Source organism: Podarcis vaucheri (genome assembly GCF_965113315.1).
Source record: "Podarcis vaucheri genome assembly, chromosome: 2".
Taxonomy (NCBI): Eukaryota; Metazoa; Chordata; class Lepidosauria; order Squamata; family Lacertidae; genus Podarcis; species Podarcis vaucheri.
The window spans coordinates 73,146,011-73,289,553 of record NC_138760.1 but is presented as its reverse complement, the minus strand read 5'-3'; the positions used below and the strand labels follow the sequence as shown (position 1 = coordinate 73,289,553).

The 143,543-nt window shown below is 46.2% G+C and overlaps 3 protein-coding genes across 5 annotated transcripts; 2 read left to right on the top strand and 1 right to left on the bottom strand.

Moving 5' to 3' along the window:
* Window positions 1-4,804: 4,804 nt before the first annotated feature.
* GPRIN1 (G protein regulated inducer of neurite outgrowth 1) lies at window positions 4,805-28,570 on the top strand. Its single transcript, XM_082213569.1, has 2 exons — window positions 4,805-4,940; window positions 26,045-28,570. Exon 2 carries the CDS (start codon window positions 26,096-26,098, stop codon window positions 27,857-27,859), a length of 1,764 nt encoding a protein of 587 aa, XP_082069695.1. The 5' UTR covers window positions 4,805-4,940; window positions 26,045-26,095; the 3' UTR covers window positions 27,860-28,570.
* A 4,571-nt stretch (window positions 28,571-33,141) lies between these two features.
* CDHR2 (cadherin related family member 2) lies at window positions 33,142-61,500 on the bottom strand. The gene is made up of 32 exons (XM_082213619.1): window positions 61,376-61,500; window positions 57,584-57,648; window positions 56,973-57,041; window positions 55,754-55,893; window positions 53,272-53,325; window positions 52,660-52,749; window positions 51,790-51,879; window positions 50,934-51,059; window positions 49,642-49,785; window positions 47,615-47,690; window positions 46,664-46,770; window positions 46,324-46,557; window positions 45,470-45,625; window positions 44,795-44,962; window positions 44,529-44,590; window positions 44,160-44,400; window positions 43,648-43,887; window positions 43,091-43,160; window positions 41,732-42,346; window positions 40,620-40,688; window positions 40,134-40,183; window positions 39,492-39,643; window positions 38,905-39,007; window positions 38,722-38,810; window positions 38,331-38,414; window positions 37,810-37,887; window positions 36,939-36,999; window positions 36,419-36,543; window positions 35,623-35,736; window positions 34,929-35,003; window positions 34,522-34,597; window positions 33,142-33,660 (listed from the first exon to the last, which is right to left on the bottom strand). Exons 1-32 carry the CDS (start codon window positions 61,483-61,485, stop codon window positions 33,505-33,507), a joined length of 4,089 nt encoding a protein of 1,362 aa, XP_082069745.1. The 5' UTR covers window positions 61,486-61,500; the 3' UTR covers window positions 33,142-33,504.
* Window positions 61,501-72,143: 10,643 nt separating this feature from the next.
* Window positions 72,144-139,010, top strand: RNF44 (ring finger protein 44). Of its 3 annotated transcripts, XR_014217090.1 has the most exons (12): window positions 72,144-73,150; window positions 120,117-120,298; window positions 121,401-121,617; window positions 123,994-124,161; window positions 124,496-124,669; window positions 128,687-128,854; window positions 129,424-129,542; window positions 129,790-129,877; window positions 130,153-130,274; window positions 133,747-133,846; window positions 136,210-136,379; window positions 137,607-139,010. XR_014217090.1 is itself a non-coding variant. In XM_082213570.1 (11 exons), exons 2-11 carry the CDS (start codon window positions 120,192-120,194, stop codon window positions 136,270-136,272), a joined length of 1,326 nt encoding a protein of 441 aa, XP_082069696.1. In that variant the 5' UTR covers window positions 72,144-73,150; window positions 120,117-120,191; the 3' UTR covers window positions 136,273-139,010. The 3 variants fall into 3 exon arrangements, 2 of the variants coding, with proteins under 2 accessions (XP_082069696.1, XP_082069697.1); XM_082213570.1 differs by having other exon boundaries at window positions 136,210-139,010; XM_082213571.1 differs by lacking the exon at window positions 72,144-73,150 and adding an exon at window positions 99,701-100,060 and having other exon boundaries at window positions 136,210-139,010.
* The last annotated feature ends 4,533 nt before the right edge of the window (window positions 139,011-143,543 follow it).

The window sequence follows — 143,543 nt, the reverse complement described above, 5'->3', positions numbered from 1 at the left end:
TGCTGAAGTCTGAGCTAGAACGAGGAGGTGGAGAGAGTCCTTCAGGACCTGGGGGGGAGGGTGTAGCAGGATGGGAAGAGGAGCAGAACCTGCCGCTGATGAGTATAAGTGGTTTCCTCGTCACTGCGAGAGTGAGTGCGTAGGATGCTGTTAGACAAAGCCTGAGCTAGGAAGCAGCGGCAACAGAGCTTCTATGCTCTCTGTGTGGAGTGCTTTCCTTTCCAACCGCTCTGTCTCAGGTAGCATCAATATTCAGCCTTCCACACATTTCTCTCCCCCTCCCATCACCCCATCTACAAATCCTCCAGAAAAATGCCCTTTTCGTTTAGTGCAGAAAAGGGGGCATGAAGCAAATGGGAGGGGGCGAACATGCAGTGGGTGCTTCACCTTCCTCCCCCTCTCAGAGAATCTAGGCTCTTGTCTTTTTTTCTGGCTGCAGCACATGTTGGCTTCTCTGATGGAGTTGGCAGAGTGGGTGGCATCAATTGTAGATTCAGGGTGTGGGTGGATTTGCACTTTGTGGGCTTTCATTCTTTCCCCCTCCTTCCCCCAGACAATATTAGTAATCAAGGCAGAGCAGAGGATGGCAGTTTTGTTGCATATAGGGAGTGGAGAGAGGGAACGGGTCACTGTTGAAAGAGGAGAGTGATGATGATGAAGTTCATTTGTGCCTTTCTTGCAGATGTTGAAGGGTGCTTCTTGGCTTTTCATAATGCTCACTTTCCAGGAGAGGGGTGGGGAATTGAGAGGTCTTGTGGAGAGGATGCTGGAAGGAATGTGTGGTCCATAATCAACTTTACTGACTCCGATGCAAAATCAAACACCATTTCCCCTAGCCATCTATGGTTGACCCAAAACTTTCCAGATGGTTTTTGTGCAATAATTGCACTGTTGTTTGACCCAAATGTTTCTACTGCAAAATATATCGTTGTCATATCACTCAAACTATGACTTTTGTCACTGCAGAAATGCAATCTTTTCCGCTTTCTCATCTAAATGGTGTATTGGCACTGTATGGTACAGTACATGGTCACACAATGGACAAGTGATAGACTTTATGCCCCCCATACTATTATATGATTTTTTTTTACCAATACTGTTTTTAATCATGTTTAAAAACTTGTCTGCTCTCCTAGTATAACATTCCAGTGTGGAATTATTCCTCTTAACTCAGGGGGGACTCACCAGTGTGATGCCCTCCAGATTTTGCTGGAACCCAGCTTCTGTTGCTTCTAATGAAAGACCATTTTGGCTATAGCTGATGGGAGTTGGAGTCCAGCAACATCCGGAGGGCACCATGTTGTGTGTCCCTGTTCTAATTCTTTAACAACAACGGTAAGAACACAAACAAGGTGTGTAACTTTGGCAAGGTTCTGATCCCTTTTAACAATGCCCCACAATTTCATTGACTTCTTCAGCTACTGATTTGGAAGGGTGGAAATTTTATTTTTTACACTTTGACTCGTATGGTCATGCTAACCTGACTCTGTGGGATAATCAAGATTTGAAAATAGAAAGGCGGTCTTTTGGTGGCAGAATGGGGTTGAAAGTGAGATTTATTTGTTAGATTAGTTAGCAGAAACAGGTAGAGATTTTTGTCGTTTTAAGTTTTATGGTTTAGATACCACTTACGCACTTGTACTGAATAGAAATATATTCTTTTTTCATATATATAAAATTTTTATTGGTTTTTCACAGTTTTTATAAACACAAACAATACACAACACAAACAAACAAACACACCAACAAACATGTATAGTTTCATATCCTTTTTTCTTAAACCTTACTTCACCGACTTCCCCATACCTCCCCTTTCTACATCCCAATTTCCAAATTTATTTCAGCAAATCCTAACCCTTGGTTTTATCAAATTTTCCCCTTATTCTTTTCTTTTACTTAATCTTTTACAGCTGCAATCCCCTTTTTTTCTAAAACCTCAACATTTTAGCATTCATTAATTTTACAATATTTCTTAAGATAAATTTTAAATTTCTTCCAATCTTCATCCGCCGTCTCTTTCCCCTGGTCGCGGATTCTGCCGGTCATTTCAGCCAGTCCCATATAGTCTATCACCTTCATCTGCCATTCTTCCAGAGTGGGTAGATCTTGAGTCTTCCAATACTTTGCGATGAGTATTCTTGCTGCTGTTGTGGCGTACATAAAGAATGTTCTGTCTTTCTTTGGCACCAATTGGCCGACAATGCCCAAGAGAAAGGCCTCTGGTTTCTTAGGGAAAGTACATTTAAGTACCTTTTTCATTTCATTATATATCATTTCCCAGAAAACCTTAATCTTCGGGCACGTCCACCAAAGGTGATAGAAAGTACCTTCAATTTCTTTACATTTCCAACACTTATTGTCAGGCAAATGGTAGATTTTTGCTAGCTTGACTGGGGTCATGTACCACCTATAGATCATTTTCATAATATTTTCTTTTAAGGCATTACATGCCGTAAATTTTAAACCGGTGGTCCACAACTGTTCCCAGTCAGCAAACATGATGTTATGGCCAATGTCCTGTGCCCACTTAATCATAGCTGATTTAACTGTTTCATCTTGTGTATTCCATTTCAGCAACAAGTTATACATTCTTGACAAATTCTTAGCATTGGGTCCTAACAGTTCTGTTTCTAATTTTGATTTCTCCACCTGGAAGCCAATTTTCCTGTCTTGTTTGTAAACCTCCATTATTTGATAATAGTGGAGCCAGTCTCGTACTTTAGCCTTCAAATTCTCATAACTCTGTAATTTCAATTTATCACCCTCTTGTTCCAAAATTTCCCAATATCTTGGCCATTTAGCATCCATATTGAGTTTTTTCACAGCTTTAGCCTCCATTGGCGACAACCACCTTGGGGTTTTATTTTCCAACAAATCTTTATATCTGATCCAGACATTGTATAATGCTTTCCTAACGATGTGATTTTTAAAAGCTTTATGCACTTTAACCTTATCATACCATAGATATGCATGCCATCCAAATACATTATTAAAACCTTCCAAGTCCAAGATATCTGTGTTCTCGAGGAGCAACCACTCTTTCATCCAGCAAAAGGCTGCTGATTCATAGTACAGTTTTAAGTCCGGCAGGGCAAATCCCCCTCTTTCCTTTGCATCCGTTAAAATCTTAAATTTTATCCTGGGTTTTTTGCCCTGCCAGACAAATTTTGAGATGTCCTTGAATAGAAATATATTCTACTACAGCACCTTTTAGTGTCTGTTTATGGACTGTCAGCAGATTAAAAGAGTAATATATATATTTAAAAGTGTGATCTGAGTAGAATTGGGAAGCTGGCACAACTACTCTTAAGTGACTTTGTAGTAGCACACAAGTGGCATTTAATTGCTTCCAGTATCAGCTGCATATATATCTTATTGTTGTGAGGACCAGGCTTTCAGAAATGATTAAATTACAAACAGGAATAGAATGTCCTTGCTACCTGTAGCTGTTGGGTCATTTTTCACATAGTAACAGTCATTCCTGCATTGCAGGGGGTTGGACTAGATGACCCTCGGTGTCCCTTCCAACTTTACAATTCTATTATTCTATGACACTATATAGAACATAGAAGTGTAAGCTTGGAAGGGTAACAGGCTTAACAGCCAAGGCAAAGAGATATGGATGGAACAGAAGAATGGGGGAATTGCCAAATACGAACCGATTTACCGAAAACCCCCGAAAGAAACCGTGTTGGTATTAAAACCAGAATAGTGAGCAATCCTTGAGCTCAAGGAACATCAGGCTGGATGGTAAGCAAAATAGAGAGTAGAGAAGAGAAAACGCTGTCTTGATGTTGGCAGCCACGTTTTTGGCAACCCTGTGCACATCTACTTGGAAGTAAGTGCTACTGCGCCCTGGCACTTGCACCATCTACTGTGTTGCAAAGCAGGGACGAGGACCTGTTGCTCTCCAGATCTAGTTGAACTCCAACTGCCATCAGCCCCACCCATGGCCAGTGATTAGGGGCGACAAGAGTTGGGAGTCCCACAGTATCTGGAGGGCCACAAGGACCCAATCTCTGCTAGAAACACTTTCCTGGGGAGCAAGCTTCGCTGGAAACTGGCACGTTTTCGGGTGGACGTGTATCGGAGCTCAGCCGTAGCGTTCTCGAATTTGCCCGGCCAGTAGACCCTTGTTATTGCAACAAACTAACGAGACTGCCCCTCTCTGTGTAGAAGAAGAGTCATTTTGTGTATTTTCGCGGCGGGACCAAGAGCAAGGGCAATCTGTGGCCAGTCTACCCGCCCTGCTATGGCATTGCCACGAGAATCGCAGCTCAGGCGAGAGATCCACTCTCTCCCACCCCACCCCCCGCTCCTGTGCAGGTTCCTGAAGAGCTGCATCCCTGACAGAGCCCAGACTCTCCTCCCCCGTTGCTGGGAGCGCTGCCTCTCTCTCTCTCTCTCTCTCTCTCTCTCTCTCTCTCTCTCTCCATCTCCAAGTGCCTAGGCAGGCAGGCAGGCAGCCTTCCTCCCGCTCCCTCCCTCCCCGACATCAGATGCCTGGCTGGCTCCCACACGCATGCTCCGAGCGGCACTTTCTCATCGCCAGCAGCGCCCGGAGCAGCCGCGCAGGGCGAGCCGCGGCGCCTTTCCCGCACCCCGGGGCAGCGCATGACTCCAGCAGGTAACGGCACGCACCCCTCGCGGCTTGGGGAGTCTTGTGGAGCGAGCGCGAGGCCGGAGCCCAGGCCCGAGCCAGACTCCAGGAGGAGGGAGAGATTCCCTCCGCTAGGGTCCCAGATGGGGGCGCCTTTCGCCCTCCGGAGCGTCTAGAGAGCGCTCTGCCCGCCGGGGAGGAAGCGGCGCTGGCGGAGCACGTGCCCGGGCGAGCCCGAGCTGGCTTTGTTCGGAGGTTGCTCCGGCGCCACCTCAACCTAACCGGGGGCAGGGGGCGGCGGGCAGACGTGAGTCGCCGCTCCAGCCGCTCACTCCTACAGGTGATCAGAGGGTGGGCATCGCCTCCTGATCATGGGATGAAGATCCCGGGTGAAGTCGCCTTGCATTTGCGCGCGGTGCGGGAGTCGTGCGCGCTGGGTCTCCTCGTGCGCTGCAAGCGGGAGAGGAGGAGGTGCCCTGCGCGCTCGTGCGAACGCGCTCGCCGTCCCCAGGAAAGCTGCTGGAAGGCATCCTCCGAGCAGCCTGCCTTCTCCATGTGTGTGCCGTTATGAAAGATGAAATTGGACCCCAGTGTTTCGCGGGTCTTTCCCCCCACACCCCGCTCTCCTCATTGTGTGCGACCACGCGTACTAGGTAAAGCGTGTTGTGGTCTCGGGTAGGTGCGCGCGCATTTGGCCATGGTGTGTGTTTTCCGCGCACGCCGCCGCGGTTAAGCAGGCGTGTGGGCAGGGAGCCGCGTTAGTGTTCTTTGCCTGTTTGTGTGCATGCATGCGCTCGCTCTGTTTATGTGTATGCTTGTGTATGTGCGCGCGGATGGAGCGTGTGCCCGTGCCCGCCCCCTGCTGGTGGGTTGTGAAGATGTGCATTTTCCCGTGCGATCAGGGCCAGCGTAGTTTTGCCCACCTCCATGGCGCGGGATCCATTCATCAGTTTGCAGCCACAGCGCCAGTTCGGTTTCCGAGGCGACTGGTCTCTGCTGACAACCGCCTCCCACCCCCCCCGCCCGCCCGCCTTCCCCTTCCCCAGTGAATCATGGTTGCTTTCCTACCGCACACAAGCCATTATGGCAAGATCTTCTCTCTCCAGCCAGCTAGAAAGTCCCTGTCTGCCCTCCTGGGGCTGCAGATTATTAGGGATTCTCTCGCTTCTCAACTCTGGATCCAAGCATTCTCTAGGCAGGGATTTCGTTGACTCTCAGCTCTTTCGCTTCACTGAACTCTTCCTTCCATTTGCCTGACTTTGCTTTTACTGGCTGTGCATTTAAGTTGGAGGCCGCTGACCTTTGGGTTTGTAGTGGGAGGGATGAGTTGCATATTAAATATGGATGCAAGAAATCCACTCCCAGTTTAGGCTCATAGTAAACCCTTCACATTTTAAAGGGCTCTTAGAGTGTTTGAAGTGGCGTAGAGATATTAACTAAGTAATCTTTAGAACAACAGGGTGTGTGCGTTTGTTCAATACATTTATATCCCACCTTTTTCTCCAAGGAGCTTGAAGCAGCACACATGGTTCACCCCTCCTCATTTAACCCCCACAACAACCCTGTGAGGTAAGTTAGGCTGAGAGGCAGTTACTGGCCCAAGTGAGCTTCATGACAGAGTGGGGATTTGAACCGTGATCTCCCAGGTTCTCGTCCAACACACTAACCACTACATCGCATTGCCTTTCCCTTCATAGACGAGGAGGTGGGGGTAAGAATGGGCCATAGCTCAGTGGCAGAGCACATGTTTTGCCTGCAAAGGGTCCCACGATCTCTAGGTATGGCTAGAGAACTCCTTTCTGAAACTCCAGAGTGCTGCTGCCAGTAAGTATGTAGACCAGGCATGGGGGATTGCAAGCCCTGGGTCTGAATGCGACCCTCCAGGCCTTTCTCTGGCCCTCGAGACTCTCATTAGATCATCCTTCATTGGCCATGTTCCATGCCCTCCTTGAGTACTCTTGGCTGACTGGAATGTGTCTTTGAACTGTGAAAATGCCTCTTCCTTGCCTGGATGGACATGTGTGTGTGTGTGTGTGTATGTGTATAGTACCATCTGACTTTTGTGTGATTGAAATATAGCCTTTTATACGAAAGTAAGAGTCACATCCATAGACCTGCTCACTTTTGCCTGTGGTCCCGCCCACCACTGGCATGTGACCTTCAGATTGTTGGCCGCAAGGAAGTGTGCTCCTCAGGGTCTAAAAGGGTCCCCACCCTAGTATAGGCGATACTGAGCTAAGTGGACCAAAGGGGCAACAAAGTATAGGATGGCTTGCCAAAGACTGCCTAGCAAGTTCATGGAAGGAACAAGATTTGAACCAGGGGCTTAAATGTGCCTGCTTCTGGCTGATGTGATTTTCCATAACAGAGGTGTGAAGAAATTTTGGCCCCTTCATATACCTCAATGTCTGGAGGCCAAAGGTTCCCCACACCTATCATAAAGATTGCTAGCTTGACCACAGTACAGGCAGCTCCCAGGGGCAGCAGCACTTTGGAAGCAGCATTCAAGTTCTGCTGCTGATGTCAGTCCTGGCCTGGGTCCTCAGGCATGTTGACGTGCCACAGATTTCCAGGGCCAGCTTTCAGGTTGCCCTTGCACGGCCCAGCTTAGCACAGTAAGAAAGGCCTTTCTGCCAGCCCTGTTTTTCCTACCCACAGACGGGAGGGAACTAACCTGGAGATTTTGTGGAGCCCTTGCATTGCTGCCTCTAGCTTGGTGGAGAAAGAAATGAAATGAGCCTTAATCATAGGAAATAAAGCCAAGGCAGAAAAAAAGAGCTAGTTAAAAATAAGTTTTTGAATTCACTTCTGCTCCTGGTGCGATCCCAGCCTTACCATGGCGATGCTATGCAGCTCAGATTGCTGTAGGGAAGATATTGCAGATGTGCCATTTAACAGCTGGGATATGGATTGGGGAGTGACTGCAGCTAATGCCTGGAAACAGTTTTACAGACTCTGAACTCTGGAACTAAATAGGTGCTTAGGCAGCTAAGCTCAGCTGCTTTGCTAACTTTTGTACATTCAAAAGCAGCATTTGCTTAGAGGGGAACTTGGCCATAGCAGTGCTTGATTTCTAATAAAAGAGATGGTGCAGCTCAAACCGGCCATAATGCCAGATCTTATACTAGGAGTCCATATGTGTTGGTTCTAGCTACTCACGTTTATGTAAGGAAAATGTGCCTGTGCTCAGAGACCCTTACTTTTTTATTATTTATTTACACAAGCAGGATTTACAACAAAAGGTTGCAGCATGGACTATGCCTGTTCAGTGCAATCAGGTTACAGGATCTAAGCCCTGCACGTAGCTTCTGTGTTTATAGATAACACATTTTCCTTATTGAAACTGTTACCTGGGTGGATGATATCTGCTCACACAGGATTTGTGCGGGAAGTGTGTATTTACCTTATGCATTGGTTAAATGACAGGAATGTTGCTGCTTCCTCTTGCATACCTCCGAATGGGAATTATTTGCAGCTTTCTGTTTGACTGATGCTGAGAGTAGTGGGTGAATATATCTGAGGATGGGGAAATGCTGCAAACTCTTTGGATTGGCTTATTATTTTTATTTATTGGACTGAGTTATAGTACTCCATGAGCAATTTAATTGTAGTTCAGCTATGAACATAGATTCACAAAAGCTACAAACCCACTTGCGCATGCATAGCTGGGCTAGTTAGTTGCCACCTAAAAGGAAAGAGAAACAGAAATTGCTTTTGTAAAACTTTCTGGTCATCTGGGAGCAATTCTGCATTCATCATAGGTGACCAAGTTGTTCACAAGCCTGCTGTAGATCACTACTGTACATTGCATCTCTGAAAGAAGAAAGACATGTTCAAAACTTAAGTACTGTATCTAAAAGGTTATGGGGCCTAGAAGGCATTTTTGAGCATGTTTGTGAATTTTCTTGAAGGATTTTAAAAGTGACATTTTTTACTATACTTTCTGGAAGCCATGTGATGATTCCCTTGTCTCCATTGTTAAGCAAAAGACTTTTATCACTGATGTCATTGCTCAAATGTTTTGCAAGATGGAAGAAACTAATTTTCAGCCAACCATATCAAAGCCTTTTCTCTACAAGCTGCCTCAGACATTTTATCCTGACAAAGCCAACTATACAAAGACAGTGTGAGGCTTCAGCAATTGCTTTCCACAGGACCCGACCAGAATGGCATTCTGCTTAAGGAAGCAGGGACCACAATTGCAGCTCAGGGATGCGCACAGCTGGGTAGCATTTAGGGCCTATTAAAAATGCAGCTTCCTTGTAAATGCTGCATTGAATGCTTTTCTGTTTGTGCTAAAATGTAAGCAGTAGCTTTGCTTGCCCAACACTCTTGAGTGTGAAATGGTTCTCTTGCTCACAGGTTTGTCTGAGCATGAATGTGAGCAACTTGTTTTTGCCCAAATACATCAGTAGGAACCTGGCAGTGGAACTCGGGGCAAGTGATGATTCTTTGGCTCCAAAGATTAACTGGAATAAATATTGATTGAGACCCAGGCAGTCCTGTAGCTCTCCAGATGATGTGGGACTCCAAATCCCATCTGGCCCAGCCAGCATGGCCTATGATCAGGGATGATGGAAGTTGTTGTTCAGCAACAACTAGAGGACTGTAGGTTCCCCATTCCAGATGTGGCAATTGCATGAAATGTGTATGTGTAGCAAACATGCCAAGTTAAGCAGGCAAAGCAGGTACGCCTTGTCTCCTATTTGGTATGGCCTTTCCTTGCATCCCCCTCCATCAGCAACAGACTTGAAAACCCTGCACAGTTACAACAATAACTGTCTCTCTCCACACACTCTCCTATCTGAGAGAGGCAGCAGGCAGGCAGGTATGGTGTAGGTATAAGTCCTAGAGGATAGGGCAGGAGCAAAACCTTTTCCCCCACCATGGTGCACTTAATTATACCATAGTTCTAGAAAGGGGAGAATCATCTGGAATTCCTCTCCTGATATGAACCTACACAAATCCTCTTCTTCTGAGGCCTTTCTTTCTGAGGCTGGTGACAAAGGAGAGGGCCTTTTCTGTTGTGGCTCCCCATCACTTCCTAGTGAGGTTCACCTTGCACCTTCGTTGACATCTTTCCAGCACCAGGTAAAGACTTACATCCCCCCCCCAGGCATTTGGTAGACCGAGATGATCTTGTTTTGTTACTAGTGTACTGCCAAGTTTCTTGTACCTATTATGGGGGTTGTTCATTCTGTTTATATAGTATTATGTTTTTAATGTGTAAGTTGCTTGGAGACCTTTGGTTAACAGGTCACTAGCAATGACAATAATAATAATAACAATTCATTGCCAGCCCGCATCCTAGAAATGCTTATGATATAAGGAACAGGGAAACATGTGGTTGAGAACTAGAGGTCTAGGGCATGGAAAAGAAGGGTGCTTTTAGGTAGTTGAATTCATGTTCAAAGCAAAGGGGAGCCAGCAACTGTGCAGCACTGTCAGAAGCAAGGTTGATGTGTTACAGCGAGATTATACAAAGTGGTGTGTGTGTGTGTGTGTGTGTGTGTGTGTGTGTGTCTTTCACACCGTGAAAGCGTGGGCCACATTTAGAAGCACTGCTGATCCCTTCTGTTCAGAGATAGCAGTGTGCCTCCTCACTTTTGTCTTTCGTCAGCACAGGCAGAGAAACCTAAAGAAACTCCTATGTCGTACCCTGGCCTTCTAATGCTGCTTGGTCTCTGGGATGTATAAGTTGTTGTTGTTGGCATCTATCTGTCTCAAGAGATAATGGAGTGCACTTCATTAACAGTACCAGGGCAACCTCTCCAGGGTACAAGCCTGGTCAGTGTGTATGGAGGGCCTGGGCTGCCCAGATGACAAGACCCCCATCTTGGCCTCGCTGATGTGGTCCACAGGAAAGCAGAGCAATACGTTTGGCTCCAGCTTGGCTGTAGGAGTTGCCAGAAGGAGATGTACAAGGCAGTGGCGTAGCATGGGTTGTCAGCACCCGGGGCAAGGCAAGTAATTTGCACCCCTAACCTGTGGATTTGCGCCCCCTAACCCTAACCCCCAGATGTTGCGCCCGGTGCGGCCGCCCCCCCTGCACCCCCCACGCTATGCAACTGGTACAAGGCACCATCCAACCATCCTAGGGACTCCACTCCACATTTGTGTAGGGTTTCCTCCTTAGCCTTTTCTTCTCCCAAAGATATCCCTCAAGGCAATGGAGGTTTAGTGTCAGAGTTTTCCTTCTCCTAGATCGATGAGTCCCATCTACCCCTCACTTCCCTTTACAGCCCATGCATAACTACCTTCTTGACCATTGAACCCACTATTGGTCTCTTCTGCACAATCTGCCAGAGCCTGTCTTTGCAGGCAGGGGAAGTCTCTAACCAAACTGGGAGATTGAGACCTGTCAACTACCGTCACCTGGTTTAGCCAGCCAGTCAAAGCCATTCCCAGGGTGTGGCCGCTGTCACATTCTGACAGCTTCTAGGAGCCACAGGTGAGAGCTGAGTGCAGGGTAGGGACCAAAGGTGGACAAACTACCCCAGAAGGAGCACAACTTGTCCCCTACCAGAGATGCTACCCCTCCTCTAACACCCCATACTAATAATCTACAGTCATCAGCCTCTCTTGCAGTAAAGGCTGAGAATCACTGATTAGGCATTCTGGAAGAGCTGAGGGATCTTTGTCATTGTTTTGTAAACACTGCCAAGTGATTAATGTGTTATACCCAAAGACACACATACATCCAGGTGTGCAAAAATAATGTACAGCGTGCACAATTGCTTATCCTTTTTGACATTTATACACAGTCTTTTTAAAGACTGTTATCTTCCCCTATATGGGCATCAAATATTTTTCTCCATCACCACCTGGTTGGCATAGCTCATGGATCTAGACCCTGGAAGATAGCATTTTAGAGATAATGGATATGCCTGAAGACCTCCCCCTCACACATTCACACACATCGTGTGATCTGAAGTCTTCCAATGGCATTTCCATGGATTCCTCAAGTAAATATCTTTGAGTCACATTTTGGCTACATTGGAATAGTGTATAAAGTGCCCAGAGACAGCAGGAGAAAAGGACTATACCCAAAACTGGACACAAAGGGTGTTGATGGTTTGGTTGTTGCTGTTGTTTTAGAGTAAGTAGAAGGTTGAGGGCAATCCTTATTTTATTTTATTTGTTTTATTTGTATCCTGTCCTTCATCCAAAGATCACTGAGCGGTTCACAACATAAAAATACAAATATTAGGACTCAGGTGTGTGGAGATGTGTTAAGTGCTTTAATGCTTTGCCCTACTGATGATGTCTTGATCCAGATAAACACTGCTGCACTTGCTGTTTACTTAAAATACATATGTGATTGCTTGCACATTTTGTTTTGCTCTAAAGCAGGGGTGGGAAATCCATGGCTCTTCAGATATTTGTTGGACTACAAATCCCATCATCCTTGATAATTGGCCCTGTTGGCTGGGGCTGATGGGAGTTGGAGTCCAGCAACATCCAGAGGTGGCACAGCTTTACCATCCCACATGTACCTGTGTCTTGTCAAGAAGTGCTAGGTAGAATTTTGATGGAATGATTGGCAGCTAGAGTTAGAAGAGCAACACATTTAACAAGTTGCCTGGTAGACAAAGGCCACCAGAAATTCTCTGCAGCAGGCTATTAGTCTCTTTGGGGACTGGTAGAAAAAATTCTGTGAGCAAGTGTCCTTTATAGGCTAATTTACAAAGCTATGTTAAAGGCTAAGAGGCCAAAACAAAAGGGATTGGATAGCACTTTCAGTGAGCCTTTGGCAGGGCCAGCTCAAAACATTCAGCTGCTTGAGGCAAAGGAGAAAACAGTGCCCACTGATTCCATCTACAGAACCCAACACTGGCAAGGGGATAGCAAGCCCAACCACAACAAAAGGGAAATTGACTAGTTTAGAGGGAAGCGAGACAGGCTGTGGGGCACACATAGCCCTGTCCTCCCAATAGAGGGGTATTGGTGGGCTCGGAAGGGGTGGGTGGGGAATGCTGCTCCCCAGAATCTGCTGCCTAAAGCAACTGTCTTCTTCTGGCTAATGATAGGGCCAGCCCTGGCATGTGGGATTCTACTTCCGCCCCTCTGCTTGACTTAGCAAGTTTTCTTCCCTCTTTCTTCATGTCTATTTTTTGAGACAGGTTTCCTTCCCATCAACCACATTTGCTTATGAGCACCAATGAGTTTCAGCCACCCCACCCCATTTCTTTAAAGCACAGCATTCACACAATTCCTCAGGGCATACACACAAAAACCTTCCCATCAAATTTTGCATCAAATTAAGCAGCTTTGTGAGCAAGTGCTCGTGAGGCATGCTTTATTCCTATCCCAGAATTGGGAGGATTTGTTGCTGGGGGGTGTTTTGAGGACAGAATTGCAGGCTCCTTGAAGATGCCAGCTTATTACTATTCAACTGAAAGCTGGCTTCTAAGATCAAGGCAGAGTTATGACTGCTAAGGTGCCAGCCGTAGATACATAGCTTATGTAGCTGAGGGGGGCATAATTAAAAATAATTGAAAAGTGGTATAATTATTCTGGACTCCAGTTTACTGCCCACTTGCCTATATTGCTATCTGGCCATGATCTGAAGTTTTCACAGCTGCCTATTCCAGCTTTGTATTCAACTACTTGCCTGGTAGCCAAGGGAGCAACAAGGGAGAGGGACTTTTCAGTGGTGGCTCCACACTCATGCTCTCTTCAGTTAGGTCTGCTTGGCACCACCATCAACATTTATGCTTTTAAAATTTTGTAAATTGCTTGGAGATTCCTTATGTGGCAAATGACTGATAAGTTGAATAAATAATAATAAAGTAGTAATAATAGAAGCATAGAATTGTAGGATTGGAAGGGATCCTGTGGGTCATCTAGTCCCCCTGCCCTAAGCAGCAAGGAAATCCATGCAGGAGAGTAAACAGGCTGGTCTAGCATGAATGGATCTCTCTGCCTTCTCTTTGCCAATCTACTTGGTTTCCATGCAGTCTCTCAGGTCCATCCTTTCTCTTCCATTCCACTTGGTGGAAGACAAACTTTTACCAGCTTACTAAGAGGCCAGTACACTGCATTTCCATACTAGTAGGGAACAACCCCAACCCCACAGGCTAGCAACTTTTGTGGGCTTACTTACAAGGCTGCCCTATTGCAGTTCTCTTTTGTGCTTAGCAATGGTAGGATTTGAATTTCATTGACAATGGGAAACCTGTAACCCCTGTGGTGTTGGAGCCAAAACAATGTAGAAGTTCAAGCAGAATTTGGTGCCATTGTGTGGAATGAGAGAAGGTGATTGAGATGGACAGGCAGCTGCCTGGTTCTTGGAAGAGACAGATTATTCAAACATGGATGGACACTGAGGGGGAACACATGGCAGAACATGTCACTGCTCAGATGTAATAGAAGCTGGCCTGATTTGATGGGAGATCCTGCCCTGCCACAATGAGTTGCACTTATTTGTGTGAGAGATGTTAGAGCTTCTGCAATTCTGCACTAAGAATCCCATACTGCACTAGTTTTCAACTGGTAGGGTGAGACCCACTAGAGGGTTGCGACCTGATCCAGTGTGAGTGGCAACAGAAGCACTACCACCCTGCAAATATTTGGTAAAAGATTAAGATATGGGTCCTCAAATACATGTTTGTGTTAAAAGTGGATCCTGGGTCTGAAAAAGTTGAAGATACCTGCTGTACATCATCTTCTTCCCCCTCCCCCCTCCCAAAATAGATTCTGCCATCTGACTATATAATGCAAACTAGGAACATTCTTCACACACCTGGCATTTTATATATGTATACTTGGAACTAAGCTTGTTTTGCAAACCAGATGCAATAAGTACCTACAAATCCTAATTCCCATTCCTCACTCACCCCTTTGCCACCCAATCCAAAGATCTAAATTAATTGTGGAATGGGTTATTAGTACTTCAGAAAAACTGAAAGCACACCACCTGTGATTTCCCTCCACCTCTTTTTATGTACTATATTAATTTACATTCATGAATTTCAGTTCCAGTGTATTTTGTTACATTTGTTGACGCTGTTGCCTAAATGCACTGATCTTTCTCAGCCACAACCACTGCCAAGAAAAGCCCACAGAATGGACTTTACTGTTATTCCATGTGGGTCCCAGAATGCATTGCCATGATGACTGTGGCACTGCTGCTGATTTTCCCATCCTCTTGTACGCCTTCCTGAGCTACAGCATCTTTCTCATCTAACAGCAAACCATTTTTTGGTCTAACAATCAGCACTATTCCTTTGGACAGCTCCCTTGATGATAGATCTGTCATCTGTGTCTTTGCCCTAGCGATCTCTCTAGTCTGAGGTGGGCAGAAGGCAGATTGGGATTTACTGGGTGATTTTCAGTAGAACCAAGAATTTGTGACTCTTATTTGTTTATCAATTAAAAGCCTAAATTAGGCTGCTGAAGTGAAGAAAGCTAATTAGGAGTGGACTTTGATGTCTTCTTCGGCTATCACTCGTAGCCGAGTAAGATTGTCTTCCATGAGCACAGTCTTAACAGTGAGCCTGTAAGTGACTGTGGAGGCCAGTTCTGGATCCACACGTCCTTCAACAATGGGGACGTACGTTTCCGGGTGGAAGCTGATCATGGTGAGGGTTTCCCGAATGTGCCTTCCCCGTAGCCCGTTTCTCCTTTTCACACTGAGTTTGCGCTTCTTCAAAGTCCAAAGTCCAAAGATCCAGAGTCCTTTGGCTCTGGTTGGTAGATCTTGGGATTCTAGTAAAAACCACAGTGTAGATCCAACTAATCTGAAGCCTGCCCACCCCTGCTGCAGATGAGTTGGAGCCTCGGCCTGCTTTTGTAGAAACAGCCACGTTGTCTTAGGCAAGGGCATCCGTGGGCCAGATTCTGACTCCCCAATCAAAGGCTTACCAAACGGTGCTTGCAAAGCCAATGACCCTCCCTCGCCTGCCTGAGCATAGATTGCCTGATGGCTCTTCACGGGGGATTTGTGGCAGCATCTAGTTGCTGCAAGATTGCAGACCTGGGAAATATAATGAAATGCGGTGAAAAGCTCCAGCTGAGTTCCTTAGCTACAACCCCCGAGGGTGAAGGCATACGCACTGCATGGATTCAGCTTCCACTTACCATGTGACTAGAGGGAGGAGGGGAAATAGTTCTTTTAAGAAGGTGAATGTTTACGTGCACTGGGCTTTGTTTTTTTAGATCCAGGACTGTCTGAAGTCTTTTTACTCCACAATCCATTGGCAAGCCCACCTTTTGGGGGCAGCCTACTTGCTTAGTGGTACCACTGGAGAACAGCATTTCTACAAAGCCGTTGACCAAAAGAGAGTGGGATGTAATATCTTCAGCTTTCCCCATCCTCACCCCCACCTGCCACGGTGTTTTCTGTGTATCTCTGCTATCTTTAAGTTAACTGATTAATTGTTCCCCACCCCCAAATGTAGTTAAACTTCTCTCTGGGTGTGTGGGTGTGTGCGCGCGCACACACACACGCACATAGGCACCAACTTTTTTACTCTCCTTCATGAAGGCCTCTTATCTGTTATGACTCCCAGATTGTAGCCCTGAAGGCAAAGCCGTTGACCCACACTTACTCAGCCTGCGCATGGAAGATCACATTACAGTGAAGTAGTTGTTCTTTTGAGAAGCCACTTAACTGTTTGGGTGTAGCTTAGAAACAGGATTTGTTGTTATTACTCATAGAACTGTGGATTTTTAGAGCTGGAAGGGACCCCAAGGGTGATTTAGTCCAACCCCTGCAATGCAGGACAACTGCTGAAGAAGAGTCTTCTCTTTGTATGACAGGCCCCTTTTGGTCGAGTGGAGGCAGCCAGCAAGCGCAGCTGGCATACCCCCTCCCCCAAATAAACACACCCACCCCACAGTGACTAGTTTACATGGATATCTGCCTTTCTAAGATCCAATGAGAATGACTTCATTGTAAACTTCTGCAATGGCTTGCTAACTGGAAGTGAGGCCAAAAACTTTTCCAAAAGTGACTTATTTCCAAACGTCAAGCCTGAGGCACTGCAGATGATCTTTATGAGAGCCTTGCAAACCGTGTCTGGAATCTTCCTGGAACACTCTTATATGGTGCCAGTGTCTTTTGAAACTCCATATCCCCAGATTTTTGAAAGTTTATTGCCAATAGGGAATCTCCTTATTAACAGCCAGTGTGGTGTAGTGGTTAAGAGCGGTAGTCACGTAATCTGGGGAACCGGGTTCGCGTCTCCGCTCCTCCACATGCAGCTGCTGGGTGACCTTGGGCCAGTCACACTTCTGTGAAGTCTCTCAGCCCCACTCACCTCACAGAGTGTTTGTTGTGGGGGAGGAAGGGAAAGGAGAATGTTAGCCGCTTTGAGACTCCTGAAGGGGAGTGAAAGGCGGGATATCAAATCCAAACTCTTCTTCTTCTTCTTCTAAGAGGGAATGATTTTTCCCACTCTGCCATGTCAATGACTTCCAGATTGCTGACACACAAAATCCAAATCCATAAAATCACAAGATGCGTCCTTCCACACTTGAGAGACAAGCGGCAGCCAACAGATATAGAATTAATTGCTGAGAAATAAGATGAGCACTGGCACCATCAAAACTGGATAAGAGATGTAGTTTAGCCTCCAAGGTTACCTGTTTGCCAATAATAATAATAATAATAATAATAATAATAATAATAATAATAATACCAGTCTCCATTAAAATCTGATTCCTGTATATAATTACTTCCCACCACATATGCTAGTATGTTCCTCATTCCTTGTACCTCACAACGCTGCCAGCGTAAAATCCAAAGTTTTAATTTTCCCCCCCTGGTGGATCTCTAGGACAGCTTTGTAAATATTGTGTTGTTTGCTACTATGTTATGTACATTTGTGCTTTTATATTGTAAACTGCCCTACAATCCTCAGATGAAGGGCGGTATAGAAATTTAATAAATGAAAACTGTAAATGTAACAGCAGTTCAAATGCTATTTTTGTCGTCATCTTGCGATTCCTACATTTCAGGGGGTTGGACTAGATGGCCCTTAGGGTTCCTTCCAGCTCTACAACTCTATGAATCTATTATCATTTCCCATCTTCCAGGGTGGCAGTCCAGCTCCCCCTCCCCAAAAGAAATCTTCATTTGTTCAATTAAAAAGGCGTTATTCTTCCTATTAATTAATTAATTAATTTTAAAGGTGTTATCTGTTTTAATTAAAAAGCTGGAAAACTAGTCTAGGAAGGGGATAGAAGAGCGGGGTTTGTTCCGTGACAAGTGTCAGCCTTTTAGCCCTCTGCCCAGCTGTCTCCTGTGGCAAACTCCTGGAACCTCTTTCCTCAGAGCTCAATTCACCAGGGAGGATGGTTTAATTAAACAAAACACAGCAAGGTTGTAGCTCAAATTATGCATGTTTGTACACAACCTTTGTTTCCAAGTCTAGGATTGGTGCCTACATTTTGCTTTGTTTACATGGCAGGGAAATCCACTTATGCAAATTAAGCACATCTGCACATACCTGTGGCATCACTGCTTGTGGAAAGGTGTGTTGTTAGAGAAAGTAAAAGACAACCAGAAGATAGCAAGCAGGTTCTCCTTTTTGCAAGGGGAAGCCAAACCACTGTCTCACTCTTGCCATGTCTGAAGGAAAATCTAGGTGTGTGCTGGCATGTTTTCGCTCAGGCCACATTTACACCATACAGTACATTTAAAACACTATGATCCCACATATTTTAATCCTGGGAACTGTGGCTTGTTAAAGGGGCTGAGCAGTGTTAGGAGACCCCTATTCCTCTCCCAGAGCTACAGTTCGCAGAGTTCCCTGTGAAGAGGGATTGTCCATTAAACCATTCTGAGAATTGTTACTCAGCGGAGAATAGGGGTCTCCTAATAACTCTCAGCACCCTTAAAAAACTACAGTTCCTAGAATTATTGAGAGGGGAGCCGTGGCTGCTTCAAATGGTATCTGTGGAGAAGCAGCACACAAAGAAATGTATGTATATACCGTGGTTGTGTGTGTGTGTGTGTGTGTGTGTGTGTGTGTACCATAATGCTTTAAGTGTGTGGTGTAAATGTGGCCTCAGTCTCACAATTTCCCTTCCAGTACTACTATATTCAGGGCTGCCAATCAGAAGGTCGGTGGTTCGAATCTGCACAATGGAGTGATCTCCCATTGTTCTATCCTAGCTTCTGCCAACCTAGCAGTTTGAAAACATACCAGTGCAAGTAGATAAATAGTTACTGCTGTGGCAGGAAGGTAAAAGGTGTTTCCGTGGGCTCTGGTTTCTGTCACGGTGTTCTGTTGCACCAGAAGTGGTTTAGTCATGCTGGCCACATGACCCAGAAAGCTGTCTGTGGACAAACACCGGCTCCCTCGGTCTGAAAGCGAGATGAGCGCTGCAACCCCATAGTCACCTTTGAATGGACTTAACCATCCAGGGGTCCTTTACCTTTACCTTATTCCATGTGATTGGAATATGGTACTGGTTACAAAATTCCTGAAAATCAATCTTCCTTTCTTCCTTCCTAAAGTAAGTTTATAGTCCTCACTGCTGCAAAGATAGACTTGAAAGTGCATGGGCAATACCTGGTAAAATTGGAAAAGCCAGAAAGTGGATCATTGGTATTCCCAGTGGGTATTCCCAGCGGATCATTGGTATTCCCAGTGGGCTTTCATTATCCCACATAGCTCCTTGTCCTTATGATCAGCAGAAGACATTACTTGACTAAGCAAATATATGCAAGCATCTACAATTTGAAATGAATATGCAGATGAAGCACACATTTATATTTTGGCAACTCCCCTCTCAACCGTATTTTCTAAGTGCAATTGAAAATGTAATTCTGTTCCAGTGTAGCAATATGCCTTTGGAGAGCTTCATTTATTGGCAGACCTTTGCTCTTACTCTGGCAGTCTCTGTAGATGGACTGGAGCCTCTGCCTCTATTTTTCTTAGGCAAGGATGTCCACTTGGTTTGCAATTGCATGTACTTGAGTTGTGTTTGCATGTATTTGGGTTATATCCAACTCTAGAGAGACTACTGGAGCCAAGAAGATAGGTCTGCCAGAAAAGGAGATGTCCAAAGGCTTAGTGCTTATTTCTAGAAAGTGGCACCAAATAATAATAATTTTTTGCAGAGTGCATGCCAGTCCTATCCTTTGCCCATAATAAATGTGGATGGAAGGGAAATAACTAATGCACAGAGAGATGAAAGGAGGGTTCATAACATGTCCACTAGTGGGAGAAGTTTTAGATTAAGTTTGAGGAACCTTTGGTCTTCCAGATGTGGCTGAACTACAAATCCCATCATCCCTGGCCATTGGCCACGATTGCCGGGACTGCTGGAAGTTGTAGCTCAGCAACATATGGAGGTCCAAGGGTTCCCCAAACCTGGTATAAATATTGATAGACTTGCTTATCCTAAAAGCTTTGGCAGAAAAGGTCAACCGCTTCGATCAGAGGAATTAGCACTACTATAGGTGCCACGTGATACCCGCTCCGTATTTTTAAGAGCGTGATCATTTAGTGTGGAAGCATCTACACTTTGGGACTCTCTGCCTGTTGAGATCAAGCAGGCGCTTTCGCTGTGCTCTTTTCGGTGCCTGCTAAAAACATTCTTGTTTAGACAAACCTACCCAGGTGTTTAGAAAGCTGAGGTAACTTTAATCTGTTTTAGTATTTCAGCTTTTGTATGTTGTAAGTAGGGGTATAATTTTTTCTTGATTTTAGTGGGGGGGCTTGTAAACTGCTTTGAGGTTTTTTACAGTCAAGCAGTATATAAATTTTATTAAATGAATAAAATAAAAAACTAGGAGGAGAAATATGTTTGTATTATATTCACAGGTGTGGGGACATATAAGACTTGAATACTCTCTAGTACTCCGAATACACGTTTCTGGATACATGGAAGCATAACTTTGAGCATTCGCCACCATTAACTGGAATATAAGGTGGATCATCCTTTCCTAACCTGGTGTCTTCCAGCAGTTTTGGACTACAACTCCCATCAGGCATAGTCTGCACAGCTGATGGAATTGTTGTCCAAAACAGCTGGACGGCACCAGGTTGACGACAGCTGAGGCAGATCTTGACGCAGTGCTTTTATTGCTTGGAGGAATGTGTGCAGATAAAACATAGGAGAACTTGTTGTGCCAAAGTGCTTAACTCACATGGTTCTGCAACTGAATGTAGTGGTCCCTGTGGATGATATCCTCCCATGGAAAAACGTAAGTAGCCCAAGAATCTCTCCTAGAGCTTCTTGGATTCAAATTCAAGTACGTGGCTCCCTTGGAGTGGGGCTGTAGAGAAGAAGCTCATGTGTGACAAAGCAGTGATGAATGAGGTGCCTCTCCCGAGTTACAGACTCCCTACCCTGGGGAATAGCGCTTGCTGGAGTGTACAGGGAAGGAGTGCCACAGTTAATAAAGTGATAAGAGAGGCAGGCTTACTCACTGAGCTGAAGACGAGCCTTTCAGCTGTGGATAACTGCCGGATCAGCAGGAAAGCAAGAAAGGTTGCCCAGTGGAACTCCTAGGCAAACACTGCTTTAAGTGGAATATGTGTTTGGGGTGGAGAGCTGTGTTGTGTCTCATCAGCACAGGGCTGTGGGTACGAGAGTCTGTCTGCTTTGATTGTCTATCCCAGGGGTCAGCAAACCTTTTCAGCAGGTGGCCGGTCCACTCTCCCTTAGACCTTGTGGTGGGCTGGACTATATTTTGAAGAAGAAGAAAAAAATAACGAATTCCTATGCCCCACAAATAACCCAGAGATGCATTTTAAATAAAAGCATTCTACTCATGTAAAAACACACTGATTCCCGGACCGTCCGCGTGCCAGATTTAAAAGGCAATTGGGCCATATCCGGCCCCCGGGCCTTAGTTTGCCTACCCATGGTCTATCCTATGTGTGTAGAAGACACTTGGCTGTAGGTAATGTGCCTGCCAATTGGATTTCTTGAAAACCCTTTCCTCTTCCAAGAACCCATTCCATCTTAAAACCAAGCAGCTAGGAAATTGTTTTGCCCAGTGCTATTTTTCTAGAAAAAAAGGTGCTGGAACACACCATGAACACCTCCTTTGTTCTCTTATAATAGCAGCGACCCCCACCTGAGAGGCGCTGGAACGGAGTTTTGTCAAGTTCTGGCTGAAAAAAAAGGCCCTGGTTTTGCCAGTGTTCTCTGATGGGACTAAGCTATATGTTAACTGAGCCAGACGCAGCACTATTTTGAAGACTGAAATCCGCCTTGGGGGGTGGGGAAGAAAAAATGAGAGCAGAGAAGCTGCAGAAAAGGGGAGGTTTTTAATCCTTTCTCCATCAACTGTTTCTCTGCTACATCCCTCCCCTAAGTCTTTCCTGCTTTGCAAGTAATGTGTAGATAGTTATGAAACAGGGAACTTTCCACTGAGAGTCAGGCAGATCTCTTAGGTTTTGCCATATTTTTGGAAAAGTATTCTGAATGGCAGCATACAAATATCTCCCCACATGGCGACAAGCTCCATATGGAACCATTTAAAATGGAGTCAGAATGAGAGTGCATGGGCTCTTAGTCTCAGCATGTTATAAGGCAAAACAATAATCAGTTTGGATTCTGTTATAAAGGTTTAGCTACTACCAACACAATACATATTCCACCTGCATAGACAAGACTGTGTGTGTTCTGTGATTATGCAATTACGGAATTTGAAGTTGGACACAGAAGCCAATGACCTAAGAATCTCATGCTTCATTTTTTTAAAGCAAGTTTCTAGTTCTTGAGACTACAGAGCGAAGCTTGAGGATGTGTTGGAATTTATATAATTTATGCAGTTGCAGAACTGAGCATCTCTTTGTGGAGAATTGTGCAAAAATGTTTCTGGAGAATTTAGGCTGCCTTGGTGTGAAATTTTGATGTTTATTCTTACTCCATACCTTCTTGATTACAGCCAATGATCATGTGCTTTCCTTTATTATATGAATGTAGCATGATGAAGGGAGAGAATGAGTAGGGCTAGACTTCACAACAATGGCTCAGTAGTTGCTTCAGACTCAGTGTTGTTTGAAGTCTATCTGCATTTTTGGTATGCACTGTTTTCTTTTTTGCTGGCCGTAGAAAGGCCAGTGGTAGACCTGTTACAGATGGGTAGCCGTGTTGGTCTGCCATAGTCAAAATAAAAAAAATTCCTTCCTGTAGCACCTTAAAGACCAACTAAGTTAGTTCTTGGTATAAGCTTTCGTGTGCATGCACACTTCTTCAGATACACAGTGGTAGACCTGTCACTAGTGGGTAGTATGAGCTTCTAGGCTGGCAAAAATAAAAGGCAGCTGGCCAACCAAACAGTATCTTCTGCTTAAACCAGGAATGGAGGACCTGTGGCTCTCCAGAAGTTGCTGGGCTCTCAACTCCCACCATCACTAGCCAGCATGGCCAGTGGTCAGGCATGGTGTGTTGGGTGTTGTATATGCACCATGGAAGTTCAGTTGAGTGGTTGGGCTCACCACAGGAGCTATGTAAACACATAGTTGCTACAAGAAGTCTTCACTCTCTGAGCCCAGAGAGAGTTCCAGCTTATGAAGTCCTTCATGAGACAGAGGTCCACACAGCAAGTGCAAAGTCCAGTTGCTAACAGAGTCCTGCAACTGCCCGAATTCTCTGAGTCCAGAAGTCTTGCAGGTTGACCCACTTTCCTCAGATGGGCTCTTCTCAAAATCTTTCACATTTTCACAGGATTCTTTCAACAGTCTCCACTTCTCCAGCAGATTTTCCTGTACTCCCCTTTAACTTGAGCCCTTATCTACCTGGTACTACATGCTAGTTTGCCCAGCAACACATACAAGATAGTCACAAGATGCCTGTAGCTGCATGGGGTGGGGTACAATTTCTGCTGATGCATGGAGAATTTATTCATTTTCGTTAACATGATGGGAGTCAAGTCCAACAATATATTGGGGGCTGCAAGTTCCCCATTCCTGGCCCAAATGAAATTAGGCAGGCTCCATCTCCAGATTCGATTCCACTCCCTGTACTCTAATTCCAGCAGTAGGTAGTTGGGACCCACCCATATATGTCAGGATTCTGTATGGCCACCTATATTCATACCTACCCTCCCCCTCACTTTGCCTTCACATGCTGACATTTTCACACACCAGCCATGCAGATGGTACATAATGAGCCCAGCTGGCAGATCTACTTTCAACCTGCCGTGGCACTGCTGCTGCTTTGGCATCAGGAACAACCATAGGGATGAGAGTGCACCTGAGAGGGAGAGAAGGTGCCAAAGAAAGTCATCTCAGGTGGCACGTGGTCTTGAGCTGCCTTGCTAGTCCCACTCCTGGAGAGCTGAGGCTGAACCTTCCGCTACAATTTTTATAAATTCTGTTTTCTTCCTTTCCGTTCTTTTTGGGGAGGTGTGTAATTGAAGTTATAATGTCTTTGTTTATATTATATTTTCAGGCTGTTTTACTCCTGCAGTTGCCGTGGCCAAGGCTCTAAGCAATCTCAAAAGTATTCCCATAGAGTTTGCAGCATCCTCTAATGGGTGGGTGCCGGCAGTTGATTATATGTGGTTACAATGGGATTTCTACTATTTGCTTGCTGTTAACACACCACCTCCAAACCAAATGTCTCTTCTCCGTTGTCGCCATGGAATCTCTGCAGGCTTCAGTGCCAGAATATATGCGCACAAATCATGTGGCCAGCCTGTGTGTGCAAATGTTGCAGGAGATTATCACAGCAGCTGGCAGTTTAGTTAGAGGCATGCAATTTGCTTGTGTCACTGGAATGACTATAGACCTGATCTTGTTCATTCACTTATAAGGCTATTTTTTTGTTGGGGATGTGGAATCAAGTTCCTTGAATTGTGACATGGCTGAGCAGCTTTCAAATCTCTTAACTTCCTCCACCAAATCTCCCACCCAATTAGCTGAATGAATCAGCTGCTACCCTTTGAATATATGATTGTCCATATGTGATGGATACTTCCTGTACCATTTAGGCAAAGGTGGCTGCAGTCTAGGGACTAATGTTGTAATGTGGCTACAAGGCTGAGTTGTGAATGAGGAAACCACTAGTCAAAATCCTGCCTCTGCCATGTATTTAGTATATGACCTTAGGGGAACTAATGTTCTCTTAGCTTCAGCTTCCGACCTGTAAAATGAGGATAACAGTACTGATCTACCTTAGTGGATGAAATAGTGTATGTTAGCTCAGTTGATTAGGGCATGGTGCTGATAACACCAAGGATGCAGGTTCGATCCCCATATGGGTCACCTGCATATTCCTGCATTGCAGGGGGTTGAACCCATCGGGGGGGGGGGCTTCCAACTATGAAGTGCTTAGGGTGGTATTGAACTACATTTTACTCAGAGCAGACTCACTGAAATGAATGAACATGACTACAAAACCCTGAGTTACCCAGGAAGAGGGACTGGTTGTTAAACCATTCTGAGAACTGTAGTTTTGTGCGGGGAATGGGAGTCTCTTCTAACAACTCTCACCATATTTAACAAACTATAGTTCCCAGGATTCTTTGGGGGAAGCCACAACTGTTTAAAGTGAAATGACACTGCTTTAAACGTTCAGTGCTGATGAGGCCTTACATTCAAGAGGTGACACATTAGAGAACACAGGGCAAAAATGAGCCTTCTCTTTGTTATTTGATGCACCTCCACCCTAAAAATCTCAGAAGTTGTAGAAGTAGTTCAGCTATTATTCAGACTATATAATGAATTGACCAAGTAAACTGTGCACTACCTGGATATAGCACAAAGGTGGCATGGAAGGGAGGAAGAAAAATAAGAAGGGATCGAGGGGTAAAGGGTTGTGGAGAATTGGAAGTCTGTGGACAAGGAGCAGTAGCCGTGGGAGATGGGCCCAGATCCACAATACTAAGGGCCCTTCCAAGACTATTGTGCTCTCAGGTGGAATTAAATCACTCACCCAAAAAGTCAGGTTGCCCATTTCCAGTTGATTGGGAAGTCTGGCACAACAAATTTGCTTCCCTCAAAAGTTTTGGCAGTAAGAAAAGTGATGAGAATGTACTGGAAAGTGTAGGATGGTGCTTGGTAACATCCCCACCAAAAATGGAGAGCATGCTCTTGAAATAGCAGATCACCTCCCTGCAAACAAATCAGAATAGACGCTCAATAAATGGGTTTTCTGAAAGTGCCCTGTTGCTCCATATCCTAATCTGAGGAAAAAAACACCTTCCTGGTTCCCAAACCCTCCCAAGGAAATGCCTGCCTGTTTTCCAAGCTCTTTCTCTGCAGATATGAATAAAAACTTGCTTTTTAAAAACACCCCCAACACCCTTCTGAGAATCTTCAGGATGCCAAATTCTTTTTCAGCTACCAGATCCTATGCTTGTGTCTTAAGCCCACACATGTGCCAGATACACCTAGAGTATACCAGGGCACCTTAGACACAGAAGGCTCCAAACATGAATAGCTTGGAGTTGATGGTGTGTTTGAGTGAGTTTCCAGCATAGGCATAACTTTACTGTGTCCCCCCACCCCTTTTTATCTTCCCTTTTAGAGTCCTCCAAGAGAGGTGCATGGAATAGCATGGCAGAAGTTTCATCTCGAGATGGGCAGTGCTAAGCAGCCAGAGGCGTTGCAGTTGTTGAAGCAAGATGCAGTTCCAGAAGATGCTCCCCAGCCCAGCAGCAGCTTACCTTGCAGTCAGGAGAAAGACAGCTGTCTCCAACACACCCGATGTGACGGAGGAGATCTCACCATGAGGAACTGCTGTGTGAATGACCTTGGCACCAAAGACGGCAGCCAAGACGACACCATGGTGGACAACCCAGACCAGAAGGAGAAGGCGCCAGCTGTAGCCACAAAGCCTTCCATGGAACTAGTCTCTGACACAGGTACCGTGGTTCTGAAAGATGCAACGGCTGGAGGAACCACCTTGGAAGAGGACGGGGAACGGGCAGCCCATCATGACTTGCGGCACAACAGCAAGCAGGGCTCAAGCTGCAGGGATCTTCCCAGTAGCTTCTCCAATACCTGCAACCCTCTGGAAAGTAAAGCTGTTCCTGGAGATGTCGGTACGCATCTCCCGGCAGAGCCCTGCCTAAAGGCAACCAACAAGGACCCTTCCAGTGCACCAGCCTCCCTGAAACATGTGGCATTTCTTGAACCAACCAAAAAAACCGCTGAGGCTGAGAGCATCCAAGCAGGAACAGCACATTCCGAGGGGGGTCCTGCACTTCCCACGTACCTGAAAAACACAAGCCAAGGACAGCCAGGTGCCTCCAAGGGAGATATATCACACTTCAGCAGTGATGTCTGTGAAGCAGCGGACCACTTGAGTGAAGGACACAGAGGTCCCCTCGCATCAGAAGCTCCCAAGGAGTTTACTCAAGACCCCTTGGCAGCTGAAGCCACATCAGGGAAGTCAAGCAGACCAGCGACAGAAACAGACCAGTTGGGGGACCATAGCAGGGAAGTGAGGTTCCCTGCTCCGGAGGCTAACACAGCTGTGAACTCCAGTAGAGTGCCAGGAAACCCTGTGGCTGCCGTTCCTCATGAAGCCAAGGGCACATCAGGTGAGTCACAAACAACCCCAGGTGAAGCCACCAAGGAGGCGGAAGGGCTCAGAGAAGTGACACCCTCTGAGTCCAAGGGTCAAAACCAAGCTCAGGAACAACAAACACCAGAAATTACCAGTGTGGCTGTGAGTGAGGAGCGCACAACAGATGTCGAGAAGAGGTCTGTGGAACTTCTCACCCAAACCTGCTCACTTGAGGTCACGCCCCCCCAGCATGACGCTGGGACTCAAGTTGACAATCGCGTGTCTTTGGTGTCGGTGGCCGTTAGCCCCATCAACCCGCCCGACGGCTCCTCGGCTTTCACTTTCCACACAAGGGGCTTGGGGGCCTCCTCTCTGAAGAGCCCTGGTCCGGAGCAGAAGCCAGCCAAGAGAGATGCAGAAATGCAGGTGTCCATCCCGGTGGAGACCAGGTCCGTGGCCACGGGGCCCATGACTCCCGTGACCAAATCTCCCCAAGCGTCCTACCCTGAGGTGCACGTGAAAGGGGCCCAGGAGGAGGCACCCGAGCCGGTGCGGGAGGTCAGCTGGGACGAGAAGGGCATGACATGGGAAGTGTATGGCGCCTCCATGGAGGTGGAGGTGCTGGGCATGGCCATCCAGAAGCACCTGGAGAAGCAGATTGAAGAGCATGGCCGGCAAATGGTGATGACACCTCAGAGCACCCGTGCCAGCTCCATCAAGGGGGCTCCCCCCAAGGGGGAGGTCAAGAGGCAGCCCAGCGTCTTCAGGGCACTCCTGCAGAATGTGCGGCGGCCCCGCTGCTGCTCCCGAGGAGGACCCACTGTGGAGTGAAGGGGGGCCCGGGCCAACTCTAGGGTTTTCTTATAGCAGTTGGAATGTGCAAATGTTACATAGTTTCTCAGGCAATGTGTGGGACGGTCCCTTTTGAATCTCTCGAGTCCCCAGGGTTACGGCACTCAACACCCCTGATGTCTCCTGGAAATGCAGGCCAAACCCTATATATTACAAGCAAATAGCACCTTGCCCAGTTCTGAAGCACTTGACATGTCTCAGCCAGCAGCGCTTACACTGCCACGCACGCTTGGCAGTGCCGCTTTGCATCCTGGGACATGTAGTCTTCACAGTGCCAAGCTCAGATGATTATATGCAGGGCTCTCAGCAACTTGTCTGTTTGGTACAGACTGGAGACGGCTCTCAGACATTTTGGAGACCCATGTTTAGGAAAGTTTGTGTAGCGTTTGTGGAGATCACTGTACTAGCAGTATCCCATCTTGGGTCTAGAATGGATTAGTATTAGGGGCTGCCAGATCACAGCTTTTAGTGAACATGTGCATAGATTGGGATTCCCCCCTCCCAGTGCCAATAGGTTAAGACACAGTCTGAAATCTTCACAATTATTTCTAGAAGTACAGTATATGTTTTAACTTAGGGGTAGCAGCATGGTAGCATTCTAAAGGTGATTTTGGCTGAGTAATCATGTGTCAGGTCTTGAGAAAGCCATCCAATTGAACAACTTTAAACAAAATAAGCAAGTTCGCCTAATATTGTTCAGTTGCATAATTTTATGGTGCCCACATAACTTGAGTGTTCTTGCTGTGGAGATTGATCATTTACATTGCACAGAATATAACGAGTTTGGGGCATTATAAAATCATAGAATTGTAGAGTTGGAAGGGACCCCTGAGGGTCATCTAGTCCAACCTCCCCCCAGTTGCAGGAATCAAAGCTAAATAATCCCTGACAGGAGAGAGTCCACTGCCTTTTGAGTCCAGCACCAGACTGCCTTCCCTATTCTAAAGGACCATTTCAAGAGAAAGCAGGGGCTGGGAGAAAAGTGCAATAAGAGTAACCAGGCTCATCCTAGTGCAGGAGAGAATTTGGATGAAATATTTAATCTCTTCTTAATTGCACTCTCGACCTTTGCCTGCAGCCCTGCAAGTCTGCTCAAGGCAGGTCCCTCAGATCCCTCCATTCCCTTTGCTAGAGGGTCCTGCTGAGTCCCAGTGGTGGCATCTTGCATTACAGGCTGATGCCGCCACCCGACCAACTTGCCTGAGAAACTAATAATTTGGAAGGTCCCGCGTCTTGTGTGCGAGAGTGTGGCTCGATGCGTGCTCTGGCTTGTGTGCATGTGAGCGTGCGTGTCATAGCCTCTTTTCCTGTCCATGCTATTCCCCTGCCCCCCTGGGAGCAAAGAGGCCTGTTGCCATCAGAAACATGGCTCATTTTTATGTTCCTGACTTTTTCAAGAGATCTGGGGTGGGGTGGGGTATTTTATTCATATGTGTTGGAATATGGGGGCTTTTACAAAACACTCTTTACTCTGTTGTGTTTACTCTAAATCAGGTTCTTGTTTCTCTGAAGGTGTCTTGAAGATGCTGATTTCCTTTCCCTGCCTCCCCCATTCCCCGCCCCCTCCCAACAATATTTTATGCATTGGGATTTGGGGTTTTGTGGCTTTCACCCCTAAGAAATGAAATCTGTGAAGGCATAGATGAGAGATTATTTGACACTGTGTATAAAGAGAGCAGGGGACACTTACATGGTGGAAACCAAGATTTGTTTTTTGGAGGGGAGCTCCTTCCTCCAGAGTAGCTGCACTAGGTACACCTCCTTCAAGGATGTTTTCAGTTGTGAAATGTAGTGCCAAAAACTGACACCCACACTCACTTTTGATAGAGTTGGAGAGCACCTCTGTTGTTTGTAGTACTACCCTGATTTTGCCAGAAGATTTCGTGTTGATTTCTGTTTACAAGTCTCCTCACCTCTCTGTGAATTATAGTTTCCGAAGTTTTTTTTATCTGGCTGGGCTTCTGTGTCTTTAACCATTGCCCAGAAGGAGGACATTTGGGTTCAGCTTTTCCCAGTGTGCATCTAAGGCAAGCAGGATGGGAGTTTTCAGCCAAATTTCCTCCTCAAGGAACAACCCCACTTAAAAATAAAAAAAACAAAAAGCTACTATAAATGCAGGTGCTAGGAAGTTTAGGGGCTTTTTCCCCACAGAGGGGCAGAATTTATGTCCTTGTAACAACATTCAGCATCCTAACTGCAACACTGTGAAGAGAGGATCTAGGCCTGAAGAATCTTGCTGTTCCTCAGTGCTCTCTTAGATCTGGGATGAGGGCCCTGCTTCCTTCCAGGTGTTGTTAGACTATGTCCCATCATCTTAGACCACAGGCTTTGATGGATGGGCCTGATGGGAGATGAGGTCCAAAGCCAGCTGGACACACACAGGTTTAGCATTCTGCTCTTGCAATGCAGATTGGCCAACATGGTGAAGCTGACCAACATGCTAGAAAGTTCTGGTGGAGCTGGTGGCTGCGGGGCTTTTCCTTCTAATGCCATCCCATTCAGCTGGGAAGGGCTTGCCTTAAATCTGGATTGCCCCTAGGCAGCACAAGCCAGCGGTATCATGTGCAGATCTTGGGAGAGAGAACTTTTCTCCACAAACAAAGAACCACACTGTTGGCTCTTTAAAAGGACCTGTGTGTACCAATACAGATGGAGAAGAGACAGAGTGTACTTGTCTGCTGTCTGCAAGAAGAGGTACGACTTCCGGCTGTTCTCTCTCTCTCGAGTGTACTGTACAATCTCCACCTCAACCAGGTTCCAATGAGTGGTATCGATGTGCTGGTTCACTTGGCCGACACAAGCATTCGTGCCAAATTCAGTTCAAGGCACTTCCACAAATGGAACAGGGGGAAGAACTGGTCCGATACTGTCATTGTATTAGCAAGAGCTCTGCCTGCCCAAACCTAGCTCTGAATCAGTCTATTGCAGTTCCCCTTTGGGAATAAGTAGACATGTACAGGAACTGACCACAGAGGGGTTTCTACAGTGCCCAGTGCTCACAAGTAGCCTTCCAGTTGCAAGACATGGGAGCCAAGCCCTGTAAGAGTTTAGGTGCCTTGTGGATCTGGCATGCTAGTAGGTTTACACACAGAGAAACTTGAGTTTCTGGCACCAGCATTCTTCTTAAGAGGGACTTGGCCAACTCTGCAGCGCTATGCTGCAAGAGGCACATCTAGAACCATGCAAGTGAGGAGCTGGGAAGAGGCATCCCATCTGAGACATGTCCTGCCACAAGGTGCAGGCATCTGCACCCAAACCTGCATCCAACTGCTGGCAGCATCCCTGGGATGTAGGATGCTGAGCATGTAGACAGTACCACCCCCAGCCCAGGTTACTGGGGCCATTCACAGAACTGCCGAGGACCCTTCCCATTCCTATGCCCTGCCTTGTGTGCTGTTCTCAGTATGGTGTTCACGTGCCATATGGATCTATAGTACCAAGCAATGATGAGTTGTTGACAGTAACTTTGCCTTTTGGTTTCTATCCCCCTCCCTTTCTTTATTTGTTTAGGGTACAAACTTGTAAAACTGGCTGTTGGATAATAAAATTTTTCTCCAAAAGTAAAAGAAGCAACCACCTCAATATGCCCCCTGCCCAAGAGGGCTTTATTTGTGTTTGTCAAGGGCTTTGGAGGGCAGAAGGATTGTTTTCTTCACAGTCTGTTGCCAGCTCAGAACAGGTTCGCTCTACTGGGGGGTGGGGGGTGGGGAACTACACTGCAGTGCTACATGGATGGGCTTTCACAAAGCTATATCTTGGCGGCTTGTAAAAGGGGCTGAGATCTGTGGTCCTCCCCCTATTCAGGCTTGCTGGCTCTTTTATCAGGGACAGTTCAAGCCTTTTTGCTGCCTGAGGTGGGGCCCTCTTCCCATCAAGGTGCATAATGACCAAAGCCAGCCAAGTAATTTTGGCACCTGAGGCAGAAAACCCTACAAGTGTCTGTCTGTCTATGGGAGTAAAAGTAAAGTTTTAATAAATAACATTTTGCTGCTCTTTCATAGTAACTAAAATCAGTTCCCTGAATAGCTGCCTCAAAAGCATTGCCTTCAACAGTGTCTTTAAGTGGGTGTAAGTCTGTTAGCACAGCTGAAGAAAATGCTTGTGTCCTGGCAACTTACGGCAGATGGTGATAAAAGCTCAGAGACCATGGCTTTGTATACCTTTGCATATCTTAGAACGCATTCATTCATTCATTCACCTGTTCATCTGGATGCTGTTTGTTTGTCTGAGCAGCTTCAGCATCTTACTACGGTTTCCCACTATAATAATTCCAGACTGTGAGGGAAACGCTCCCTCATTTGCTGAATATATACTGGGAAGGTACACATGCTTCACACAGCCATGCAAATGGTAAACCAATTCAAAGCCTACTTCAGAAAGCACTGACTATGGGCTGAGGGGTGGGGGAAAGGGTTTATCTGTTAACCAAACAGACTCACAATGCCCGTCAAGCAAAAAGCAGAGGAGAGGCACACTTCTAGTTTTGCAATCATTAATATGTTTGCCATTTGACTGGGCAATATACTTTTCTCCTAACCTAGCATCTTCCTTACAGTCGTGAAGAGGTGATACCTTAGGCAGATCCTGGATCTTGCTCCAATGTTTCCCCCCATTTGCTTCTCCACGAACCCAAAAAATATCAAAGGCACTGCAAATAACCTGCAAAGCAGCTGCAAGTTAGTTGGTGATCAGGAAGGACTTTAGCTGTTACAACTAGGATTGGATTATATAGGCCCTATCCTTAGAACCCCACAATACACTTTTCCAGAGGAATACTCAAGCTTGGATTATTATCCCAGTAAAAGAAAAGGTGAGCCCGGGATACAAGGAGCTGAATCAGGACAGTGGCTTGTTATTTTGTCACTGGTGATACATGGGAAGCTGAATGTGCTACCTGGCCACCAGTCTATCATGATTTCTTGGAAAACAAGGTAAGATACATCACCTTAGCAGGGATAGTGGTAGCACTGCACAGCACAGGTTCTATGCCCAGAGATTAGCAGCTTTGGGTGATATTCAGTACATGCATCTCCACTTGTGCAACAAAACTTGCCCCCTTCTCCCATATACCCTGCACCCTTCCCAAACCTTATCCTTGAGTGAACATATTTAGGGGATGCACAGGGAGGGGGGGACACCCCAGTGTGCAAGCAGAAATCCTTGTGCTGACAAACCATCTCTTAGTGCTAGGTTCGGTTGGATACAACCTAATACTCTAAATCCCCATTCCCTCCCTGCCCCGTTTCCAGTGAGAGGTGGAATTTTTATTATGTTATTTATTTCATGAAATTTATACACTGCTTGATTGGTTTTTTTTTTTTAAAAATGAACCCACAAGCCATTTTGCATCGTACCTTTTGAACACATGAAAATACCGGTGTTGCCTAGCATGGTAGGCACTTACCACCTCTTCCACTTTCTTGTTGTTCAGTGTGATCTCTCTAGTTTGGGCCAGGCTCATTTCTGCCAAGGATGCAGGCTTGCAGACAATCATAAGTCATGGATTAAAAAGGATTCCCAGTGAGTTTCTTTACAGTTGCTGACGCAATGTCTCCCAGCCAATGTTGCTATACAAGTCCTGCTCATAAGTGTCTCTTCCTCTGCCAGGAGGAAGCAGAGTGTGATCAGAGATCACTGGTGTCCAAAGAGGTGTTGTCAAAGGCAAAATACTGCTTGGTGTGTCCCGGTTGCTCTGGTTTGTCTTTCTTGTGGCTTTCTAGGGCAGCTTTCAGTGGCTCATTCTGGCCATTTTCCTTGTGTACAGCATCTGCTTTGTCCTGCTGGGATGAAAGAGTGTATGAGATTAGAATATGATCCATCTATGTTGTAAAGTCCTATTTGCCATTGTGTCCTTGGATTATTGGGTGGATTGTCACTCCAAGAACTGCAGCGTTGACCACATAAGCAGTCATTTCCTGTGGTGCAGGAACCTGAACCTCTGCATGTGAAAGCTGAATATCAGGTCTAAGAGAGCAGATCCACTTTGAAGAGGTAGCCTGGGGGGTGTGTCTGCCGACATACCTTTGATCTTAGCTCCGTTGCAGCTAGGCTACTACAGCATAGTAGTGGGTCTTTCCAGGCCTGTCATTACACTTGAAGAGAGCCGGGCACATTGCAGCAAACCTTTGAAGTGTAGTGCAGAAGGCACTTTCCGTGGCTGTACACAGAATACCTGCGCAATACCTCTTACTGCCCATCCCAGTGGATTGGGAAGGCCCCTGTGAGGCCTGCTAACAGTGGTGCTGCAAGACGAGATGCCCCATGAGAGCCTCGCTGAACGTGAAGACATACATATGGCTGGTTCACCAGTAATAGGTTACCTGACTGGAATGTGCCTCGTGACAAAGTCACACTGGGTCATCTACAGGGTGTGTGGCCTGATGGTGGTCATAAAGGGCCACTGCCTGGCATTTGGATTAACAGTCCAGGGCTCTTCAAAAGAGAAGGGAAAATGAAACAAGGGAGGCACTTTTTAGGGGCATGTGTCACATGACTCGCCCGGGAGCGTGCCCCGGAAGACGAGCATCCTGGTTTTGCATCGGAAAAAGTTGAAAGGTATGTCATCGTCATCATCAAATGTGAGGAACATTCTTTGGCTGGGAGAATGTCCTGTGGGGAGTGACAGGTTTGAGGGTCCTCACCATTTTGTAAGCGGCTGGAGCAACCTCTGGAGCAACTTCTGGAGCATCAACCATGTTCTCATCCAGGGAGTTCAGGCTGTAAAGGGAAAGCAGCATGGACTGATTAGGAAGCTCTTTGTCACCCCTAGCTGCCAGTCTCCATGCCCCCACCAGCGGGAGCCAGGGATGTGAAGTGAGGGGAACAGGGGCTCACAAAGTGGTGGCCCTGCCTTACGTGGCTAGTCATTCTAAACATTACAATGGGTGTGTGGCCAACTCAGTTCTTTGGGAGCAGCCCCATGGCAAATGTGACCTTTGGGGCAATGCATGAAAGAGGGGCTTTGGAGGGCAAGTCAGTTTCATTCATTCAATCTTGACCTGGTTCATACACAGGAGTTGAGACTGAAAGACAGGATTCGTAGGCATACCTGGCCACTTCAGAGCTGGCGTTTTCCTCCAGGTCCAGGGAGGGGTACAAGGAGAAACCAAGCACGGGGTTAGCCCTGAGGAAGAATAGTCCAGTGGTGAGTTTCTTAATCGCTACAGATTCAGCCCACCAGAATCTTATCATGCAGCTGACTAGACAGCACAGAGTGCCAGACAGGGGAGGGAACCACACGACCACTCAGTGCAACAAAATCACATGCAATGCATAATTGATAACAATTGTCAGTGTGATGCACACAGCGCAGCAACAGCCTTGTGGTGTTGCACAAAATGTGTTTCACCTATAGTCAAGGCTACTAGCAGCTTCCGCCTTAATTTTGCTTACCCATGTACAGCAGAGTTTGACACTTCAAAGAAGGAAATTCACTAGTAACTGGCTAAAAATATGGATATCCCCCTGGGCATCAAATCCAATCCTTTCCACTGTATAGCCACAGATCAATCCTTTTCTGAATTTGTCTGGAGATTCTGGATATACTTCTGTCATTGCAAATTCAGTACAGGACCAGTTCAGCACATGGAGTTTAACAACACAAATTTGAATAACTAAAGGGCATGGGGTCTACTAGGAGGCAGGCACACGCTTACGTTTCTTCCTGATTTTGCCCCTCCACGGGTCAATCCAGGATACACCCCTTTTACTAGAGCAAACCTTGCCCCACCCCAAAAGCATACCCTTCTGTGTTGTATCTGTTGGTCCCAGGGATAGCAGGCCCCTGTACCACGTCACCAGGTGAGAACTTTGAAGCCACCTTCAGGGCTTTTAAGGCCCTCAGCTTCCTCACATAACTGCAAAAAGAAATGAGAAAGAAGAGTGAACAACCTAAGAAGAGCCCTGCTGGAGAAGACCAAAGGCCTATTGAGCCCAGCATCCTGTTCCCACCATAGGCAACCAGATGCCCATGGGAAGCCCTCAGGTAGGGCATGGCCAACACTCCCACCACACATGATCTCCAGCAGCTAGTATTCAGAGGTACTCTCCCTCTGCAAGTAGTACTTAGCCATCATGGCTATTGGTCAGGGCAGGGAACATGCTGCCCTACCATGAGAATGCCACAAAACCAAGCATGCGGAATAGCAGAATGGTGGAACCACGTGAGGGATGCAGGCTATGCTGGCTTTTGGGAAGGTGCTGATGCAGTGCAGCATGTGTACATACATATAGAATTTCATTTGTATGCTGCCTTTCCACAGTTAATACCATGCTCGAGTGGCTTACAACATGAAAAAATACATACGTAATTACATAACAAACACATCAATCAAACAGCAAACCATTTCCACACAAATCATAACATGAAATAGACAAAAAAACAGCAGTAACAGCAACAACCCTGTCCACCCCCCGCCCTTAATAATACCCCAGCCCCTTTTTTGTTGAGTGTGCAGAAACAAATAGAGGCAGCGTTGAACCAGCTGCAGCAAGTGCATTCGTATACCTGCCATAATAAGGGGGAGGGCACTTTTGTACCTTTTCCTCATGCCTATGATTATCAGGATCATGACGATGAGGATAACAAGTGCAGCCACAGCCAGCCCTGCAATGACAGCGAATAGCTCATTCTCCTTGTTGGACTGCGTCACCTCCACAGGGCCCTGGGATACACAAGAGTGTCACTACACTGGCTCAGCAAGCATCTACAACATGATGTTTCAGTTATGCCCTGGCTACAGCCTCAGTGCACACCTCTCTCTATGCCAGTCCCAGCTGTGGTGCAAGATTAGTTTCCAGCATGCCATTCTGCCAGGGTGCCCGTTTCTCCACCAGCATTGGCTCCAGCCACACAATCTCTCCCATGGCCATCTCACTTGCCCTGGCAAGGTAGAGCTTGCTGTCCTGCCAGGAGCACACACCAAGCCTTTGAAGCACCCATCCTGACAGAGCTCTCCTGTTTGAACTTTGACAAACCCCACCACTGCCACCTTACTTCAGAGAGACCCTAGAGCTGCTCCTCAGTGTTTGGGAGTATGAGCAGGAAATGTGCACTCACAATGATGGATAGGCCAAGCTTGAGCAACCGAGAGAGTTCCCCAGGGTTTCTCTGGATGAGTCTGGAAAGAAGACAGAAAGGTGTCCATGAAGTGTTCCTTGGGATATAAGAAGCCCTGCTGGATCAGGCCAAAGGCCCATTTAGTCCAGCATCCTGTTCTCACAGGGGTCAACCAGATGCCCATAAGAAACCCACAAGCAGGAGAATGACAATGAGTTCAACAGGATTCTCCTGCCCACTTGGGATTCCTAGCAACTGGTATAAAGAGGTCTGTTGCATCTGACAGTGGAGATGGAACACAGCCATTGGAGTGGCTAGTAGCCACTGATAGCCTTAACCTCCATGAATTTGGCTAGTGCTTCTTTAAAGCCATCCAAATTGGTGGCCATCACTACATCCCAAGGGGAAACTTTCCCCACGATTCAAATTACTGGGAGTGGGGGGAAGAGGGAGCCTGGCCTCTTAGCTACTGGTTTTAGAAGACCTGGGGAGGGCTATGATTTCATTCAAACTGGGTTTAAGTCAGAGGGGGTCAGCCACCCTTACCTTTCCCCTCATAATTCAAACACTTCCTTGCCATGCAAACTTCTGCCAGAGCAGATGCACATTTCCCCTTTCTGATGCTCCCCTCTTTCCTCCTCCCCATGCTCTTGAGCTCAGCCTTCCCTAACCTGGCACTCTCCAGATATTTTGGACTTCAACTCCCATCAGCCCCAGCTAGTCCGGCCAATGGTCAGGGATGATGGGATATGTTTTAGACTACAATGCTTTAATCTGGAGAGCATCAGGTTGGGGAAGGCCACACTGACCTTTGCCTGGGCTTCTCAGCCCAGCCCAGCCCAGCCCATCTCCACCGTGATGCATCACTTACGTGCGCACTTCTCCGGCCATCAGAGCTGTGCCATTGCTATAGACGAAATAGGCCTCCATTGCTGTCTTCACCACAGCCCTAGAGGAGTTGAGATGGTGATGTGTAAGATGGACATGTATGGGGATGGGAAAGGGGTATTGCCAGAAGCCCCTTCCTAGACCTTTTACTGATCAAAGAGCCAACCCCCAGGGAATTATTGGGTAACCTGACTGGCTTTGCAAACACAGCCAACCCCTGATGAATCAGCACTACAGAGTCAACAGCATCATCTGTCACACTGGTTACATGCAATCTCAGTGCTTTGAACCTCAAGGAGGACATGAATCCGCAAATATTCTTTACCCCTCTCCATTTACTCTACAGGCATTCAAACATACTTCCTACCAGCATACTTCCTATGCCTGTGGCCAGCCATAGATGCAAGCATCACAAGTACTTCCCCCTTTGTTCATGCTTCTCAGGCACTACTGTCTTCCCTTTAGCTTCACTCATTTCCTTTCATCTTGTTCTGTCCCAGTCACCTGTCAGATCTGGAGCTCCCGGAATCCTCGATGGACCTGATGTTTGCTACATTAACAGTTGCTTGGGTAGCTATACTCAGAGCCCTGGAAAAAGCACAGAAAATGAGTGTCTCTAACTTCATGTTCAGGGGTCGGCTCCTCTGTGGTGCATGGCTTGCCCTGCACCCTGGGGCATGAGATAGTAATGGTGCCAGTAAGTTTCAGAATCCGGCTTTAGATATGAAAACATTAGCGGAATAGGAATTGTTAGTGCACACAAAGCCCTCAGTTTTTAATTATATTTGCAGTGCTTCTTTCCTTTCTTATGTTGTATTTTCCATGGAATTCAAATTGCAATACAATAGATATGTCCCTGGATCAACCCGCTGGAGGGAAGGGAAAAATGCCATACACATTGATTTCATTCAAATTAGACTGCACGTCCTGCAAGGAGGAATCAAACACCAGCCGGACACGGTAGCTCTGATCAACGGTGTAGATCTGGAGAAAGAGAGAGGCAAATGTTCTCAGAAGAAAGTCATGGTGAATGTCTGCATTGCGAAAGGAATCTGGGTAGATCAGAAAGCTGTCTTACGTCCAGTGATACTGAGGAATACAGTGGAGGGTTCCCGTGGTCCTTGGCTTCCACTGTCACCCGATACTGACCCTTCAATGAACTGTCAAGGCTGCTGGCAACTCTGCAGAAACAGAGAAATTGATATCACAGGGACTGAGAGTTCCTGATCCCAGAGTCTGTACAGGGACAGACCAGCCCCTAGTTCCACAATGCCCTGTCTGTGCATGTGGCCCTTAGGACACTGCTCCAAGCTTGGGGACAGATCACAGGGAGACCAGATAAAACATGTACTAAACTGGAATTTATAGTGAAGTATTAGACCCCGAACAGGAGAAAGTGAGAAGCTAGTGTTAACATTTAAGCTACCTATTTTGCTATCACTGTCTGTGCTAAGAAGCAACACTCTCTTTCTAGATAGGATGCCAGGAGTATAGCTGCATTGGTCATGCTCAAGCTATTATCAGAATTTCCCCAAGATCAAATGACTGGCAATGCTACACTTTCCTCTTGGCTTCCATTCTTCCTGGATTTCCTCTCACTGTCAATACAGTGGCAACCCTTGTGGTCTCCACAAAGTTCCCAGACAACAAAACCCCATCAATTACTGGATGCTCCCAATGTAGAGGTCCTTCTCTGCCGTTGTCTCCACTTTGAAAAGATTTTCACGGATCTGCTCAGGTCCATTGTCTGGGATGAAAAGTACCCTGGAGATGGCAAATGAAATCACTCTGTTCACACCCGAATCAGCGTCTTGAGCCTGGAAGGAGGAGGAGGAGGACACTATTGTTGCTGCTTCTTTGAACTACCCCACATCACATAGCCTGTGGGAACTAGGAGCCAGTTCCCACCACAAGGAAGGAGCTGTGTGAAGTGTAGGTAGGTTCCCACGAGGCAAGACACAGTGATAACAGTGAGAACCTTTATTGAACTACATAACTGGGAAACAGGTGCAAAGCAACTGCTTATATACATTCCTGAAACCCTGGGCCACTCCCACTCCCAACATGACTGGCTGTCTAAACTTTCAAGCTGCGAATCACGAGTCAGAGTTCAAGGGCCAATGGCAGAGGCCCAAATCCTGAAATGTTCTGTGATTGGACATAATGTATTGAATCGGAACACAGGAGCTCAGAATCCTTAGTCCAGACTCAAGCTCAGGCAAATACAAACCACAGTATACATAGCACTGTGTACCCAAATGAGTACACACCCATACACACATGTGCCCCAACATTGCATTCTCTCACCTTGACCACAGCCACCTGCCGATTCACAGAAGAGACTTCTGGGATTATCACTGCAACAAAACACCAGAAACAGATCAAAGAATGGGTGCCAAAGAGCAGGGCATGCTGGACAGAGGTCTTTTCTAAGAGCTTGCTCTCACTTCTAGCTCCAGCCTCCTTTGTCCTGGCTAATGTTAGACAGGAAGGCAACCAGCTGCTCCTCCCTTAACAATTGACAGGGGAAGATGGGTTATTTGACACTACTGGAGGAGGAAAGGATACCCTTCCCATGGAAGGAGGAGCTTTCTGAGAGCTACGATTGCTTTTAATTCATTAAAGGGGGGACTCCAATTATTTCAGCCCCAAATAGCAGGCAAGAGGAATTTCTATCAAAAGAGGACAAAGCTGGAGGAGAATCTTTGATGCAGTCTCTCATACACCACCATCTACCCATCTATCCATTAGGGGGCAGTAGCAGCACATTTCTCTTGCATATATTGCTCTCACCAGAGGTGGTGCTTTCTACAAACACTGGTGGCTTGTCATTCACATCAGTGATTAAGATTCTCAGGGTCTCTGCAGGAAGAAGAAAAGGCACAACAGAGGAGGCTCTAGTTACTGACTGAAGTGGCTCTGCAGACTCCACCCTGCTCCCAGTGAGGAACACAATATTACATCACCTATCAAGGTTTGTCTCTCAAGTCCTTCAACAAACAGCCCATTCACATAGCTTACTAAATTAGTTCACTGTTCTGTTGCCACCATTCTACAGTGCTAAGGAACCTCCAGCTGTGAAGATGCTGGGACCAGATTAGCGATGACATTCCTCCCACAAAGTAGATCCAAATAGCAGCAGAACCACAGAGATAAGAAAATAAGCTTATGGCAATTAAGTCGTTTCATTGACAGAACCTAGTGTTCAACCACTTTGTCACTAAATCCATCTAAAAGAATGGGGATCAGGGCAGATACTTAAAGAGATAGCTTGCAGGGACAGAAAATGTGAATGGGATCCTTTCACCCATGCTCTCCTCTCTAAAACAGGTTCTCTGTAGCCATATTTCTCCCAGTGGACCTCCTGAACCACGAGTAACCCCTGCTGGGAGAAAAATGGCTGCAGATAAAAGATTATTTGGGGTTGGGAGGAGGAGAAGTGCAGGTGGTGGAAATTCAGCCCCTCCCTCTCCATAATCTCCCCAGTCTAGGACCCTGTGCTTTATTTAAAAAACCCCAGCAGAACACAGGTTGAGTTGTTGTGCCACCATCACACTTAGCTGTTTCCTCATGCAATGACAACATGTTTTTTAAAGTTAACTGTGCAACAAGGTAGATGAGACTCTGGAAAGTTTGCCCAGGTACCAACTTTCTATTCCACTGACTCATTTCCTTCAGGAGCTTTTCTATATACAATGCACACTGCCTCTGAGGGGAGGATGGGGCTGGAGCATATAGTATTTCCATTACCCAACAAGCATGGCTCCCTGAAGCATCTCCAGCTAGGACCTAATGCTACATCCTAGCCACAAAGAGAAAGTAGGACTGATGGAGAAAAGGAAGGAAGCTGTAAAGCTCAAGATTCGGAGGGGATGCAGAACCAAGTCTTCATCCTAATGTCTTACCATTTCCACTGAAGGGGTCTCCCTTCTCAGTGAACTCATCCTTAACACGCAGTGTGAGCTCCACCAGGTCACAGGCCTCATAGTCTATCTCCAAACTATTCACAAAAATTGAGCCATTGGGCTCCAGAAGGAACCACTCCCGGCACACGTTGCCCACATTGACTGAACGATTGAAGCAGGCTACAGCTAACTCCTGGAATACCAGCGAGTGGTTGGTGTCCATGTCGGTGGCATTTAGCGTGACAACTAACTCATGCAGGGTGACGTTCTCCAAAACTTCAATGTCTCGTGGTGGAGATGGCTCAATGGTTGGGGACTCGTCGTTGACATCCAGCACGTTCACCCTCACCACAGCGGTGACAGCTTCCACGGTCCCCCCAAAGTCTGAATTTTCCGCCTGCACAGTCAGATTGAAGAACTTCTGCTGCAGCCGATCATAGTCAAGAGCAACATCGGAGTCCAGATTCAAGATCCCCTGGTACCAGCCAGAGCCAAGGCGATTTGAACGCACCATAAAGTTATTTGAACCTGCGCTGCTTACAATGTAGAATGAGATACGGTTGTTTATCACTGTTTGATCAGCATCGGTAGCCTCCACACTCCCCACAAAGACACCTGGAGATGGAAGGTTAGTTAGAAAGAATAACAACATTTTCACCACATTGCCACAGCCCCACAGATCTTAAAACGCAAGGCAACCTCTACACTTCTAATGCTCATGAAAAGCAACACCTCCTAACTAGGAAAAGCCATTATATGCTTCCTGTTTAATGCCTTGCCACATCTTCCTGTTCCCCACTGCTAATCAATGCAATAAATACTACAGATCACTGGTAAAACATCTGTTTTAGCAAGTAGGGGTTGGTTGGTTTTTCAAATTTCTACAGATAAATGATAATTTATAATTTACTAAGGAAATCCCACTCTGCCAAAGGAACCAGAAGTTAGCATTTATCTGTAAGAACTTGAAAAAGACTGCTTGCCAAAACAGATAATGTTTTCGTATATGGTCGAAAACCTATTAGTACAATGCAGGTATTATTTAGATATAAGTTGGGTCCCCCTATTTGTTGTGCATACTATTTTTGTCAACAGAGGCAGATTCAGGGGAGAGCGACATGTTTGGGTGCACTGAGTGCAGAGTGCAGAGCCTCGGAGTGCCTCAGGGGGCACCACAACTGTGTGGCAGAATGGAAGGGAGGGCACCAAATTTTGGCATTGCATTGGGGGGGGGGCTACTGAAATCTGAGACCCCAAGGTCCGCCACTGTTGCCAGACTCTCTTGTTGCATCATATTGTTGTCCCAGGTTAATCCTAGTTCCTGTCCACTCTGGACTAAAGATCACTGGCTCACCGTACCTTTCAAGCCCTCTGGAACGGAAAATTCATAAAAGGAGCTGTTGAATCTGGGTGCGTTGTCATTTATGTCCTAAAGAGAAAAGGGGGAAACTGGTAATGGGGCAATTCCACATCCAAGCATCCACTTAGGGAAAGGGCTATAGCTCAATGGTAGATTATCTGCCTTGCATGCAGAAGGTCTCAGGTTCAATTCCCCGGCATCTCCAAGGAGCGTTGAGAGAGAGAACCCTGCCTGAACCCCTGGAGAGCTGCTGCCAGTCAGTGTAGACCACACAGAGCTCAATGGACCAATAATTTGATTCAGTCTAAGGCAGCTTCATCTGTACTCGAGATAATAGAGGGCATCCTCGCAGCAATGACAGAGCAGGGGTGACACAGTTTCTGAGACCCCAATACCATGGGTTAGCCACCTGCCACAAAACACACACTCTTAGGGTGCCTGTTTCCATCACCTACAGACACTCTGGAACCTGGCTTAGCTTACCTGAGCAAGGCCTAAGGTGCCTCTTTATGCATTAGTCTCCTTTTTCCAGAGCCCTGACAGGGTGCACCATTACCTCCACGATGAAGGTGACGTCCACTGTGTCGTTCAACTGAGGGATGCCCAAGTCATGCACAAGGACTGTCACCACCATCCTGCCCTCCAGCTCTGCAGGGATGGCTTCTCGGTCCAAGGGCCCTTCACTGCTCAGCACTCCTGTGTTCGGGTCGATAGTGAAGTTGCTGCTGAATTCGCCAGGCACAATCTCAAACTGCAAGCGGCTATTATTGGTCTCTGGATCGTCCTGGTCGGTGGCCTGGGAAGTGAGTGGAGGGAATTTGCAGCCAACAATGAGAAGAAGTAAGAACCTGCTTGCTTCGGCCAAATGGGAAGTGTGGGTGAGCCCTAAGAGTGAAGGTGTCTCCTGCCACATAAACTTTCAGGTGCATGTACTAGGAGTAAGTAATTACTTGTTGTCCCATGAGTAAATCATGCCAGGGCTACTTCTTTAAAGTGCACAGCAGCCTAATTTGGAAAGAGGCCCAATGCTCAGGTCCAATAAAGGAGGAAATGTTGCCTTGAAATTACCTGGATCTGGACACGGGTTTCTTGGCCCTCCGTGACAAAGACATTGTAGGAGCCCACCACAACTGGAGGGTTGTTGTTGATGTCAACTACTGTGATCTCCAACTGTGTGGATCCAGACAGACCGCCCCCATCCACTGCCTGCAAGGTGGCATAATAGACAGCACGCTTTCCCCAATCCAGATTAGAGCCATTCTCCACTAGCACTGCCCCGCTTGTTGCATTCACTGTGAACATGGAATGGCTGCATAACAGAGAAAAGACACATCCTTAGTTTTGAGATATTCTAGTTTTCTCCCAGCAAAAGTAGGCCTACACCACAATGCTCTCCTTGTTCCTCCCCCCGTTTCTCTAGCAATCCCATGTACATACATGCTCTGAGGAAGCAGATAGTAGGTGATCTCTCCATACTTTCCACTGTCTGGATCAGTAGCCTGCAGAAAGCAAAAGGATAAAATTGACTGTTATTTTTAATTGACTTCCCCATTGGGGATGTGGAGGGAGCCCAAGATGCCTGCTTCTCAACATGGCCATGAAGCACCTGGCCACATCACAGAGAATAGATCCTTCTGATGACACAGACAGATAGTTCTCTGCCCCCACCTCCTGGTCCCAAGGCAGCTGCGGAACTCGCTTACCGTGATGTTAGAGGAGACAACGGTGCCAGGTGGACTCTCCTCCAGTACGTAAAGTTTGTACTCGCTCTGGTTGAACTCAGGTCTGTGGTCATTGATATCCGTGAGATTGATGGTGACCATGGCAAAGGAGCAGCAATCGGTGTCCCTTCCAGTGTCATTTGCTACAATCTGCCAGGATTAGAAGGAGCCAAGTAAACCTCAGCCCAAGCATGGTCATGGTCATGGGGACAGAAGTGGCTTCAGAGTGACTCTTACTAAACTCCATGCTGCCGCCTTTTGTGGGAAGGAACTAAGCAGGGTCTTCTGGTCTTTAAAGGCTGTCTACATCATGGGCCTATTTCCTTGGCAGCCAGCCAGGTATAATAGGATGCTCATACTTGATGAGAATCCAGAGCTGGTGGGGATGCTTTGATTCTACAAGAAGATGGTCAGTCACACAGTGCTAACTACACAGCTCCCACACAGCCTGGCGGCTTCAGGCTCTGAGCAGATAGCAGAATGAAGTCCTTTTAAAGCTACCTTCTGGGGTGTCTGATCATAATCCTCGCTTAGGTCTTCTACACTGAAATGGCCTAGAAGGAGATTCAGTTACTTTTAGCGAACAAACGACTGAGTTAAGATCCCAGTTCTTGGCAGGAAGGGAATGGGACTCTCCCTGACCCTTGTTTCACTCACCTCCACAGTTATAGTAGGTGTCTTTTCGTAGTCCACAAGACTTGAATTGCTTACAAGGACCTGAACAGTGCCTTCATTCACAATTTTCTGGGGTGAGACTGAAAATGCAAATGCATCTGGACCCCGAAGGGACAGCTGGAAGGTGCCATTGGAGCCCTGTGTAGGGAAGAAGTCAGAGAGCTTGGATAATCAAACAGGAGTAGCCAGCCTCCCAGTGCTCGGCATGGCCAAAGCAAAAGTAACCATCCGTCATCCCCCCACCCCCACTCACACTCTCATGCACCCACACAGACCACACACAAATGCACATACTGACTACACGTACGCTACACACATACACACACGGAGGCACATACAATGATATATTACAGTCTTTTGCCCTAGACTGGAAATAGGAGATAGTAGCTACAGAACTGTGTTAGGACCACCTACCCTTGAATTTTCCAGTAGCTAAAATACTACAGTTGTTGACATAGTATATTCTCCATATAAATTTCATATTGAAGAACATTACAAATGGTCTTGGACCGACTGTGGCACACTACTGAATATACTTTTAACATCTTACAATATGGGATGAGACATTTTAGATTGACCTTTGGCTTATGTTTTGAGTTATACTCCATCTTCACCTGTTTTCCTTCTATAGCGATGCAGATGCTTGTCAAAAATCACAAGGAGCCACCTTCCCACTGCATGGTATGAATGGCCCAACGCTAACATGATAGTTATAGGCGAAAAGGGGAGCAGCATCCCAGGATAGCACTGGCATCAATCATCCCTGGTATCTCCTTGTCCTTTGAGCTTTGAATCCCACCCACACGAAGCCTCACAGACTCTCCTCTCCTGCTCACCTTGTCAGGATCATAGGCCACAATGTTGAGGCCAGCCACAGGTGTTCTGGAAGAAGCGTGTTCCTCAATCTCACCGGAAAAGTCACCTTCTGGAGGGCCTGTGAAGTCACAGGTTGCGTAGTCCTCACACAGATAGAACTGAGGCTTGTTGTCATTTATGTCAGTGACCTGGATGGTCACAGTGGTGTTCACTTGCGCCACCTGCTGGTAAATGTTGAGGTTTCGTTCCTGAGCCTGAGAAATGAAGCAAGAGAGAGAGAGAAAGAGAAACTGAGGCCTTGGACGGGGCGGGGGGGGGGGCAGAGAGATCTACCACTTCCCACAACTGCCTGCTACTCACCACAACCTGGAGCTGCACCTCTTCACCTGGAATGCCCTCTCGGTCCAGGTGGCCACTCACAGTAATGACTCCTGTGGCATTGTTGATCGTGAACAAGCTAGTGGCAGCTAGGGCAGAGGGAAAAGAATGGTGGGGTAGGAGTAGGGACACATGTCATCAACCACACTGGAGTGGAGCCCCAGTCACGCTGTTTTCTACATAGACACAACTTTAAATCGGGATGCGGGTGGCACTGTGGTGTAAACCACTGAGCCTTGGGCTTGCCAATCGGAAGGCCGGTGGTTCAAATCCCCGCAATGGGGGGAGCTCCCGTTGTTCGGTCCCAGCTCCTGCCCACCTAGCAGTTCAAAAGCATGTCAAAGTGCAAGGAGATAAATAGGTACCGCTCCGGCGGGAAGGTAAATGGCGTTTCCATGCACTGCTCTGGTTTCGCCAGAAGCTGCTTAGTCATGCCAGCCACATGACCCAGAAAAACTGTCTGCGTACAAACATCGGATCCCTCAGCCAATAAAGCGAGATGAGCACTTCAACCCCAGTCGTTCACAACTGGACTTAACTGTCAGGGATCCTTCACCTTTACCTTACAACTTTAAATCACCAACACAACCTGATGGGTTGTGGTACCATGGATGTAGCTACCAGCCCATGGTAGCTCATTATGGCTGCTTAAACTGTCAGTCTCAGTGGGAAGAGCTTGAGTGATCCACTGGAACAGAAAGAACATCTAAACTGCTGTGCAGACCTTTCACCATTTGCTACGAGCTGTCAGCCCATTTGTTCTTTGGCCTTTCCCTCCCTCATTGTTGGTACCCTATCAATCACCTCCTCAGCACCGCCCGGCATTACATAAACCACCTGCACACAAAGAGAGATACAGGATCTCAGGAGCTCTAAGTACCGTCTGCACACTTCATGGCCCATTGTGCCCTGATCCACCCTTCCATCACTCACTGATGATGCTGTAATCGATGATGTCATTCACATTCTTGTCCTGGTCAATGGCCTGCACCTTCACCACTGATGCGCCCTAGGATGAGGAAATGGCCAGTGAGTGCTGGGCCCGCTTTGTACCAGCCCCCAGTGAGTAGGGAAAGGACAGGCCTTGAGGTCCGTAGCTCAGTGGCAGAGCATCTGCCTTGCAAGCAGAAGGCCCCACATTCAGGCCTCAACATCTCAACTACTTGGGTACAGGGTCCCTCAGGGATAGCCTGCACCCTTGTATTCCAGAGTGATTGCTGAGATTATCTGCAGGAGCATCTTTGGTCATTCGATGGGTTGGGGAGGCTCCTTTGACAAGAAACTGAGCCTTTCATTTCATCAGCCTGGTAAACACCCTGGCAAAAGAGATTCAGCAGGCACCTTCTGTGCCAACTTTTAAACACTTGCTGAAAATTTTTCTGCTCCACTAGGCCTATGCAGGCAATTATGAGTACATTCCCCATAATGGTCTATTGATGTTTGTTTCAAATTTATATTTGCTTTTAACTTGCTTTTAACTTTTTATTACTTTATTGCTTAATTTTATGTTTTTATATTGCTGTAAACTGTTGTGCTATATCTTTATATTACAGCAGCATATAAACAGAGTTTTAAAAATATATCTATCATCTATCATCTATCTATCTATCTATCTATCTATCTATCTATCTATCACCAACTATCTATTTATCTATATCTATCTCCAGGTAAGGCTGAGAGAGACCAATATGTCTGAAAGCCTGGAGAGTTGCTGCCAGTCAGTGCAGACAATCCTGAGCTAGATGGGCCAGTGGGTCTGACTCAATATAAGGCAGCTTCCTGTGTTCCTAAGTTCCAGACTCCCCAAGTGTCCCTATTTTCCAGGGACATCTCTGATTTAGAGAAGCCGTTCCAGTTTCTGATTTGATCTCAGAATGTCCCGTGCTGTATTTACTTAGGATGTCCTTATTTTCATTGGAGAAATGTTGGAGGGTATGGAGTTATCCAACCACCGAGTTGTCTGAAGGCAATTCCAGATAGCGAAGGGTTTTTTAATGTTGAATGATTGATTATGTTTTTATATGTGTTGGAAGCTGCTCAGAGTGGCTGGGGCAACCCAGTAAGATGTGTGGGGTATAAATAGTAAAATGATCGTTATGGAATGGGACGTCCCTATTTTCATTAGAGACATGTTAGATGGGTATGAAGTTCCTGCTTGCCAACTTCAAGTGCTTGGCAACTCACGACCCCAAAATAACTCAAGGTCCCCTTAAAGGCATTTGCCTAAAGCAGGCATAGGCAAACTCGGCCCTCCAGATGTTTTGGGACTACAATGCCCATCATCACTAGCTAACAGGACCAGTGGTCAGGGATGATGGGAGTTGTAGTCCCAAAGCATCTGGAGGGCTGAGTTTGCCTATGCCTGGCTAAAGCAAAGGACAAGATGCCACCACCACAACTTCCACCCAGTTCTATGGACAGAAGCCAACTAGAGTGGCATTTCAACTCAGCTTCAACACTGGTCATGCAGCAGCACCCGCCATTGCACCTGAATGTAGCAGGCTGGCTTAAAAGGGTGCAGGGCACCCTCTGGGGGACACACACACACACTGCTCTGCCCTCCAAAGCTGGGAGAGGTGCAGAAGGATCGGCCATTGGGGCTGCCCAGCTGCCTTACTCTGATCCCTGAGTGAGTTGCAAAAGTGACCTGTGTTCACTCCACAGTTGATGCCATATTCTTTTCTTTCTTGCTCTGGCCAAGTTTCAAAGCTGCTTTGTTGAGAACTGCTGCCATGAAGGGCACTGTTTCCCCTTGAAGTTCTAGGGTTAAGCCCACATATTTACCACACTCATATGCTTGTCCTAGACAGACACAGACAGACAGACAGACAGATGCAACAAGGTACAATTTGATGGAAAGGCTGCAATTTTTCCATGTCAAAAGAAAGCCTTGTCAAAAGCTGCAGGATTCCATCACTTGAGGGTCAGGAGGACGCTAGAGAACTGAAGACATCCCTTACCAGAGGGCAGTTCTCTGGTACAGAACCTGAGTATGGTGCTCCCAGGAATACAGGGTCCAGGTCAGCCACATCAACAACTGTCACAGACAGATAGGCTGTGTTGTTCTGATAGATGAACTGGCCATCAGATAACCCCCCGTTATCCTAGAGAAGGAGAGGGAGAGACACACAGATAGAACGATCACTTAAACTCTGTTCTCTCTACCTACCCAAAACGTATCCCTTCTCTGCAGCAATACATACTGTTTTGTCCTTAGTAAACCCTTCCTGCTCATTGCACAGTAAAGAAACAACACCCTTGTCTAGTAGGCACTCTTATTTGCTTCCAACTGATTTCAATGTAATTGTTGCTACTGCTACCAGTACTACAAATATCCAAGTCTTCTAATGCATCTTAAAAGGAGAGCAACCAAAGGAAGAGGATGGAAAATACTGAGGAAAGCACATGCTGATGCAGAAGTGTTTGTTAGTAATCTTTCTTCATTGCTTGAAAATCTGGTTTTGGATCAACTGGTGCTTAGATTATGAAAGAAATAACAGAAAAGCACCTCCCAATTTTAGCCAAATAATTGGGTGGGTTTCAATTAAGTTTTATTCAGCGTAGAACTGCTGGAGTTATGGACCGTGACAAAGATAGACAATGTATATGCAAATATCACCATCTAAAAATATCAAAATACTGCACAATATTACCAAGCATTAACAAATGGGGAGTACCAGACCAAAAATATATGTTTTTCACATGCATCTGAAAAGCTGGAACTGCACTAACATACGAAAAATGCCTTGACCCACAGGTAAGCCTTTACTTGGCACTGGAATGACAAAATAATTGGCACCAAGCATGCTTTCAAAGGGGGAATCATATCCCCAAAGCCTTGAAAACCAGCAGCTAATGGGGCCTCCACAAATATAAATTGGCCAAGACTGGCCTGTCACTTTTTCTGCCTGAGGTGAATGACAAGATTCCTGCCACCACCAGCATCCCACAACCTGCCCAGCTGAACTGGACTGCCAACTGAACCTTCCTTACTTCAGCGCTGGTGATGGCTCTGTGTCCTCCACAAACCTCCAACACTTTGCTGCCACTCGTCCCCTACTAGCATCTGCCACCTGAGGCAGCCACCTCATTCTGCCTAATGGTAGGGCCTGGCGGCTCTGCCCATAGCTGCTCTGGCCATGGTAGCTAGCTGCCTTTCTCTTTTTCTGATAAATGCTCCACAGAGAGAAGGTGATGTTTGCCCTCCCCTCTCCTCCCTTTTTCTTCTAGCGTGTCACAATCTGAGCCTCACCCTGGCAAAGATCTTGATTCGGTAGAAAGTGCTCTTGTTATTGTAGCTCAATGAACCATTCAGGAACACCGTGCCATTGTAGTGGATGTAGAAGAGGTCGTGATTCTCTGCATCGTTTGGGTTGACCTGTGTACGGCACATGCGGTATAAAAATGTGAGGTGTGAGAGAACAAAAAAGGGGAGAACTTTTCCCAGAGCAAAACAGCAGACCCTTCCCCCCCTCCAGGACCCCCCCCATGGCAAATCCCTGCAAGTGTTAAAGATCAGGTGGTGACAGTTTTATTTATTTATTTGGTACATTTACACCCCACAACTTCAACACACACAAAAATCCTCAGAGTGGTTGGAAGAACACTCAGCAGAAGGCACAAGGAAGACCATCCAAATGGTTCTCACCAGGAATGGTAAAAATGTAGGAGGAACCTCAATAAATTTTAAACTTGATGCCTTCTAATGGCAGCCTAAATCTCCTGCCTGAGGTGAGATACCTCACCCTGCTTAGAAAGGAGGACTCCTTACCTGGAATCGACATGTTTAGTTGTCATTTAGCCATTACATAAGGAGAGTCCTGTTGCGTCAGATTATAGACCTGTACAAATCCAGCATCCTGTTCCCCACAGTTGCCAACCAGATGCTTACCAGAGAGGACAAGCAGGACAGAGAAATGAGGTAAGTGTATCTGCATGTATAAAATCTCAGGTTTCAACTGATCTCAGGCAACTGGCTGCGAAAAATATTTCTGTCTGAGCCTCTGGGGAGATGTTGTTGTTAGGCTGACTAGAAAGCACTGGGGCAGCTCATTCTTTGTAAAGCAGTCCCTTTTACCTTACATCTGTATTTACAATGTGACACTCACTTCCTCAATTGAATAGGATACCCGTCCAGCGTTTCCACTGTCCATGTCCACAGCTAAGACTGTGTAGATTGAGGAGCCAATTGCTGTATTCTGAAAGAGAGAGCATCAGACCAATCTGTTTAGATAAATTGGTGCTTGTGTACTAGGATTGTGGCTCCTGTTTCCACATAGACACAAATTGCAGTGGTTCCCCGATTCTTAGGTTGTCCTGACCAGAGAGATGTCTCAGTTGGTCACACAATACTATTGACACTACTGGCAAGACTGGGTACCTTCAGTAGTTTGTTTGCTTGTAGTCTACTTGATGAAGGAACTAGTGAAAGTACCAAACATTATGCAGGAGCTAGAACACTTTGGCTTTGATTCACAGAGGAATCTGATCAAGCCTAAATATTGGGGAAAGCAAATGCCTCTGCCTTATCCCTTAGTTTAACTCCTTTGCTGTGGACGTTTCCATCAGATGAGTTATTGGCACTTCAGTTCCTGGAAGTTCCTAGAACCCCACTTGCTTAAAACAGAGATAACCCAAACAAATACAGATCCCTTAATTTGGTACATGCATGCTGGCCTAGGAAGCGGTAATAGTACGATTGTGGTCAGCTGAAATTAACCACACTGGGTGGGAAGTTGCTCCTCCCAAGTAGTTTCCGAAGTGCCACTAGGTGCATGCAGTTGCAGTGAGCCACTTTGTGAATTGTCCTTATGACCACAGAGAGGGCTGCCCTGCAAATCCACCCAGATAGGACAGCTTCCTTAAATTATAAAATGGATGGGATATTTGCATTGCTTCCACTGTCTTCCGCCAGCTGTGGAATGCCATGGACCACAAAGAAAAGAAGTCTGGGCATGAGCTCAGGTGGCCAAAGGTACCTCTGGGACATCAGTAAAATAGGGTTCATTCTGGAATATTGGCTTATTGTTGTTCCGGTCTTCTACAATGATTGTGATTCCCATTTCAACCTGTTGAAGGAAGAAAAAAGACAGTAATGTGAAGAGACAAGGTAGGGGGGCTTCAGCACCCAAGAACTCCATACAAGGATGGAGGAAATCTGAGCTTTAGGGAAAAGGTTACCGGATGCAAAGAAGGACTGGGACTCCTGAGCCTTCTATAGTAGGATAGAAGAGGCAGCTTCATCAGGGACCGCTCATCATGGAGACAAGCTCATCTCTTCTACACAACTATTGAAGGTACAAGAGGCCTGTTCCCCTTTGCTTCTGGTCACTTGACACAGGGTTGTGCTGAGCTTTCCCTACATTTGTAAGTAGGCACATGAGACCTCAGCAGACATTGGTTTAGTGAAAGCTGCTTGGTGAGTCCCAGTTTAGTCCAGCGGTTGTTCCTCCTTACCACCACCACCACCACCTAAGAACTGGGACAGCAGCCACCTTCCATATCCCATTCCACAGGCAGTCTCCCCTGATGGATCTCTGCTCCTTGTTTAGAACCAGTGTTATCTTTCCCCGGCATGTTTCTTCACTTACCGGCACACTTTTCCCATCCGTCACTTGGGCATCCAGAAACATAATTTGTATGTCCTGGAAGGGAAAATGCAAAGCAGAAGCACATTGGAAAAGAGGCATGATGACAACGCCACCTTTCCTATTAATATACTTTCCCCCAGAGTCAGAATGCCTCCTTTCTTACATGCCTGAAAGAGGCAGGGAATTCTTGAAGCAAGGGGTCCACGTGGTGAATAAAATCACTGCCATTAATTGCAAGCTTGACCTGCCCATCACAGTGGAGTGCTCCCTCTGCTCTCTCTCCATGCTGAAATTTGTTCACCCCATTTAGAGAAGGTCCCAACATGGTGCCCTTAGATGTTTTGGACAACAACTCCTATCATTCCTGGATACTTGCCACGCTTGCTGGAGCTGATGGGAGTTCTGACCTGAAACATCTGGAGGGGAACCAAGTTGGCTAATGGTAAGCTTAGAGACATAATTATCACTTTTAGCAAATATTGATCAGCTGAATCACCAAGGCATCACAGAGCACTTCAGGGGTCCCTGCTTTGACTTGTGCAACCTCGTACAGACTCCACTTTGCCCATGCAAGACCAAAATCCCTTCTGAGGTGCCTCATTTTACCCCATGATTGATTCATAACTCATCCAAATCTGACACATACCCCTAATGCACAAATACTCACATAAACACAAATATACTCTATACTATATGGCTTTTGGCTAGTGTGCCTGAATATTCCATTACAAAACGGATAATGTTAAACCATGGGGGAAAGTTAGTCAGGGGAAGAAGAAGAGAAGATTTTGAAAGTTGTAGGTGAAGATTACTTAAGCAGATATTAAAATCACTGTTGTATTTTGACAAGATTCAGTTGGTTCTCAGGGGTCAAAGAAATTATTAAGGCATTTTGTTTACGGGTAGCTGGAGAACAAACAAAATATCTCTGCTCGCTGAAATCTAAAACCAAGGTAAAACCATAATGTCATTTGTAGGAAGGAAGGTAGCTTCTATTTTGAGATATAGCTGGTAAGCTCATGGGCCAGGTGTTCTTGAGAATATCTCACCTTGGTTACATTTCAGATTACAGCAAAGATTTAATTTAACATGTAGATTTGAGCCCAGGTGGTAGTAAAAGCAAAATGGGTGACATCCACAAAATTCCTGCAGAATCTAGTCTGCAAGGAAGTACCAAAATCAGAATATTTAAATAATTATAATAATTAGTTATATATGCATTGCTTATACCAGAGCAACAACTGCCTGGACTCAAAGTACAACACAAGCTTTTGTTCTTGTAGGTCTGCTCTTACAAAAAAAAATGACTTGCATTCAGGAAATATGGCTGCTCTTTGGTCTTGGAAATATCAGTGTAAATGTACTGCATACGTCCATTTATTCCACATTCACTTGACACAATATCAGCATTCCTCAACAGGATTCTGCTAGCACCAGTCTTCCTGCTACCCTCACCTTCTTTCCCATCTCTTTTTTTGAATATTAGCTTGGTGAATATCTTCAGCAGACAATGTTAAAGGCAATTTAGTTCCGTGGACGATACAGGTGCTTTCCTTGACCTAATGGTGAAACAGCTGAAGAGGCCTTGCCTTATACTCTGGGTATGGTCATATTAAACACTCATACATGCATGTCAGTATCTGTCTGTCTTATCCCCAAATCCATGCTTAATGGGATACCTTCTCTATTATCTCTTTTTCTGCCCAATCAGACCTGCTGGGAGGTTACAGAAAGTGTCATAGCATTCGTACAGGAGGGGAGGGGAAACTGCTGGGACATATAAGTCAGACATAGGCAAACTCAGCCCTCCAGGTGTTTTGAGACTACAATTCCCATCATCCCTGACCGCTGGTCCTGTTAGCTAGGGATGTTGGGAGTTGTAGTCCCAAAGCATCTGGAGGACCAAGTTTGCCTATGCCTGATAAAAGCAGTAGAAAAATAAGCAGCAGTTGTTGTACAACAAACAGTTTCGCTGGTCTACAGGAAGGTTAAGGTTAAGGTTTATTAAACTGATGAATCACTTCCCACTAAAAGAGCTCCCAATTTCCAACTAACTAACTAACTAACTAAATCCGTATCAAAAAAACAAATTTAACAATACAGTATCAGAGCATTTGTGCTGCCCAAATGCCCATGAAAAAAAATAAGTATTTGGCTGGTGTTGAAACACTGTCAAGACAGAGTCATATGGGGAAAGGTGGTCTTTTAGGTATACTGGTCCTCCTCAGCCATATAAAGCTTTAAGGGTCAAAGTCAGCACTCCGAATTGTGCATGGAAACAAAATCAGCATCCAGTTTGTTCAGGCCAGAATCAGTGATATATGTTAATGCCCTTCTTCCAGTAAACAACAATCAACTGACACCTATGCAACCTTTACAAGCTCATTTGCAAAATGTTCAGATGGGGGGAAATTCACTGGCTTCCCCTGCTTGCTCTGTCTCTCCCTGTTGAATTCCTTCATTTGCTTGGCCCCATTCTTACCTCATAATTCACTCTTTGCTTCAACGTCACATTGCCTGATCTACTGTCAAGATTGAAGTAGTGGGCGTCGCTGCCGCTTATGCTATAGGTCAAAACATCCCCTTCATCATCCACAGCCACCAGCCTTAAAACAAAGGCACCTGCAATGAGAAAGGAGTACCAGAAGTAGAGAGAGATAGCAGGAGGATTTGCTAGACCACCCAGGTCAGAATGACATCATTACAACAACAACCTCTTTTTTCTGAACCGTCATCCCTGTAGGGACACACCTTTCAAAGGAGAACCAGTAACAGAATGTTTTCTAGCTTCCTTCACTCCTCTTCCCTTCCTATCCGTTGACCTGCATATTTGAATTATTTGTTATTATTGAAATTTTGTGTCACCTAACGCAGGGCACCTCTAGAAAATTTGCAATCGAAACAAAAACAGACAATGCCATGGGCAATAATAATCTTTATTTATTTATTTATTTATTTATTTATTTATTTATTTATTTATTTATTCATACCCCACCCAACTGGCTTCGTGTGATCAGCATCACAAAGCAGAAACCAAGAATGAAGTCCCACTTTAAACAGACCAAATAATCACAGGATCCCCATTCAGAGGATAATAACCCCAATGAACCATGTTAAACTACCAGCAAAGAAAAGGCAGCAAACATCTAGTCCCTCCATAGAGGATCTTCAAGCCCAGGTAGACTCATATGGGAAGAAGTGTTCCTTCAGGTACTGAGGTCCCAAACCATGTAATGCTTTTATTAGTTGAAATCAGCACCTCTGAGTCAGGCTACATTAGCAACCTCACTACCATGTTCTATACTAGCTGGGCTTTCCAGACCATTTCTAAGGGTATATATAACACATTGCTTCAGTCCAAGAGGGAGATCAGCAGAGCATAGATTGGTGATGCCAGGTTATCTATATCCACCAAGGGGTGCAGCTAGGTTACCAACCTAAGCTGGTAAAAAGCACTCTTTGCTATGGAGGCCCCATGTGCCTCTAGTGACAGTAGCAGATCCAGGACTACTTCCAAGCGCCAAACCTGATAGCTTCCCCAGTAAAAAGGATCCAAGGATCCATCTCTTATCGTCCCATCCAAGCCAAGGAGCAGGTAAGACAAAGGGAAACCCAAGGACTTCTCTTTCCACCATTCTCACAAGTGTTATCATTTCCCTTTACTTCCTGCATTACAGGTGAGCATTCTTCCCTTTACTCACCTATAGGTGTGTCCTCTGGCAAGGAGAAGGTTCTGTTCATCTCGAAGCGTGGTGCTGTGTTCCCTGATGCTGTAAGGAAAACAGTTGGCTGGGCATTAACATTTTTCATGGAGCCAAAGACAGCCTCCGCAGTCTTCTCTTTCCATGTTCCCATCCCAATCTCTGTGGAGTATCTCCTGCCATTGTTGTTGTTGTTGACTTTCTCCACACTACGGTACATAAAAACTAACAGTATGGGTTTCCAATTAACTCAGTGCTGGGAAAGATTTCCTTTAATAGAGGAAGCCCATGTAGCTATGCTCCAATCCCAACTAGTAAGACTTAGGAAAATGTACCACCTAGCTGAATCTCCACCCCCAAATACTAAGGAGCAGTAAACAAAACAGGTGCCGTTCTAGACCTCTACAACCCAGTCCTATGAATTTGTATGTAAATGCCACTGGTTTTAAGCTGCAGCACTGAAGAGTGCAGCCCTAGCCTTCTGAGGAAGTCATCCCACCCACCACCAAGTTGGGAGGCCTGATGACTAGGCACAAGACCACACCGTTTCCACACAGAGAGCAGGGAAGCCTTTGTAGCAAATGGATAACCCTCAACATGGAAAATCTTACCTACTGCCAGAAACATGGAGAGTATCGCCCATGATAGCCAAAGCATCCTGCTAGGGCAAACAGACCTGTAAATACAGCGTAGGGAAGGATCAATCGTTGGTAATGATATGCTTTCTTTCTCCCCAATCACTGAACATAAGGGCCTTCTTGGATGAGGGCAAAGGTCCATCTAGCCCAACAGTAGTTCACCATATGCCTGTGGGAAGTGTGAAAGCAATGATGCTCTCCTCACCTGTGATTCCCAGCAACTGGTCTTCAGAAACAGACACCCTCCGTGAGTTGAGGTAGAACATAGCCATGATGGCTAGTAACCACTGATGTCCTTACACTGCATGAATTTGTCTGTCTTTTAAAGCCATCCAAGTTGGTGGTCATCACTACCTCTTGGGGCAGTGAGTTTCTTAACTGAACTATGCACAAGCAGTTCCTAGCGGCCTGCATGGTCCCACAAGCCTGTTGAGCTTGGTTTCCCTTGGAAAACATGGTGCTGTGCATACTGCAAACACACATCAGGGAGGAAAACATGCCTGGGAGGATACAAATAGAATACTGTTCATACTCTGGACTTCCTCACTGACCACATTTTATAGGCTTATTTAGGCCTCTTGGGTGTCATAAATGACTTGGTTCTGCAGGTGGCATTGATCGAGAAAGTGCAACATATCCAGGAAGTGGCAACAGAAACCTGCTATCTCTTGTTATCTTAGTAACTCATAAACAAGTGAGGAGGTCTATGCTTATCCCAGGAACACAGTTTCTCCTCTTATCAAATCACATGGCATAACCAAGCCAAACTGATGACGGGCGCTGTGTGTCATGCAAGCTGAGGAGAGGGCCATTGGCTGGACTAAGTACAGAGACCCCAGGGTGTGGTGAAGCATAGTGTGCCAGTGCAATACTCAGTGACTGTATTTGATACAATGAAATGTTAATAGAATGCTTAAATGTGCCAGATGGCTTTGTACTCACTGGACCAAACAGTGGAAGCTGGAAGTTAAGGTATTTCTTAGTGACTGGGAACACTCTGAGCTGCACATCTCCTTATGACCCCATCTGCACTAGACATTTAAACAGTACCATACCACTTTTAAACAGTCATGGCTTCCCGCAAAGAACCCTGGGAAGTGTAGTTCCTTAAGGGTACGGAGTGTTGTTAAGAGACCCCTATTCCCCTTACAGAGCTTCAATTCCCAGAGTTCCCTGTGAAGATGGATTGATTGTTAAACATTCTGGGAATTGGGGGAAGCCATAACTATTTAAAGTGTTATGATGCTGCTTTACATGTATAGTGCGGATGGGACTATATCTCCATTAAGAATAATGGGTCTATAGAGACCCATTAACTTTGATAGAATTAAATCTGTCTGTCAGTCTATCTATCATCTCTTCCCTTAAACCAGCCCCAGCAAGCATGGCCCATGGTCAGGGATGATGGGAATTGTAATCCGACAATATATAGATGGCCACAGGTTCCCCATCTTAGACCATACTTTGAGCCACAATATTGCCCCACCTATAAGCTCTTTGGATTAGGGACCAGATAAAGGCACTATTTTTCTTTCCTAGCTAGGCTTGGACTCTGACCTACCATGAACCTATTACAGGAACTGTATTCATAACTTTGTATGGATGGCCCTTTGACTGTCAAACATTACATCCTTCCACCACAGGGATGGGGCTGCCAACCTGTGAGCCTTGCGGGAATCTAGTTCCTTTACTGACTGTGCAGTGGGAGATATGCTGAACTTGCTAGAGAGTGGAATTTCTATGCACCCCTGTAAATCTACCTCATCTTTCCAAAACCTCCGAAATATGCACCACATGTCACCAAAATGCTTTGCGCACAAAAATTTATGGAGACACACACTGGTCTCACCATCTCCCATAAAGTTTTAGGCAGAGTTTGGAATGTCCGTTTTAAAAAGTATGGTAACTAGTTCTACTTCAAGTTCGCCTTGTCAAAAAAGGAACTTGTTCCAGTTCATCCCTTTACAAAAATGAACCCACCTGGTTCACTTCAGTTCAATGTTTAGCTCAAGTTCATCCAAATAATCCTCACAAAACAACAACAACAACAATAATAATTCCAGCATTCATAAAGCTACAAGCTGCTATGCTGACATTTAAATGTGCTTAAGAAATTATGTTCTTTAAGTTTAAAGACCCCAAGGATCCCAAGTATTAAAAAAGTATGCAAGTGGACTAAGCAAACCTCAATGTACACACATGGTAGGGTAGTGATGTCAAACTTGTGGGGCCTGGTGGTACATTTGGATTTTTGAAGGAGTACTCACACAATCGGGACGCGGGTGGCGCTGTGGGTAAAACCTCAGCGCCTAGGGCTTTCCGATCGCATGGTCGGCAGTTTGAATCCCCGCAGCGGGGTGAGCTCCCGTCTTTCGGTCCCAGCTCCTGCCCACCTAGCAGTTCGAAAGCACCCCTAAGTGCAAGTAGATAAATAGGTACCGCTTTATAGCGGGAAGGTAAATGGCGTTTCCGTGTGCTGCGCTGGTGCAGGCTCACCAGAGCAGCTTCGTCACACTGGCCACGTGACCCGGAAGTGTCTCCGGACAGCGCTGGCCCCCGGCCTCTTAAGTGAGATGGGTGCACAACCCTAGAGTCGGACACGACTGGCCCGTATGGGCAGGGGTACCTTTACCTTTACCTTACTCACACAATAACCACCACAGGTTGTGACCAGGCAGACCGTGTTAAAGTTGCATAAATGTATGGCATAGATGTCACCCAAGGAGCTCAGATAGAGCTTTCCAGGGTGCTACATGGCTCCATCATGACACCGAAAGAAGAAGAAAACTCCTCAATCTCTTCCAATTTACAAAATCTTCCCTGCCTGCTCAGCTGCAAGTTCTTCTTCTTGTTATTATTTATTAAATTTCTATACTGCCCATCATCCAAGGATTACAGGGCAGTTTACAATATAAAAACACAAAAATGCATAACCTAGTAACAAACAACAATGCCGACACACACAGTTTGAAAGGCCATAAAGGTAAAGGTAAAGGGACCCCTGACCATTAGATCCAGTCGTGGCTGACTCTGGGTTTGCGGCGCTCATCTCGCTTTATTGGCTGAGGGAGCCGGCGTACAGCTTCCGGGTCATGTGGCCAGCATGACTAAGCCACTTCTGGCAAACCAGAGCAGTGCACGGAAACGCCGTTTACCTTCCCGCCGGAGCAGTACCTATTTATCTACTTGCACTTTGACGTGCTTTTGAACTGCTATGTTGGCAGGAGCAGGGACCGAGCAACAGGAGCTCATCCCATCACGGGGATTCGAACTGTTGACCTTCTGATCGGCAAGCCCTAGGTTCAGTGGTTTAACCCACAGCGCCACCTGCGTCCCTTGAAAGGCCATAGAAAGCCCTATTTTAGCACAACTGATGGAAACTGACAGCTTATGAATCTGCTTTAAACAGAAGATGCCATTACAAAATATAGGCTTGGGCAGCCATATACTGTTTGCCATCATTCTAGGGTGGCCTAAATGAACAGCCCTTCGGTCTACGCTGGTGCCTGCAGGAATCCATGATCCAGCCCTTTCACCCTGTTCTGGCTTTCATTGTTACCCCATCCTGTTAATGCAGAAGGCTTTTCCAGGCCCCACAGCTGCTCGCAGGGCTTGGCACCTGCTGATCTATGCAGAGCACTCATTCTCCAGTGGACCAGGGATGTTTTCACATGGTGCTGCAGAATTCCCTAATGTCATTGTAATTCCCCTGGTCACAGCACTGATGGGCAACCAATGCTACACGTAACAGCCCCCTCCCCTTACCTTGTTTCCTGGAGGACCATGAGAAAGCGGCTCAATTCTGCTGCAGGCGACAGAGATCTGAGTACTTCGCTCAGACTTTGGCTCCTGCTGCAAATTAGCTGATCAATCATTAACTGAAATTAGTGGATCAGGCGTTCAGCCCAACCTTCTGGTATCTCAGCGTCACAAATCATCTATCTTGCTTGAGGCTTGGACGTCAGTCCCCCCCTCCCCCCAAGAAGGTGTCCATGATGTCATTCTTCCTGGGTGTTCTGGAAAGGAAATATCCCAGCCGCAGGCCACATCCAACATGACTGACAGCTTCTCACCCTGAGGGGTCTCATTCCCAACACCTTACTCTAAGGCAGGCATGTCCAAAGTCCGTTTCAGGGGCCTAATCCTGTGGCAGTTTATTTCCTAGGGTAAAATAAAAAAACCCCTCAATAACTTCAATCCTAAAAGAAGCTCAACAACTTTGGTTGGCCCCACGGCCCTTCACTCCATCAAGTCTGGCCCTCTTTGAAAAAGTTTGGACACCACTGCTAAGGGGAGTGAAGAAGTGCCTACAGATTATTCTAAACAAACAAATTGTCTCTCAGTGTTTGTAATAACCTTTTATAAACTTACTTTGTGAGATCTGCCTGGAATACTGTTTATAAATACAGTGGTACCTCGGGTTACATACGCTTCAGGTTACAGACTCCGCTAACCCAGAAATAGTGCTTCAGGTTAAGAACTTTGCTTCAGGATGAGAACAGAAATCGTGTGGCAGCAGCGCAGCAGCAGGAGGAGGCCCCATTAGCTAAAGTGGTGTCTCAGGTTAAGAACAGTTTCAGGTTAAGAACGGACCTCCGGAACAAAGTAAGTACGTAACCAGAGGTACCACTGTACATAAAATTAGGGTGAGGACATCTGTGGCCCTCCAGTTGCTGTTGGGACTACAGTTCTTGTAATTCTGCTCCCATTAGCTATGCTGGCTGGTGCTGTTGGGAGTTGGCATCCAACAACCTCTAGAGGGCACCTTATTCCCCACCACTGCCTTAAATTAATAAACAAACACAAGCCTGCTTTTCCGTTCTTGCCACTTCTGTATGAGGTTCTGGTCCAGACTACTTTATATGGCCCAGCCACTGCCTATGCATGATGATGACTCATTAGCAGTTGGAGTATCTGTTTTGCTGGCTGCTGTGTGACACCCAGGCCACACTATAGAGTGGACGTAGAGAGATCTACTGGGCGGGGGGCAGAATCACTTGAGGGAGATGTATTAATCTATCATGCTGCTGAAATGAAGGGCCAAGGGTGGGGTGGACCACAGAGAGGAGGTGAGCTGCTTTTCTGACCACTTTTTACCATATGGCATCCCAGCAACCTTGCATTTATAGGTGACCTATGAAAGCACCAACTTGTGAGGTGGGACTTCCTGGAGAGACCCCTCTTTCCCCGAGTCACCAGCCCACCTTTGAGCCCCTCTCCTTCCCTTCACCACATAAGACCTTCCCATGCAGAGGATGTAAGAAAAAGTTGCAGGCTCAGTATGCTCTTTTAAAGGCGCATCTGTGGTACTTCTGAAGGATGCGAGTGCTGCTGTCACCAGTGCTAGGACTACCATCTTGGTTGGGTTTGATTTCCTGGTTGGGCTCCTCTCCCTTTCCATAGCTGCCTATCAGGCAGAAATTCAACAGCCCCAGCTTCCCTGATGTTTGCTTTTGAATGTGGTGAAACAGCTGGATTTCTACCTGCTGTGGAGCTGTTCAAGGCAGATCAAGACGACAGCTCTACCCATGGGATAGGCAAGGGAGAAAGCTACCATCTTACCCCAGGCTCCTGAGCTTGATCCTGCCTCATGGTCCCTTCCACACTCAGGGTTTGCATTTGGGAGCCCTGCTTAGGGCCAGGGATGCCTGCGCTCTGGCAGGGCAGATGAACCCCCTTTCCTGGTGCTGCTGGTCTATGCCTTTGACTTCAGCCTGAAAGAAACTGACAAGCAAGAGGATTCACCAGACAGGGTCCCGGTATCTGTGTGTTCATAGGCGGGAGAGAGTGGCTGCAGCCTCCCCCATGACCTACTTACAGGAACAAATGAGGATTGTGCGATCTCCATTCAAGCAGAAGATGGGTTAGGGTGGAGGAAGTGAAGGAAAGCGTGTCAGCCTGATGATGTGTTATTTGGGCTAGTGAATGTACTGTCACTCCTGTTGCTGTGACCAGCAAGGACACAGCAGGGGCATCCTTAGCAGTGGTGGGGGAGGGCAAAGAGACAGGCGATGAGGCTCACTGCTGGCCTCTCACAGCTTCCTGCTTTCTAGGTGCAGAGAGCATTCCCAGTTCTCAGTCTGCAGGATCCAAGCATATGACTTACTTTTTAAAAATGAAACAAAAAACCAGACCAATCAAGTCAAATTTGGATTTTAACAATGTTACTAGATATAAAAATTGTACTAAAATTCCAGGCATTAAATATAGTAACAAAAATAGGAATGCAAGATAGAATGATTTCTTACAAAAACAAAACCTGATTTATCTTAACTAAATGATAAATAATCAACTGTTGTTGTTTCATTACCTTGAAAACAAATGTCTCAGAAAGCAGCAAATGTATGTTTCAATTACTTCTACCTCACTTTAGAATTTTTGTACGTCTTTAGAAATATAATTTCTGGTTCTGGAGAATGCGGTGTTTTTTTAATTTAGAAATGGCACCCCCAAACTCAGCCCTCCAGATGTTTTGGGACTACAACTCCCATCATCCCTAGCTAACATAACTAGTGGTCAGGGATGATGGGAATTGTATTCCCAAAACATCTGGAGAGCCGAGTTTGGGGGTGCATGACTTAGAAAGTCAGCTCATAATAGTAATTCCTGAGTACTGACCCAGAGACCTTCCATGTGCCAAAACGTACACATTTAGAATACAAAGCATTACATTGTCTGAATTTGCAGTCTAATTTTGTTCTGAATTCCCACACTCACCTTACTGCTGTCTCTAGTTCTCTCAAATAATGTACACCTGAAAAGTGAAAAGGTACTGACATTAGACTGATGACCTTTAATCTTCTATTTTTGGCTGACCCTGGGCATGACTTGTATCATGGGGGTCTTTTTGGGTGGAGAAGTTGTAGAAACCACATGGTGGAATTTTGTGACATCCATCTTTGAGTGGTAGCAGCCCTGTGAGCATAACCAGTGGTGTGGGATGTTGGAGTGCAGCTTAACAACATCTGCAGGACCAGGGGCTCCCCATCCCTGAACTAAGGTGACAAAGTCATTTATGTGCATGAAGGACCTTATTGATAGTTTTCAGTTTTTTTCAGCAAAGCCAAATGCACCTATTCAAAGGTTGCAGTCCAAGGCATGCTTACCTAGAAATAATCCTCAACTCAATAAGGGGTGATGTACTTTTGCTTGGGTTGCACTGTCACCTAGAGATTTAGCACAGGATCTGCTGGCTGGACAGAAGGGTCAGTGACTGATTCAGTGGTCTGATATAGGAGAATGGGCAAGTGAAAGCTGGAGCTTCCAGAGGATGCTCAAATATGCCAGAGGCAAAACTGCAGTCAGATAGATATGGAAGACATTTGGAGGCTTTGTGCTGCTGCGCCTTTGGATTACTTTTTAAGCAAAAGATTCCACTTTGCTTGTTTCAGTAACTGTTCTCCACCCTCCTTAAAGCCATTATGTATCTGTGGACATCAGTTTTTGCAAGCAGCTTCCCCCACATTCCTTTCCTTATCAAAACTAGACAGGGCATGTACATCCTATGCACATCGCCTTTCTCCTCCTCCTCCTATCTCTTGTGCACAGCCTGAGGCAGCAACAACTTCAGGATGAGCAGAGCTGACCATAAGCGGTTAGTGGTAAGGTAATCAGCAGCATGTCTGTATCACCCCTGTTTTGCCACCAATGTTTATGCATGTGCATGTGTGTGGCAGAGATACGTTTTATGCTGTTATGTACATCGGCATTGTTATATCTCGACTGTGATACAGCTATGCTTTATGTTCTCAATTGCAAAGGGAAATCTGTCATGGTCACAAGAAATTCTCCACTGGAACCTCAAGAGCTTCCTGCTGAACTCCTACCATGTGGTCGTTTTCATACTTGCGGGATTTCTGCCCTTTAGTTGCAGAGTATTTTCACTCCCATCTAAAAGGACAAGTATCCTCTGTACATGTTGAAGCTGCTCTGCACTTTTGGACTCTGTGATTTACTAAGCAGCAGTAATCATGATCTCCAGCAGAGGTCTTTCTCAGTCTGTCACCTAAATAAAGTCCCTTTAATTGGAGATGGCAGGAAATGAACCCAAGACTACCTGCATGCAAAGCTCTGCCACTCACCCATGTAGCCCTTCCCTGGTGTCTGATTTGAAATACCTGCCCATACATACATACATACATACATACATACATACCTTTGTTACATTTAGATACAAGCCTTCAGTCAAACAATTCCCAGAGCAATTTACAAAAAGAGTAAAATAACAATAAAATCAGTATTAAAATCACTCAGGATCAATCAATTCATGCCAAATGTTTGATTTGGCATGCCTCTCTGCAATTGCATCAAATTGTCTTTCAGCAATAAAGGAATGACAGACACGAACAGCAGGTGTGTCTTGGATAGTTAAGATGTTTGTGATTTTTGTGGAACCACTGCTGTTGTCTGATGTATATTATTTGGTTTGCTTTGAACTATTTCATTGTATTTTAAGGTGATATGGTAGTAACACACCCTGTGATCTTATGCTGAAGGGTAGGTAAAAAATAGGAAAGAAAGTAGTTATTAAATAAATGTATTCTCAAAAGTAAATCCCATTTATTTAAGTGGGGCTTGCTTCCACATTAATTAAAGTAGTACTGTTTAGGAAATTAAAGTACTGTACTGTAGTACTGTTTAGGAATGTAACTATTTAGGTATTTGTAACTGTCTAACTCAATGTAACTTTCTGGAACTAGCCTGTATTATTTTTACCTGGTGCTACTCTGTTGTGACACAAGATATCTGATATGACAGACCACACTGGCCCCGTTATTCACTCCTTGACCAATGAGAGCCTCTGATCTCATCTTGTTCTGATCTTCCTAGTAGGCTCACCCCTGATCAAAGCAACCTCTGCTTGGGGATGGAAAACTGTGCTGCAATGTCCCCTCATGGGCACATGGTGGCAGTGGATAACATGTGCGCTGGGCAGCTCATTGTATTGGGCGAACCGCTCAGAGTGGCTTCTTTGAGGCATCAGCTGTATCTTTATCCTTGTCAGAAAGCACATGGCTTCTAACTCAAAAGGGGAATATATAATACTAATATTAATAACCCCACAGTAAACAAGCTCTCTATAATGTTGTATGAATTTATTCATATGACATTTTAACACTCCAGGATAGTTGTCCCAGTAGAGCATGGGACTCTTAATCTCAGGGTTGTGGGTTCAAGCCCTACTTGTGATCTCTTCCAACTCTAGAATTCTATGATCCTATGACAATCTCCCTCAACAAAGGTGGCCCAAACATGCAGCTAAAATGTTTAATAAAGATATTCTTATTCTTATTCTTTAAATAGGCTAGAGACAGCCACTAGGGCACGCAATCAGGGTTTCATCGTGAGATACTTGCAAACATAGTTGTCCCCCTCCCCACCATTGTCCTAGCTGAGGGGGACAAACATCTACCTCATGCTAGTAGCAGGCCACTTAATCACATTGTATATAAACAGAGAAATTCCCTCTTCAGAAGGCCGCCAGGCTCAGACTCACAGACGCTTTCAACTTTAAGGGCCTAAAACCAAAGACTAAGGACTTCCGGGGTGGCGCCATCGGTAATGGCGGATTCCCTCTGACTTGGAGGGAACCGGCTCTACGGAAATCGGGTCTTTACCGCTACGGCGCAGCGGGGACCCTTCAAAAATCACAGGCGGGTGAAGCCTGTGACCGTGGGACTCGGTGGGCACCGTTTGCGCCCCCCCAATTGGCAAAGGAGCCCAGCAACGGGCTCCAGAGCGGAGCGGGGAAGTGGCGCGGTGCTGTGAGTCGTCTGCTTCTTCCGTGGAGTGAAGCCATGCAGCTGTTACCAGAGAGCGCTGCCTTTTTCCTGGGACAATTTGGCTGTAAAACAACGATCCGTGAGTAGGCTAACTTCGGAATTAAAGGAACTTTACAAATTTTATGAATAATTTGGCACCGAAGCGGAGAGGCATAAACAGGAAGTCTGCCTTCCGTTCTTGTAAATGGAGTAAAGCAATGAACTTGAAAGCGGAAGCTTTAAAAGACGTTGGAAAAGGATAAAAATTTCAAAACAGTGATTTCCCCCCTTAAAAGCAGGGGAGGAGGGGGGAGAAGATTGGAACGTTATTTCCCTGCAAAAAAAGAGGAAGAGGAACTAAAATCCACTGCTTAAAACCCTGGAACGGTTCCCAGTGACAGTAAGAAAGCCGTATTGAGAATTGCGCTGCTCTTGAAAGTTCTCTTTGACAGTTAACTCTGCATCTGAGATACAACTAAGATACAATATTGCTGACAGGCTTCTTCTGGTTTTAAAGTAACAGGATATAAATGAGATAGAAACTGTTGTCTTTTTGGTGAACTGGGGGGCGAAAGGGAGAAGTTAATTACTTTAAGACATTCTTGATTGTTACTGTGTCCCCCTAGAGGAAGTTTGAAACTGTTACAACTGCAGCTGGGCTAAGGGGATTTTCCACTTCAAAACAACTCTGACTCTGATCGTGAGATTGACCTTGGGCTATATCTTGAGGGCTATGGCAGGTGGGAAAGAGAAGATAGATTTGTTACAAGCAGCGAGGTCTGGCAGAGTATTTCACACAGACGGTGGGCTGCAAAGAAGGGCTTTGACATCTGGCCCTTCTGGTTTACCAACAGTAACCTCATCGGCACAACCTAAATCCAAAGGTATGGCAGCTGATGATGCCCTGGCTCGGGCACTAGGAAAAATAAATGAATCTTTGGAAAGAATAAGTAAACAAGTAGCCGAGGCATCAGGCAAAATTGATCAAAATACCACAAGTATTAATAATTTGGGACAGAAGGTAAATACCAATACAGAAACTATCCAGAAATTACTGCAGGAATCCACCTCGACACGAAAGGCAGCCGAAGAGGCTAAGGAAATTGCAACTGCTACAGCCACTGTAGAAGAGAAGATACCACCGTTGCACAAACAACTTGAAGACCACAAGTCAATACTGTCTATGATTGAGTTGAAGGAGAAACAAGCGAATTTAAGGGTCAGGGCCATACGTGAATTGGAGAAAGACAATTTGATTGAATTTCTTACGCAGGAATTTGTAGACTTTTGGAACCCAGATTTGGGGAAGGATAGTTTCAAGATAGTGAGTGCTTTCAGGCTTGGAAAAGGAGGGAGGAAGAACAGGGTGAGAGACTGTTTGATCACCCTCCGAACAAAAGAGGAGAGAGACAAAATCTTGAGTCTGCACTTCCAGAAGACCTTGGAAATACATCAGTCAAAAGTGGAAATATTTAAGGATATTCCGAAACATCTTTTGGACCTTAGGTCCAATTATAGAGATTTGGTTGCCCTGTTGAGAAGCAACGGAATCATTTTTAGGTGGGAATTCCCCCAAGGCCTATCCTTCAGTTATAAAGGGAAGAAGATAAAAATAAGATCAGAAGACGACAAAGATAAATTTTGGAGAGACCACGGAGAAGACCTGCAGAAGAAAGTTACAGGAGAGCTAAGAGCACTTGTAAGTGAAACTTTAGACGTACCAGATTTACCTCCGGAACTAAAAGACCGCCTGAAGAAGGGGATACCACCGACAGAACAGGAACAGGCACTGGGTGCAGTTGGAGGAGAAGTAAAGTAACTGCATCATGGCTCTGCAACTATTAAGTTGGAATTGTAATGGTTTGAACTCCCCTCAGAAAAGGAGATCTGTGTTTCATTTATTAAAAAAGGAACAATTGGACTTGATTTCTTTACAAGAAACACATATAACAAGGTTACACAGGAAACTATTGATTAATAAAAGACTTGGTCAGGAGTTCATTTCATCGGACAAGGTTAAAAAAAGAGGGGTTGTGATTTATGCAAAGGACAGATTATTACCGAAATTTATCTTTAAAGATGACCAAGGAAGATTTGTGGCAATTGAAATTCAAATACAAGGAGAAAAAATTTTGATAGTAGGAATTTATGCACCAAATGAGGGGAAATCTGATTTTTTTTTTAAGTTGCATGAGACCCTGATGGAGTATCTGGATTATAATGTGATTTTGATGGGAAACATGAATGGAGTGGTATCTACACATATGGACAAGGCACAAAGACAGGTAGTCACTAAGGATGGTAGACTACCGAAAACTTTCTTTGAGATGACAGACAACTTGGACTTAGTTGATATTTGGAGAACAAAGAACCCCATGGCTAAAGAATGAACCTTCTTTTCTGAAGCCAATATGACATGGACAAGAATTGACCAAATATGGGTAACTAGAGGAATGGCACCAAAGACAAGAAAAGTGGAAATCTGCCCAAAAACCTGCTCTGACCATAATGCTGTTAAGATGGAAATGAAACTAATATCAACTGGCTCCTTTAGATGGGGGATGAATGACACCTTATTCAGAGATGAAGAAGTCCTTAAGAAGGCCCAAAAAACCTTGAGAGACTATTTTGAGATAAATATGAACACCAATGTGGAAAAAAAGAGTAATCTGGGATGCAAGTAAAGCGGTTATGAGAGGGTTCCTGATACAACAGAATGCATTAAAGAAGAGAATCCAAAATGAGAAGAAGGATAAAATTTTGGAGAAAATAAAGGAAAGTGAAAAAAAATTGAGAGCAAAACCAAAGTCTCAAGAGATTTTGAGAGAAATAAAGTTATATCAAGTGCAATATATGAAAATGATGAAGCGCATAAAGCATTTAAAAACCATATTGTCAGGAAAGCATTGTTTAATGTTTGGATAAGATTCAAGTACTTATTGGAAAATAAAACCCCAAGGTGGCTGTCACCGATTGAAGCAAAAGCTCTGAAAAAGCTCAATATGGAGGTCAAATGGCCGAAATATTGGGGAATTTTGGAACAAGATGGAGATAGATTGAAATTGCAGAGTTTTGAAAAACTAAAAAACAAAGTGCGTGATTGGCTTCATTATCAGATAATGGAGGCATACAATTTGGATAAGAAAATCGGCTTCCAGGTGGAAAAATCAAAATTAGAAACAGAATTGTTAGAACCCAAAACTAAGACTTTGTCAAAGATGTATAACTTGCTGTTGAAAGGGAATACTCAGGATGAAACGGTGAAATCTGCGATGATTAAATGGGCACAAGACGTTGGACATAACATAATGATGGCTGACTGGGAACAGTTATGGACCACAGGTATGAAGTTTACGGCATGCAATGCCTTAAGAGAGAATATTATGAAAATGATATACAGGTGGTACATGACCCCAGTCAAGCTTGCAAAAATCTACCATTTGCCCGATAACAAATGTTGGAAATGTAAAGAAACTGAAGGTACATTCTTTCACCTTTGGTGGACATGCCCAAGGATTAAGGCTTTCTGGGAGATGATATATAATGAATTGAAAAAGGTATTTAAATATACCTTCTTGAAGAAACCAGAGGCCTTTCTCCAGGGCATAGTCAGCCAATCGGTGTTAAAGAAGGACAGAACTTTCTTTATGTATGCTACAACAGCAGCAAGAATACTTATTGCAAAGTATTGGAAGACACAAGACTTACCCACTCTGGAAGAATGGCAGATGAAAATGATGGACTACATGGAATTGGCGAAAATGACTGGCAGAATCTGAGACCAGGGAGAAGAGTCGGTGGAAGAAGATTGGAAGAAATTTAAAGACTATTTATAGAAATACTGCAAAATTAATGAATGTTAGAATGATGTTTGATTGAAGTTAAGTGGTTTCTAGCTGTAATGGTATAAAAGAATATGGAAAAATTGGATTTTTAATAGGTAAAAATTTAATGCTACAATATATTAAGATTAAAGATCAGGATAATAAGGAGGGAAAGGAATTGCTGAACTAATAAATTGAACTGGAATACAAAAAAGGGAGGTATGAGGAGGTCCGGGAAACAAGTAAATGAAAGATAAGTGACGAAAAGATGGAATTATTTTTAACTGTTTTTTATTTTGTACTTTTTCTTTTTTCTTTTTCATTATGTAATACTGTGAAAACTTTAATAAATATTTATTAAAAAAATAAAAATAAAACCAAAGACTAATGAGGTGAAATCCTCATTGGGCAACTCCTTTCGAAAACAGGTAAAAGGGAATCTTGTGCTTGCACATTCACACATCACATGGTCCGCCTATGTATTACATTGGTACCTCGCAAGACGAATGCCTCGCAAGACAAAAAACTCGCTAGACGAAAGGTTTTTCCGTTTTCGATTTGCCTCGCAAGACGAATTTCACCTATGGGCTTGCTTCGCAAGACGAAAACGTCTCGCGACTTTGTTTCCTTTGTCTAAAAACAAAGACATGTTTTGTTTATAAAGTTAATTTATTTTCCCTTCAATTTTTGAACTGCTCTTTACGGTATGTGTGACTTTAAAGAGCAGTTAATAAACTGTTGTTGTACCAAATTTGGCTTTGTTTGGACTTTTTTTGACCATAGGAACGCATTAATTGATTTTCAATGCATTCCTATGGGATTTCGTGATTCGCAAGACGAAAAATTCGCTAGACGACAAAACTTGCGGAACGAATTAATTTCGTCTTGCGGGGCACCACTGTATTCCGTTCGCTTATTTGGAGGTTCCAATGAAGAAACGGGGGGGGGGGCAGAAGTCACCCCCACAGCTGAAGTCACCAAGTCCCAAAGGCCTGGAATTGGGCGGGTGGGCAGCTGCAGAGGAGGTTCTCCTCAGAGGTTTTTCACAATTAGCCAGGAGGAACCCCTTGAATTCTGCCCCGCTGAGGGCAGGGCAGCCAACTTTTCAATGTACTTCTCTCCACCCCCGCCCCCCGCTTTTTTGTGCCTTTAATACCTAGCGCACCAGCAAGCAGGCGGTGGTGTGTTATTAATGGCTGCATTTGAGCCCGGTAAATGGCTGCTGGGAACGCTCCCCTTAAACGCCTAGGCGGGACAGTCCGTCCTGGAAGAACCCTAAACGGAGAGGCGAGGGCTGTGGCGCCTTTCTCAGGCCCATTTCACCGAGAGCAATTGCACGAGCGTGCCCGCGAGAGAGCAGAGCGAAGCGGCCTTGAAAGGCGCTCTCTCCCGCCCGCCGGCGCTTTCGAGACTTCTCCTGCTCTCCACGGCCGTCTCCTTTTCCGGCGCGTTCCATAGCATTCCCGCCGGTGCCCAGTGAGCAATCCCTCCACTCCCGCAGATCAAGAGGCGCGTGCTTTTGGCGCATTACGGGCGCAGCCGTCGGAAGCCCTCCGGAGGCGCCGAGGGACCGAGGCTTTTAGGAGCAATACGGTCTTCTACCCGAGCTTCTCTCCCTCTCCCTTGCCCGTAGGTGCAGATGGAGACCGCTGCGGACGAGCCCACTTCCTCGGGAGGGGGAGGCTGCTGCTGCTGCTGCCCTCGCTGCCGCTTCTCCTCCTCCTCCTCCTCCTCTTCGACGAGCTGAGCACAGCGGCCGGTTCCATCGGGGGAGCTGTCTGGGGGGAAGGGGCTGGGAAGCCGAGGCGCGCGGTGGCGAGCAGGAGGCGGATCCGAGAGGACTGGCCCGAGCCGGGACCTCCGAGGAGGAGGACTGAGCCCGCGGGGCTCCCAGCGCCCGGCTATGCGAGGTGGCTGAGCCGGCGGCGGGGGAGAGGAGGCTCGGGTGCCGTCAGGTAAGCGGGCGGTCAAGCGGGGCGGGCGCTCTGCACCTGCAAGGCCGGCGGTGATTCGCGGGCTTCTTTCGCAATCCTCGCCGGGAGAGGCGGGCGGCTGGCCGGGGATGAGGCAGCTGGGAGGCGGAGGCTGCGGGAGGAAGCGGAGGTAACTGCAGGAGCCGCTTGCACCGGGGAGCGGCTGAATGGACGGAGCCGGTGTGTGCGTGTGAACGCGCGCTCTCTCTCTTCTTGTAACCGGGGGTGTGGAAGCGGGGGAGCCGAACCGGACCGGGAGCCCCGGGCGCTCTTACCCCGGCGATCGGGGCCTGAAGGGCGGGTCCCGCTTGCAGGGGTGATGTAGGGAGCAGTGCCTTTCCGCGGGGGCTTGTTGGGGGGCGAAGAGAGGAGGGCGTTCCCCCATTCCCGGGGCGGCTTGCCTCTGGCGCTTGAGTATTGTGCAGCGTAGGCTGCTGGGGAGCCGGAGCGGCAGCAGGCTCCTTTGTTCTGGGGGGACGGATCGGGACATACAGCGAGAGAATTATGGGGCTGTGTCGTCGCCTTCCCTTTCCACCTCCACCCCCCCTCCGAACGCATGCATTGGCCGATTACTTAAGATCCCTGGAGATGTCCTTTGCAGATCCCCTGGCTGCAGGAGAGGCTGTTGCTTGTTGCAGCGTCTAGGCCGGGGGAGCAGCGGGAACGTCGTGGCTGCCTAGCGGAAGGGCTGTTGTGTTTAGGGAGGGCGTAGGGACCGCCTGGAGTTGCGCCGGGGCCTGGAGTGGCGGCGGAGACCTACCTTGGTCATTTGGGCGATGGAGGAGGGGCGATTAGTCGCGCCTGGATATGGTGTTGGGCGACCCAGTAATGTCAAGCGCACTCAAGGGGCCTGTTGTGTTGGGCGTGGCATGGACCGCCACTGTGAAATTCCCACCACCACCCATTTTACCGATATAACGCAATGCATTGCTTGGCTCCTGGCTGCAGATCTCATTGGGATCACTTAGAAGGCTTTTCAGTAAGTGTGAACTCTTGGCGTGACTACTGGGGTTGGGCAGGGGGTGGGGATCGGTGCCAGTAAAGTTTTTGTACACCACCACCCTGTATGTGTGTGTAGTAGATTGTAAAACACCGCAGGGAAGGACTCCCTTACAGACACGTCTTTCATTTATTTATACGCTGTTAGAGTGACTTATGAGGTCAGGGCTGTGCGCATTTGGTACCTTTGTCCATGTTAACACTAATGAACTGATGCAATGAAGTTTCTTCTGGACTTTGAGAAACGTTTGGCTCTGCCTCCCCACCCCCTTTTCCTCTTGGATACTGGCAAACGTGCAAATGCCTTCCTTCTGTACTGCATCATATAAGATGTAGCTTTTCTTCTTAACATGAAGGCACAAGTTAACAGAATCTCATACTGTACTGTATTCTATTCTTCTGGCAAAGAGCGAGAGCTGTTGCATGATGGGATTTGTAGTTCAAGGTGGTTGCTGTTGTATTTTATAGATTCCTGGTTGGCAACTGTTTTTTTTTTTTTAAATGGGGGCCATATTTTCAACTGAGCAAGGGCTGAAGGGTCAGCAACATTGGCCTTGCTCACTGATTCACTAGTATACCAGGTGCTGGGCTCTTTAACCCACTATTTATCCCAGTGAAAGCAGCAATAATGGCTTTGGCAAAGTCCTATCCTTAAATAAGTATCTCAGCTCTTCACTCCTATACTGAAGCCAAGGTAACAGGAAAATGGTACAGAGCAGCTCAGGTGCATAATCAGGAGGCTGTACCAAAATCTCTCATTTGATGTTCTTCTTGTTATTATTTTTCGAATATATATAGCACTGCTCTCTGTGGCTTTTAAAAAAAATAAACTGCATGCATGCATGCATGCAAAAAAAAAAAAAAAAGGAGCAGAATGTGACTAGCAATTGCAGTCCCCGCCCCCCCCCCATGAATAAATCACCAAGGAGTTGGTTGGCACAGAATCATACGTTGCAATTACAAAGACGGTTATCATTGCTGTGTTTTAGGAAAGAGGATCCCCTCTTGTGCTTACCCAATTCCAATTCTGTACTTTGTTCCCCGCCCCCCACCTCGTATGGTGACTTGTGTCAGGCTTTGAGAAAATATGGAAGAGATAAAAATGGGAATAGTAGAACTGTGTAAGTTTTGATATGACACAAGAAGACTAGTGGCAAGATACTAATGGAGGACTGGGCATCCTAGAATTGGGTGGCTAATCTGTGCCCCTCCATATGTTGTTGGACTGCAGCTCCCACCAGTCCAGCCATCAGGGACCAGTGGTCAGGAAACTGTAGTCCAGCAACACCTGGAGGGCTGCAGGTTCCCCATCCCTGTACTAGATAGAAAGTTGAGCATGCTGTGGGAAAGCCAAAGGCATACTGGTTGAAATTCCCCTCGTGACAGTAAAGTGGTTTGTTCAATATTTCTCTGTTGTTCGGTTGTGCATCATTTGGCAGCAGTGAGTCCTTGCCATATTTTACGAGAATTTGCAGAGGAGTAGCTGGGTTAATCCATTGCAGCAAAATGAACAGAGACTCCTGAGACATCATAAAGACTAACAAACTTATTGTGACACAAGTCTTTTGTGGGTCAGAGCTCACTTAGTCTTATTCCACTTCATATATCTCAGTGACAAAGTGAGCACATAGGTAAACCTACAAAAGAGAAGTAAATTGGTTTTGATTTGTGCTTTCCCCCCCAAAATGTTAAGGATTGGCTTTTCCTGTGTGCATCTCCTCACATGCTTAGATAAATGTGTGGCTTTCACCCCCCAAATAAACACCCCCTTTAGTTTGGTAGTGTCTTAACCTGTTGTGGCACCTTTGTTGGGCAATGTCTTCTGTAGGGATGGGAAATGTCTGGCTTATTAATGGCTGTGCTTTTGACATTAGTGAAAACCAGCCTTTTCTATCAAGACTTTTGGGGGGTTTGGCAAATTGGGTTTGTGGGCCACTGTGACGGTTGCTGAGTGCTTTCATTGTTTTATGTTTGCTAGCCATTCTGGTTGTTGCTGCGTGTTCGCTTTGTTTAGAAAAAGAGGCAGAATATATAAACTTTTAAATAAATAAAACAAGTTGAACAGCAAAATATTGCTATAGAGCTGGCATAATACTATGCAAAACATGCAACAACAACAATAATATTTTTTTCCAGATAATGTTTGCCTGGCTGGGTCTCATCCTGAGTTAGTATCAGTTGTTGCACTTCTAAAGGAAAAAAAATAATAATCATATCTCTTTTGTTGGATTTTACTCTTTAATGATTGTGGTTTGACATGGTAGCATGTTATCAACAGTTTCAAGAATTTTGGCTAGGAAGTGATCTGTAAATAAGATGCTTTTGATGCTTGAACAAATATTTTGAAAAAAAATTCTTTTAAAAATAAGCAACTTTTAGATGAAATGACTGCATAGAGAGCAGCTCTGAATCATGTGTATTAAAAAATCCTGCCTTGAAAACTAGCTGTGTGATAGAGAGGTCTTGACATAATAATGACTTTGGTCTTACTTGCACATACAAAAGGCCAAGTCTATATTTTGGGGCTTGCTTGATCTTATAAATTTCCTAAGTGACCACACACAGTGCAGAAGGTAGGCAAGCAAACAGACTTTCCACACAAACAGTACCACACAAACTGTTCTAGATTTAGCTAAGTGCATTGCAAGAAGTTTTGTCAGCATCAAGAAAATGTCAAATGCCTACACTCAGTTCTTTCCTCCCCCTCTTATCCACCCTGTGATACTAAAGATACAGATCATAAGAAAGTGCTAAAAGGTTTCCTATCTTGAGCCTATTGTTGTTTGTTTAGATCAAGAATGGGGCTTGTAACTCCCACCATCCCTGATTATATAGGTCATGCTGCCTGAGGCTGAGACGAGTGGTAGTCTAACAATACCTGGTTTATATTAGCAAGTCCTATATCATAACTCTTCAGGGATATACATGATGTAGAATCTGTTGTTTGAAGTACTAATTCTACATTTATTTCAGTGAAAATACATGAGCAGTTAAGTTATGGCCTGGAACGTGGACCAGGAGTTGCTTGTTGTATCTGTTGGCATCTGTTGATTGATGGCCCTTCCATCTGTACCATGTTGTTGTTGTTTAGTCGTGTCCGACTCTTCGTGACCCCATGGACCAGAGCACACCAGACACTCCTATCTTCCACTGCCTCCCACAGTTTGGTCAAACTCATGCTGGTAGCTTTGAGAACACTATCCAACCATCTCGTCCTCTGTCGTCCGCTTCTCCTTGTGCCCTCCATCTTTCCCAACATCAGGGTCTTTTCCAGGGAGTCTTCTCTTCTCATGAGGTGGCCAAAGTACTGGAGCCTCAGCTTCACGATCTGTCCTTCCAGTGAGCACTCAGGGCTGATTTCCTTAAGAATGGATAGGTTTGATTTTCTTGCAGTCCATGGGACTCTCAAGAGTCTCCTCCAGCACCATAATTCAAAAGCATCAATTCTTCAGCGATCAGCCTTCTTTATGGTCCAGCTCTCCATACATCACTACTGGGAAAATCCTTACCATAGAGCAGCTCATATTTTGTACCTGTCTGTATGGCATTCTACCTCCCTCCCACAACACCCACCACGTTCTGAATTCTTTCCCACTCACAACATACCAGGCTAAGGTAACGCCCACAAAGTATGGGGACCTTACCTGAGGAATTCATCCCCTTCTAAGGCTAGCCCTATTGCTCTATTGCATAACACAGTGGGAATCTGTTGCCCCACGGCAACTTGGCAATTGCCTTTGCTCAACAGAGATGCTGCTTTTTCCTGACTAGCAATCAAATGACATGAGAGCAATGTGCTGCCACTGTTCATTGCCATGGGGTAACAAACCAGCCGGTTACTCCCATATCGTGGAGCAAATGATTGGCCATGGCCCTAGATCCATCCCAGAAAGTACTGACCGTTGGCAAGCAATACGTTTATGGCTCTCTAGGTGGAGATGAGGAATACTGGTAGATTTATGCTTTGCTCTCAAGTACCTTAGTGCAAATGTGCTTTACACTACTGTAACAGAGAACCTAGGAAGAAATGTTTTGTCATCTGACCCCACTGCCAGTCAAGCAAAATAGGGAAAGCAGCTGCAGCTCTGCACTTTGTCAGAGAGTGAGTGTTCTGGGTTCTGGTGGCTTTGTAGTGCTATGTGGGTAATTAGGCACATCACAATTAAAATAATAAGCCTGGGTTCATAGCAGAAGCTAAAATACAAATAGCACCCACTGCCTCTCCCTGAGCTTTATTATATGTCATCTTTGGCCGCTTGATTTCAGGATGCCGCCCATCAAAGTCAGAATCTGGACCTTCTGTTATGGTTTGCTCCTGGTTTTTAGCTTAAAAGGTAATTCTTATTTTTCTGTCTCCTTAAAAAGAAAACTTTATGCATTGAATGAAGTGGACTGCAGCCCACAGAAGTCTATACGACAATAAAGTTGTTGGTCTTTAAAAGTGTATATGTGTCTACCAGTCTTCCGAAGTTGTGGAAAGCCTTAAGGAAGCCTTTGTTGGAAGAAACAGATATGAAGTTCAATTTTGCCGGAGAGGTTGTGGAATGGACAGGGAAAATCCAGGCATGATTTAGAACAACTGTGGGGTGACTGCTGGCATGGTAACTGAATGGGGAATGATTTGCTTCAGCCTGGTTCAAGATAGTAGGTTGCTTACCGTAGTTCCCAGGAGACACCTGATAGAATTGCCTGCAATTCTCATCTCTGTTGCCAGTCCTGATGGGAGAGGCAGTGAATGGAAAGAGCTGTGAGAACTTTACTGCACAGCCTAACAGGAGACCTCTTGGAGGAAATGCCAAACAGAGCTGAGCCTCCTGTTGCACCGGCTTGATAGGGATATTTCAGAAATGCTCCTTCTTAACAGCACAGCTGTGGCTTTTGTTGTTTTCATGATAGGCTGCATCCTTTCAGTGTTGGCAGCCATATGGGCCCCTTGTATGCCACCCTCAGCCTCTACCCACAATGCGGGCTGTGGAGAGTGCTTAGTGGTTATGGCACAGGGATGGTCAACCTTTGATTCCCCTGAGGTTGTTGGACTCCAGTTCCATAATCCTTGACCACTGACCATTCGGGCTGAGGCTGATGGGAGTCCAACAATCTCTGGAGGGACCATAGCTTCTTCATCCTCTTCTGTCCCGAGAGAGACCACGTCCCTTCTGAACTTTGTCATGCACAACAAATGTGGCACAATATGGAAAGAAGCTAGCACCCTTGTCATGTCAGCACTCTGCAAGGTGTTCAATATTTCAGATAGTCTGTGCAAATGCACTCAGTATTTTCTCAGGGCCTGCCTGTCTAGAAGGCTGGTTTGAACTGGCAGGTGAGTGTGCATTCATCTTGAGTTTCTCCCCTTCATTTGGCATGTGCCAGTACAGCATGTACACATCACATCCTGTACAGGATGTGCACCCAGTCCCCATGGGCCTAGCTCTCCTAAGCCTTATTTGCATGCCCACAGCAATGCTGTGTCAGTGAGTTTAAGTGCCAGGAAAACTGTCCCCTACGCTGCACTCCCTTCTTCCCTTCCTATCCTCCCATCTAGTGCTAGTTGCTGTGTACCATGATGTCAACTTTATTGTCCCTTCTTTCCCAATAGTCAGGCACAGTTTGTTCCTTAGCTGCATTTGCTGTGCCCCTCCAGGTTTGGCTTTCCAGCATGTGAAGGTAGCCAACAATAGCCTTTGTGCTCTGGCCTTATTTAAATTACCTGGGTGAAGGTGTGGTATATGCACTTGTCAAAGGAAAGTGCTTTCTCAACAGGAGTGAGGGCTAATAATACAAGTGTTTGGAGAAGCCCCTTGCTGCTGGGTGTGTGACTACAAAGGATGTGGGAGAAAGAGCCTTAATATATTACGCTATTAGGTAGATCAGTCTTTTTCCACCTGGTGCTCTTTAGTTTTGGGCTACAAGTCTCATCAGCCTCAGTCACCTGTGGCCAGTGGTCCAGGATTATAGGAGTTGTAGTACAAAATATCTGAAGGACACCAGGTCTGGGAAGGCTGGTTAAACTTAAATTATTTGCTACATTTGTATCCCACTGTTCCTATGAGAAGAGCAGACTAGTATTGTAGCTTCTGAGCAACTGTATTGATAGTCCATGTTGGCGTTGGGTTACAGATGGCCTGGCTATGCCGTATTTTTTGCTCTATAAGACTCACTTTTTCTCCTCCTAAAAAGTAAGGGGAAATGTGTGTGCGTCTTATGGAGCGAATGCAGGCTGCGCAGCTATCCCATAAGCCAGAACAACAAGAGGGATCGCTGCGCAGCGAAAGCAGTGATCCCTCTTGTTGTTCTGGCTTCTGAGATTCAGAATTTTTTCTCTCTTGTTTTCCTCCTCCAAAAACTAGGTGCGTCTTATAGTCTGATGTTTCTTATAGAGCGAAAAATACGGTAACTTATACATGAGATGGGGCTTGGAGGGGAGTGAGCCTTTGGCTTATATACCCACTCCACTGTGCACAAACCTTGCCATATGAACTTGAGTTCATGTGAGCAGACCATACTCATATGATCCCTCCAGCCACCTACAGAAAAGTGATGGGGTGTGGCATATTTAGAGTTCACATTTAAATATTCCAGGTGCAATTGGAGGAAGTGTCTGGATTCACGGTTCACCCCCATGCACCATTCCATGTATAGCTTATGACCCCATTCATCATTCATCAATTACAGCATTTGCCAACCTGGTGCTCTTTAAATGTTTTGGAATCCCAACTTGCTTTAGCCCCAGCCAGCATGGCTGTAGTCCATAACATCTGGCGGGCATTAGGTTGTCAGTGGCTGATCTGGGGAGGGGGTTAGAGCACAACTTGCTTTAGCCGAGGAGGTGGTGGTGGTGGAGCTTGTTGCTTTGGTGTTCCCCACCCCTTTAATGCTGAAGTCTGATAAAAAGATAAATGGCACAGTCTCCCCTTTCATTGGGCACTAAATCTGGCTTGTAAAAAACGGCGGTAGAAGTGACGCTCCCTTCAGCAGCTGCTGCTGAACGACATGGTTTACGGCTCCCATTTTCAGGCAACATGTAATAACAAACAAGAGCAGGGGAGGGGAGGAGGATCTGAGGCTTGTGGAGGGGCAATGCTTGCTCCTTGAGGCTGCCTTGTTCCCTTTGCCTGTGACAGATGCTGCCCCACTGCAGGGAATTGATTGGGCAGTAAAGCCCAAAGCCTTGCTAACGAGAGAGGAGGGTGCAGTGCAGGATGAGACGGTGGATTTCTTGGTATTAAGTGGAAGGGAGTTTTTAAGAGAGATTCGATTAGCCCCGTTTTATGAGCGATGAGTGTGGGATGGTTAAAGAAGGCTAGAAACGTGGATGGTTGCTGTTGAGAGATGCTGGCTACCGTGAGCCCATGTGCTTGGCAAATAACACCAGCAGATGCCACCCTGTTTGCACTGGGCCTTGACTAATGAAAGGCAGTTTTCTTATTTCCTTAGTTATTCTGACACATCCCACTGCTTTGCTGGAATAAGAACTACTTGGCATAGGCAGGATCCTCTATTAAACTAGTGAACTGCAAGAGTTCCAGGATAAATGTTTACACTTTTCTCCTTTTTAAATGTGAAGGCTGTGTGCACTTAAAAAAATAATAATTATGTGGCAAGGTTTCCCAGATTTCATGTAGAAAAAGCCCAAACCCTGCAAGCTGCATAAGGAAAATAATATTGAGCGCATTTACATTATATTTTGTTTAATTTGTCCCATTTCTCCTGTTCATGGGAGACTGAAGAGGCATGCAGAAATGTCAAGTTAGAACTTACCCAAACCTCCAGCAGAATGCTTTGAAGCTGCCCAATGCTTATGGGACCCCCTCCCCTCACTTCCTTATTTGTAATTGTCATCTGTAGTCATCACACAATTAATGCAAGTTGTGCAAGAACATTTTTGATTGGAGCAAATCACTGTCAGTCTTGAAGAGCTTAGTCTCCCAGTCATGGGGATACATGATAATAGGGTTCAGGGGCATATAAACTTTCCTTGCTTGTTACATTTACTGATTAAGATGTGTTTTGAACAGGGAACTAGCAATCAACTTCTCAATTGTTCTTACGCTAGGTTTTCCCACCTCCTTTTCAAATCTATCCTTGCCGTCCCCAAGGTTTGTCTTTTGACTTACCTATTTTTTAAAAAGCTGGAATTTTGTGCTCTGCATCACATAGGTTTCCCTGTGCCTGCACAGAATTTATGCAGCCCAACTTGGGGTACCTCTTCTGTATTCCTTTAAGGACTCTGCTTGCCACAAAGCATCTAGGTTATCTATTGGAAGGTCCTTCTGATGTAAAACCCGAGGATTGGTTTTCCTTTTATAGTCCCCGCACTATGTAGTGACTTGCTAAGTCTTCAAGCGTTTCCAAGCACAATTCAAAGACCTTTAAAGCCCTAAATGGCCTTGGTCCAGTATACCTGAAGGAGCGTCTCCACCCCCATTGTTCTACCCGAACACTGAGGTCCAGCGCCGAGGGCCTTCTGGCGGTTCCCTCACTGCCAGAATCCAGGTTACAGGGAACCAGGCAGAGGGCCTTCTTGGTAGTGGCACCCACCCTGTGCAACGCCCTCCCACCAGATGTCAAAGAGAACAACAACTACCAGACTTTTAGAAGACATCTGAAGGCAGCCCTGTTTAGGAAAGCTTTTAATGTTTGATGGATTACTGTCTTTTAATATTTTGTTGGAAGCTGCCCAGAGTGCCTGGGGAAGCCCAGCCAGATGGGTGGGGTATAAATAATAAATGATTATTATTATTATTTGTTTGTTTGTTTGTTTATTATCAAGCAATAAAATGCATTGGATAAATGTTGACTTGCATGACACATAGGAACAGGAGGAGGAGACCTCCATGTTTGAGGGCAAAAACACCACCTGCATTTAATTAGGACCTATAAAATATTTTTGACCATGGAGAGGTTCTGGTATAAATTGTTTTTTTGCTGAAGTAAGGGAGAGATTGGGCTGAACATTTCCTCTGTGAACTCAGAGCTTAAATACAATCCATGTTAGATCAGAGAATTCTTAAGAAATGCTGATGGAATCCAAGCAGTCTAATCCTTTTGCTGAACTGGCCTTATACCTGGGTCATGGGAAGTGGCACATGTCTGCAGCAGCAGATGGTCTCCTAAGGAGGTTGTGTTCAGGGAAAGTAGGAACCGAGTGACTTCTGTTTCTAGCTTCTGAGGAAACTGAGATGCATATTCTTGCTTTACAGAGTGTTTGTATAATTGCTATGGGAAGAGGGGAGTCTGCTCAGTTCGTTAACAGTGGATTCCTGAAAACTGATATATATTAGGATGCTGGATAGCTCAGTTGGTCAGAGAATGGTGCTAATAACTCCAAGGTTGTAGGTTCAATCCCTGTGTGAGGGGATGATTAGCTGCTTGTGCTTAAAATTGTGCTCCCTCAGAGTTTGTGCGGCTCCACAAACCTCTGTGTGTGACAGAGCTCCTCAGACATGTCTGCTCTAGTCACTCGTAGAGTCTGACAGTGGCTGCCTGCGGAAGCGCTTCCAGCAAAGAAGCTCCTTAACGGAAACGCGTCTCCTGGACTCACGACGTGGCAGCTTCCGGCGAAGCATGGGTCTCCCTATGGTTGCTTCTGACACCTCCCCGCTGTTTTCGCTGGACGTGTCTCTCACCCCTCCCTCTCCCCTGCTAGTTCCTGCCTTGGCTGCTGCGTCTCTCTCAGCATTCCTGAGATCCTCCTCCAGAGACCCCTCGCTCCCCCTGCTGGTCCCTGCTTTAGCTGCTGACTCCCTCCCAGCCTCTGGGAGCCCTACCACCTCCCTTTCCTCTGATGTCAGTTCCCTGACATCCACCTCCCCTCCAGGGCCCCCTTCCCCCCCGCCCCTACTCTCTCCTCTGGGCGGTGAGGAGCTAAAACCCCGAAAAGAATCCTCTTCATCTTCAGACGTCTCGAACATTTCCCTCCATCGGTCTTCGTTCCGGCTCGCTGAATCCTCCTCCGCCTCGGAATCAGAGAACCCCTCCAACTCTTCTTCTTCGTCGGTGGTGGCAAAGTATTCCCTCCGGAACCTCGCCACTGGCTGAGGTTTACGAGGGAATCTCTGATGAAAAGTTTCTATCAAAACCTCGTCATCTACATCCTCTGCCATGACCCAGGTGTTTTCCGACTCCGGCTCCCCTTCCCACATTACCAAATACTCTACTTGATCTCCCTTCCACCTGGAATCGAGAATCTCCGCTACATGGTAGCTGTGTTCCTTTTCCTCCATAGCTGGTCCCCTATTGACCCTCCCTTCTCTGTCCCCTTTATACGGTGACAGCAACGACCTGTGGAACACTGGGTGCAGCTTCATGTGGTTCGGTAACCGGAGTCTGAAAGCCACTGGGTTGACCTGCTGCGTGACTTCAAATGGGCCCAGCCTTTTGGGTCTTAACTTCTTACAACCCCCTTTGAATGGTAACCCTTGGGTGGACAGCCACACCTGGTCCCCCACCCTAATGCTTTCACCTTCCCTTCTGTTTTTGTCTGCCTGCCTCTTATATTCCTCCTTAGCCCTGTTTAAGTTAAGTTGGAGCTGGCGATGGATCGCTTCCATTTCTTCAACAAACTGTTCTGCAGCTGGAACGCTCCAGTTCTCCCCTTCCCCCCCTGGGAAGGCTCGGGGATGGCACCCGTGATTAGCCAAAAAGGGGCTCATCCCCGTGGACACGTTCTCTGCATAGTTGTAGGCAAATTCTGCCAACGCCAGCTTCTCCACCCAATCATTCTCTCTGTCATTCACATAACACCTCAAATATTGCTGGAGGACACCATTAGCTCTTTCCGCCTGCCCGTTGGTTTCTGGATGACGGGCAGTTGAGAAATTAACCTCTACATGCAGTAAGCTCATGAGCTTCCTCCAGAACCTGGAAGTAAATTGTTTCCCTCGGTCAGAAACCACCCTCAAGGGGGCGCCATGCAGCCTAAACACATTTTCTACAAACAATTTAGCGGTTTCTTCTGCTGTGACCGCATGTGAGCAGGCTATAAAGTGGGCCATCTTGGTTAACAGGTCTACCACAACCATGATGGCTGTTTTCCCTCTGGACCTTGGCAGATCAGTCATGAAATCTATTGCCACTGCTTCCCATGGTCTTTCAGGCGTGGGTAGTGGTTCTAATAAACCTGCCGGTGCCCGCCTCTCCCCCTTGGCTCGTTGGCATTGGTCACACCCTCTCACATACTCCCGCACATCTTCCCTGACCTTGGGCCACCAGAATTCCCTGGTAACCAGCCACATGGTTTTGTGTTGCCCAAAATGCCCTGCTGTGGGGCTATCGTGCAGTTGCTTGAGTACCTTTTCCCTCAATTCCCCTTCAGGTATATATAACGCTCCCTTGTAGTACAACGCCCCGTTTCTCTCCTCAAAACCCCCGGGTTTGTCTCCCTCCCTCCTGAGACCCCTGAGTTTGTCCTGGGCGTATTCATCCTGCACCGTTCCCTCTACCAGTTCCCTTTGCCCCACCAATGCCGCCCCACACACCCAGCGGTCCTCTGGAATGACATGGGTCTCTTCGGGTGCTCCCTCCCCCTCCAAATATTCAGGTTTGCGTGAGAGAGCGTCCGCCCTAACGTTCTCTGGGCCTGGCACGTAACAAATCTCAAAGTTAAATTTGGAGAACTCCTGGGCCCATCTCAACTGCCGTTGGTTGAGCACTCGCGCAGTTCTCCAATACTCTAGATTCTTATGGTCCGTGCACACTTGCACCTTATGTTGTGCACCAATTAGCAGGTGCCCCCATCTCCGGAAAGCCTCATGAATAGCAAGAAGTTCCCGGTCGTACACCGTGTAGTTCCTCTCGGATTTGTTCAGCTTTCGCGAAAAGAAAGCACACGGTCGCCACTCTGACTCCTCCTTCCCCGGCTGCAGAAGAAGCACCGCCCCTATGGCTCTGTCAGATGCGTCTGTTTCGACCCTCAGCTTTTTTTGTAAATCCACATGCAGAAGTTGTTCTTCAGAGGCGAAGGCCCTTTTCAGTTCCTCAAACGCTCGCTCCGCCTCCGCCGTCCAAACAAACTTCTTTTTACTGCTGAGACAGTCCGTGATGGGCGCCGTCAGGTGGGCGAAGTTTCGGATGAACTTACGATAAAAGTTTCCAAACCCTAGGAACCTCTGCACATCCTTCTTGGTTTTGGGTGTTTTCCATTCCAGCACTGCTTGAACCTTGCCGGGGTCCATGGCCAACCCCTTGTCTGACAGGCGGTACCCCAGGAATTCCACCTCCTTGGTATGAAACTGACACTTCTCCAGTTTCACCCACAGCCTGTTGGCTTGCAGCCTGCTCAACACTTCTCTGACGTCTCTCACATGTTGCTCCTCATTCTCCGAATACACCAACACATCATCTAGGAAGGCCACGCAATTCTTGTAGAGCAAAGGCCCCAGTACGTGGTTCATGAACGATTGAAAACACGCGGAGCCTGTTTGTAATCCAAAAGGCATCACGAGATATTCAAATGCCCCCAAAGGGGTGAACATGGTGGTTTTCCATTCATCCCCTTTCCTTATACGTATCAGGTTGTACGCCCCCCTTAGGTCCAGCTTTGTAAAAATCTTTCCCTTCCGCACCCTGGTCAAAATATCATCAATCCTGGGCATAGGAAAAGCCGCCGGCTCTGTCACTGCATTTAACCGCCTGAAATCACATACAAGTCTCGGCTTGTCCGTGTGCTTTTTATCCACAAAAAACACTGGGCTACCCCCCGCTGCCTTGGACTCTCTGATGAAGCCTCTCTTCAGGTTCTTGTCAATGAACTCCCGCAACTCCTGCATTTCCCTGTCTGACATGGCATACAACTTGCCTACAGGAAGCTGTGCTCCAGGGAGTAAATTGATCTGGCAATCGAAGGGCCTATGCGGGGGTAGTTGGTCAGCTTCCTTCTCGCTGAACACGTCGCTGAGATCTGCATACTGTGGTGGCACCTTCACCTTCTCCATTACTTCAGTCCCTGCTAGGGTGGCTTGGGCCCCTGCTGAACCCTTTTCCCCCCTGCAGTGTTCTAAGCAATGTGCTGAACCGAAGGAAACCACTCTTTGATGCCAGCCCACCAGCGGATCATGTAGGGCTAGCCAGCTCATTCCCAAAATAATGGGAGCGCCTCCCAAGGTGGCCACATTAAACGCTATCAGTTCTGTGTGCCTTGCCACCCTCATTATCATTGGGACGGTCTGCAAGCTGACTCCTCCTCCCAACAGTTCCCTGCCATCGATCGTGGTCACCTGCAGGGGGTTGCTTAAAGGGATCGTCTGTATCTGGTGTTCAGCAGCAAACTCCTTGCTCATAAAATTGCAGGAGCTGCCTGAGTCCAACAGCGCCTTTATTTTTAGGGGGTGTCCATTTTGCAGCTCTAGCGACACTTCAATCACTAGAGCAGGTCGAGGAGCTTCTGGCACGGGCACTTTCACTGCTCTTTGGCCTGGCTGCAGTGCCCCGACTGTGGCAACCAGGCGTTGGCTTTTACCTGCTCCGTTTCTCCCTGCTCTCCCCCCTCAACAGCTCCCACCATCCCTTGCCATTCCTTCCTCTGGGGGCAGACTCTGGCAAAGTGGCCTGGCTGTTGGCAGAGATAGCATTTCCGGGCCCCTTTTCCCTCCTTCTTAGCCCCCTCACTGGGCTTTGAAACTGCGCGCGCGCGGGCTGTTCCGACTTCCATCGGCTCTGCCGGCGGGAAAGCTGGCTCAGGAATGTCTGGAATGCGGAACTCCTTCCAACGTTCCCCTCTCCCTTCCCGCCTCTCCAAGGCTCTTGCCTCCTGGCGCGCTCCAATGGTCAGCGCAGATTTGGTCAGCTGATCCATAGACACCGCCCTGGGGCTCCGGGACAGCTCGTCTTTCACAGCCGAAGAAAGACCTTCTTCAAATAGCATCTGAATGGGTGCCGCCGATAAATCCCACCCCAATCTGTGAATCAGCATGGTAAATTCAGTCCAGTACTCACGGACAGATCGGCTTCCCTGCTTGCAAGCCATTAGCTGTCTGCGCACCCACCCCTTCCTCAATATCGCTGGAAAACATGATATCCATTGCACGAAAGAACTTCATAGTGTCCTTTAGGATGTCATTGTGCGTTGCCATCAGGGGTCGAACCCAGTCCCGCGCCCCCTTCTCAAGATGCCCAATTACGAAAGCAACTCGCGATTCCTCATCAGGGAACTCATCAAACTGCACATTAAGGGCATATTGCATCTCTGTCCTAAAGGCATGGTAATCCTTGGGGTCCCCCCCAAACTTCTGCACCAATCCTGGTACCTTTCTGGGGAACTGCGTGGTTCTCCCCTTCTTGTCTGCATCCTGAGCCCTTCTCTCCTCGAGCCTCGCCGTCTGCAGCGCAAGTTGGACCTCCAATGCTCGGTATCTTTCTTCCAAGCTTGGACCAGCTCCACCCCCTGCTCCTCCGGCTCCGGCTCCGGCTGGATCGCTCATGATGCTTTCTCCTGCACAGGCAGCGTACAGAGTCTGTCAGACTGCTGTGAGGGGATGATTAGCTGCTTGTGCTTAAAATTGTGCTCCCTCAGAGTTTGTGCGGCTCCACAAACCTCTGTGTGTGACAGAGCTCCTCAGACATGTCTGCTCTAGTCACTCGTAGAGTCTGACAGTGGCTGCCTGCGGAAGCGCTTCCAGCAAAGAAGCTCCTTAACGGAAACGCGTCTCCTGGACTCACGACGTGGCAGCTTCCGGCGAAGCATGGGTCTCCCTATGGTTGCTTCTGACACCTCCCCGCTGTTTTCGCTGGACGTGTCTCTCACCCCTCCCTCTCCCCTGCTAGTTCCTGCCTTGGCTGCTGCGTCTCTCTCAGCATTCCTGAGATCCTCCTCCAGAGACCCCTCGCTCCCCCTGCTGGTCCCTGCTTTAGCTGCTGACTCCCTCCCAGCCTCTGGGAGCCCTACCACCTCCCTTTCCTCTGATGTCAGTTCCCTGACATCCTGTATGGGACAGTTGCATATTCCTGCATTGCAGGGGGTTAGACTAGATCAGGCATGGCCAAACTTGGCTCTCCAGATGTTCTGGGACTACAATTCTCATCATCCCTGACCACTGGTCCTGTTAGCTAGGGATGATGGGAGTTGTAGTCCCAAAATATCTGGAGTGCCAAGTTTGGCCATGCCTGGACTCGATGATCCTTAGAGTCCCTTCCAACTCTACAATTCTTTGATTGGCATGGAAGATGGATCTGGTTTCCTTTGGTGGATCAGCTAGTGCCTGATTGCCAGGATGCTTGCAAAGAATGCTAGTCTAGGTAGACCTTGATTTGATCTAGCAAGGCACTTCTTATCCTCTTAAGAAAAATCTGCTTCTCTGGCACTCTGGGTTTGGTGGGTTTTTTGAGGGCGTATTGTGCAACAATAGTGCTTTAACTGTAGGTTTATACTAGACTGTCCATACATTGTTCAACTTTATTCTGTGATGTTTCCCTAACGTTACACATTATTGGCATCTGGAAGAGAAACACTTATTGAGCTATAGTGCTATAGAGCAGTGTTTCCCAACCGGTGTTCCGCGGTACACCAGTGTGCCGTGAGATGTTGCCTGGTGTACCGCGAGATGTTGCCTGGAGGGAGGCGGGCGAGTCCAAAAAAGGTTGGGAAACACTGTCTTAACCGCAGGCAACACGGTTCATATAGAATTTGAATTCAAACCTCCCTCCGCTGCGCCTGCCACTGAGGCTCCCTTCGCGCGCGCGAAGCCCAAGCCCTCCTTTAGCGACGCGCATGCCCAAGAAAGGCGTTCGCGCCGCCAACATTTCGCCTCCTGGGATCACGTGGCTGCTCAGGTGTCTCCATGCACGCGAGGGGGGGCGTGGTCGTTCGCATGCGCGGGCCTCCGAAAAGGTACGTTGGTTCGGAGGGTCCCCGTCGTGAGACGCTGCGCTCCCTTTGCCTCTGAAGGAACGAGCCAATCACTCGCTTCGTCCCTAAGAGCGTGGGCTGATTGGCCTCGCTCCCGGTGTTGAAGGATCTGGCTTCGCAACGTCCTCCGCCGCGTGCTTATTGGAGGGAGGGGGCGGAGCCATTTTAATTCCGCACCGACGGCTGTAAGGGCAGGTAATGGCCGCTGGAGGATTTGCCGATGCCTCCCGCTCTCAGATACCGCTGGTGGAGCCTCTTGTCTGGCTTCAGCAATTATTATTATCCCACGGCAAGGGCTCTCAAGAGAGGGCAGCCTGCTGCTTAGCAGTTTTGGGACTGCGCGGAGTGTGCACCACGTGATTTCTCCGCATTGGAACCTTGTTCACACGTTAAGCTGAATGTTCCAAGCTGTGTACAGTATAGGTGCATACACGTTTGTCTGAAAGTGTGCCCTTGATCATTTTTGTACAGTTCCACTGTTGCGCATAAAGATATGCAGTTGGTGTGAGTTGAATGTTATATTTTAATAACTACAAGTGTACACCTGAACTATTCATGTATGCAGTTGTACGGATTGTATACATGTTGGATCTAAGGTGAAGAAGGGGCAGGGTACTCTAAACTGGACACGGTATAGATTACTAACCCTTCATATACTGTGAGGTCTAAAAGAGAGGTGAATACATTGTATTGTACTTCTTGAGACATTTGGTTGTTCATTAGCAGAGAGAATTTTCATTAGATCAGTAAATAGTAAATAGTAAGAGTGGAAAGAATTGTTCTATTGGAAAAAGTGACCATTTTAAGTTTTAGAATGACAAGCTTCAAGATTTGTATTTATTCATTTATTCTGACATTTTTATACCTCAGTTTTTATTATCTTCTTAATAACAAAATATATAAAATAAAATGCAGAGAAATAAAAATCTCTCTCTTTCTCTCTCTCTCTCACACACACACACACACACACTGCACAGGAGTGGGACCGGGAGGAGGGACCCCTCCATAAATCTTAGCTGCCAGCCTGGCACATAGCAGGAGGGGTGCTCCAACAGGTATCTGAGTACCAAAAACACGCACAATCATTTCTGTTAAAAACAAAACCAGACAATGTAAAATACTTTCTTTGTGTTTATTTGATTCCTATTAAAGAGAATTACTTTATATATAGTCCAGTGTTTTTCAACCTTTTTTGGGCAAAGGCACACTTGTTTCATGAAAAAAATCACGAGGCACACCACCACTGTGTACGGAGAGGGAGATGTCAGAGCCCCGCTGCTCTCTATGGGGAATCTGATGAGAGCGGACCGTCTGTCCGCTCTCATCCGATCCCATCTGATCTGATCCCCACCCAGGACGGATGGAAAATAGGGTGGACACAGTCCGGCGCCCGCCTAGTGGGCGAAAATTTGACTTTTTAAAAAATCTTTCGAATTTTTCCATTTTTCCCATGGCACACCAGGCAACATCTCGCGGCACACTAGTGTGCCGCGGAACAGTGGTTGAAAAACACTGATCTATTGGGTACACAAGTGGTGAGATGATCTTTCAGGTATCTTGGTCCTAGGCTGTGTAGGGCTTTGTACATCAAAACCAACACCTTGAACTTGACCCAGAAGCTAATTAGCAGCCTGTGCAAATCTTTCAAGAGTTGGGTAATATGGTGACAACCTCTTGTGAACAGTCAAGCTGCTGCATTTTGTACCAGCTGCAGCTTCTGGACCAACCTCAAAGGCTGCCCCACACACAGTGCATTGCAGTAATCTAGCCAGGAGGTTATCAGTGCATGGATGACAGTGGTAGGTTGCCATGGTCCAGAAATAGCCATAGCTGTTTTATCAATCAAAGGTGATAAAAGGCACTCCTAGTTACTGAGGTCAGCTTGACATCTAGAAGAAAAGGTGGATTTGGGAGCACCCAGAAACCTGCTCCTTCAGGAAAGAGCAAGACCCCATCCAAAATGTGCATTTTGCCCAGTTATCACATCACCAGGATCCAGACTATCTGAAGTTTGCTGTCTGTCTTTTGTTATTTAATGCCTTAGTTGTTAATAGCTGATTTTGTACTTTAGTGTTTTTCAGGCTTTTGTATTTAATGTAGATATATCATAGTCTTTGTTTTGTAAGCTACTTAGAATACACTTTTGTACAATAGCATGAATGAAATAATAAGTCTGTTTAACAGTCATGTTTAAGCATATTGGGGTACAAAAGTGAGTTTGGTTCTTTTTGTGATAGGTGAAAAGGTGTCTGCAAAAAACGAAGGTGTTACAGCTCCTTCACAGATGATAATGACTGAAAGCTTTTCCTATGAATAGCTTTGTGAGCTGGCTGTTGGTACTGAAGCATTTTCTTATGTCCTTATGTACTGGCATTTACATATTTAGAAATAGTCTCAGTGTTGTTACTTCTGTAGTTCATACACCTTGGTATCACCTCCATCTGTGGCAGGTAGCCACAGATTGCAATTCTTTCCATACTCTGACTCTGATTGCAATTCTTTCCATACTCTGACTCGAGGTCTCAAACTGGCCAGGTGACAACCTTGCTTAGGTCTGACAGTAGTGAACGTCAAGTGGGTCTCACCCTTTCTGTAGTTAAGCGCTAGCTTTTAGGGACAATCTTTTTCAAGTTGCTCAGAGGGAACGGGCCATATCTCTGTAATTATTGTTATTTAGGTAAAAATCCATGATACCCACTTTTGCTGTGTGGTGTGCTGTTAACATTGCTGTCCCTAATATTTATATTTTCAAAAGTATTTATATACTGCCAACACATACAAAATATCATGGTGGTGTACAATAAAACACAGTGGGAAACGCTGTAAAATGGGCATTAAAATGACTGGCTACTGAAAAAAATGTAAACAGCTGCATGAGCCTGTTGGCATAACAAAGGTCTTCAGGAGAATCCTCAGCAAGCGGTGACACTGAGTCTAGGCAAGCTTTGGACTTGCATACTCTTCCTTTTGTCATGAGGATAAGTTCAGAAACGTGTAATTCCCATTTAGATTCTCCAGGGCTTGCAGTGTCATCTTAACATGGCAAAGTTGGTTAATCTTACCCAGGGGTCAGCAAACTTTTTCAGCAGGGGGCCAGTCCACTGTCCCTCAGACCATGTGGTGGGCCAGACTATATTGGGGGGGGGGGTGAACAAATTCCTATGCCCCACAAATAACGCAGAGATGCATTTTAAATAAAAGCACACATTCTACTCATGTAAAAACACCAGGCAGGCTCCACAAATAACCCAGAGATGCATTTGAAATAAAATGACACATTCTACTCATGTAAAAACAGGCTGATTCCTGGACTGTCCACGGACCTGATTTAGAAGGCGATTGGGCTGGATCCGGCTCCCGGGCCTTAGTTTGCCTATCCATGCTCTTACCTATGAAGTAAGCCAATGTCAATCCATAGTTTGAGAAGCAGGCTTTTTCCAACTGACAGCAGTTAAGATTGACCATAGTTCAAGATTGGGACCTAAATCCAAACTCTGGTTTGAAACAGGCTTCTGAACCCTTTGTGACCCTACTGAAGGAAGAGAGAGTTTTAATGTTACATCATGGTTTAGTGCCAAGCCTGAACTATGAACTATATTCATAGTTGAGCCCATTTTATGTGGAATGTGGCCACCTGTTTCCTTGTTATCAGTGTATGTTCTAGGAGAACATTTCTAAAAATAAAACAAAGCAGATCTGTGGGATCTCTCCCCACAAGCCATTCACTGTTGTGGTTATCAAAACATATCAAACAAATGGAAGTACTTTCTACAAAACCAACAGACCACATGAGTGGTGTTGGAGATGAAATGCTCATGATGTTAATTAGCTATTATAACCAGGAACTTACTGCATTAATTATTTTTTTGTTTAAGTATCTCCGTGCATCTTCTTGTGTGTAGGATGCAAGCCACTTTCCTTAGCCAAGGCTTGCATTAGTAAGATATGGGCAGTAACGCTGGCCTTTTTCACCCAGCTGCTCCAAGTATTAATACAATGATGTGAAACAGTTTAAATTCTTATGAAAAGTGCTATATACATTTTAAGTAGTAGTGGTTGTCTTCTTCCAAAGCTCACAAAGTAGAAGGGCACATGCTGTCTACATGTTCTAGTGAAATTAGGTTGTTCTTAAGAAGCTGACAGAAGCTGACATCTAATATGTTCCTAAGTCTTCTTTCTCTTCCTCTTCTCCAAATCATGCAAAGTAATACATTAATCGCCCTTTTTAAAAGTATATCTTGCATTTTCAGTTATCTTTCCTGTTGGGAGACAACTGCGGCTTCTATGTTTTGTTGAATTTTTGAAGTCACTCAATTGCATAACATTTAAATAACTCCCTCCCCTAACAGATCTTGCCTATTCATCCTATGGGGAGTGCAGCAAGGATAAAAATAGAGATTGTGGGAGATCTCTCGTCCTCTCCATATTTCTTAATGGTCATGGGGGGGGGGAATTTGATCATATTGTATGGCAGTTTTAAGGGGGGGCAACACCCCTTTTGGAGATTCCTGGTTGTCTTCAGTGCACACAATGGAAGTAGAGTATGTAGGATATATGCCTAAGATTCTGCTTCAACCCTGCTTGCAACACTGTTGTATTTCTCACAGAGATGCTAGACCTGTCTGGTATGTACCATTTCAGACTTCTAGTTGTGAGCTGCCTAGATGAGAGAGACATCTTCCCGATACCAAATTTTCCATATGCAGGGAGCTTCCCAGACCCCAATAGCCAATTTACCCATGTAAGCTCCAACCTGCCGTCTGAAGTTGACCACCTCTGTAACAACTAGGTGTAGGTTTCTTAGATTTGACATCCCTTCTTGTTTTGCTAAGAAGAATCCTTTTTGGTTGAACAAAATGAATGTCTTAGTTGCTAAGACACCTCAACGCCACATTTGTTTTCTCAAAGGCAACCCCCCCCTTCCTCCTATTTTTACAGATTCTGATGGCAGCATTGCTCCTGCAACAAAGAGAATTCATATGGATGTGTGTCTAGTTTATTCTAAAGGAAGGCATGGGGAAGCTCAGGCACAGGGATCTCTCTCTGCCCCCACCCCATACCCTTCTCCAGCCCTGCTCTACATCCTTCTTGAATGCTTTTGCCTGGTTGGAATGTGTCCTTGAACTCTTGATCCCTCTTGCTTGCCTGGATGAAAGACTGAAGTATGTATGAGACTTCTGGTTCTTATATGGCTGCAGTGTCACCTACTGTACAAAGGCACTGCTTCCACTGTTCTGTCTGCTGTTGTCCCTGGTCTTATCCACGCAAGGGAATGCACCCCTTGAGCTGAATATGGTCCCCCAGCCCTGTTGGCTTTAAAACCCAACACTGTCGCTGCCCTTTGGTACTTGTGGCATAGACTTAGCCTTGCTTTGAAAAAATGAGGAGGCGGTGGCATAGACTCTGGCTCCTGGGCAGCAGAAGGGGATTAGTGAGGGCAAGCTTAAATTGTTTACAGCCTGCTGTTTGAATAGTGGGAGGTTGCTAGACCGTCTGTACTAGAAGCAGCAGTGCTGGGGGCTGCCTGACACAGCTGGAGTCAGCCCAAGACATTTTGATACCTGAGGCAGAAAATCCCAAACGGCATGCCTCATGGTGATAAAAATGCAGTAAATTAAGAGCTGTAGCCAACCAAGTTCCATTTGCAGGATGTCCTTGTGTGAATGGGACAGTTTTGTTGGCTGCGAACCAGAGGAATTGACAATTTGCTGCCCTCCCCTTTTGTTATAACTCCCAAATATTCTGCCTGAGTTGGGCTGTCTCACCCTGGCTAATGGTGACTATGGTCCTTACCACAGGCTTTCTTTTCACCCCTCTCCCCCACATTCCCCCAGTAAATTTGGGGATAAAAGTGGGGAGGGTTCCCAGACAGGCAAGAAACGATGTACACATGAATGGCCCAAAGCATATTTTACCAGATCATACTTGTTTATTTGAAATGCTAAAAGAACACTGAAAACTCCTCTACGCTTATAAATCTTGCTGCATACCAGCATTCACATTTAATTAAGAGGAAATTAATGAGGGGGAAATTGCCACAAACTCTGAAACACATCCATGACCTCTTGTCGTCTGGCTTCTTCCTTCTTGGGCCCCTTCGCACAGTTACATAAAAAGATGTGGTAGGGTTAGGAACTTTTCAAAAACGAGTTCAAACTGCCACTTGTTAAGTAAGTCAGAATGCTCTATTGCTGGGTGGAAAATTTTGAGGGCCAAGCTAGGCATTACACTGGATATGTGGCAGCATTTAATGTGCCTGGTTTTTGTCCTTTTAATATTAGGTAAATGGCTCTGATCAGAGCTGGAAGACTTCATCTCCCAGGGCTGAGACCCTGAAGCTGCTCTTGGCCCTGGGTGTGAGCTTTCTCATGGGTATCTTCCTCACTGTATAATGGGATGAGTTTCAGTGGCACCTGATGGGGGGAGAGTTAAAGACTTTCCCATCCTTGCATTGCAGTCCCAGTCCTGATGGACATCCCCACCCTGTGACCGCTCTACAAATACAGCGGTACCTCGGGTTACATACGCTTCAGGTTACATACGCTTCAGGTTACAGACTCCGCTAACCCAGAAATAGTGCTTCAGGTTAAGAACTTTGCTTCAGGATAAGAACAGAAATTGTGCTCCAGCGGCAGCGGGAGGCCCCATTAGCTAAAGTGGTGCTTCAGGTTAAGAACAGTTTCAGGTTAAGAACGGACCTCCGGAACGAATTAAGTACTTAACCCGAGGTACCACTATAATTAAAAGCAGATCTACACACATTTAACATTGTGACTGGTTTCTCCGTGAGATGCACCATTATAAAAAAGCCATAGAGGTAACTTGGCAGAAGTACTCAATGCTGACCAGCGTGACTTCCAAAATACATGCAGTGATTTTGTGTGTGTGTGTGTGTGTGTGTGTGTGAGAGAGAGAGAGAGAGAGAGAGGAGATTGCAGGCCTATTGTGCATCTAGTATAATATAATGGGTTTTTGTTCAGAGTACACCCATTAAAATGAACGAACATGAATAAGTTAAGTTCATTAATTTCAATAGCTCTACTCCAAGTAAAGCATAGTGGAATAGCACCCAATGTATCACAGTTATGTTTTATCCTGACACTAACCATTTTATACCAACATACAGCTTTTTAAAAGCCTTTTTACCCTGAGCACTTTATAATTTTTTATGTTCTCATATTAACATATTTGCTCAATGCAAAACATGGTTTTCCATCTTCTGACCATAGGAAAGTGTATAATACATAAAACACATCACTTATTTTTGTTCTTGATTTGGGGGACCCTTACAACAGCAACAAGCTTTCTGCTGTACAAAGTTTTTCAATATATAATTATGTAGGATTTCTCACTGCAGAAAACTTGCACCATTAGATTGGCTTGCAAAGTGAGATCATACCATATTGATTGATGTTTCGTAAGCTGTTCGGCTTGTTCTTAAAAGTAACCAGTAGGGACTAGACTTGCAATGCTGTGCATAGTTTCTTAGTGTTCAGTCTCCTTGAACACCTTGGTAAATATTCAAGTTGTCCCAGATTGTGATGAATAATGCTAGTGTCAAGAATGCAAGCATCCTATCTTGGAGCTGCTTTGTACAATGTGGCAGCAAATGTGTATTTGCTACCCTGTACGTGCATGCCATGCAGATACAGTGGTACCTTGGGTTACAAACACCTCGGGATACACACTTTGGGTTACAGACTCTGCTAACCAAGAAGTAGTACCTCAGGATAACAACTTTGCCCCAGGATGAGAACAGAAATCGTGCAGCGGTGACCGTGGGAGGCCCCATTAGCTAAAGTGGTACCTCAGGTTAAGAACGGTTTCAGGTTACGAACAGACCTCTGGAACGAATTAAGTACGTAACCAGAAGTACCACTGTATGTATATTGTCACGTATTTGCATTACATGTCTAGAAGTTCCATTGGTTGTTGCTCTCCCCCCCCCCCCCCGTTTAAAGTAACCTAATGCTGTTTTGCCACCCTTCACCAACCTTTTCAACTTTTCTCCTGCCTCATATATGTTAGTTCTGCTGCCCTAGAGAAGTGGGTGTAATACTAAGAGCAAATGAAAAGCACTGTCAAGTCACCCTTGTAAATCTGATTTCTCAAATAAGAGGGCTTTAAAAAACACACCCTCTGCTCAAATTTTATTAAGCCAAATCCCATGTGTTTACTGAAAAATAAGCGAAGTTAGTGAGTTTACTCTCAAGTATGCAAATATGTGTGCTGCCTACCAAATATGCTTGCAAAGTGGTTGCTTTCCTTTCAGCAGCAAATAAAATCTGGGGTGCTCCTTTCTACTATTTCTCATGCAAAAGAGGAGCATCCTGCTGGGGTGCTTGTAGGCAACAATCACTGGGTGATATCTAAGTAGTACTCATCAATCAGCAGACCTACTCTTAGGTGTAACAACTGCTGGATGTCACCCACTGTGTAGTGTACCCATGTAGTGTATCAGCACTGTCAGTATGATTTTTTTCCACCACATCTCTTTTAACAGCACTGTGCTTATTTTGCATCAACCCTTGTTCTGATTGAAGTACCACTATCAATATTTCTTGCATTTCATCTCCTCCTGACCCCGCTGCTTAATTCTTCCTCCTTACAAGCATGTGGGCATATACATGCAACTGAGGATTACACTTTATGCATGTCAATTTCAGCTCACAAATTGTTATGCCATGACATTTTCTTAGAAGTCTTTATGGAGCCATAAAAATATTTGCTGCTTTTGCTGCAGCAAACTAACATGACTACCCCTCTGAGAATTGTTTCAGCTCTAATGCTGGAGTGCACCCTCTTGTCCCCAGACATGTATTGTGTTGTTGTGTAGATTGGGGCTGGCTCAGCCCATGAGGTATAAGCAATTGGCTGGGGGTTGGGGACAAAGCCCAAAGGGTACCAACCAAGCCTAGGTAAGAATGGGTTCTTGCTGCTAACAAAAAAAGTACTTGGGGCACTGGGAAATAATGCTTTCTGGCCTGCAAGGATAACTAGCATCTTTTTTGTGAGGGAGGCTTACTACACTTGCTCAGAGGAACATTATATCAGAAAGCAATCTAATGGCTGCATGCACTGTTTATGCAACTGATCCCTCCTGGTTCTCCTCCTCTTTCTGAGACTACCCGAGTTGTAACACCTTACCTTGTTGCCGCTGTTGCTTTTCTGCTTCAAGGAAGACGAGGTAGCAGAGTGCCAATACAATGATTCCCTAGGAGCTGCGATCTTTAGAGGTTGCTGCTCTAGTGCGTGGTTGATAGTGAGCACTGTGCCTCTTATGGAAGTATAACAGTCTTGTGGCATCTTAGAAGACTAGGAAATTTATCGTGGTGTAAACTTTTGTGGGCCACAGTTCCTCGCCATATTACCAAAGTCCACCCCTGTCCCACCACCTTTCCTTTCTTTATTACAAAGTTGCACCGTGAATTTCCTTGCTCTGCTCTCCCTGGCCCCCGCCCCCACCTTGGGCACACCGTATCCCAAACGTGTTCCAGGCTCCGTCCCCAGTTGCCATGGCTCCATCCTAACACCTCCTCTTCAAGCTGCAAGTCCCGCTGCTGCCGCGTGCAGCTGATTCCGGCGACAGCAGCGCGGCTGCGCAAAGATGGCCTGTGGCTGGGGAGGGAGGCGCGGCGGCGCGCCTGGTCACGTGTCCGTAACCCGGGCCCGCGCTCCCGCCCTCGGCTTGCTGGAGGCCGGCGCGCGTGCGCGCTCTTCTTCCCTCTCTCTTCTTCCCCAGCTCCGAATGTTGTGAATAAAATGCGCCGTTTGTTACACCCTGGCGGCGCGGGCGGTTCTTAAAGGGCCAGAGACCCTGGGGCCAGGGGCACCCTCTTCCTACCTCGCCCGGCTCAGCTGGGAGCTCAGGGAGGGTCGCCGCTCGCCCCGAGCGTAGAAGAAAACAAAAGAAGCGACCGGAAACAGCCGCGGCGGCGGGGGAGGGGGCGCGGGCCCAGAGCCCAGAGCAGGCGCCCACGAACAGACAAAAAAGAAGAAGAGGGGTGTGTGTGATTTAGGTGCATTTGCACCCCGAGCAGCCAGCCGAGCAGGTAGGTCCCGGGGGCGGAGGGGTGTGATTGCATGCATTCAGCCGCAAGCTGGCGGTGCATGGGGTGGGAGGAGAGAAAGAGAAGAAGGGGGTGGTGGTCGTGCAGCTTGGACAGTTGAGCTGCAAAGCTTCGGAGGATCAAGTCCTCTTAAGCCACACTCAATAAATAAAAAGCCAGTCCGGGTGCTGCTCGGCAATTCCGGGGGGTGGGGAGGCATGGATGGGCCAGTATTGCAAACTGCGGCTTCCCTCCAACACAGCCCGGGGCATTTCCTCGCCTTTGATGGTGTGTTGCACCTGCAGCGGCGGGGGAGGGGGATGCAACTAAGGTCGTCCTCTCCCCTTCCTTGCAGAAGGTGAGCGGCACCTTCCTTGTTCCTCATAGCGAAATAGCCCTTAAGCCCGCTCACCCCCTCAAAGGCCCGGTTTCCTCTGTCTTTTTTCCTCCTGGCTAAGGAAGAAGCGATTGTGACTCCGAGGTAAGGGGTGCTGGCTTGCTGGGAGTTCAGCTGAGGCGGGGAGGAGGAGGGCAGCCTCTCCTGCTTCAGTGACACGTGCTGCTCCTTTCCGATGTTGTTGATGCCTTTGTCTGATAGCGGCGAGGAGGTTGATTTCTTTCTGCGGGACTTGCGGGGGGGGGGCTCCTTCTTGGGATCTGCTACCAGGGGGTAGGATTGGGGCTTTGTGTGTGCTCCTCTCCTTCGCTCCTCTTGCTTGTCCTTCCCGTTGTTTTTCCGTTTTGGCTGGGGCAGGCCGGAGGACGAGGCTTCCTCCGCTCTCTTTGTTATTGCTTTTGTTTCGCACGGAGCACATGGCCTGTGATCTCGCTGCTCTTAAAGTTACAGATCCCCAACCTTGGCACAAACGGATCGATTCCCAATTGTTAGGTCCTCCAAGCGGGAGGGGAATTGTTCCCTTTGGGGTCTCGATACAAAGAATTACAAAGGCCAAAGCACATTAAAATGATTTTGGGTGGGTAAGTGGGTGTGTTTTTGCAAAAGGCAGAGCAAAGCAAGGGGTGGAGGGTACAGAGGAGAGAGGAAAATGTACAATACCCGCGGATTAAAATAAACTGCATTGCCTCGCCTGTGTTCTGTCCAGCGGTCTGGAGTAAGCCCAGTAATAGCAGTGCGGTAATTAAAGTGCTGAATGTGTTCTGAACAGGAGTTGGCAGCTGTCTGGGGAAATGACAGTATTCCAAACGGAAAAGTGGCCCGTTTGTTCTGGATCCCCATTGTGTCTGATAATGATGATCCGGTGTCTGTGTTCTAAGAACAAGTTCCTGAAGGTGAAGTGGAGAATGAAAGTGAGCAGTGGTGCAAAAGAAGCAGGAACTATTAATTCTAGGCTTGCCTGAATACGCTTCCTAGTACTTTGAGGGCAGTAGTTAAAACTCGAACTGGCTTTCTGATGATGTTCCCGTTTATCTCATGTGCATAGTAAAGGGTTGGGTTTTCTCCTTTTCTTGTATTTTTCTTTTTAAGGAGTCCTGTCCCATGGCTTCCTTTCTTGTGAGTGTTTAAAGGAGTATTGCTGCCACAGTCCCCACTGGTGGTGTGTGCAATGATAGGGCAGTTTTGTTAGGCCTTATTTCAGTGTGTATTTGTTCCTTTCACAATTTTGCTTCTTAGATAAGAAGGGAGCTTAGGGACCTCTCTCAATTCCCACTCAGAATAGTGCCCCCAAAGCTTGTTGTGTCTGCTGTTGCCCGTGAGCACTGAAACGGCATTTCATGCTTATCCTCTCAACCACCCTGTGAAGTAGGTTATACCTAGAGAAAATGACTGGCCCAAGGTCGCCCATGAGCTTCACTGATAAGTGGGAATTTGAGACCAGCTCTCCTAGACCCTGGTCAATACACTATAACCACTGTAGCTCTTTCCACCCCCATCTGTTCTACAAAGAAAAGGAGTGTGTTGAAAGCAGAAGTGGGCATAGAAAACATACTCAGGAAGCAAAGACATTTTTGGCTAACTTTTGGACGTAGATCAGATTAAAGTGGGAGGTTTCTGCAGGTGGCAGAAGCGAAGAGCCTTGGTTCATCATGGAAGAATTTGTTTGCATTGTGATGTGAGACGGAAGGAGAGAGAGAGCTGAGAAGCCAAAGTTAGGACTTGGATTTTTTTTGGAGGGGGAGCCAAACTAAGTAGGCCCAAATTCTGCCCAGCTCAAACCTGTTTGTTAGAAGATATGATATAAACGTACAGGATTTTGCATGCATCAACTTACATAATAACTATTTTAAATGCTTTTTTTTCTTTTTTTTGCTACTTTGGATTTTTGTTTTGTTAGGAGTAAGATGTAGGCTGGTGAAGCACAAGTGACATGTGCCGGGGAGGCATTGAATTGTGCAAGGAATAGAGTGGCTGAATTCCTTTCATAAGTTGTTATTAACATCTGTTGAAAATTTATTGGCGTATCTAGAAGTGTATCTGCAATCATGAGGTCCAGTAACATTTTTTTAAACGACACATCATACAAAGCAGATTTTCTGTTCTGGGCATGAATAGCCATACCCTTAAAGGTAAAGGTAAAGGTACCCCTGCCCGAACGGGCCAGTCTTGACAGACTCTGGGGTTTGTGCGCCCATCTCACATTTATTGGCCGGGGGCCAGCGCTGTCCGGAGACACTTCCGGGTCACGTGGCCAGCATGACAACGCTGCTCTGGCGAGCCAGAGCCGCACACGGAACGCCGTTTACCTTCCCGCTGGTAAGCGGTACCTATTTATCTACTTGCCCCCGAGGGTGCTTTCGAACTGCTAGGTTGGCAGGCGCTGGGACCGAGCAGCGGGAGCGCACCCCGCCGCGGGGATTCGAACTGCCGACCTTTCGATCGGCAAGCCCTAGGCGCTGAGGCTTTAGCCCACAGCGCCACCCGCGTCCCTTTAGCCATACCCTTAGGCATAGGGATATTATAAGTGTTCACTATTGGTGATATAAAAGCATGTGAGGAATGTGCTACATTCAGAGAGGTTACAGTGAAGGGAACTGGTTGTCTGGAGCCGGAGAACATCATTGCTAGATGAGTAGTAACATGGTGGAGAAAATGCACAATTAATGTGTTAGAAAAAAAGTATTTAATTTAAGTTAACTTGATCCCTTTAGAAGTATAGACAAAGCGAGGCAGAATCCTTAGTCATCTCGCTTCCAACTCAGGAAGCCTCCTGAAGTTCCTGTGCTCCACTCAATATTGTATATAGTTGCCCCATGACATTATTGTGAAGAATCTCACTAGTTGACTTAGTGTTGACCATTCTTTTGTGGACAATGCTGATCAGTGCAAATCTTGTTCTTATTATGTCATTTAACTCCATTTGAAATAGTGGGAAGCTTTTATGGCAATGGCCAGCCAAGGAGTGTTTAGATGAATTGGGAGATTGTTAGGCGGAGGAGAATCATTAAAGATGGCTTCTGATGTGCTATTGGGAGAAGCAGAAGAGTGGATGGTTGTGGTGATAAAAGTGCTGCCTCCTTGCTTCTGGTTCTGTTGATCAGTCTCAAGCCAATGGGATTCTCCATGAGTCAGCCACAGAGGGACCACTGGATATGGTAGAGAAGAGTGACCTTAAACTCTAGATGTGCCTTTGGGGGGGGCAATACCAGAATTGCCGTTTTTGCCCCCTTTTATGCCCCTCCTCACAGCAAAGGGACAAAAAACTGCACAGCAACCTCTGTTAGTGTGTCTCATTGCCACTCTTCACACCCTTGCTGCTCAGTGTGTTGTTGAAAGAAGCCTCCTTATGCTGGTAGTGGATTCCAATCCCCAAAGCAGCTACAGGCAGCAATGTCTATAGAATTCCTGTTGTCAACCCTCACTTGCAGCAAAGAGAAAAACACTGGTTATCTGCTGCCATGGGACTGCAGGGCCTCACTACGTCTTTTTCTTGGGTTTTTTTTTTGTTGTTGTTGTTGTTTTCTAGTGGCAGATTTCCCCCAGCATTGAAACAGTTTTACTCCTTGTGTTTAGGGACTCATGTGGCACTGTGGTCTAAAGCACTGAGCCTCCTGGGCTTGCTGATCGTAAGGTTAGCAGTTCGGCTCTGCATGACGGGGTGAGCTCCTGTTGCTTTGTCCCAGCTCCTGCCAGCCTAGCAGTTCGAAAACATACCAGTGCAAGTAGATAAATAGGTACTGCTGCAGCAGGAAGGTAAATGGCGTTTCTGTGCACTCTGGCACTCATCACCCAGAAGTGGTTTAGTCAAAGCTGTCTGCGGATAAACGCCAGCTCCCTCGGCCTCGTGAGTACTGAGAGATGTTTATAAAATTGAAGACTGATATTTGTTAAAAGACTTTGAGTGTGTCTGGGAGATGCACTTGATGGACAGCTTTTTGGTGGAAATAAAAGTGGCATGTCATGGTGGGCAACTTTTCCACCCTACAGAGTTCTCTAAGAATCCCTGTCAGAAATAGCCTTTTCTCCTGCTGTCTCCTCACCTGTACATTAGAACTGGAAGGAAGTTTCTGTTTTTTCTCTGTTGTGCTATTTGCAGTTACGGTTGAGTATGACAATGTCTCATCCTGTTACCCTTTCCTCTGATACTAAATGGAGTTGCCGTTTGATGTATTAAACTGGATAATCCAATAACATTTGCGTGGAATGTATTATTTGGACAATTGATTCTATTTGTTTTGAAGTCAGGGAAATTTGGCTTTCCAGGCTCTAGAATTTTAGTTCTTCATTTGCATTAAACAAAGTCTTCATGTCATTCAAGCAAAAATGCAGGCAGCAGTTTCATCATGGGTTGATAATAGTATTTTTGTTAAAATGGGCGTTTTTTTCTGAGCCACGATAGCCTGTCTGGATAGTGACCGATATAAACTAAGCTTGCAAATAGCCACTTGCTTGCTTGCCTGTGGAAAGTAAGAGCCTCTTAGGTAGGAAGGTTTTTGCAAAATCAAAGATAATTGGTTGTTTTTTGTTTCAGGATGTTGATAGATTGCAAATGCTGTCTGGACACTCAGACTATAAAAATAGTTGTGGACAAATAACCATTGTTGACTTATTTATAAGATTGCTGTACATGCAACCCTGCCTTTGCACATGGAATCAAATATGAACATGGAAGAAATGAATATTTTGATTACATGGAAGACAAACGTGTGTTTGGATGTGTGCAAACCGATATGTTGAGGCTGTAAATGCAATTTGTAGAGCCAGTGATATGGTGTAAAAACGTTCTAGAACATTTTCCAGTGCTTAATATAGTGGTACCTCGGGTTAAGTACTTAATTCATTCCGGAGGTCTTAACCTGGAACTGTTCTTAACCTGAAGCGCCACTTTAGCTAATGGGGCCTCCTGCTGCCGCTGTGCCACCGCTGCACGATTTCTGTTCTCAATCTGAAGCAAAGTTCTTAACCCGAGGTACTACAGTGGTACCTCAGGTTACATAAGCTTCAGGTTACATAAGCTTCAGGTTACAGACTCCGCTAACCCAGAAATAGTACCTCGGGTTAAGAACTTCGCTTCAGGATGAGAACAGAAATCGTGCTCTGGCGGCGCAGCAGGAGGCCCTATTAGCTAAAGGGGTGCTTCAGGTTAAGAGCAGTTTCAGGTTAAGAACAGACCTGCAGAACAAATTAAGTCCTTGACCTGAGGTATCACTGTATTTCTGGGTTAGTGGAGTCTGTAACCTGAAGCGTCTGTAACCTGAAGCATATGTAACTCGCGGTACCACTAAATTTTTGATAATAAGTTCATTCATAAGCATGAATGGATGTGAGTTGCAAATAAATGTTACACAAGCACGGCAATTCCAATTTGCTAAATGCGGGTATAATAAGCATGTTTACCTTAGAACACAAACTGAAAACTACCCTGAGTAAATTATCCTAATTTCCCAATTCAAAGTTTTCTGGAAAGCACACACAGCACCGTAGAGCTGACCCCAGGTTATTGTATTGCACCACTGAAGCAAGTGGAACTGGAAGCCTCAGAAGTGTAAGGCAGAAAATGTAGGGTGTGTGTGATGTGTTTCACTTTCAAGAGAGATGCATGAAGCACATCAGATGCATTTTCAAAGGGCCTCCTTTTAAATTTTGAATGGTTTCAACTGGCTTCTCCCAAGCAACAGCAGAAGTTTCTCTTCTGTAAAAATTGCTTTCCGTTCTAGATGTCCAAGCCTGTAATTTAAGACAGAGTGAGAAATAGTGATTGAATCTGGAAAAACTGGAATGAGGAATAAAAGGTGCAAACAGTTACAAGCAAAGGCAAATAATAGACAGGGGCAGTTAACAAAGAGATCCATTCTGCACCACTTTTGGTGTCCATGTTAGTCCTGAAATAATGTGATGATCAATCCTACCTCAGATGTATTGGGCTAAGCAAGTTGGTATTTGCTTTCTACTATGGCTTTTGCACTTAAAGCAATGTGGGAACAGTTGTTTCAATCAGCAAAAGAGCATTTTCAGGCCATTTTCTCCCCCACCATCCACCCCACAAAATGCAAAAATGTCTAAGACCATCTCTGAATTCTGTGAAATGACTCAGTTGTGGGTGTATCTGAGCTCAGAAGAGGAAAATAACTATCAAGCGGAGTTAACCAGCTATTAGAATTGAATGTCGCAGACCCTAGTGGGATATTTCACTTTACAGTACAGCACTTCATACCACAGATTGGCATTGTTGGGGCTGAAGTCACAGAGGCGGTGTTAGAAACTGGGATAGAAAAGCTAGAATGACTCCTGGGACCTGGGTTGTGGGGGCCAAAACAGAATGTCTAGTCACCACTGGGGTGTGTGTGTCAGCAACACTTTTTATGTATTGTTTTGATAAGCTTGAGTAAATACGCAATACACATAAGTGGCACATTGTTAATATCACATTTTTAGCAGAAATTGTTAATACATGTTTAATTTGGTATTTACAATAAAAATATTGGTACCATACTTCAGTTTTAAAAACACTCTACTCTTTATTGTTAAACTCCTTAACATATTGTCTGTCCTTAACATATACTTTGAGGCTTCAAAGCAAAAACGTTTCAGTAATCCTTGAGTATCAGTCAGGCGCAAAATGCACTTGGCTCCCTGCTAATTTTGAACCCTGCACAGAGGGGAAATAATTCAGTTCTCTGTTGCCATGAGCCTCATGGACCATAGTAGGGAGATGCAAATTGTGATCCTATAGCAGGGGTAGGCAACCTAAGGCCCAGGGGCCGGATGCGGCCCAATCACCTTCTCAATCCAGCCCGCGGATGGTCCAGGAATCAGCATGTTATTACATGAGTAGAATGTGTCCTTTTATTTAAAATGCATCTCTGGGTTATTTGTGGGGCATAGTTCATTCATTTTTATTTTATTTTTCAAAATATAGTCCGGCCCACCACATGGTCTGAGGGACGGTGGACCAGCCCACGGCTGAAAAAGGTTGCTGACCCCTGTCGTATAGCACTTATTTGGGAGTAAGTCCAATGTAACTCGGGTGGACTTGGTGCTGAATAGACGGGAGAAGGGTTGGAGCTCAGTGGTACAACATCTGCTTCCCATGTAGAAGGTAGAGAAGCCTGCCTGAAACATTGGAAGACTGTTAAACCTTTTAGTCCAAGGAACACACAATCTTCTGAGGGCCACATTCCAGTGTTGGATGGAGCTAGAGACAAAACTGGGCAGAGTATTGGATGTAAATTATTATTATTATTATTATTATTATTATTATTATTATTATTATTATTACTATAATATTTAATAATAAAATATTATTATTATTAATAACCTGCCCTTCAGCCTAAGGTCCCAGGGCAGTTCACAGCATTAAAACACAATATTAAAAAATATATTTTTAAACCATAAATAAGGTGGGCCCTAGAAATACACACCTGAAGTGTGAAAAGTCAGAGTAAAAACCATGCATCTTCAGCATTCACAGGAAGCTGTATGATGAAGGTGCCAAATGCACCTTTGTACAGTAGGCTAGCTTCTGAACACATTCACACTCCCTCCTTGTCTCCCATCTAGTCAAGCAAGTGTCATCATCAAAATTCCAGGACTTCAAGCAGAAACCCGCAGGGTACGAAGTAGGTCCTGTGAGGCATGTGGCCCGGACCATGTAGAGAGGCCTACGGAACTGCATTTGGCCCCTCAGGCCTGAGGTTCCTCATCCGTGGTGTGGACCATACTGAAATTGATGGACCAAAGGTCTGACTTGGTACAGGGCAGCCTCATATGTACAGGATTGTCCAGCACAAGCCAGGAATGGAAATGAGGCATTTTTGTTCAATTTCTTTAAATAATTTTGAAGAGACCTTTTCAACTCATGTTCCCAAAGTGGTGTACAATATACATTTAAGTATTTTCTCTGCAAATACATTACATATATTGTATACAAATATAATGTACAAAGATGTATTGAATGTAGATATGCCCTCACTGTTGTATTTTAGTAGACTGCCCAAAAAATTAATTGTTTCAGTAAGCCTGCCCAGACATGTAACTTTATTATGCATGCTTTAAAAAAATAAATCTGTGACTTTTACCTGCATTTTAAAATAAAAATTTAATGTTATTTTATGTAAACCGCTTGGATATTTTTTTTGATGAAGCATTCTGTAAATCTTACTTAAATGAATAAAACCAACTGATAAAACTATTAAATTGCCGATTGAAAAGAAACCAGAAATGATACAAAAACTAAAAGAAACGCAGTGCAGCAAGAACAAGGTTAATTCTCTGAGGGAATTGTTTTTGGTTGGGTGTTGAATGCATTTCTAATTTGTAAGTCATCTTGAAATTAATTTTAATTAAGAGGAAGGCAAAGAAGTATTAAAGGCATAACAAAGTAGAAGTGCATGGACGTTGTCAGAGTGGGAGGCATGGACATTGTGATGGAGAGTGCAGAAAAATACCTTGTTTCCATACAAAGTAGTATTCGTCTATGTGACCCATTGGGTGATCCCAAATTTTGGGAAGGCAAAAAGTAAGAAGAGGCACTCCCTGTGGTAACCAGGACCCAAACCATTTGGGGCTTTGGAGGCAAAACCAGTGCCTTGAATTGCATCTAGAAACAAGGTAGTAGTGTGGTTGCTTCAAAAGAAGTGTAATTCTGACTACTTTTAGACAATAATTGGTCACTGGCATTATTAGCCTGAGGTATGAAAAGGTCTTTTGCTCAAGCATAAACCCTCTACAGGTAAACCAGGAAACCTCTATTTAAACAGAGAGTGACATTCAACTAAGCAGTGGGACTCCCCCCCCCCCCAAAGAAAAATCAGATCTCAAAGACCACCATAACAGGTTTAGGGGTCACAGGAAGGAAGAGAAGGAGGAAGAATCCCACTGTGAGTGGTCTTCATTCCCTTTGTATATGCCCCACTTAGCCCTATGTTGAATTCCACTCATAGTTTTTTTTTGTTTCACCCAGACTGGTAAACTGGTTGCCAGCTTCAGAAGAAGCTAAGATATTAAGGCACCTTCAAATCATGTTTTAATATCCTGGCTTATTTCTTAGTGAACAACCATCATTTCCCAATTTGGAGGAAAGAAGAAAGCATGGTTGATTGAAGACTTCTGCTTGGTTTGCTCATGTGGCAAAGTGTATGCGTTGGCAAAAGGCGCAATTGTATCTTGGCTTATTATCTGAACATGGCCAACATGTGCCTCAGTTTCCATTCCAAAAAGCTGGTCTGGAAAGGTACCGTTGATTGGATCCAAAGCCGGAAAATTTGCAGGGTTGTATGAAAACTTTAAGTTGATGCTCAAGTTTTCAACGTAATGCGGAATTTGGCCTGCAAGTATGAAAAGGGCACATAACTGCTGCTGTTGCTGCTCCCATGATTTTTCTACAACCGTTTGTGAGCTGCACATGGCCATGCATGTTGCAGCTGCTGCACTTCCTATCTCTGCCCCAACATTGGAGCTGTTTACCTTTGACAGTACAGTGTGATGACTAACTGTATTGTGGTGTTGCAAGGGCATTTATGTGTAGTTCTCTTCACTTTGCAGCTCCCTTGTTAAGAGCAGGATTGTGATCTCAGGGTTTGTTTGTTTTTAGCAAATAAATATTTCTTTCTCTGATTGTTTATCCCTGTGGTTGTTGACTGCTGTCCTGCTGTCCTAGAGACAGCACAGATCTGTGTAGGATGCCCCCCCCCAAAAAACATGTTCTTATTCAATAAGTCAAGAAGACAACAGGTGGCTGCAGACAGATGGCTAGGACAACGCTGATCAGCAAGACAGGCCATCATCTCCATATGCTGCTTGTCTTGCTTGTGTGTTCCAGCTGAACCAGAAGGTCTAGGTTGGATAACTGGGCGGACTTTTATAGCCTCTGTCTTTCAGACAAGTGGTCATTTTAAATCATTTCCCCCAAATCTATTATAACTGCATTGGCCTCCTTGAGTTTAGTGCGTTGTTACAGAGTATTCATGTGGGACCTTTAATATCACAAACTCTCAGCTATAATACTGTAATCTGTTCCAGGCAGGTACTGAAAAGGTTGGTACCTTTGTTTTTCCACTGGCATGTATGAGATGTTGGCCTGAGCTTGCTGCAACACTTGAGTATTGTCCTGTTTTTGTAATGCAGTGCAGACATAGCAGTTGGTACGAGATAGATGTCCTAAGCATTAGGGGTATGAAAAAAATGATCCGCAAGAGGTGGGCGTTAAGAGGGGCATTCCAAGCTTTCTGCTGCCTGTTAGAGACCCTGTCCCCAGTTGCCAGCAGCAGAATAATTATTATAGAAGAGCACCTTCCTCTGAATACTAGTTGCAGGTGGGGAGAGCACTGTTGCACAGTCTTTGCTTGAGGACTTCCATAGACATCTGGTTGGCCACTGGGAGAACAGAATGTTGGACTAGATGGGTGTTTGACCTCATCCAAAAGGGATCGTCTTATGTTCTTAACCAACAGAGGTAAGATTGGGGTCTAATTGATCAGTAATAGAATAACAGATCCATAGTTTTATGAAGTTGGGGCACCTGAGTCAGAGGTAGGGGTGTGTGTGTGTGTGTGTGTGTGGAAACAAAATAAAATAAATAAAATAATCCTTCCAGTAGCACCTTAGAGACCAACTAAGTTAGTTATTGATATGAGCTTTCGTGTGCATGCACACTTCTTCAGTTATGTAGAATAAGTAGATTGTAGAGGGTTCTTAATTCTAAGACCCTTAGGTATAATGTTCAGGTTCTTGCATTTAGTCAGAAAGAAGATGTCAGTCTGTACCTGTGCAAGTTTCTTAGTGAGGTTGATGGACTTCCATTTCATGCGGCTCAATGTGGTACCTTCCATAGTTCTAGTTACAGGTAGGTAGCTGTGTTGGTCTGCCATAGTCAAAACAAAATAAAATAAAATAATAATAAAAAAATTTCCAGTAGCACCCTAGAGACCAACTAAGTTAGTTATTGGTATGAGTTTTCGTGTGCATGGACACTTCTTCAGAAGTGTGTGTAAAAGAATGCCTGCCCTGGTTGCCATTTCTCTGTGTGTGTGTTGTAGTGGGGGCTGCAAATATAACTTGGCTTTGAGAGACCAGTAGTGTTATGAGGGGAGCTCCTCTAGGGAACTCTTCATATCCTGCAGAAGGTAGTGAGCAATGGACATGGATGTTCATATGTGGGAGAAATGGGAGAGAGAGGTGGAAATTCGTGGATGTGTTTATGGTAGAGGTGGGGAGCCTCAGGCCAGGGGGGGGGCAGGTGCAGCCTCCAAGCCTTTCTCTTTGGCCCTTGAGAGACTCCCAAGGCCTCACCCTCTCCTCTGCCTGATTCTGCACTCTCCTTGAGGGCTTTTGCCTGGCTGGAATGTGTTCCTGAGCAGCTGTGATGAGGCCACTTGCTTGCCTGGACGGAAGATGAAGAGGTGTGGGGTAGACTTTTGCGTGGCTGGATGTGCACAAAAGTTAATAGCTGTCTCCATTGCTCTGCTTGCTTTTGCCTTTGTTTCCCACGCCACAAACATTCTGGGCCCCCAGAAGGTCACAAACAAAGGAATGCAACCTTATGTCTGAAAAAGGTTCCCAGACCCTGTTCTCTGGTGAAATGTCATATATTTATTTTTCTGAATTTATACACCATGCTTCCTACACTGTAATAACCCCATTTGCTTGTGGAAGGGTGTAGCTTGGCATGTTGTGACTGATTTCAGCAGCAGTCTAACTACAGTGGGTAGAGGACCTGTGGTGCCAGAAACCTTCAAAACTAATCATGCATGATCCAGGAAGCTATATTGTAGTGTACAAGAGATATCCAGAAGGAGGGTTTAAAGAGCTATTTGCTTGCGGGATGGGTTGAAGTGGGTGTCTCTGCTGAGCCAACTGTCTCCTGCATTCCTGTTTTTTCCTTCAACAAATGTCAAGGAGAGGTCCTTCTCTCTGAAGCTAGATGGGCAGTAGCACCTTCAGCTTATTCTAAGGAACAAGTGTTCTTCTAGAGACTTGCCATCCTCCTGACTGCTGGGTTGGCCAATATGCTACCCTCCATATGTTGTTGGATTCCAGCTCCCATCATCCTTGACACAACCATGTTGGTTGGGACTGGTGGGAGCTGCAGTCCAACAGCAACTGGTAGGCAATTGTAGACTACCTCTTTTTCCAGAGAGGATGATGGTGATTTCTGCTGCTATCTCTTGAAGGCTTTGAAAATCATTCTTGAGTGAGATCTGTGAGTAGCTCTGTCCCCTGTGGTGTGAGCCTCTGGGGGTGAATCATGCTCCTCATGTGGGCATTGTTGTTGGGGCAGATGGTGATGCTCACATAGCCTTGCATAATTAGTGAGATGTATGTATGATTAATATATAGGGATGCTATGCTAAAGGCTGTTGGCATGAGATTTTTCAACAAGATGCAGATGATCCTCGTTGTTTGAGAGAGGTGGGGGGCTGTCTTTTCCTTATAATATGTGCAGATTGCTTTTTTAAATCTATAAACCAAGTGCTCTGTAACACATGGGAGGTTTATGCCATTCCGCTTTTTACAGATGTAAAATAAAGGAAGCAGAATTATTCTTGTGATTATTATTTTTGTTATTTTGGGGCAATGTCTTTGTCTTAATCCATATATTGCTAACATGGTGCCCTCCAATGTTGTGCATCCATCATCAATGACCATTGGCTATGTTGGCTGGGGATGCTGGGAGTTTTAGTCCAGCAACATCTGGGTGGCACAACTTTGGCTGCCCTTGCTTTATGCCAGCACTTATGGACTAGGACATACTTCCTCTTGTGCACTCTCAAATCCCTGTGATTGGGGGGGATCAAGTTAGATATTTAATGTCCTCTTCTTCTGATGCAAATGTTCCGCTCGGCAGTTTACAACATTTGAAATTGCTGTTTAATAAAGCAATATTAAAAAAGAATAAATCAAGGAGATGGGAACAGCCGTTGTATTATCTGCCACACACAACAAAGACCTGGCAGAGCAAAACTGTCTTACGTAACTGAGGAAAAACAGCAAGGGAACTAATGGGAACCAAGTTTGATTGGCTTAGCTTAGATCCATCCCTGTGCAGAACATTTGTGTCTCTTCATCTGTCCTTCTGAAATGATTGCTTGGGATTACCCTCACACCATTTGCATGCCATGCTCAGGCTACTTTCAGTACTTCTGTTGCATTACATGCTATCTGCTCCTCATAATGGCTTTTTAAAATTCATCATTTCCTTTTTATATTACTAAATAGCAACATTAAGAAGTTATTTTAAGAGGGGACGGGGAGCAAGGGAGTGGGCCATCCATGCTTCACAGGGCAAAGTGTTCCATAATCTTAAGTGCAGCCACAAAGAGGGCCTCTCCTCTCATCCCTGTGTCCAGCCTAGGTGGGACACAGAAAAGGGAACGGGCAGAATGATATGGAAAGAGGAGTTCCTAAGACCTAAGCATTTAGAGCTTTAAAGGTAATCACCAACACTTTGAATTATGCCTAGAAGCGTATTGCTAAGGAGTGCAGCCGTGTAAATGATGCCATGGACATAGAACGGATAGCTCATAGAATCACAGCATTGGAAGGGACCTCGAGGATCGTTTGGTCCAACCTCCGGCAATGCAAGAATATGCAGCTGTCCCTTTTGGGGATCAAACCTGCAACCTTGGCATTGTCAGCACCACACCCAAACCAACTGAGCTACCTGAGCACCCACTGACATCCTTGCAGGTGCATTCTGGACCAGCTGGGGTTCCAGAGACTTTTTAAAGGTAGCCCCATGTAGGATGTGATGCGGTAATCCAACCTGAATCTAATGAAGGCATGTGAAGACTTACATTAAAATATGCAGACATTTTAAGTGAATTTTCTCTGAACTTAGTTAAGTGTGTGATATATGATGTCTCCCATTGCACACTGCTTAGAAACTACTGCATTAACTAGTATATATAAATTATTTTAATAAATAATCTCTTTCTGTGGCCAGGTCTTCCCTCAGCAGTGGGCATGGCTGGCGCACCAACCTCAGCTGGCTATAGGTAGTCTTTGCCACCTGATCAGCTAGGCAGAAAGCAGAGCCCAGGAGTATGGGGCCATAGTTTGGTGGTAGAGCCCATGCTTTGCATGGAATATCCGTGGGTGTTCGGTCCCTGGCACCTCTAGTTAAAATGATCAGGTAACTAGTGATGGGAGACACCTCCCTCTGCTTGGAGACCTTAGAAAACCATGGCCAGTTAGAGTAGACCATATTGGAGTCAATGGACAAACAGCCTGGACTTTTTGTAAGACAGTTCAGATTTTGCATGTAGAAAGAAACTGGGGATGGCCTTCAGTCATGGAATGTCTGTTGGAGAATGTGGTCAAGGCACTTTGCTGCCAACATATCATAATAGTGGCCGAACTGGAGGTCCACACACAACCTCAAGTATGTGACAGATTTGTTATTCAGTCTACAGCATTGCACTGTAAATCTTGCCTATATGACCTCATTTATCTTTTATAAACACTTCCTGTGATGCTCCCTTCAGAATCATGGACTGAAGAGTGGCAAGATTATGATGATGATGTTGTTGCTGCTGCTATTAGTTTGTTAAATTTCTTAAGATGTCTTTCGCAAGAAGATCCCAGCACAGGTTACAGCACATAAAAATACAATACACTTCAATCAGAAATAAATAATAATAATAATAATAATAATAATAATAATAATAATAATAAAAAACCATGCATAACCCCAAAACAATAATTCCGCAAAACACGTCTCAGGGAGAGACACCGCAGACAATTCATTATAAAATCAATTCATCAGTTCATTAAAGAAGCAGGAAGATTCTAGCATCAACACTGGTAAGAGTTCCATAAGAAGAAAATAAAGAAAATAGCTTTACCACTGCATGTGTTGTGGTCTGAAAAGCAATTTGCAGCTAACTGATTTAGATGGGTGAGGTGGGGAATCTATGACCTCAGGGCCACAGTTTTTTTCACCGGGGTTTTTATTAATATATAGCACAGACAAACTCAAATACAGAAATTCAAAACAAGTGGTACAAGTTAATGAACATTAATATATTTCTACTTCCCTTTGCCATCTAAACAAAACCAGAGCATTTGTATCTAGTGGTAGTCCATATGGTATATTGAAAACAGGAACTAGCGCACTAAACTCTTTTGTAGCCTCATGTGCCTTTCCCCTTGGCCTAACTCAGTGTGACTGGCCAGGAGGGGGAAAGGGTGCCCCACTCACTTGAACCTTACCCACTAACGGCAGATGAGCCCCTGAGAGAATAATGCCCTCAACAGGGAAAGATTTTCCACCAGTGGGCATATTCTGAAAGCTGCAAGACCAGGGTTAAAGAAGTTGGACCATAAACTTAGTCACTGCTAAGGTAAATATAGGATTACAGTGTTTGGGAGACATTTTTGAACAAAAAGAGCCAGGGGGAAAATACAAATACACAATTCACACAAATTCAAATGCACTTTGGGAGCCTGCAATGTGCCCAGCCAACACTCACTTAGCATTAGTTTATTAAACAATAAAACCCAGTGTTTAACAAGTTGTCCGTATTTATCACTGAACAGGGCTGGCCCTCTCTTCTGTCTCACCCCACCCTCCACCCATGCAGTAGGCAGTACAGTGGTGCCCCGCAAGACGAATGCCTCGCAAGACGAAAAACTCGCTAGACGAAATGGTTTTCCGTTTTTGAGCTGCTTCGCAAGACGAATTTCCCTATGGGCTTGCTTCGCAAGACGAAAACGTATTGCGTTTTTTGCAAGTTTGTTTCCTTTTTCTTAACACCGTTAATACAGTTGCGACTTGACTTCGAGGAGCAACTCATAGAACGCGGTGTGGTAGCCTTTTTTGAGGTTTTTGGTGATTTTTGAAGCTTTCCCAAAACTTTTCCGACACCGTGCTTCGCAAGACGAAAAATTCGCTAGACGAAAAAACTCGCGGAACGAATTAATTTCATCTTGCGAGGCACCACTGTAGGAGTTTTTCTGGCCAAGAAAAGGGGTTAATAGTGAAGAAACATTAAGAAAATGATGAAGACCTCCCCCCCCCCTTTTAATTAGAAAATTTTATTTACAAACGCATAGACACTACCATCCTAGGTTACAAACATTAAAACACCCTTGTGACTTCCCTCCACTGTCCCTCACCCTCCTATGAAGGTTGTTTTTGCTAGGCAAAATGTGAAGCCATGACCAAGGACACTTGAGAAATGTTTTCATTTTCGTCTGACTCTTAGGTGTGTGTTTGCAAATAAAGTTGATTAGCAAGCATCATAGGGAGATGATCAGCAGGGGGTTTGGGGCTGCAGACCCATTGGAAGAGCTTGCTTTTTATAACATCCATATGCTTGGCAAACCTTGGGCGTGGAGGTTTCTATGGCAATCAGGGCTGGAAGGAAAGTACAGTTCAGTGTGTGCATATATATGTATGTATATATTCAGCAAATGAGTGTGGTGACCCCCGGTATGGGCACGGAGCTCTGAATTTCGGGACCTGGCTGGGGCCATGCCTGCACTCATTAAGGAGATGATGAGGTTGCTGAGCTCAAATTGCCGAAGATTAGGGGACACTGGAAGATTGAGGGCACTGACAGCAGCACTGAAAGATTGAGGGCATCGACTTGCTCCATATGCTGATGAGAAATGACTCTGAGGGATGCAGTGGCACTACGTTGCTCAGCTGGGAGAAGGTCTGCGAAGATGTGGCAGGCTTGTGGGGGTGGGGGGGGACAAGGCTTTTTACCTTTTGTTTCCTGTGGAAGTATGGGATCAGAACAACTGAACCCATGCTGTAGAGTCAAATCAAACTAGATTTTTTTCTGATAAGACTACTATAACCTGCCTTCCTGGTTAATATGGCGGCTACATTCAGTGTTAAGGGAACAGTCCAGTCCACTGCCTCCACAATGCTGGGAGCCGGTGTCTGCCATCAATCACCTTGCCTACCTTGTAGCTGGGTTTGAGTCTATATATGTGTGTGTGTATTTGGCAAAGGGACTTCCTCCTGAAGCTTAGACTAGGGTAACCCTGTTGCTGTTTTTCACATTGCTGCCCTGTGTGACTTCCTAATCCTAGTGTTTTGCTGATGCTTATTTTAATTGCATCCTGTCTCTCCAAGGAGCTTCAGGCAGCATGTGTGGTTCTTCCCTTTTATCTTTGCAAAGAACCTTGTGAGGTGGCTTAGGCTGAGAGATTGTGGCTGGCTTCAGGACACCCAGTGAGAGGAAGGGGAGGCCGACTTGGGTCTCCCCAGTCCTTGTCCAAAACTCTGTGACCACTGTGCCACTTTAGCTCACTTCTCAGGCCTGTTTGCAGTTGTATGGGTTCAGTCAGTGTCATCTGTGGGGGGTTTTCTGGCAAATTTCGTCCTCCCCATGCCTTTGGGGTACTGTTGACCCCTGCTACCATTTGTGGTACTGTTAAGGGAAGGGAGTGATTTGTCTATTACATGAAAATAGACAACATATTGAGCAATATCCAACTAAATAGATCTGCTAGTGCAGGCATGGGCAAACTCGGCCCTCCAGATGCTTTGGGACTACAACTCCCATCATCCCTGACCCCTGGTCCTGTTAGCTAGGGATGATGGGAGTTGTAGTCCCAAAACATCTGGAGGGCCGAGTTTGCCCATGCCTGCACTCGTGCAAGGATTCCCACATGTGCAACAGAACTTCTTCCACCCCTGTGCCCTCTCCAAATCTATCGCAGGGTCAGTGGAAGCCCCATAACATATTTAGGGAAACGTGTAGAGAAGAGAGGGAGACTTTCCATGGCACAAGTGGAAATACTTGGGCTGGCACATCTACTTACTTAGATGTTGCCCACAGTCTTTTCATCTGTTATTTCCCCCACAAAATGGACAGAATAGGTTCTGAGTTAAATATCAAAAACATTGAACATCAGTTTTGAGTTTACTTTTATTCCTAGAGTGAGTGTTTTGGGGTTGTTGTTTTTTTTGTTTTTGTTTTTTTGCCTTCTCAGTCATTCCAGTTAGGGGTAGAATTGCTCCCCAAAGCCATAAAAATTAAAGCATAGATTGCTCCCTAAATTAAGGAGTGCGTGTCCTGCAACACCCACATTTAAGGAATACCTGGAATAAGGATTTGTGGGAGACTAACTGACTTCCACACACCCCATACTTTTGGAGTGTGTTTGTCCCTACCTGATGGCACAGAATGAAATTGTACCAGGCTGTTAGTAATGTGACCCTAAAACCTGATACTGCTCAAAATTCCTTCGGCAGCATTCTAGTAGAATTTTATTTTACTATTTTTAGTGGTCTTCAAAGGCAGCCCCGCGTAAAAGTGTGTGCCAGCAATCCAATATTAATGGGTACTATATGGACCATCCAGGATCCAAGTTGAGGTCTGGAGCACTCTCAAACAGTGAAGCTGATTTTTAAAGGGGAGTTCAGCCCTGTCCAGATCAAGCCCCAGGACCACTAGGCTTCCTTGTCCCGGCTGTGTTTCACCTTGTTTGCCCACATCCAGCCTGCCAGTGGCTTCTGCAAAACAGGCTTGTTTCCCCGCTGTCCATAGTTCTGGCTGCTCATGGTGTGTTCCATGGGAATGAATAAAATAACAAGGATACTGTAAGGGAACAGAACTCTGCCCAGCGACATTTCTTTCTCTGAAGAGACTTGGGGCTGCTCACACAGCCCGTGGTGCTCAGTGCTCAAGACTCCTTGGTATTACGCTGTCCACCCATGCCAAGGCCTGGACCCTGTAGAAAAGCACCACAGCTGTGTTTTAATTCCGGGGATTTGTTACAAAGTCATCTGTTTGCAGAAGCATTGCAGTTGGGGGCATCTCCTTGCTCTGTTTGGGTCATTTGCCAGCTGTGTGCTTAATAGGACGTGCAGCCTTTCCGCTAATGGTGATGAAATTGATGCCGTTGATGAGATGGGGGCAGGAAAGTACAAAGCTTGTGCCGAGGAGCAGTTCCCATGGGGGGGGGGTTGGTCTTTTATCACAGCTACTTTATGCACACACCGCTCTGTCATCAGAGCCTTTGAGCTCTGCTCTGTCTTGCCCCCTCTTCCCACCTTTGGGAACAGGCTCGGCTGTGAGCCGTGTGGTTTTCTGAGATTGCTTCCGCCATTAGACAGGCATAGATTGGCACTTGGTTGGCAGTAGTGGCCTGTGCTCATGGGGGGGGGGGAGCAACACTTCTCCATATTAACTCTTCCCCCCTCAAAACATGCCATACATTTGCATGCCTCTCAGTCAGCGTCCGATTCACAAAACATTCGCTCCTGGAAGAGGCATGTCCCCGTGTGGTGTAGTGGTGAGAGCATTTGAACTTGGTCTTCAAAACCAAAAGCCAAATCCGCCACATGCCCACTCAGCCACAAAGCTCACTGGTCAGTGTGTCTCAGGGAGGCAGGGGTAGAATACGATACATGGAGAGATACAGGTAGAGGAAGGGAAAGGCTGGTGGAAAGGGTCTGAGCAGAGGAAGTAGACATTTGGGGAGAGCACCTCATGTGCATTGCGGGAGGAGATGTAATTAGGGAAGAGGCCTGGTCTGTGGCTGAACGCATGGAGCATTTTCCCCACCACTTCCCGATGTGCTGTAGCCTCCTAGCGTTGGCACGACTGATCATGGCATGACTGTTGTCATGAACTGAAACTGCTTGACGCCTCTCCTTGCCTCCAAGCTCCGGCTCACTGGCTGTTTCTCCACTTTCTACAGATCCCAAAGAACTGGGGTGCTGTCGTGTTTGGAGTCTGAGATCCAGCACCCCCTCCTGCCTTGCCAACGTCCCCAATGCGACCATGGGAACTGGCAGTGAATAGGCGGCCTCCTTCTGTCCCCTTTGACCAGCGACGATTCTCAGGGGGAAGCTGTGACAGCCCAGCACACCTCAGGAGAAGGTACGACTCTTCCTCTCTTTCACTGTGCAGATCACCTGGAGGTTTCTTAGGGAAGCGCTGGAAAAGCCGGAGTCTCCTTGTATGTAAGCGGATAGTGAAAGTGGTCCCCTCTAATTTCCAAAAGGTTCCCTATGCAATTCTGAAAGCAAAAGTGCAATCCATATTAATGTAAGCCAACATTTTCTGGAGCATATTTGCTTTACCCGCCAGCTCCCATCTTCCTCTCATATGAAGTTAAATGAGAAGAAAACCTTGCACTGTCCATCTGGTGTTATCCCGTTGACACGCACAGCTTGTTTACATGCAAGGTGTTTGTGTAGGTATCTGAACAAAATTAATCCAGATACTGCCTGAGCAAACTTAAAGCTTTGCTCTCATCCAGAGTCCAGGTAGCCATCTGTGTTGCAATGCACATCCAAGATGCAGGTACAGAAGGAAAGACGGGGTGACCAGGATTACCAGCGGAAAGGTGTTGAACCATCAGTTGAAAGGCCTCCATAGCAAGCCTGTGTTTTAATGATTTTAGGATTAATTTACTTGCCTTATACTAAGCTAGCTTTGCTCCAGATGCTGGGAACCTGCCATGTTTGGGAGGCTCTTTGAGATGTGACACCTTAACCTATTCCTGTCTCCCCCGATATTGCTGATCTCCAGCTCCCATCAGGCTCAGCTACTCTGGACATTATCCGGAGGACCACAGGTTTCCCAGCCCTGCCTGAGATACCGGGAAGAACAGATTCACTTTGTATGCTGAAGGGTTTGGTCAAACCAGAGTCCTGGAAAGAATGCAGCAATGATAATAAAATAATATATATTTAGATTCTATCTTATCTCTTAGCTTTCCGCTCAAAGGAACCCACTCAAGGCTTTGTTCCATGTTATGTCTCTGTATTCAGTGTTATGACTGAACTTGTGTCCTAGTTTTTTTGCTGCACCAACAGTTGCTCCCTTGTGTTGCTGTTCTGGCCTAACCCTGCTGTTAAAACAAAACAAAACACATACAATAAAATGGGTGAATTTGTAGCTGAGAGCTCAGTGCAGATAATTGGCTGGCCCCTGGGGTCACCCCTCTATATTTCTCTCCCCACAACTGGCTCCACAGCCCTTCTTCCCGGCACCACTGGGGCCGACGCGAGCGACCTCTGCAAACTCTCCTAGCCCAGGATGAGAACTACTTGCACCCGGCTTTTTTCCAGCAGCCACACACCCCTGTAGATGAGCACCCGGCGTACGTTCTGGCCAATACGCCACCACGAATGCTTCACCCGGCTGCACACCCACCCCACCAGCATCCATTCATGGTGGATCTCCATGAGCAGGTAAGGATGATGCCTGGGGAGGGGTTGGGGGGGGGGTAGATGGCTCAAAACTCTGCGGATTCCAAGGGCTGGAATCTTGTCCCACCAATGGAGAAACTGTGGCTGGGATTTGCCGAGGTCCCAAGCTGACCAGGACCAGCAGACCTGGTCAGGGCAAGCACATCTGCTCCCTTCACTTTTCCGCCACTGAAGTGGAAGGCTATTGTGTGTTGGATATACTCCGTTTTTGTCAGTGGAGGTTGGCACAGCTGTATCCAGGCCAGTAGAGTGCCTGGCAGCGGGTGCCCACTCCCAACCGTATTCAGCAAAAAGCCTTGCTAGCCTGAGCACAGAGAAACAACATCTTTCTGCATCAGGGTGCCTCACCTGTGGCCTCCCATGTGTTGGTGGCCTACAGCTCCCATCAACCTTGGCCAATGCTGGCTGGGACTGATGAGAGTTTGGAGGGCTACAGCTTAGCTACTCCTGCTCTCCATGTTGCTCTCCACCAGAACTTCCGTTTCCTGACTGACAAAGCAACCAAACCCAAGGACATGAATGTTCTGTCATATTGAAATTTGATTTTGTACCATGTGCTGCTTTTGGCTGTAAGATCCAAAATAGGTTGGACTGGTGTGTCTAGCAAATACGGAGTGCAAGTCCCTGCAGTGGGATTCCTGCAGACTTCCCACAAAACGAAACTTCAGTGGCTGTGGAAGACTTTTTTACAGGCCATTTGCCGGGTAGGGGACACACAATAGCACTGTTCTCCCTTCCATTCTTTCTACAGTGGTACCTCGGGTTAAGTACTTAATTCATTCCAGAGGTCCGTTCTTAACCTGAAACTGTTCTTAACCTGAAGCACTACTTTAGCTAATGGGGCCTCCCGCTGCTGCCGCACCGCCAGAGCACGATTTCTGTTCTCATCCTGAAGCAAAGTTCTTAACCCGAGGTACTATTTCTGGATTAGCAGAGTCTGTAACCTGAAGCGTATGTAACCTGAGGTACCACTGTATATCTAACATATATCTGAAAACCACCCATCACAAGCAAAATAGGTGGGCTAAGGATTGAACACCTCAACTTGGGACCCTTTTCGGCTGGTGGAACAACGTGATGACACATCTTCTAGTGAAAGAAGGAAGGAGGCCTTCAGGTGCACAGACTGAACCCGATTCATTTTCAAATAACAAATCCTTCTCCACATTGCACTGTGCAATATAAAAACAAAATAAAATTGCATTGCTAACCATCTGCAAAATAAAATGAAAATAAAACTCAGGATATCGTTTCATCAAAGGCAATAAACTAACTGTAGATCTGTCCCCCGGTGTGAGGGTTATGTCTCAGTTTGGGAGCTCACACAACCTTTTGGGAGACCAGAGGCTCAAAAATGCCAGTTTTCTGTGCATGTCGCATATCCCAAAATGAGGGACTTGGAACCAGGAGAAGTAAATCACTTAGGATAAGTCGTAAACAGAATGTATATATTTCAAGGCACAAAATAGTAATTGATGAAATACAATTGAAAGTATGTGGACAAGCGTTCAAGATCTAACTATTTCTTAAAAGAAGCCCAGGAGGATTCCAGACACTTGATGGGTAGTTGGGTCACTAGATTCACCTCAGGAAATTTTCACCGAGAGTCAGTTTGAATGCAGAGCTTTAGAAATTCATATATTGTACAGAGTCCTGCAGCTTCCCAGTAGGAGATGAAATGAGCTAGTCATAGGTTCAAATATTAATTCTGTGACCTACAGAAAGTTTTGCCCTCACGCCCCGAGAGCCATAATGGGAAAGCTTCTTCAAGGGAGAAGCTGCAAGTGTCTGTCAGCTGAAGTGCTGGTTCCTAGAGGAAGCTGAGTACTATATAACTCATCCTTGATCTCCAGAACTTACACATAGCAGCCTGGGAAGTGTTCTTTCAGAGAGCGTGTCATCCCAACTCTTAAATTCTTGGACATGCTTGTACAGTAAGCCCACAACTTCTGTGGGGGTTATGTTACAGTGATCACACCTAAAGCCAAAATTGCATATGGTCAAAATACATTGGGTTAAATGGTGGGTGGGATTGTCAAAGCCATTTTTCTCACAACTCTGCCTCCATTTCAATTTTTATTTTATTTTTTTTGCCACGTGTGTGGAGCTGAATGTGCACAAGTTAAATGTGCATAAGTTGTGGGTTTGCTGTAGATTTGGAACACTAATCTTATGAATTGCATTTCATCAATTTCTACTTTGTGGTTCTCTGAATCTTGCATCTTTCTTCGGCATACTTTAGCCGTGGGCTCTTTGGTGGTGGCAGTGGCAGGCGAGGGGTTATCTAAGGCAGATTGAACGTCCCCATGTGAGGAGGTGTGACTTTTGATTCTGCCGCTGCTGCTCTCTTTCCTCCAGGTGCATCAGGGAGCCATCCCTCTCTCCTACACGGTGACCACAGTAACCACACAAGGCTTCCCCATTCACACCGGCCAGCACATCCCAGGTTGCAGTGCGCAGCAGCTCCCAGCATGCTCAGTGATGTTCAGCGGACAGCACTACCCACTCTGCTGCCTCCCACCCCCCGTGAGTCTCTTGGTATGGGGAGAGAGCAGTGAAGGTTAAATGTCTTGTTCTCTGATTTGCCATGAGGGGGGTATTGCACCACTTCTCTGTTTGGGTTTGATACCTGATCAGCCGGGCTGGTTTTTTTACCTATAAAAAGAGGCTAGGATATATTGGCATTCTGCTTAAGGCCCGTAGGTTTCCTGCCGATCTTAGAGGAGAGGCTATAGCCTGCTGCTCGTGGGATTCTCCACACCCTGTTCTATAGCCAGACCAACATCATCTGCCTTTCAAGTTGGTTGTAGCCTTCTCATGGTGACTCTCTTCCCTTCCCTCCCTCCCTCCCTTCTTATAGCTGATCCAGGCCTGTGCCATGCAGCAGCTCCCTGTCTCCTACCAAACGTTCCCGCCGCTCATTTCCAGCGACCATTACATCCTGCACCCTCCACCGCCTGTGCCGCCACACCAGCCTCCACACATGGCTCCCCTCAGCCAGTTTGTCCCACTCCAACCCCAGCACCCTCGCATGGTAAGTTTTTTGGGGTGGCAGGCGGGTGGGCTTGGCGGTGGGAAGGGAGGGATGTCTGGGTCCTATCCCCACTCCATGCTCTCAGCGCTGTTCTTCTGAGGGATATCAAAGCTGGTGCGATCTCAGTTCTCCAGCGTAGCGTACAGTTGAAGACTTGGGGTTTCAGTCTTCAAAGGAGGTCTCTTGCCGTTGTAACAAGAGAGAACTGTACCTGGTTTCCAGTGGTCATCAGAGGTAGGTAGGCAATGCTAGAAACTCACATATGTAAGCTAGGTGCCAAATGGCTCCTTAAACCAAGGTTTCATTTGCCAAAACAGAACATCTGGTTGCCATTTTGGGGCAAGACAGCTCCAAAGTCATCTTTCCCCCCACAAACAATGGGCTGGCTGTAATTGGTTAGCAGTTAAACATCTGACTAGTTCAGATGACAACCTTGAGTTAGGTTAAGAGCTTTGAGAACTTAAAGAAGAAAAATCGCTTGATCCACAGGGACAGTCCATATACATATTGACCTATGCCGACCTCCTTTTCTTAATGGTGTCTGCTCCTGCTCAGGCTACACAGAAAAAGCATTTTGCTTCCTGAAACTCATGTTGATTGTACTTGGTTGTAAGTGGCTGGAAGCCAGGTTTAAAATGCCCCTGGCTAATTTTGAACACTGAAGGTAGGTTGTCTGATGGACAGGTCTCCTTTTCACTGTATCCAATGTATCACAGTCAATTGCCTAGAATCCTGTCTGGCTCAAGCTAGCTGCAAAGCCAAGCCTGGGCTGCACACATCAGCAGTGGCGTAGCGTGGGTTGTCAGCACCCGGGGCAAGGCAAGTAATTTGCGCCCCCTAACCCGTGGATTTGCACCCCCTAACCCTAACCCCCAGACGTTGCGCCCGGTGCGGCCGCCCCCCCCTGCACCCCCCACGCTACGCCATTGCACATCAGCAGGCATGAAGTTACCTTGCTCAGTATGTAGCATGTAGGACAGCGTGGAGTGACGGTACTTAGTGCCTCTGTGGCAGCAGTTCCATCCGTATGCCACATCTGTTGTGATTAGGTGGAACAAGGAGGGGGTTCTGCATAAAGAGTTGGGGTAAGGAGCGGTCCCTTGCTGCCACTGATCACCTGGAGCTGATTGGACCTTGGCACTGCAACCAGATGGCTGGGTGGTTGCCTGCTCTTGATGGGGTTATGCTGCCCCTGAAGGGGCAGGTTCATATCCTGGATCCTTTGCTGTCGCTCGAGGCTCAGGTGGCCTCAGTGGCCCAGAGTGCCTTCCATCAGCTTCGGCTGGTGGCCCAGTTACCCCCCTTTCTGGACAGGGATAGCCTAACTACTGTTGTATATGCTCTGGTAACCTCAAGGTTAGATTACCGCAATGTGCTATACGTAAGGCTGCCTCTGAAGACGGTTTGGAAACTTCAGCTAGTGCAGAATTCAGTGGCCAGGTTGCTCACTGGAGCAAGATGGTTTGAGCATATTAAACCGATCTTGGTCCGACTGCACTGGCTACCAATTAGTTTCCGGGTCCAATTCAAAGTGCTGGTTTTGACCTATAAAGCCTTAAACGGCTCAGAATCGCATCTACCTGGACCCTGAGATCATCTTCTGAGGCCCTTCTTTGTGTGCCTCCTCCTTGAGAGGGCCTTCTCTGCAGTGGCTCCCCATCTGTGGAATGCTCTCCCCAGAGAAGTTCACCTGGCGCCTTCATTATACACCTTTAGGAACCAAGCAAAATCGTTCCTTTTTAACCAGCCCTTTGGTTGAGTTGATTGACATTCTATGCGCTTTTTAAATGTGAGCGGTTTTTTGTTTTGTTTTTTGAGGAGGAGGTTATTGGGTTGTTTTTATTTTGATTATGTATTTTGTGGTTTTATATTTTGATTTTATTCTGTGAGGCCTCCAGTTATAGGGCAGTATATGAATTCAATAAATAAAAATAAAAATATTAACATGCACATTTTTCTTGCAGTATTTATGATTTGCATTTTTATTTTTAATAAGAATTCTCAAGGTGATATATGATTGAAATAATACATTGCTATAAACTGTTCAGTGTCCAGAATGCCTTACATCACAATTCCATCCTCCCAACATGCAACACAATGAATCCTGTGAGGCTGGCTGTTAATCTTCCTATTTTTTAAGTGGGTAACTGAAGTTGAGGCAGCAACCCCCAGAACTAACCAGTGAACCCTGAGCAGAGCAGGGCTAGCCAGAACTTCTTCAGGGCATTGGAAGCTTGAGGTCTGTTACCTGTCTGGCCTTCTGATATGTTTGGCAGATTTAATGCAGATCAGATGAATCCATACAAACTTATATGAACCCTACATGTGTTGGGATAGATTTTTACAGGCTACACTGTTACGCACACACTCCCGCCCTGGGTGACTTCTGTACCCTTCCTATATTTTCTGCCTGTATAATTTGGGTTCCATCCTTCAGCGTCTTCTCTTTGAAGAGGAAGCAAGGAAAGGAGGGTGACTAAATGAAATGGAGATGACAGATTTGGAGCAACAGTTCCCAGCGATGCTACTAGTTAGGAGGAGCATGGGACTCTGTGCACTATGCACTATGCTTTTTCATGTACTGTAGTCAGCATTAGCAACTTGCTGCCAGAGGGAGCAGTGCCAAGGATTTAAGGTGAAGGTAAAGGTACCCCTGCCCGTACGGGCCAGTCTTGACAGACTCTGGGGTTGTGCGCCCATCTGGCCGGGGGCCAGCGCTGTCCAGAGACACTTCCGGGTCACGTGGCCAGCGTGACAAAGCTGCATCTGGCGAGCCAGAGCCGCACACGGAACGCCGTTTACCTTCCCGCTGGTAAGCGGTACCTATTTATCTACTTGCACCCGGGGGTGCTTTCGAACTGCTAGGTTGGCAGGCGCTGGGACCGAGCAACGGGAGCGCACCCCTCCGCGGGGATTCGAACCGCCAACCTTTCGATCGGCAAGCCCTAGGCGCTGAGGCTTTTACCCACAGCGCCACCCGCGCCAAGGATTTAGTATTGGTCTAAAAGAGCAGGCATCGTTATGAAAGAGGGTCTGTGGCAGTAATAGTCGGGCTTAGTGGTTTGAGTGTGTCTAGTGTACAGTACAAAAGTAGGGATTTGATGTAGGGTTTTGGATGGGGCAGTAGTCATCTTAAAATTACAATAGGATGCTGCCCTCAGTCCTTGTAGCCCAGTGTTGTCTACACGCTCACTGCCAGCAGCTTTCTCAGGTTCCAGAAGGGCCTCTTTCCCCCACACTCCCTGGAGATGCTAGGGGGCCACACTGGGCTCTTGAAATCATAGCCTGTGTTCTGCTACTGAGCTGTGGACTTTCTCCCAGTGTCCATTCAATCAATCAATCAGTCATTTTATTTGTATGCTACCTTTCCAAAGTTAATCATGCTTAAGGTGGCTTACAACATACAAAAAATTACATAGCTGCAGACATAGATAAATAGTAATAAACAATAAACACGACATCAAAAATTGGAACAATGGTCACATAAATCATAAGATCCAAAATGAAATTACAGAACATTAACATCAATTAATGTGCAACAAACCCTCTCAAACAACACTGCAGCCTAAGATTGTTCTGCAGCCTCAGCTTTTTGTAGCTGGAGTCCATCAGGGCTCCACCTGCCTAGGCCCGGTGGGAAAAGGCCTGCAGGACAGGGAGCAGGTCTTCCAGGACTTGAATTCAAGATACAGAATGCTGGACAAAATCTTGTTGCATGGGGGGAACAAGGCAAAAATAGGATGCTTCTCCCCACCCCCACCCTTGCTCTGCCTTTGGGAAGGAAGTGTGGGGCTCTGGCAAGGTCCTAGAGCCCTCCCACCTCCTTTCCGAAGCTTAGCGCCTCGCTTACCCAGCTTTGGGAAGGCAGTGCAAGGACAGGGGAGGCGGTTCTTGTGTTGCTGAGGGCTGCCAAAAAGGCCTTGAGGGCTGCACCTTGGACCACCCTGTTCTGTACTATCCTGAGTAAGAATGGCAGCATTTCTAGTTAGCCCTGTATATTGTCTGCTTTCTCCACAGCCACTGCAGAGGATAGACAATGAGGTGGAGCTCCGGGGTGAACAGCACTCTATCGGAGGCTTCTCCTATTCTCCTTCCCACCATACACCTGCACTGTCTCCCTCCGTGCCACTACATTACCTTCCACACACCCATGACCCACTGCACCAGGAACTGCCCTTTGGCGTGGTGAGTGTTCTGGGATCATAGCAATGAGGCCTCAAGCACTGGACCCCCCTGAGGGGGAAAGGGCCTCTTTAAAGAGGGTCCTTCGTTTGCTCAGGAATAATGGAACTCTGTGCTTCAGCAGGGCTGACCATCTGAGGAAACTTTGTACACTGTGAGGTGCAAAACGAGTGACCAGGGCTCAGGGTCTTTCTCCAGAGTTGGCTTTTCAGTAGCCTCTGTGGGTGGGTAGATGTCGTTTCACGAAAGGATGACTCTTCACAGTTTGGGAGCTCTCCTTTTGCATTTGCAGCTCTTAACTCCCCCACTCGTGTAAGAAATACTTGTGCATGTGTGTGCCATTGTTCCGTGGGGATACAGACAACCTGTATAAGGCGGCTTTGAAGATCTGCAGTGATTGATAATGTTTCGTGCTGCAGAATTCATCCTTTCTTGGTGCAGAATGTTTCTGTTTTCCTAGCTGCAGATTTTTATTTGTGTCCTGTTTGGTATGGGGGGATATACTGCCCAGGGATTAGTCAGCATCATCTCAGTATGCATCAAACTGACTCACCTCCCGGTGTTTCCAACAGCCATATCCACACATGATGCCCCGGCGACTGAACACCCAGCGATACAGATTGCAGCAGCCACTGCCGCCTCCGCCCCCACCGCCGCCTCCATACTACCCAAGCTTCCTGCCATACTTCCTGTGAGTATCCATTGATCAAACAGAGGGAGGAAGTGCTGCTTGAGGAAGAAACCTCCTCTTTGCTGCTGGGGTCTAGGGCTGAGGGCCTTGCCTTTCTTTCAGCGTGACCCCTTGGTGGGAATATGGACTTGCCTCCTTTTCCTACCCATGTACTCATTCAAAACGCAAGGTTGGTTTCTGCCTTGGTTTCTGTGCCTACACGCTTTTCTGCTCCTGTTGACTACTCCCCTCTGCCTTTGAACTTTAGATCAATGCTTCCTGTGTCACCGACAGCTGTGGGGCCTACAATAAGTTTGGACTTGGATGTGGATGATGTGGAGATGGAAAACTATGAGGTGGGTTGGCCTCCCTCTCCCTAGGGGGCATCGGATTGGCAGGAAGGCTCTAGAGCAGCTGGTTAGTGGTACCCTCAGTGCATGGTGGAACAGGAAGATGGTAGGGTTTGCCGTGTGATGGGGTCAAGTGGCAGCAGTGCTAGGAGAAGGAACCGTCCTGTGGTGGATGTACTGTTGAAAGAGCGGGTTTCAGGGTGTAGGAGGAAGCCTGATTGGAGCCCAGAAGGAAGCTGATCAGCTGTGTATGTATGTTCTTTTTTTAAATCTTCCACTAGGCATTACTGAACCTGGCCGAGAGGCTAGGAGAGGCCAAACCCCGGGGACTCACCAAAGCAGACATCGAACACCTTCCGTCCTACCGCTTCAACCCAGAAAGCCATCAGTCGGAGCAAACCTTGTAAGTGTTGGGAGAAAGGGCCTCCAGTGGAGTCCTAGATGGGGAATAGAAGGCAGCGCAGCTGAATTTGGAAGGAATTGGGATAGCAGGCATGAGGGTTTCTGTTTGTGAGTGTGTGAGTGAAAGAGAGAGGGGGGATGATGATGGTGGTGGTGTAACTAGTACTAGATGCACAGGATTTAGAACACAGGTGGTCATTGCCACTTTATGTGAGTGGCAGCAGGGAATTCTGCCTGTCTCCTGCTCATATTGCAGGGACCCAATCTTTAGTTGTCCCTTTCCTAGCAGTTGGGGAAAGAGTTTCCTTCGGCATCATTTTGCATACAATTGTAAGTCTCTCTGAGCAATGCAACTGCAGTGAAAGGGTGGAATATAAACAACTCTAGGGTGATACCCGACTAAGTCATAGTATGAGTGGATCCACTGGAAGAAGTGGAAGAAGTCCACTGGAAGAATCAGCCCATTGATTTCCGTTGGGCTGCTCTGTGTATGACTTAGTGGGATGTCACATTGATAAATAAAATAATTCATGTTGACTCTCCTATGGAACAAACAGTGAAGCGAGAAGTAAATAGCTTGAGTTGTATGTCTGTTGTTGATCTACGCTTGCCCCTTTTTATTATTATTTAACCTTAAAATGTGTTGTGGGGAGGGGGTTGCACTCACCCTTTTTTCTTTCTTTTCTTTCTTGATATACGTACAGACCTCCAAACCGAATCCAACTCATGAGCAACTGGTTCTTCCTGTTTCCAGGGCAAGCGAGCTGTGCAGAGGGCTGATTGACTGGTCCTTGTGACCTTCCTATCTGTTCTTTTTATTTCATTATATCCCACCTTTCTCATAGCGCAGGACCCAGGGCCGCTCACAATATGCATTAAAAAAAGAATTACAGCTAGTAAAACACCTCAGTCAGTTATAAATCATATTTAGAAAGTTACCATATCAAAACCACCGAATCAAAACAACTTAAAACAATTTAAAAACACAAGAGAAGAAGAATATATACAGTCCTGATTTGCAAGTATTGCTTTGACCTTCTGCTAATCAAAGGCCCCTTTCATTCAGAGTGGTCTTTGAAGTATGAAAAAATAATAGATTGGTGGGTTTAATAAAAAAGGGGACCAATTAAATATTTAAATGAATAACCATGAGAAATGCCTGAGAGTGGGAAAAACTATTCAAAAACCCCAACCCCTGCTCAAAGCATGGGGGTGGGGAGGTCTTGGCCAAAATCTGCACTGATTGTGGTTGCTCATTGGGGCAAGACAGTTTGAGCATATTACACCGATCCTGGCCCAACAGTACTGGCTGCCAATTAGTTTCCCAATTCAAAGTGCTGGTTCTGACCTATATAGCCTTACATGGCTCAGGACCACAGTATTTCAAGAACCACTTCTACCCATATGAACTGCTCCAGACTCTGCAATCATAATCTGAGGCCCTTTCTCATGTGCTTCCCCCACAAGAGGCCCAGAGGGTGGCAACACAAGAACAGGCCTTTTCTGCAGTGGCTCCCTGTTTGTGGAATTCTCTCCCCAGGGTGGCTCTCTTGGTGCCTTCATTAAACATCTTTAGGTGCCGGGTGAAAATGTTTCTCTTCAACCAAGCGTTTGGCTGTTCTATGACATTTTACATGTGTTTGTAGAAGGAAGGTTATTGGTTTGTTTTTATTTTATTATGCATTTTGTTTTTTCCTGTTGGGATATTTGGATGAAGGGTGGTATGTTGTTGTTGTTTAGTCATTTAGTCATGTCCGACTCTTTGTGACCCCATGGACCAGAGCACGCCAGGCACTCCTGCCTTTCACTACCTCCCGTAGTTTGGTCAGGCTCATGTTCGTAGCTTTGAGAACACTGTCCAACCATCTCATCCTCTGTCGTCCCCTTCTCCTTGTGCCCTCCATCTTTCCCAACATCAGGGTCTTTTCCAGGGAGTCTTCTCTTCTCATGAGGTGGCCAAAGTACTGGAGCCTCAGCTTCACAATCTGTCCTTCCAGTGAGCACTCAGGGCTGATTTCCTTAAGAATGGATACGTTTGATCTTCTTGCAGTCCATGGGACTCTCAAGAGTCTCCTCCAGCACCATAATTCAAAAGCATCAATTCTTCGGCGGTCAGCCTTCCTTATGGTTCAGCTCTCACTTCCATACATCACTACTGGGAAAACCATGGCTTTAACTATACGGACCTTTGTTGGCAAGGTGATGTCTCTACTTTTTAAGATGCTGTCTAGGTTTGTCATTGCTTTTCTCCCAAGAAGCAGGTGTCTCTTAATTTTGTGGCTGCTTTCACCATCTGCAGTGATCATGGAGCCCAAGAAAGTGAAATCTCTCACTGCCTCCATTTATTCCCCTTCTATTTGTCAGGAGGTGATGGGCCCAGTGGCCATGATCTTCGTTTTTTTGATGTTGAGCTTCAGACCATATTTTGCGCTCTCCTCTTTCACCCTCATTAAAAGGTTCTTTAATTCCTCCTCACTTTCTGCCATCAAGGTTGTGTCATCTGCATATCTGAGGTTGTTGATATTTCTTCCGGCAATCTTAATTCTGGTTTGGGATTCATCGAGTCCAGCCTTTCGCATGATGAATTCTGCATATAAGTTAAATAAGCAGGGAAACAATATACAGCCTTGTCGTACTCCTTTACTAATTTTGAACCCATCAGTTGTTCCATATCCAGTTCTAACTGTAGCTTCTTGTCCCACATAGAGATTTCTCAGGATGAGGTGATCAGGCACTCCCATTTCTTTCAGAACTTGCCATAGTTTGCTGTGGTCGACACAGTCAAAGCCTTTTGCATAGTCAGTGAAGCAGAAGTAGATGTTTTTCTGGAACTCGAAGGGCGGTATACTACTACTCATAATAATATGCAGCTGAAGGTGAGGAGGAACTGAACTCTCACCCAGTCATTGGTGTTTTTTGGTGTGTTTTTTGTCTGCTTTTGAAAGGGCAGTACATCTGTCCACCTTTAGGAATAGAAGGGCTTATTGAGGAGCGAGTTCAGATTGTACCCGAGCAGATCTGTGAATTGTCAGGGGAAGGCAACAACCCTTACTGATATGTACAATCGAGTTGAGCAGTGAAATCCTTTTCCTAGCATGATCATGCAGTGTCCCCTGGAAGTATGTATTGGGCACCTAAATAAGGTTCTGCTGGAAACAGTGGGAGACACTACTCCCAAAGAGTGGGAGGTCTGAAGCTCAGTGGCAGAGCCTCTGCTTCCTAGACAGACGGTCGTGGGTCCTCAGCATCTCCAGGTGGGTCTGGGAGAGAATCCTGCCTGAAACCCTGGACAGCATCTGCCCATCACTGTAGATCTGACTCAGCATGAGGCAGCTTCCTATGGGCCTGCAGATAATCTTGCCCCTGTGGGGAAACCGGACCATGCGGTGCTTGAAGACCGTGGATTGGTGTGCTGCTCCTTTGTCATTCTTCTGACACTGCACTGACTGGGTCCTTCTCCCTCCCTTCCCCAGGTGTGTTGTGTGCTTCAGCGACTTCGAAGTCAGGCAGCTGCTGCGAGTTCTGCCCTGCAACCACGAGTTCCACGCTAAGTGCATCGACAAATGGTTAAAGGTAACATCTGCTGCTCTTGCTCTATCACTGGGGAACCATTGCATTAAAAGATTATTCTGTCCGGGATGCTGCGGCTTAATCGGCAAGGAGCATATTCGGAAGTGCATAATCATCAAGTGGGGGGCGGGCATACAGGGGGGAAGGGGCCTTTGTGCAAGCAATCTAAGAGACCCAGAGCTTTGGAATCAGCTTTGACAGCGCTCTCTACTGGCTGTTGATTGCAACTGCACCGTGAAGGGGAAGGGGGCTTGGTGCAGGATGAGACTTTGCAGGAGCGGCAGGGTTCTTCCTGGCCATGGAAGTCTCCCCTGCTGTTCTGGGGGAGTTTCGCACCCCTCTGGAGCAGTTTTTCTGGAGGGCATGCAGGGGGAAGAGTGACTTGGAAAAAGTCACCTCCGCCCCTTTCTGTCAGCAGGAGTGAAATCTGGGATTCAACCACGGCCTCTAATCTCCATTCAACATGTGGGTAAATTGCAGGCAAATCCTTTAAGTAGAGACTCTGGCTTTTATTATGTGCAAATGCAATGACTGTTCAATGATTTTTGTGCACCTGTAAGGTGACTCAGAATCCTAAAAAATCAATAATAATAATCAATCAAACCACACACAGAGACCTTCATGTGATCATGTGGTAGCATAGGGAAAGCGCCGCAAAACAAACTAAAGTGGAATAAATCTGCAAGGGAAAAATCAATAATAATAATAATAATTTTATTATTAATACCCCACGCATCTGAGCGGCTTCCAAACTCATATAAAAACATAATGAAGCATCAGACACTTAAAACCTCCTGATACAGTGCTGCCTTCAGAAGTCTTCTGAAAGTTATATCGTTATCTCCTTGACTTCTGATGGGAGGATATTCCAGAGGGTGGGTGCCACTTCTGATAAGTCCCTCTGCCTGGTTCTCTGTAACTTCACTTCTCATAGTGAGGGAGCTGCCAGAAGGCCCTGAGAGCTGGACCTTGGTGTCCAGGCTGAATGATGGGGGTGAAGGCGCTCCTTCAGGTATGCAGGGCCTTAAACTTAAGAAAAGGTCTAGTGGGTCAGACAGTGGGTCCTTTGAGTTTAGCATTCTGTTTCCAGCAGTGGTCTGCCGGATAGCCCTAGAAAGCCCTCAAATGGGGTGCAAAAGAAGGTGCCTTTTTTCTTTTTCTTTCCCTTAGTATTCAGAGGCACGCCTAGAGATTCTGTTGAACCATCACACGTAATTAGCCATTGATATGCTTATTTCCCATTAATTTTGTCCTGTGCCCTCTTGAAGTCACGTGGGCCACTGCCACATCTTGTGGCTGCGCAATTCTGTAAATTTCACTTGTTAACTTCTCACCTTTTGCAGCCCTATGAGACCCTTTTTGAGAATGAGTGACCAAAGTGGTGTATAGTATTCCAAATGTGGCCATACCACCACCATTACTTGACTTTACTTATATTGAATCTCATTCATAATTTTATTGGGAGTTTATGGGCTTCCACCATCTTAAATAATCTGTTGTCAAGCACAAACTTGGCCACTTTATTTCTCAGCTGAATCCAGATTATTCATGAACAAATTAAGTAACATTGGTCTCAGTGCTAATCCTAGGAGCACTCCATATCTTGTCTCTGTTTTGAAACCTTCCTGTTTATTCCTGCCGTCGCTTCCTGCTTTTTACCTAGCTTCTGATCCAAAGGAAATTATGTCAGAAGGAAAGGTTTGGACTGGAGGGCTTCTGGAAGAGGAGGTTCGCTCTTAACTACTTTGTTCCCCTAGATCAGGGGTGGGGAACCTCAGATTTGTGGGGCCAAATTTAGCCAGCCAGCCCTCATGATTCCCCCTTTGACCACGCCCTCTCTCGCCAGCCCTGCTGCACAGGTGCTTTTTGCCTGGTTGGAATGCATCCTTGCATTAGGATAATGCCTCTTGTCATCCTGGATGGAGAGATCTGTGTAGGAATACCTGAGTTTTGGGAGGCCAGAATGTAGCCTGCTGTACAAAGGTGAGAACTGCATCTGTTTCTCTGGCCAATTGTGCCTGGCCCACGGCTGGCATGTGGCCCTTGGAAGGTTGCTCATGAAGGCATGTGGTTCTTGGGGCCCAAAATGGTTCCCCACCTGTGTCCGAGATAGAGCCCAGTTTCTTGTCCTTGTCCAGTGCCGGTTGATACCTTGAGAAGTCCATTCCTTCATTCATTAGCTGTTCATCTTGAACATTAGTTGTTCATTAGTTTAGGAGAAGAGTGCCAAACCTTCAACGAGCAACAGGTCTCAGATAAATGGATACAGGCTGCTGCTGATTGTTTAAGCAGAAACGTTTCCTAGTGGGTGTGGTTGACCTTAAAGCCACGTCCCTCTTTCCTGATCCTGCCATTGGTCATTGCAGGCGAACCGCACATGCCCAATCTGCCGGGCAGACGCCTCAGAAGTGCACCGGGAGGCTGAGTGAGGCTCGTCAACGCACTGCTGCACAAATTCACTCCAGGATACGGACCTTGGCCCAGGGGCTTGGCCCAGCCTGTATGCTTAAGCCTCTGGGGACTCTCCTGGGATGTGGTGAGAATATAAGCAATGTATGACACCCCCCTACCCTTACCCCTCCGTGGCATGGACTGGGCCTGGTGGCAGAGCCAGCTCCGCGGTGTCACGCTTCGCTAGGGGGAGGCCTCCCCATGTGCTCCGCACTCCAAAGAGACTCCATCCTTGCGCCATTTTACTCTCCAGGTGTTCTTGCATTCCTTTCGGTTTGGTTCTCCTTTCCTTGTTTTGGTTTTGTTGTGGCTGTCTGACCCAGGTATTTTTAGTCCCCCTCCCACCCCCCACTTCTGGCGCCACCAGATCGGGGCCTTCAGAAGCCGAGCAGCTCAAAGATGGGGGAGGAAGTGCCTGCTTCAATCCCACCCCCCAACCACTTGCCCCCCAAAGCACAGTGTTGTCGCGTGGCAGGCAGTGGAAGTGGTTGGTTGCAGCACTGATGAGGGGTGGCCCAAAGCCTTCCCGGAACCATTTGGGGTTGCCCACACACAAATCATGGCCCAGGGCTGCCTCTTCTGGCTTTTCCTTACACACACACACACACACACTCCATCTTGCCCTTCCTACATGCCAGGGATGCTGGGCGGCATTCAGGGCTCCGTAGCAGGGTGGTGATGGTGGAGCAAAACAGGCCTGCGCAAGGCCCAGCAATATCCCATCCCACTCAGCTCCCCTTCTCATTGCAGAGGGGCGTGTGGAGACCCATTTCCCCCTCAGAAGACGTGGAGGAAAGCGTGAGTTGAGTGAGTGAGAATCCTCGTGGTGAAGCAGCTGGCTCTGCTTCATACATCTGTAAGGTGGAGGCTCTCTTTGCAAGGCCCGTCTTCAGAATCATGTTCTCTAGCTAGAGCTGACAATTACTTCTCTTCCCTTCTGCAGCTCAGTTGTTTTCCTTGGGGTCCCCTTTCTTTCTCAGCACCCATCTCCATGAAATCCAACCCCCCCCCTTTCCTAAAAATACAAATCAGGTTCGTGCCACTGTTTCCCCCATATCTCAGGGGAGGGCACGCGTGTTTCTCTGCCTCCCTCTCTCCCTGTTTTCCTTCTGCAGGGAAGAGGGAGATGCTCAGCCGACTGAAGCAGAAGCCTTTAGTCCCACTGTAAATCCTGCCCGCTTTTCTGTGCTGACCCCAGGCTAAGCCCCTGAAAGCTGCCGGGGCCGCTGCGAAGGTCTCTGCAGTAGGATCCTGGGCAGCGAGCAGATGGGGAATTATTTATTAATCTTGTTGTTGTCTACCCTTGCACTAGCTATCATGGAGAAAAGCCCATCTGGCGAAAACCGCTCCTCCCTCCAAGATGCACTGCTGCATCAGCTTTCTTTCCTTTCTGCGTAGGACCAGGCAGACGTTTCCATTCCCTTTTCCACTCGCTTGACCATTTCTCTCTCCTCCTTCCCCCTCCCCCCCCTTCCGGGGGCCCCAAGTGAAGTTTGGCCCTCCTACTGCCACCCCCAACGGAGTGTTGTTTTCCCCCCTGCATGGCCTGATGCTTGTGCTCTGGGTCAGGCACCGTGGGGTGGGGTGTTTCGCCATGACGAGCATACATGCGAGTTGTGTGCCTTCCTGTCTCTCTGTACACGTGTGTGCGTGTGTTGCGTGCGTGCGTGCACACACACACTAATCCTACCTAAAAAAAAAAAAAGCACCTGCTGGTTTGAAGCAAGAAAGCAACCGACCTGCCACCCTGTTACAGAAACCTGTGATCGTTTAAAAAAATATATCTTAAAAAAAATAAAAGTTGTTTTGCATGATTATACCATGGAGCCGAGAGAGAGAGAGAGAGAAGCCCTCGCCATGTAGTTGGTTTGTGTTCGGAAGCCTGGCAAGAAGGACTCGGAGAGGACGATGAAACCTAATGTAAATGTTCACAAATTATGCATGCATGTTATGACCAGCTTGGAACTTGGTATTGGCTAACTCTCTAGCCAGCTGTGGGGGTGATGGGGTGGGGGGGTTAAAGAGGGAGTTCTTTGTGCTCAGCTGATTACTGCCATGCACTGTACTGCACATGTCCGCAACGCCTCACAAGGACCGTCAACGCTTTTCAGGGCATTTCTCCCTCCCCTTCCCCACCCCCTCCAGATTAGAGATGGGTTTGAAACCTGGTTGGGCCAGGAGGAGGCAGCTGTGGGAGGGGGGGCACATACAGGACTGAACCTCGAGGTAGGCTTGCAAGGGTCAGGGTTGGCAGGCGGTGGGGGGAGCGGTTAGTAGCGGCCTCAGAAAGGAGAGGGTTTCGTTAGGTGCATCTTCTCTTTCATGGTGCTGCAGAGGTGGGTGAAGTTGCACCCGCTGACATGCTCCTTGCTGTGCCATCGCCCCCTTTCCTCTCTGCATCTTTTCCCGGCACATGAACCTTGTCCCTGTATCAGCTAGTGGGATGTGTTTGGCAGTGTGGCTCCGTCAGAATTCAACTTCCTCCACCGTCCACAAGGTGGAGCTCTCTTTCCCCCCTGCATATTCTCCATCTTCTCCCCAGCTGGGTTCATTGATTCCTGCTGCCTTTAATTGCCAGCTGAGGTCTGGCATGTACCCAACCCCCTTTTGGAATGGGTGGCAGCAGATGAGAGCGGGCCATGCTTTTCCTGCTCATCCAGCATCCCAGGGCCTTTATACATAAACCAGAGCCTCTTCCCACAAAACTAACCCCCCCCCAACAAAATCCCATTCTCCCAGCCACACAAATGCCGGAGGGGCACTCATGAGCGGAGCGGGTGGAACAAACCATGGGCCCATTACTCAGATGGGTCTGGGCCAACCTTGGAGCAGCGTTTGTGAAGGAAAGCTGGATTCTTCCAAGCTGGCTCTTTTCTGTGGGGTGCTCCGAGCTCAGATGGTGGCTGGAGAGGGGAAGTAGCCTCTCTTAAAACAGTGGGCAGGATCAGTCTAGCTGTCTGCGTTGTTGTTGTTTTCCTGAGCCCACTGGCTCTCAGCAATACTTACCTCTGAAGCAGGGGAAAGTCTTTTTAGGTGTAGCTGGGGCCACCAGGCCTTTTGCCATTGGTGCTTACAGCTAATCTCTCCCCCCACCCCGACCCCAGATGCTGGAGTTCTTGAGCCACAGGAAGTCCTCTGGGGGGCTAGGAGGTTGGGGACCTGGGGACCTGCTTTCGTTTTGTCTCGTGGACCTTTTATTCCGTTACCAGTCCAGGGATGATCTTCAAAGTCCTGCAGAAAGACGCCGAGCCACACAGACAGGATGTAGCAAGGTGCATGTTCTGCTTAACTACAGCTGGGTAGCAATTTCTTGTTTTGGCAGGAGCAACTAGCCTGCAGGTAGACCAGTTCGTTAGGAACCTGTTGGAGCTCTGGGCAGGCCGGAGCTTTCTTTTTAATCACCTGAATTTCTAATGAATTGAATGTTTTTTAAGTCCCCACCTGGCTCAGCCCCTTCTTTGCACTTTCGCTGATAATGCAGGTTAAAACGGCGAAGTCATTTGGATCAGGTCAAATAATTTAAATCTCTTCCTTCTCAGCCCACTTTTCCAGAGGGTTAGAATAGCCACAGTCGGACATCTAAGCCAGGTCTCGGCCCATGCGCCTGCGTGCGCACACACAAAGGAATGGGCCACTTGCCATATAAAACTGCACAGACACCAGCAGCCCCTTTTGAGTACCTGTCCTTCTGTGACCACTCAGTTCTCCCCTCTCCCTCACATGTCAAGCCAGTGCCTTGTGTCAGACCCACCTCCTCCGCTCTCCCCCCCCCCCCGGCCCCAGCCTTTCTCCTCGTTTCACAGCTTTTTTAAAGAAGGAAAAACAATAACAACTTATTTCACGCGACACAAATAACCAAAGGTCTTTACTGTATATAAAAACCACAGGTGTTTCTATATTTATAGCCAATCAGAATAGTGCCGGTGCCCATCTGTTTTAAAAACGCTCTCCTCTCCTCCCCCCCCCGCTATCTCTAGTTCCCCCCCCCCGCGCCCCCCAGAAAGATGACTTGGGGTTGGGGAGGGTAGAAAAGCCTTACGGTTCTTCTGGTGGCGACTCGAAAGCTCACAAGCTCGTGTGCTGCAGAATTTATTCCAATGAGCAGCTAAAAATTATCATTTTAAAACAAAAAACAACAAAAAAATTACTAAAACATTTATTTAGGATGTTTGTGATTGCTGATTGCGCTGTAGATGCCACTGTTTACCAATGATTTCCTGTGGTGGGATAGTGGACTGTTTACTGTTCTTTTTTACCAGTCCCGTGCCCTCCAGAGGGATAGCTCAGCTTCACCCTACAAGGAGAGGAGCCTCCCTGTAGGGCACCAGGGCATTTGTTCTGTGTTAGAAAGTTTATATATATATATATTATATATATATTATAAATATATATATATAATTTTTTTTTTGCTCTGTTACTTGCACATTTTACAGTTACCTCATTTTTCCCATGTATGTATTTGAAAAAAGGCTAATATATAGAGAAGAAAAAAGGTTCTTAAATCTCTAAAAAAAGTGTTTGTTTTTTTTCCATTCCATTGGAATCATATTGGTTTGTAGCATTTAACATAACTAGTATGTTGTATTATATATATGTGTATTATACTGATTGAAATTTTTAACAGATTTGTACTTTTTTTAAAATGAAAGTTGCTAGTTCTGCTTGACCAAGTAGTGCAATCATTATTTTTTTTAATGTTGTGGCTGATTTTGAGAGGGATATTCACTAATAAATGTATGATGTATACCAACGAGGGCAGGCCAGTCTCTTCTCTTGGTGGAGGCAGTGCTCTCAGGAAGGTGGTGGTGGTTGTTTGTCTTCTAATAGTAGTATTAGAGGTATCCTGACCCTCCTCCATGGAGCTACGAATGGCATCCTCACCCCCAGCTTTTGAACTGAGTTAGGATGGGAGACTTCGTAGAATGGAGCAATGGTTTGAAATGCAGTTTCCCACATCCAAAAGAGCCATGGCCTAGACCCCAGCTCACATTCTCTTCAAAAAGTCGTCACAATGATAAAATGCTGTAAAGAAAATCTGCGTTAATTTGCTTTATGCTCTTATCAGTGCCACAGTAAAATATAAAAAAGTGAATGTGCTATGAAGGCACATGAATTTTCCCTCGCCAGCTTCAGGGAAGTTACTGTGCCCCTGAAACATTAACTTCAGCATCCATCTTAATTTTGGTTATGGAACAATGGCACAACCTTTTTAAGTTGCAGCATGTTTAGCATTCCCACCAGCTTCTCGGTGATTGATGTGGGTAGTGTCACCCCTTGCTTTCAACTAATGCAGCATCTATGATGTGTGGGTTGTGGTTCCTATCTGCTGCAGCTCCGTGACACAAGGAACCAAGCCCAAGCTAAGAAGTGGAATGTTAGCATTTTAAAAATATACTGTCTACTCTGCCACCAGTGATACCTGGAGCAACTTTCTCTCAGCAAACAAAGTAAGCGTTTTCCAATGCCCATGGTGGTTTGCAGATTTGCTTTCAGTGTGTCAGTGGTTTGTTAAATATCATGGTTAGCACTTGTGCTTTTTTTTTAAAAAAAAAAAAAGCATGACTGATGTTTGGACAAATTCACAGAGAGGTCTACCAGTGGTTAAGTAGTGATTACTGCTTTTGGAGACCTCTAGATTCAGAGCCTATGTCTCCTTGTAGACTTTCTGGAGAGGTCTGCTTAGCCATTGTGGGAAACAGAGTGCAACCAGTTGATCTACTATTCAGTTTTGTTTTTAAAGCTAAACATGCTACATTAAGGACTCTCCATGTTTCACTCAAACTCCAAATAACTGGAGGTGGTGGCTAGAGAAAATGTTTTTTTCTCCATTGTTCGTAACACTAGAACTTGTGGACAACCAATGAAGCTGAATATTGGAAGATTCAGGACAGATAAAAGGAAGGGTTTCTGCACAGTTAAAACTGTGGAACTCACTCCCACAGGAGGCAGTGATGGCCAGCAACTTGGGGTGTCTTTAAAGAAAGGTTAGACAAATTAAGCTATCAATGGCTACTTGCAACAATGGCAATGTTCTCCCTCCATGGAAAGAGGCAGTAATGCTTTTGACTGAAACTGCAGGCTGGGAGTGTGCTCTCGTCCTGCTCATGGGTTTCTCCACAGGCATCTGATTGGCCACTGTAAGAGCAGGATGTAAGGCTAGATGGGGCATTGGCCTGACCCCAGTAGACTCAACTGAGATTCCCAGCAATTGGTATACCATGGAATACTGACCATGAAGGCAGAATATAGCATAGGTCTGTTTTAGGGAACACAAAAAGCAGCCTTACACCAGGTCATAATTGTCTACACTGATTGGAAGCAACCCTCTGGGCTAGAGTCTTTTCCAACCCTACCTGCTGCATTGTAAATCAGATGCTCTATCAGTGGTAGTTCTTGCATTTGCTGTCCACTGGGTCAATTTTTGATTGAGCCATTCACTCTAACTCCCAAGATCTTTCTTGCTTGGCCACTGCCAGCTCAGTAGGATTTGCATCTCCTGCCCACCTACATGTTGTCACACTTGCTTATGTGATACGATGCTTGTTGGATCACCCATATTCGCACATTCAAAAAACTCTTGTATCGCAAGAGTCTTTACTGAACTGTGACTTGATTTTCTTCCCTTGCTTAGAGTGTGTCTGGGCTGGAAGCTTTCTATTAGAAAATAGCAAGTGGTCAAACCAAAATGAACCTACCTGACCTTTACATCCTGCATTCACTCTAGCAGTATTAACTCGTTCCAGTTTGGCAAAAAGCAATACTAGTGTAAAAGCTGTAAATTTTCAGTGCAAACCACATCTTTTAACACTAGTGCCCACTAGAACATCTGGCAGATGATTTGCCTTTCCCCCAAATCATATTTGCTCATGCTCTAATTTTGCTAATTAGATAAGTAATTAGTATAAAGTTATGCAATGCAGCATGTTTAAAATGAATTGAGCAACTGCAAGATTCACAAATAACGTAGGGGTTGGGGTAAGTTACGCACATCATTTATTATGGGGTGTGAAAGTATTCTGAAGTTTTTGCTTTCTGCGGAAAATGGCATCAATCCACACTCACTGCTGTGCTTTCTCTTTATGATAAAGGCCCAAAAGGCATTCAGATGCTCTAGAGAAGGGGGTCAGGGCTATGCTTCAGTCTGTTCTAGCAAAGAATTTCACATGCTAACCACTTTAAGGCATAAAGCCAATAGCTGAGAAATTATCTGAATTTTTGGGAGTAGCGAGAATTCTTTAGGCAGGGAATA

Excerpts from the sequence above, each read along its gene's own strand:
- GPRIN1 (XM_082213569.1), top strand. The coding sequence starts at position 26,096 with ATGGGCAGTGCTAAGCAGCCAGAGGCGTTGCAGTTGTTGAAGCAAGAT.
- CDHR2 (XM_082213619.1), bottom strand. The coding sequence starts at position 61,485 with ATGATTGATCAGCTAATTTGCAGCAGGAGCCAAAGTCTGAGCGAAGTA. Across the intron at positions 40,689-41,731 it reads AGACCCCTTCAGTGGAAATG|AGACCCTGAGAATCTTAATC; the intron begins GTAAGACATTAG and ends TTCTTCCTGCAG. Across the intron at positions 38,811-38,904 it reads ATTCCTCAGTATCACTGGAC|ATCTACACCGTTGATCAGAG; the intron begins GTAAGACAGCTT and ends CTCTTTCTCCAG.
- RNF44 (XM_082213570.1), top strand. The coding sequence starts at position 120,192 with ATGCGACCATGGGAACTGGCAGTGAATAGGCGGCCTCCTTCTGTCCCC. Across the intron at positions 124,162-124,495 it reads TCTGCTGCCTCCCACCCCCC|CTGATCCAGGCCTGTGCCAT; the intron begins GTGAGTCTCTTG and ends CCCTTCTTATAG. Across the intron at positions 124,670-128,686 it reads AACCCCAGCACCCTCGCATG|CCACTGCAGAGGATAGACAA; the intron begins GTAAGTTTTTTG and ends CTTTCTCCACAG.